Source organism: Toxorhynchites rutilus, chromosome 3 (assembly GCF_029784135.1).
Source record: "Toxorhynchites rutilus septentrionalis strain SRP chromosome 3, ASM2978413v1, whole genome shotgun sequence".
NCBI classification, from domain to species: Eukaryota; Metazoa; Arthropoda; class Insecta; order Diptera; family Culicidae; genus Toxorhynchites; species Toxorhynchites rutilus.
The window spans coordinates 305756197-305900375 of NC_073746.1; the positions used below are offsets into that span (position 1 = coordinate 305756197).

The window sequence follows — 144179 nt, forward strand, 5'->3', positions numbered from 1 at the left end:
GGGCGACAATATCCGTCGGATGATACGGAAGTTCTGAAGTTACTCGGTATCTCCACATGCGACGAAGTTCGCTTTTGCTATTAGTATGCTTCCCAGTAAATGGACACACTTGAGTGGAAAATAAAATCGTTGCTACCGGGCAGCAAATATTTGAATTCAATTTGAAGCCTGTGGAGCGTGTGATTATACTGATTATCTCTTTTCCGACATCGCTTTAGGTGCTGCTAAACCGGTGGTATAAAGGAAAGGGACTCTAGTAATAGTAATTTCGATGTTGTTAAGGCGACCAAATTGGATTCCTTCCAATATCCTCTTCAAAGTGGATTATATTCCTTCGTGTGGATATTACTAAAAGTAAATGTGTAACAGTTTTTCAAGCCCTAAGCTCCGATACCGTAAAACTGGAGACACATGTGATAAAGTTCACTCAATATAGTATATGGTTATGATCAAATAAAGGGTGTGTCACATTAAATTGCATCACGGAAAAAACGCTGTAGAAATTTAATTTTTAGGAATTATATCTTCAGCTTTCGCTTATAATCAGATAAGAGTGTATAGATCACGTTGGCCATGCTTCACTATCAATTTTTCGTAAATTTGGAAAAATGTCGTCGAACGAAAAAGAGCGTCGTGAATTAATCCTGCGCACTCATTTCGAGAATCCGGAGTTGTCACATCGGGACATCGGTAAGATGCTGGGAATCGTCCAATCCACGGTCAGCAGAGTACTAAAACGATACTTCGAGAACCTAACCATCGACCGGAAGGTGAAGAACGGCAAAAATGGATGCTCCGTTAGTGAAAACGATCACAAGCGCGTAGTTAAGCAGTTTAGACGTGATCCGAGAAGTTCGGTCCGGGATGTCGCCAATAAGCTGAATTTGTCAGGTTCATTCGTCCAGCAGATCAAGCAGCGGGAGGGCCTGCGTACATACAAGGTTCAGAAGGCTCCTAACCGCGACGAAAGGCAAAACATGGTGGGGAAGACGCGAGCCCGGAAGCTGTACACCGAAATGCTGACGAAGCCGCATTGCCTGGTAATGGACGACGAAACCTACGTCAAAGCGGACTTTCGTCAGCTGCCGGGCCTGTTGTTCTTCTCCGCAGAGGACAAATTCAGCGTTCCGGAGGAGATTCGCAAGCAGAAACTATCCAAGTTTGCCAAAAAGTACATGGTGTGGCAAGCGATCTGCTCTTGCGGAAAGCGGAGCGCCCCCTTCGTGATGACCGGCACGGTAAACGGGCAGGTTTACCTTAAGGAGTGCCTACAGAAGCGCTTACTACCACTATTGAAGCAGCACGAGGGCCCGACCATCTTCTGGCCGGATCTCGCTTCGTGCCACTATTCAAAGGACGTGTTGGAGTGGTACGAAGCCAACGGGGTCACCTTCGTGCCAAAGGAAATGAACCCGCCCAACGCACCGGAGCTTCGCCCAATAGAGAAATATTGGGCGATTATGAAGCAGGCCCTCCGGAAGAACCCAAAAGTTGTCAAATCGGAGGCGGACTTCAAGAGAAAATGGATTTCTGTTAAAAAAAAAAAACTACAACCTGACGTTGTACAGAACCTTATGGACGGGGTAAAGAGGAAGGTGCGAGCATACGGGCTTTGGTTCGAAGTATGAATAAAAAGAAAATGCCAAAAGTTGTTTAATAGTTTTTATTTTACTGTCTAAAATATTCAAAAGGATCGGTCTACTGGGCGAATTTCTACAGCGTTTTTTACGTGATGCAATTTGATGTGACACACCCTTTATAAGCTTTTTCTTGTTGAAAAACACATCTCACTTTCGAAGAAACACTATATCTAATAAATATTGTGAGGCCATCACGATGTGTTTGTAAAAAATTCCATTTTCAACCGTTCCTTGTGAGAACACAAGTGTGTAGAAGTAGAAATCAACTGTGGCTCATTGTTTCTATACTTGAACATTTGCATAGTTCTATATCGTATTGGCAGTGCGGCCAGATTAAATAATTGTAAACTATTAGTATGGCGAATCTTTGTGATTGTGGCGATGGCTACCACGACATCGAGCATGTTGTCTGGTCGTGTATCCGGTTCCATACTGCTCGCTCTCAGCTCTCTAGAGCACTGAGAGCACAAGGCAGACAATCGGAGATCCCCGTCCGGGATATCTTAGGTAGCCGTGATCCTGATCTTCTGCTTCATCTATACCTGTTCCTCAGAAACGCCGATGTCAACGTTTAATGATGTTTCCTTCGTTGTGTCCCCGTTTTATATCCCTCCTATCCGATCGATAAATTTTACATAGTCGCGGCAATACATACACACACTCTTTACAGATACACGGGCCAAAGGTTGTGCAGTCCACTGATCATTCAACAAGAACCAAAGGTTGTACCGCTCATGACAACTCTACATGAACTGATGATTGCGCCGGTTAGTGACCATTCTATCCTGGATTCCTCGAGTCGAGAAAGACGCACCACGCTAGATATGAGGTACAGACTAGGGGGGCGTTGCTGATTAAGGGTCAGCTGCATCCCAATAGGAAGTATCCCGTGTCGGGCACACGTACAGAGCATTGGAGACAGCAACATCCGAATTACGAAAACACTTGTAATACTAACCTCGAGCCAACCGCGAGTAATCGGTTACATATTACTAACATAGATAATAAGAAAAATTGTCAAAGTATTGAACTCCCGGCCCCGTGAGGCTAACGCCATATGAGCCTTGATAAAAATATATATTTTGGAAAAAAAAATATTAGTATGATTAGTAATAATGTATCACTACAACAACATGTTGTCTTTCGACCACTTAGGATAATTTAGACGAATAAAATAAAATCAGTTGAAAACCAATTAATACACAAGAGTATTAATTATAGTGGTTAACTATAATTCAAGGTGGAAATCTCAACATTTCTAAGTCAAATAAAGTAATGATATTTTCTATCACCCAATGCGTGTTTTGAAGCTTACAATCGAACAAACTATTTCATGTCAATGTAAGCCGAAGAACAATATGAAAGAAATAAAAAAAATCGGATAGAATGAAGTTTACGAGAATCATAAAATTATTTTGTTGTATAATTTGGTATAATTGATTCGTTCAAAATGGCAGCATCATTACTGTTTCCATAAAAAAAAATTATAAGATAGGAGGTTATTTGGAATAATAGTTTTGAAAGTTTATTAAAACTGAATAACACGAAGGACATGAAAGACAAGTGGATGCAGAGCTCGAGGAATGATCCGGTAGGCAATAATATAGTGGAATGTGAAATCATGTAATGATGCTTGAACAAATCTTCATTACACGCAACAATCGCATTATTGATGATTGCCACAACGTTTAGTTCGTGATTAACTATGATGACCGCATTAGCAAAACAACAATTAAGAACGACACCGTTCCTATCAAAAGCATGAAATGGAACATCGCTATTTCCGCGATTATCACCCTCATTAAACATCGTAATATTTTTAGGTGACTATCAGTCGTGGGATCTCAACCAGTTGCCCTTCTGAACGTGCCGTCCTCCGCTTACCAATTTGTGTAGCTTCTTTGAAGCAACAGTGAGTTACCTTCTTGCTGACGGAGACGTATAGGAATGGCTTTTACGAAGCTCTGCTTGCTAACACACAATTTGGGATGCAGCAGAACCCGAGGGAGCACCTCTGATTCTACACGTATAGACATAAATTATCTGCTTCTTTCCTGCTGAAATGAATACCGCTGTGGACGTGATGATGGCGATAGAGTTTTCGGGCCCATTTGCTTACTATGATTACAGACAACAATTTTGGACCCTGTTGTAAAGTTTTATTACTCATGGAACTCGGGAGGCATACTAATGGCCATCTAAGACGTTCAATGGCAAGCTAAGGTTAACGCGATGTCTCTTGGGAGGTTTACATCCCGTGACAGTTTGCCACTCAATCATGTAGTCCTCATTAAAGTCGCCGAGTACTACTATATCAAGAATCGCTAGGTTATTATCCCATTATGAATATAGAACCCATATCATCGTATAGAGTAGTAGAGATTGGTCTTTTTGAAACAAATGAGCGTAAAAATCCAGCAACAGTATATTCGTTTGACACATTATTGAACCAGCAGTTCACACACATAAACAAGATATAATTCATGAAAGTGGCAAAAAGTTATGAGGAAAGAAGACTTTTGCGTTGATTTGATTCAATTTTGTGGACGAAGATTTAGTTACCTTCAATAACTGGAAAGCTCGAAACTACATTGTCAAGGAAACCTTCATTCTATAGTAGATAATAGTGCGTATTCGTTTTTGCGAAAAAGTTAAAGAGCTTTTTGACGTAGAACTACGTCTTTCATTAAGGGTGCCAAATCAGAAAACAGAAGTCACGTTTTCATGAAATAAAGTTAACGTTAGCTAGCGATTTTAGCGATTTACTTACCAAACGAATCGGAAATAGATTTGTTTGATATGCTATACATTACAACCCATAGTCTGTATATGGTTTAAATTGATGAAAATTGGAAGCATTCCCATTTCCTCATACATTTGTTCCGTCCATTTGTGTGCTTTCCCACACAGAGCTGTCAATAACGAGCAACTTATCAACAAGCAACTTATCGACGAGCAACGAAGGGGAAATCGTAAGATTTAAAGTCTCCGTGAACAAAGGAAAAGAAGAAAAACGAAGGGGATTATTTGCCTAGAGTATAAACAGTGGACCTCGCTGAGGTAAACTTTCATTCTTCGCGAGGACACCGACTGGACAACACCGTTGCTGGGCGAGCTGGACGGATCGAGTGCCTTTCTCAAGGCAATGGAGGTGAACGAGTAGGAAAGTTGAACGAATGAACTGAAGAAGTCTAAAGTCTCAAGCAAGAAAGGAAGGCAAACTTTCAGTCTCGTTCTGTATACAAAACAATGAATATCGTTTGTTCTTCCTTGTTTTGCGTCATCACATGTCTTCGTTTCGGATTGAGCTGTTGACGTGACCAAGTTACTCACTCGCTGATGTCTCTGTCATTGCAATTATTGCATCAAACTAACGCCATTGCATTAAGGTTCTGAGCTACACAATTGTGTAGGGAATCATCAAGCTAGGCTATCGTCAGCTCACCAAGAAAATAAATTGGAATTTTGTTAGTGATTTGGTTTCGCATGACGGTAGGAAAACACTCTCCACAAAGGATGAGAGCTAAGCTAATCTTGACTGGCAATATTAACAGAAAGGGTTTCTGTTGAGAAGAGCGCAAAATGGAGATAAGTGTGTGTATATTTAGTTGCTTCAAGCCATCTATATATGGATATTTGTGAGCATACGTGCGTGCTTCATAACCCGTACGTAAAGGTAGTGCATCTTTGCTACGCTGAAACCCCATTTGTATTTGCTTCCGTGTGTATTGGCCCTGTAATGATGCAACAATCGCCTAATTTGTTTATGCTATGATTCACGATTGTTTGGTGTTGCAAATTATGCAGCCATGATGATAAATATAAACAAGGAGGGAAGATAGCGGGAGGGAAATATTTACGCTAGGGTATTAGTAATGAATCTCTGCTGAGGCAAATATTCAGCCTATTTCCAAGCAGTTAACATTGTTTGTTTTCTGTCTTCATAAAGACTTCGTTGATGCCTTTGACATTGCATCAATGCATTGAACTGACGCTACTGTGAAGCAGGTGTTAAGGTTGTGCATCAAAAAATTAATCGGGGAATACAAAGTTATTCAATAAGTTATAATTAGTTATTAATTTATCTGGGTTCGCGTGCCAGTCGCAAAACTGCTTTCAACTAGGATTGCATTTGCACTAATCTTGATCATAATGAAGCAGTGCTACTCGTTTATTTAGTCTTCAAGAAAGCAAATGGCCCTGATTCTCGAATACACTTCACGGTGGAATCGAAATGAACGGCACGCCATTGAACTACGTTTTACGAGTTAGTGAAGTGTCGAAGATAATGATGAGTTTTCAGGCAGAATGAGCACTTTTCAAATAAAAAATCATTAATGAAAATTATCTTCTTCGTATCAAACTGGTATTCAATGTGAGTGGAAAACTTTGTTTTCTTCATGTGGTATAATAATCCCATACAAAAATTTCATCTGAAGATAATTTGATATTATAATGATAAATTTAGTGGGAAACTAATCTCGCATCCAGATGTCGACACCGTACCGTTGTCATCGCGAATGCGTTTCATTCCGTTTCCACCGTGAAGTGTATTCGTAGTGTATTCGAGAATCAGGCCCAATGTCGCTCTGGAATTTTGTATGTGATTTGGTTTCGCTTGCCAGTACTTTCTCCACTGAGGATGACAGCTGCGCATATCTCGAGCATGTAATGTTCTGCGAGCACAAGAATGAATCATCAAATAATTATCGTCAAATGATTCTACAATAAAAAAAAACATTTCAGGGCGACCAAACTGGTAGAATGGTTATTTCAAAATTTTCGTAGCATTATAAACACCCAGGTTTTTTTTTACGCGGGGGATACGTACCTCGTAAAAAACAGCGTAAAAAACCGCGTTAATTGGGAAATCAGCGTAAAAAAACCGCGTTAATTCGAAAATCCGCGTACAAAACCGCGTTTATTGGGAAATCAGCGTAAAAAAACCGCGTAAATTGGAAAATCCGCGTTAATCGGAAAATCCGCGTAAAAAAAACCTTGTAAAAAAAATTATAGGAGGTTGTGTAGAAGATACGACCGCATTGTTGACGTATAACTACGCTGTTATTTTATATAAGTCGCTTGTTTATATCTTCGAATATCATTCTATAGTGCTGTGAAATTTTCGAAACAACTGCCTAGTAGAATAATCTTTGAAATGGTTTTTCATTGAAAAATCAGTTGACGATAATTGATTAATGATTCATTCTTGCCCTCGCAAAATAATACACTAGCTGATCATTTGTCGCAATTTATTTCATGTCAATGCATTGAAAATTTACCTCGAACGCTATTCCGGTGGCCTTTTTCGCAATTGAAATAGACTCGATTATATACATGTTGCACCAGCACCATTATTCCACATAATTACATCAATATATCTTTGCAACCGCATGGAAACAACAACAATGACAACACTTGCAAGTATCAAATATCATGCTACATGTTATTCAGTATTGCCTCAAAGGAATCGCACCTCTAGGCATTGTTCGTACAACGTAAACCAAACGCCAAACAAGCCTTCGTCATAGCATGCATACAAAACCATACATTGGTGGTTTGGTGCTACTAGGAATACAAATACTTCTCATCATTTTGCGCTATTCTCAAAAGAAACGCTTTTGTTAATATTACTGGCCTCAAAAAAAGTTGCATTACTTTCTCATGCTCGAGAGAAACGCAGCTGTCACCCTTAGTGGAGAATGTTTTGCTACTGGCAAGCGAAACCTAATCACATACAAAATTCCAGAACGACATTTACTTTTTTGCCGACTAAACAAGCGAAATAAACTCTTTTTGTTAATAACAACCTCGAAGACAGTAGCAATGCTTCATTATGATCAATATTAGCGAAAATGCAATCCTAGTTGAATGCAGTTTTACGCGCCGAAATCGCCTATTTTGCTGTTGTTCGATGCGGTGTCACACTCGCGAAGGCTCGGTTCAGTGCAAGCGCTTTTCACTACACCAACATCGCGTGCATCATTAGATGACGCTTGCTTCGAAATTTTATTGCCCATGGCAATGCTTTCGTTTTTTGCAGGGCTAGAGCCTCCCTCCCTCTTCTTCTTGCTCATCACAAACTACACGAAACGTCCAATTTATGACGCGGGAAGAAAAACACACGACACGAATAACGAACAGAAAAAGCAAACGACGATATCCAAGTTGGATTACCACTGGTGGGGTCCAATCTTAGATCGAAGCGCAGCGAAGGCAAAGTGAACTGGATTGCTCAACAGTCCGATGCCGAATGAAAGTTTGCCTCAGCGAGATCCACTGTTTATACTCAAGGCAAATATTCCCCTTCATTCTTCTACTTTTCCTTTGTTCACGGCGATAAGTTGCTCGTTATAGACAGCTCTGTTCGGGAAAGCACACAAATGGACAGAACAAATGTATGGAAAAATGAAAACGCCTAAAGTTTTCATGAATTTTAACCATTTACAAACCAGGGGATTCTAATGTATATCATATTAAACAAATCTTAGGGAATTTCCGATTCGTTTAGTATGTAAATCGCTAAAATCCGGTCGCGGCAAAAATAGTTATTAACTTTAACTTTATTTCATAAAAACGTGACCTGTTTTTTGATTTGGCCCCTTAATGAAAGACGTAGCTCTACGTCAAAACGCATGAAAAAGTCACAGTACGGTTGTATCCGAGACACGACCGCATAGTTGACGTAGGATTCTGTTAGGCTATCGGTTGATTTTAAACTCTTTGATAATGTTTTGGTGGCCCTGAAAAGGGCCGTTTTGTTTGGTTGTCGGATTTTATTTGTTTACTCCACTCCGTTGACCGAGTGATGATGACAGAAGGATGGTAAGTCGTTGGATGGTGCGTATCTGAAAAAAGATACCGAGGTGGAACGAGATATGATGAAAACAGCCCTCTGTGATCCTAGACGAGATGCCTCCTGTGTTATGTATGGATGAAATGAAGAAAAAAATAACTCACCAATGTAATATAAGATAATTACCAATACCGAACACAATAATCAATTTTTCTCATCAATAAAAACATGTTACTTTAAAATAGAGAAAACATATTTGAAATGGAAAAGGTAATTTTCTTTAATAACTTTTACTTTCTGAGTGTTTATTCAATCCAATGCGAATTTTAGTTGGACTGGCAGCATCTAATACTATATGTAGAACATATGGGAAATCACTTTTTCTAATATTTCTTCACTTTTCCAATTTTTCTTGCCGTCCTTGGGTGGAAATGAACACAACAAAACAGACAGCTTAAACCAAACGACCCGTTCTCGAGCGGGAACACACATTGATTTTTATTTATGAAGATTGAAATAAATCGTTTCATATATCAAGTCATTTTCAACACAACTGCTACCATATACAATTTTACACTTACACTTGTGCTAATTTTTTCATAATAAACGATCGGTGATACGAAATTTTACGAAGCAACCAACATTAAAGTTTCAAATTTAAACTTTATTTGCTATAATTAATCGTGTCACTCACCTTGCTTGCAATAAACAAATGCCCCAACTTGCATATATTTACAATGCCGATTTTCCCCGGGCACCTTGGTTTTGATGTCTCTGTTAGGGAAAACATTACGATAGGAACAAAAACTCCCCCTACATTCATGCATTTGCAATGCTGATTTTCCCCAGGCAGCTTGGTTTTGATGTCTCTGTTAGGGACCCACCGCATGTGTCGTCAATTTCGACCAATCAGAAGTGGGTATTTCCGTTAGGATAGGGGTTGAGATTTTTCATTTGTTCGAGAGTTAGTTTCATGACATATATTATTTTCTTCAGTATAAAAAATTGTTTTGGAGTGCCGAAATCGATTGTCGCAAAAATTTCATCAATACATCATGAAACGATTAGCAATAAGCGTTTGAAATTGGACAATTTTCACGATGTGCCCGATTTTCGATTTTCAATGTGTACCCCAATATGTTCCCGAAAGACGTAATACTACGGGCTGGAAGTTTAACCACTCTTTCCTACTTCTGCATCCTGCCGACTCGGGGGGTGAGAATGGAACAATGGCAGTTCTCAGCAATGATTCTTTGAGGAAAGGAAGCTTGTATCCTGCACCCTTTCCGGGGAAATCCAGCTTGTTTGCCAGACAGACATTAACTGTTGTTATTGTTTTGTTTTTCCGCTCTAGTGGCGTTTGTCGAGAGTTGTGTTGTTGTTCCTGAAATCACAGTCAGATGGTTTCATCGGTGGGATGAGGGGAATGCCGTTGAATCTTACTTTTTGCTCTCGGATGAATTTACGATGAGTAGTGCAGAAAAAAAATTCAAATTTTGTGGTTTCTTCGATCACCGATCGTAAGATTGCGATGATAATTTTCAACAATTTAAAACTACAAAAAATACAGACCAACAGACCTCGTTAACTATGCTGTTTAGCAAAACAAAAAAATCTATAAAGAGTGCGTCGTGAAGAAACGAGTACACTGAAACTTACAGAATTGTACATCTTCTCCCGACAATCAAAAGCAGCATCTCAGCGAGGAATGAGATTGTAAACAGTTTCGCGGTGTCTGCATTTCTTCATTTTTCTATCTGCATTTCTTAACATGTTTTGTGGGTCGAGAATCGCATGACCAATTTTTTCGATGTTTTCTCCATTCAACACAGATGAACTTGAAACGGTGTTTCCAACATAGTGAACCTCTCGAAAAAATTTCACCACCCATTGAGTGAATTCTACCACAGATTAAAGTTCCTCAGCAAAGAGCGCCGTTATTCTGTTCTATTTCCCTCTCTATGTCTCCAACAACATCCGTTTGCGAGCCAGAATGCCAATCTAACACATATATACACTTTCCAGGAGCAACAATCCGCCACAGCATCCTGACAACGGCGCGTCAGTTCACCCTGATCCTCCGAGCGTTGCGGATTCACTTTCCAGGAGCAACAGCAGCAATCAAGTCTCGTCGCGTCCTTACGACAGTGTGTTTGCAACCATCGCATTTCAGGATTTCCTGTGGCCATAGAGTTGCGATTCGAAAATGTTGAATGAGTGTTATCTCGATGCAGGGAACAACTAAATATATAACTCTTCTCAGAAGTGTTGCTCTATGGAAAGAGCAATTTTTTGAGTGGGTTGCATAGCCTCTGCCGCGGCCACTTACATGGTGAGGTGGTGGGAACTTATGAAATTATGGGGGTGAAGTGGAACATCGTTAGCGACGCCAGTGCTCCAAATCGTTTTGGCCTCGGATACGTGAATGAGGGTGCTTTCCCGGTCGAGTGTGATTGTGTGCGTACACGTTTGTCTGCTGGGTTCCGTGATGGAGTTCCGGCAAAAGAAAAGTGATAACGACAGCCACAACCAGGAGCTGTGGTTTGGCGCATGGAATACCACACAGCGGGGGCTAACAAAACGACATAACAACTAGGAGGAACGGCCAGCGGAAGCCGGAAGGAATGGATTTCCGAGATATTCATTTCATTGGCGCCAAAGGGGAGCAAGACTACATAAATTGGAAGTAAGTGGCTTGTAATCCAATTTACACGAAAATTCTGTCGTTAGCAACGCTATTTCGAAATCCTTCTAGATTATAATATGAGTGTACGTAAATCTCATTGTTTGCGAATATTCATCAGACGCAATCAATTTGAGAGAACAAGAATAACAAAAAAAGAATAGAATATTTGACAACGATCTCAACATTTCCATAATTCGCATCCAAGGCTGCAAACGGGAAAACTTTTGCTTTACTGTCTCGTATTACGATTTTGAAAGATATCTGCTATTTATTGATAGGCTATAAATCAAGACATGAAAACCGTCAACAATCGCCACCTTATTTCGTTCTCCTGGAAGCGAAAAATCCGTCACAAAGTGCTATAAAATGCAAAACGATGGGTCGGGAAATATTTGTACAGTGAAATATTTCGCTATGTCCATCGTTGTGATAAGTTTTTTGTGACATGCAATAACAATTCACTTTTATTAACTGGGCATATTGTCCACTCTCGTGTGCCGAACCGTAAAATGGAACAGATGATGAAAATGGTCTAAGTAAACGATAACCAGACGTGAGTGGATTGGTTTCCTAGATGTATTAAAAACCTACCGTATGTTTTGCATTGCAAAGGTTTTCCATCCGGAAAACCGAGATTGAGACAAAACGAAGAGTACACCTGCAGGCGGACAACGAAAGTTCTTATGTAACTTTAATTTCAACTGTGTGTTTCATAGGGTGCAGTGCTCAAGTGTTGCTTCGTATGTTTCGTGGTTGAAAGTTTGTGTATAGAAGTCAGGACGATAAATGAATGTGTGTATAAACTAAATTGACTAAAATTTTTCGTGATGGATGATTTAATATTTTTTTTAAATGCGAGTGTATTTTTGTAAGCATTTTTCATCTATTCTTGCTGCAACTTTCCGTTGCCTTTTTAACCGATAATAATTCAACATCTTTTCTCATTTCAAATATGTTGGATCACCGAGGGATCCTCAAAATTTCTTCAACAGTTCGATTAATTGTTTAGTTCCAAAAATAAAGTAAGAAAAATATAAGGGGTTGTATCGAGGATTCGACCGCATTTTATACGTAGAACTACGCAATTATATAATGTAACCCACTATTTATTATTTAAGAATGCATCAAAATTTTTGAAATAACTTTTTAGTTTTTACTATTGTTACTACTTCAGTAGTAAATATTTTGATCTGAAATTCGAACAATTTCAAACTGGTAAGCTTGACCTGGTTAACTGATAGAGAATAATATGGATATTGCTACCAGACTGTAGATTTACATATTAGATATATAATATGTTAATATGTTACATTTACGATTGAACGGCGCTGCCATCCCGCAGCAGAATTTCTCATTCCCACTTAGATATCGATCACTAGCTATAAACACTTCTGCTCCTATGTTCCGCTTGAAGTGGAATAGAACCCCGCAACATGCAACAATAAGGTTTTCCTACTGGGATTTGGAAGCATACCCAAGCTTCTAAGTTTAAAAAGTACGTTTTAGGGAAACATATTCCGGTCTGCACAACGTCAAGCGAGTAAAAAAGTACTCAACACCAAAAAATACCCCCGACTTGCATGTATTGGAAAAAGCGGATTCCCCCAGGTACATTGATTTTGAAGTCCGTGTTAGGGAAACACAGTTCGGTGGGAACAAAAATACCCCCAACTTGCATGTATATTTGCAAAGCGGATTTCCACAGGCACAAGTCTGTGTTGCGGAAACCGTAAATCGGTCCAATCAAAAGTTGGAAGTTAGGGCGTTTAGATAACGCTTGACATTTTACAGTTATTCAATTGTTCATCTCATGAAAAATAGCATTTTATTAATTGTGATGGACGAGTAGAAATATTTCCTATCAATTGATGCAAACATATTTCCGATCTATTAAGAAATGTTGTAAGTATTCGTAGGGTTAGCTCACAAATCGGCAGAACAAATGTATGGGAAAAAGGAAATTCTTCCAGTTTTCATGAATTTAAACCGTTTAGAGATTAGCGCATTGTAGTACATAGCTTATAAAACAAATCTTGGAGAATTTCCGATTCGATTGACATGAGACATGACATGAGAATTCGTTCACAGTGAAAATAGTTATTAACATTAACTTTATTTCATAAAAACGTGACCTGTTTTCTGATTTGGCACCCTTCCTGAACGACGTAGTTCTTCGTCAAAAAACTTTTTTAAGTTAAACGGATTCATTATGATTAAACATAACAATTGTACACATAATGTATTAAAAGCTTAAAAATAATTAGGCAAGTAGCAGTTAGCAGCTATCACACCCATTCCTTCATCAATCTAGAGCATTGTGAGACTAAAATAAAATCGTGGGGCATATGATGAAACCACTAACTGTGGATAATGAAAATCCGACGTGCTCCTCGATTTTATTCCAGTCTCATCAATCATCATCAATCTGAAAATTCCGTGTTCTGTCGACTTTTCCGATTTTTTTTTCGAAATTTCTTTATTATTGAAGCACTGAACCAATTTCCGATCAGCAAATAAAAGGTGTTCAAATGAACTTTTGAAAAAATATTATGTACTGAACTTGCAAGATAACAGGATAACAAGATAACAAGATAACAAGATAACAAGATAACAAGATAACAAGATAACAAGATAACAAGATAACAAGATAACAAGATAACAAGATAACAAGATAACAAGATAACAAGATAACAAGATAACAAGATAACAAGATAACAAGATAACAAGATAACAAGATAACAAGATAACAAGATAACAAGATAACAAGATAACAAGATAACAAGATAACAAGATAACAAGATAACAAGATAACAAGATAACAAGATAACAAGATAACAAGATAACAAGATAACAAGATAACAAGATAACAAGATAACAAGATAACAAGATAACAAGATAACAAGATAACAAGATAACAAGATAACAAGATAACAAGATAACAAGATAACATAATGAAATGTTTGATGTTTGTTTGATAAAAGTATCTATTCTTCTTGCTCCTTACAGACACTGCTGAAGTCTGTGTGTCTATAAGCACATCAACATGATTTACATTACATTATTTATTGTCGGTGAGAACAGACATTACAAATATTTCAAAATCAACTCATTAGTACAATAAAATTTCCCCTTCAGAAATACTCTCTTCATATCCGGCTTGAAATGTGCCGTACTTTGACGCCACTTTTAACCTGGAAACAATACAAGAATTCACGAAAATTCACTGTAACACATCCGTGAATTCACATAAGCCTTCTCCTGGCAAAAATAAGAAAGATCAATTCACTTTTTATTAATTCGGATATTACTTAAGAATGTATCGATTTTTTACAAGAGTTACTTCAGACGAATTCCATTCTAACTCGTCATAGGAGTTGGCAGTACCACCCCTGGTAGTAGTGAAACGTTGTGGGTGTGAAGACATGGGTCATTTAAGCAACTTTGCACACTTGAAATATACGAAAAGAATTTGACTACTTTTTGGAAAAAGCCAATTTTTTCTTAATTTTTTACAAAAATTTATAACTTAAAAACTGTGATATCACAAAATTCTTGTCAAAGGATGAAATGTAGGAAATTATTTAAATTTTCACAAAAAACACCAAATATTGTTTGTAGCTTTTTTTCAACTTTTTTTTTCGAAAAATCCTAATTTAAAAACTTTAAGATCTACAAAAAGTTGGTCAGAGAATGAAATGTAGGAAATTACTTAGGTTTTCATCAAAAATTATCAAAGAATGTTTTGGAAAAAAAATCATTGAAAAAATATTTTGAAAATTAAAATTTATTTTTCTCGAAAACATATGCTTTTAAAATTCTGGAAAAATATATATAAATAGCCCTTAAATTTTTTTTTAAATATTTTTTTGTGGAAATTTAAGCAATTTTCTAAATTTCGTCGTTTGACAAGAATTTTGTAGGGATCATAGTTTTGAAGTTATGAATTTTTGTAAAAATTTAAGAAAAAAAAAACTTTAATTAATTAGACTACTTTTTCCAAAAAGTAGTCTAATTATTCTTCGAATATTTCAAGTAAGTTTCTAGCAAAGTTGCTTAAATGACCCATGTTTTTACACCCACAACGTTTCACTACTATCTGAGATGGTGCTGCCAACGACCAGTCGAGTTGGCATGAAATTCGTTTTCAGTGGAAAGAAGCCCTTGAAAAGACCGATAGTTTGCTTGGTTTTGTAGAAGCAGCAGAATTGTTCCATTTGAGAACAATACACAAAATATGTCGCAATTTGTTTCGCATGTACAATGTACAAAACTACAATGTGTTCACGTGATTCATAAATGCATAAACTCTATTTATCAGACGGCATCAAAATCGACGCGGTACTTCCACTGAACCAAAATGCACTGTTTTTGTAAACAGGAGTTGCAATTCATGTGGAGGCAACCATCACACAAATGAATGTTTTAAAGAAAACACAACTACCAGTTGCATTCACTGCGGCGAAGATCACTCGTCAACTGGTCGCCATTGTCCTAAGTGATGCGAATACGAGACTTTCTCAGATCCAATGAGCGCATGTATCACAACAAGATCAGAGATCTATTCCAGTCTTAGCGATCCTTTCGCTTCCTACTGTGGATCTAAAGCAGAATAATGACACCATCAACCCGCTTAGAAAACACTCCACTCTACCGCTGTAAACGCATAAAATCAACAACAATGTATGCGTGTGATGCAAAAATACAGAAACACTTGTAATGTAATGATTGTAAAGAATGTAAATCGACTCGGTGCTTCCACCAAACGAAATTGCACCGCTTTTTTGCAATATTCTCCATTCTTCTTTTGAATTGAGAAAAATGTATGTGTGTGATATCAGCAGTAGGAAAAACTGCTTTCTGCTCGATAGCTGGATTGAAACTGTGATTTGAAAAAGTAAAACACAAGTCCTGAGCGATTTGATTTTTTAACTGAATGAAAACCATAATGCGCATTAAATAATTTAAGCGAATTATATATTTATATATTTATAATATATTTTCAGCAGACAGAAGAAAACCTTGTTAGTGTATTCTTTATTATTATAATCTGAAGTTTAGATACTGTACCGTCTTTGTGCTTAGGGTGAGCATGAAAAAACGGTTTTTTTTGCTTTCACTTTTATATTTCAAATTCTACATCAAAACTGTCTTCGTATCACTTTTAGAGCTTATAAATTCCAACATTTTACAATGTAGAACTTGTCAATATCTTAATCCTACTTAAAGTTATTGATGTTTTTTTTACTCAAAAACTATTGTTTTGAATTTTAATTTACTCAAATACAAAATATAACAGTTTTGAAAATCGCAAATTATATAGAGTGAAATATGTTCTTTCGAATTCCGTCAACAAACTTTTTATACTTGCCCCTGAAAGAATGACAAACAATTAAAGAGAGCGTATTTTTTGGGAAGAAATATCAATAACTTTGAGTGAAGTTGGGATATTGACAAGCTCTGCATCGCATAATATTGTATTAATAAATAACAAAAGTATTTCGAGGACAGTTTGTATGTAGAATTTGAAATCTAAAAGTTATAGCAAAAAAAAACAGTTTTTTTCATAGCGACCCTAACTTAACTTAGAAAAAAACGCTATATTTATTATTTCAAGAGATAGAAAAAAAACTTTGTTCTGCAAAGATGTCTCAAATAACTGGGACTACAATATTGCCGAACTATATTTACCTATAAAGATAAGAAAGTTAGATTCTTTATTTCATCGACAATTTTGGTCACCCTATTTTTGATAACATAAAAATGAGCCCTCTAACGTATGTAACAACTTTGTCGAAGACAGTTTTTGTGTAGAGAATAGCTGTCTAGCTCTAAATGCTAATTTCCACTTAAATACAACTCCTGGACCATTGTGGAATGTAATATAAGATCATTACCAATACCGAACACAATTATCAATTTTTCTCATCAGTAAAAACATGTTACTTTAATATAGAGAAAACATATTTGAAATGGAGAAGGTAATTTTCTTTTATAATTTTTACTTTTTGAGTGTTTATTCAGCCCAATGCGAATTTTAACTCGACTAACAACACCTAAAACAATAAGCAGAGCAATCACTTTTTCTAATATTTCTTCACTTTTCCAATTTTTCTCGCCGTATAAACTTTTTTTGGGTGGAAATGAAAACAACAAAACGGACAGCTTAAACCAAACGACCCGTTCTCGAGCGGGAACACACCTTGGTTTTTATTTATGAAAATTGAAATAAATTGAATTTGAATTCTTAACACAACTGCTACCATATACAATTTTACACTTACACTTGTGCTAAATTTTTTACAATACACGATCGGTCATTGATATGAAATTTCACGGAGCAACCAACAGTTCCAAATTTAAATTTTATCTGATTGAATCAATCGTATCACTCACCTTACTTGCAAAATAAAAATGCCCTCGACTTGCAAATATTTGCAATGCCGAGTTCACCCGGGCACCTTGGTTTTGATGTCATGACCTTTTCATTCTTAGGCAACACTTTTCGGTGGGAGAAAAAGCTCCCCACTCTTTCATATATTATATTTGCAATGTCGATTTCCTTCGGGCATCTTGGTTTTGATGTTTCTGTTAAGAAACACATTTCGGTAGGAACAAAAACTCCCCCTACTTTCATTTAATTGCAATGTCGATTTCCCCCAGGCAGCTTGGTTTTGATGTCTCTGTTAGGGAACACATTTCGGTAGGAACAAAAGTTCCCCCTACTTTCATGTATTTGCGATGCCGTTTACCCCCAGGCAGCTTAGTTTAGATGTCTCTGTTAGGGAACACAATTCGGTGGGAGCAAAAGCTCCCTCTACTTTTATATACACTCGACAAAAAAAATAGAGGAACAGAATGCGAAGTCGGAAATTTCGAGTGATTTTTGGCATGCTGTATCTTCGTGAAAAATCAACGCATATCGATGGGATGTACACCATTTTGAAGCTACAGCTATCAGGTATTAGAATATTTCACGTACATATTTTGATCTTCTTGTGTGTAGGTCTAGTGGGCAACAATATCGGGAAGAAATGAAAAATCATTTTTACTTTATTTTTTCAAGAATATTCTGAACTAACCCATTTTTTTTGCCAACCAACTCAACAGCAAATCCAATTAACTTTATCCATCAGCTTTTATTTGATTCCAAGAATGTTCCTGTAGGAGCTTCCCGCACAAAGATATTTCAGTTTGAATGAAAAACTACCCCTTCGTCTTTGATGATGAATAATTCAATAAACAACCATCGCACCGCAAATCGAAAGGCAGTTTTGAAAACTCCAATAAATTCTGCACAAGGATGATTTATTACTTCGACGAAAAAAAAAATAATTTTTTGCATCGATTTCAAAAATTGCCAAAAACAGGATTTTTATAGTGTTTTACAAAATCCATTGTAGTTCTGCAAATATCGCTGTTAGTTATAATGTTTTCAGGCAAATTTTTAGCCTAATGTATTCCCTAAATATCCGTGAACGTTTCATATTGATACGTTAAGCCGTTTTTTCTAGCCGATTTTTCAAAGTTGGGTGTAAATTAAAGGAGCATTTAATTGCAAATCGATTAGAGCTAACTGCGATATTTGCAGAACCACAATGAATTTTGTAAAACACTATAAAAATTCAGTTTTTGGCACTTTTTCGAATTCGATGCAAAAAATTTAAATAATTTTTTTCGTTATTGTAATAAATTATCCTTATGCAGAATTTATTGGAATTTTTAAAACAGCGTTTCGATTTGCGGTGCGATAGTTGTTTATTGAATTATTCATCATCAAAGTCGAAAGGGTAATTTTTCATTCAAACTGAAATATCTCTGTTTGGGAAGGTCCTACAGGAACGTTCTTGGAACCAAATAAAAGCTGATGGATAAAGTTAATTGGATTTGCTGTTGAGTTGGTTGGCAAAAAAATGGGTTAGTTCAGAATATTCTTGAAAAAACAAAGAAAAATCAATTTTAAATTTCTTCCCGTTATTGTTGCCCACTACACCAACACATACCAAGATAAAAATATGTACGAAAAATATGCTAATACCTGAAAGTTGTACCTTCGAAATTATGCGCCTCCCATCGATATGTGTTGATTCTTTACGAATATACAGCATGTCAAAAATCACTTAAAATATCCGACTTCGCGCACTCTAATTCTTTTGTCGAGTGTATTTGCAATGCCGAATTCCCCCAGGCAGCTTGCTCGTCAATTTCGACCAATCAGAAGTGGGTATTTCCGTTAGGATAGGGGTTGAGATTGTTCAATTGTTCGATAGTTAGTTTTATGACATATATTATTTTCTTCAATATAAAAAATTGTTATGGAGTGCCGAAATCGATTGACGCAAAAATTTAATCAATCCATCATGAAATGACTGAGCAATAAGCGTTTGAAATTGGACAATTTTCACGATGTGCTCGATTTTCGATTTTCTATTTGTACCCCAATATGTTCGGATCAGCTAGTATTTTCTAATAATGTTAAGACTTTTTCTAAATATAGTTTATTTCCTTCGAAACTTTTATATTCTAACAACTAAATATAACACTGGTCAAAATGAACGGTTTGGTAGTAAAAGGTATATGAAAACTGTCGGTAGTTCTAGTGTTATCGATCGTTTCAAAATACCCATAATCACATGACGTTTCCATCACTATCAGTATGGTTTAAAAGCGGAACTGATGGCCCTTATCGTCCTGCGACTTAACGTAACTGGTGTCCTGCCTGTAATTATTGAACTCATTTTGTCAACCACATGAGCAGTTACAGTCTCTTATTAAAGAGTAGTAATTCATTTCGTAACACATTTCGAGACCTCATAAGGCGGAGCTAGAATTATTGTTTGCATTTTTACTCCATTCATAATCATAAAAAAACACCTGAAAGACTTCGAAACATCCGTTGGAATTGACACATGCTCAGTCCAGGACACCTGTCGGATGAAAAATTAAACTGCGATAAACCACGTGCTTAAATGTGTGGCTTCAGGCGGGACCGGACATATCCCAAGGGATGACAGCGAGAAAACAAAATCGAAACCGCAAGTGCATGTGTCGGTGAGCACGTGGTCGGCCCTCGTTTTGCTTGTTCCGGTTCCGACCCATGATGATTGAAACTGAAGCGCGCAGAGAGCAAACGAATGAAAAGTGCCAATCAACGTCACGTCCGAGCCGACCGCAGCGGAAATTGTGCAGCGCCTGATAATGGGAAAACCCCGTAACCGGTATGGCTGGAATGTTTGAAAACGCAATGGCGCTGCATGATGATCGATCCTCGTGGAATAGCGACAGCCCCTCGGGTGGTTGCGCTAATGACACTTGCCTCGCTTGATTGAAATAATAATTAATTTCAATTAATCAATATTGGAATTTCACTAATATAACATATAGGGGAAAAAGGGGGAATTTGGACCACCTAAGCAAATCGCCTTATATTTCCAAACCAATACGGTCTAAATAAAAAATGTCACATTGTATACTGAGCTACACTTGTTTTCTCTCAATAAATAATGTTTAATCATTATATCAAGCTTTAAACTACCAAATATATCATAAAATAAAAGAGATGATTTTTGGACATTAAAATTTGATGCGGGGTGATTTGGACCAGTGTGTGTTTCATCGAAAGAAACATACTTATGTTTATGTAAAGTATTTTGGGATAATGTTACAATCAGTAACAATGTTTTGGGATCGATATCAGGTGTCTTGGCCAGATTCCAGACCAGAAAAGTTGGATTGAGACCATCTTCAATTATGCATAAATCTTTTCACTGTTGGTCGAGCATTTTCAAACACTTTTGATGCTTGGTCAAAGAAAATCCGTTCTCGATGGCCTGCGTTGTTCTTTCAAGCTCCTCCTTCTTCCAACGTTGTCTGCCCATCCTCTTTTTGTAATTCAGCGACATCTGGAATCAATTAGACCAAACAAAAGCCTCAAATCTGTAGGACCAATTCACCCCACAAAAACGTGTCCATATCACCCCACATAACATGCAAAAACTAAAATGCAATTAATTAAATTTATTGTTATCAAATTTACAGTTTCGTTACATCAAATTGTTCCTCTTCTGTAGGCGAACAGAACTTCACTGCACAATACACGAAAAGTTTGTTTAATTAGCGGGAATAACTTTAAAACCACGATCTTTCCACATTTTTTGACGATCGAAGTGCTTGCTGTGCTGTTTTTATTAAGTTTCCGTATCCTTAGTCCATTGCTTATTTACCTTGCTGATATGAATATGATATGATATGTGTATTTTTTGTGACGATATCCACTCAAAAACGGTAGGAGAGAGGATTCCAAAACATATATGTATTCCTTGAATGATGTGAAAGCTATCTTGAGCTTTTCGGTTGTACAGAATCCCGTCCAAACCATGCACGAGCCTCCACCAAAATTCCTGGTTGAAAAATACTGTTCCTTCTTCCGTAAATCACGCCAGTACCCATTGAAACCATCAGGACCATCCTAATTGAACTTTTTTTTCGTCAGTGAAGATAACCTATACATTGAAGATCTTTTCATTATGGTATAAGCAAAATGTATTCTTTTGGAAACATTCTTTGTCACAACATAACATGTCCCACTGTCGGTTCATGTGAGCTTTGGCAAAACTCAGACGTCTTCCGATGTGAGATGGTGTAAGATGAGGAGCTTTAACCTTTTAAACCCTCTTTTTGTGAGGATTTTTTACCAAAACTTGACGAATTGTCACCCGAGTAACATTTAAATTGAAATTTTGCTTTGTTTGCATAAGCGATTTTGAGGTATTCAAAGCTATTTCCCGCTTACTCAGGTCACAGAGCTTCGATTTACGTGGAGCTATTTCCTTCTTACCGTATCCTTGAGGATTCGTCAAATAATTGAACACTACTTGATGGGTTTGTCCAATCCGACGAGAAATTTCTCTGATACCAACATTTTCTTGGTGAAATGCATCGATTTGTCTTTCTTTTCTCTCTGTGAGCACCTTTCCCTTCGGCATTTTCCAGATTTATTGATCAAAACAACAAAAACAACGAAAAAATTTAACTGGTCTTATAGAAACTTGACACTTGAAAAATACAAAACCTTTGGTTTACGATCAGCGCTTACACACACACATATGAAAAACATGCAGTGTATGGTGGTCACCAATACCAATACACTAGAATATAAGCTGAAGCATTGTTTGTTTACAAATGACAGCAAGCCGCTAACAAACATTCATGCCTCCGTTCATCGGCCATCTAAACTGACAAACGTCGTAATATAAACGAGTTAATATAAAGTAATCGCACGAACATAATCCTCCATCACGGACAAAAAAATAGCCGTGAGCACACAGACGACTGTCCAAGAAAAGTCATCTGACTTTCCGAAAACAAATAAAGTGTGATTTCCCTCCGGCGCCCTAGCATTTAATCAGCCCGACTCATCCCCAAACCCAAATATATCAATCAAACGAGAAGGCTCATATGCAAACATTGAATCTTCATGGAAGTGGATCAGAGAACGACCCGGCGGATAAAATAGCGCATGAAGTTATGTTTCTTTGTTCCAGCTTTACGTCGTCGGAAATACGGTGGAACTTTTCCGGAATGTTGCTGTTCGATTGGCAGGCAGTTGGCGTGAATCGTCGGTAGAATGAGCAAACAGAGAGGAGGGAAAACTTTCCCACGCAGAATTTCTTTTACTGATCTTTTGGAGATATTTTGGTTTGTTAAAGATGAAAGATAAGCCTCCTTCCTTGCTCATTGCCGAAAATGTGTGAGGGAACAAATTAGTACAGGCCGCTTTCTAGGTAATAATTGATTGCATTGATTACCGTAATAGGAACACAAAATTTAATCCTAACTTTATGGAATAATTTAGTTTTCACATTAGTTTCAATTTACTGGTTCGATGTGGATCCACAGCTGTTCTGTTGAGAAATTTGAGAGAAAAATTAGAAATTGATGAATATAAGACCTTAGATTCGAATGATTGCTGCTTCTGCGTTTCACAAATTAAAAACCACTCTTTTTTCTGAATTCCCAGAGATATGTAAGGAATCGGTTGAATTGAAATATATAGTGTAGGACATAATAACTATCTTCATTTATAAGACTGGCCATTTGAACGTTACTGTTGTGTCCAGGCGCAAAACATTCGGAAAACAAAAATTCCAGTGTTTCATAACTATAGAACCAGATGGAAAAACTCTTACTCCTTTACAAAATTAACGTCAATTTCACATGAATCATAATATGTTTCTAATTCAGAGGCCATCCTTAGTTCTCAATCAGTTCAAATAATCCATTCGGGGTAGTTTCGACCAAGCTGCGCCATCTTGTAGTGTGTATCTAGTTCTATGCAGAGGATACTGCTCGTTTAAGCTCTTAAATCACTCATACTGCTGGTAAGCTGCATCTACTATTCGTACGATCACTTCTCATAAGTTCTTGATAGGGGCTTTATAGGGGTTTGATCTGGAAAACAAGCTGTCGGTCCGATGTGACTAACGCGAAAAAGACGCAAAATTCTGTGTCAGTCCCCAGAGACCGACGTGGGGTTCAACGTGTTAATAAATAGGGGGTTTAGATTCTGAACTGGCTTATTTACCTGTTCAAGAACATATGAGGAGTGATCGTACGAATAGTAGATGCAGCTTACAAGCAGTATGAGTAATTTGAAGAGCTTAAACGAGCAGTATCATCTGCGTAGAACGAGATACACACTACAACATGGCGCAGCTTGGTTGAAACCAAGATGTGTGAAATAAAGGTGTGACCGTGTCGTCAATAAGTGCGCGAGAGGAAACGGTATAAATATTGGGGTAGTGGGGGCAAAATGGTCACCTGTTTGTTTGGTAGTATATCTATTGACTGTAGATGTCGTATTGATAGTCACCTTATGTTTGAAGAATTTAATGACTTTTGAGTCACCCTGTACTTTAGTAGAGCTGTCAAATGTCAAAATACAAACAAAAATAGAAATTACTCTCTCGATAGCCATTCGGCCGTAGTTCTGTGTGCATGGTATCCAAGGAATTTCTCGTGAAATTCAGTTTATACAATCTGACATGCTGGACAAATCATCAGTTTTGACGACTGTTCACATATTCTAGGAGAGGTGAACAGATATTGTATTTAATCTCAGCGATTAATTACCATAGACATTATTTTCATGTTTGGGGGCAAAGTGGTCATATGTGAATAACAACTTACAATGTTCTGGTTACTAAAGCTGATATACCTCATCACATTCTGCTCTTGAAGAAGATCATTTTGTGGCTTTGACTCTGGAAAAATATGCCACTCCAACTAAACCAAGCCTCATTATGCGGAACGTTATATGTTTCTTACTACGTTTTTGTATGCAAGAGAACATCTAAATTGAGACTCTAGATGAATAGGCCAAGCTTATTTCATACATGTACCTGCTATATCAAATATGATTTGAGTAAATTTTGACGAAAAAAAAAACGCATAAATCTATCCCATTTAGGCTGATGTCACATTAAGCGGATTCGCCGCCGCGGATTACGCGAGTAAAACCGTAGCGGCGGAACTACAGTGTATTGTGAATGAGCCATGTCACACAGAGCGGGGCGGTTTTGATAGCGAATTCATATCGAGAAATAAAACCGTTGCGATATCCGCGGCGGCGAATCCGCCTAATGTGACATCAGCCTTAGCTTGATAAGTGCGGGTGACCACTTTACATCCAAGCAAAAAAAAAGTTCGATTTTTCACCTTTTTTTCTAATGATGAAAAATGTACTATTTTGAATGTTTATAGTAAAAGCCGTTTGCTATCTTCAAGAACAATGAGTTGAACTGTAATATTCTTCGAGAAACGGGAATCAAATTGGTATGTGGGCGCTGGAAATGGGCATATTCCTTAGGGTGACCACTATGCCCCCACTTCCCCTACAGAGGATTGTGGGAAAAGATTTGACAAATAGAGATGTCTAAATTTTTCGTTTATTCGATTGTCGATTAATCGTGGGATCATTTTTATATATTCGATTCATTCGAATAATTGTTTTTCAGTATGCGATTAATCGAGCGAATATTTATTTCTTGTAATCAAAACGAACAGACATTTATGATAAAAAATATGATGTCATAATTTTCAAAAATACATTAAATATAATTTGGAAATAAACATGGTGCAACATAATGATTTTTGAAAAAAAAATGTATTTCAGTATATTGATACATTTAACATTTCATGATTTTTTGAGGACGATTGAAAAAAGATTGAAATACTCCATGAAAATGATGCACAATACAGAGAGGACTCGATTATATACAGTTTCTGATTTCTTTTCACTGTATGTAATCTAATCCTGTATATAATCGAATCAGAAAAAAAGTTTTTAATCGTTTTTTTTTGCATTTTTTTCTTTCATTTTTTGAATATAAAAGAGGATTTTGATTTTTGATACATCTCCTTAAAGTCAGAAAACACCTTTCTCGCATGAAAAAAATAAATTTATCCAGATTCTCTCAGGGGGTAATAGATGATCATATTTGATGAAAAGAAATCTTCTACGCATATATTCGAATTTCAATAATGAAATAGTTATAGAACTTTTTTTTTTGTTTCGGACTTTGTTGCCCCAAACTGGCTCTACTTTAAAAACTATGCTACGGAAGACGATTCTGTTGCTTTAATTTGAAAGATCAGAAAATTTTGTACAGGATATATTAGTGGATATAGTAGAAAATTTTGTACAGGATATAGTAGTGGAACATCAAAATTAGTGGATTTTTATAAAATTTTGGAAGTGGATAACTTGAAAGTTAATAATTTTTAATGTGTTATTATTCATTTCATCCTGAAAATTTCTATTGAACTAGATCATTTCTATCAATTAAATTAAAGTTCTCTAACCGCTCTAAAATTGATTCTTTGACACCCAACTTCTACTTTTTCAATTTGGCTGCAATAACGATATAACGATATAACTGGTGAAAACTCAAGCAAAATCTTCAAAAATGACGATTTTACCCCACTGTACATGTAATAGCCACTTAAATTTCACCTTATCGTTAAAAGGTTACCTTTCTTCTTAAAACAAGTCATACTTAAAATATAGAAAAAATATTTTTTTTATAAACTGTATATAATCGAGTCCAAAATTGTATATAATCGAACCACATATGATCGAGTCTGTATATAATCGAGTCCGACCTGCAATTTTATTGCACCAACATGAAATTTTCGCTGTTCAAAATTATCTGTTCTTCGAATGTTGTTGAAATTCTGCTTGGTCCCTATAGCTACTAGTTCAAAAGAAGTATATTTATAGAATCATTGACCACTAGTATAGTATATTTTCCTTGATACTCTGAATTTGAATACTACTATTTTAGAACGGGAGCTGAGTCCACCTTCTTCTAGTCCGCATTTTATTCCTGCAGACCCTGAATTCTTCTTCCCAGTCTCCTCCACCACCAAGGAATCATTTTCATGCTTCAACCGTAAATGATTTAGCATATTCGATGAATTTCGGCGAAACACCATGACGGTTAAACAAATTTTGCACTGTGTTTTCTGAAAAAAATGGTTCCCTTTTTCATTAATCGTGATTACTTTGATAATTATTCGATGTATTCATACCTTGATTTTTCATTGTTCGATATAAAATTACTGATGCAGATATTCGATTATTTGAATTAATCGAACGATTAACCGACGTCTCTAGCTGCAAAACGCAGGACAAATATCTCCATCACCAACCGACACCGAGAGTCGATTTATTCTCTTGAGCTGAAAAATATAATAAGATACAGTATATTACAAACCTAACTTTAACGGTAAAAGACTTACCTTTCAACTTTTCAATGCTCTTAAGACGCGTCCACATTACGCCGATCGGCCTTGGCCGCCCGGTAAAGCCGACTAAATGTGGACGTACCGCCCGGGCTTGCCGACGTGCCGAAAACCGACTCGAATCAAACCGAACCCAACCCGAAACAAGTGGGTCCGGTTCGAGAAAGTCGAACCAAAACAAAACGAAGTAAATTAGCGTTGATGACTTAGTGCTTCGTGTGTTCGTGACAGCTTCGTGCATCCGATGGGGCTTCGGCTTCGTGCACCCGATGGGGCGTTCACATTACATAACGAACCGAATATGCCGCCTGGCACAGGCCGATCGGCATCATTCGGCATAATGTGGACGCGCCTTTATTGCCACCAAAACAAATCCACACACAAAGAACAAAAAAAAATATTGCAAAATATTGCAGATTGTTTACATACAAATTCCAAGATGGCTGAAAGGCGGTACCGTTGCGGTACCGTATTGTATCTATCGTGGTCGAAACCACCCCGAATTAGTTATTTGAACTGATTGAGGACTAAAGATGACCTACGAATTAGAAACATATTGTAATGCATGTGGAATTGACGTTAATTTTGTGAGATTTTTCTCCCAGTGGTTGTCTAGTTATGAAACACTGGAATTTTAGGTTTTTTGATGTTTAGAGCCTGAACTCAACAATAAAGTTCAATCTTATAAATGAAGATGATTATTATGTCCCAATGCATATACTTCATTTCAACCGACTTCTTACATATCTCTGGAAACTCAGAAAAAATGAGTGGTTCTATAGTTGTGAAACGCAGTGTATGTAAAGTGAGAATGATATCATGTATTACCATGTGAAATTTGAAACATCTTGACTTGTAATTTCTCACAACTTATGAAAACACATTTTCTCCTCATCATCGTAAAAATAATCATCACCATTGTCGTCATCGTTGCCATTATACAAAGTGGAAAAAAAAACCCGTCGAACCCTCCCATCACGAGGCCAATGAAAACCATCGGTGTACAATTGACGACATGACGGAGACGTGCGTGGGCCTTGTAGATACAACGTATGCCGGAGCGGCAAGATGTGATGCCTTCATCGAGTGAAGAACACAGCTTCACGGTGACAAATATTCACCACTCCCAAGCAACACAATGTAATATTTCATATTCAAGGATCAAAGGAAACAAATTTAGGATGTACCGCAAGCGTGCGAAATAACGAAATTCGGAGAGAAAATATTCAAATATCTCCTCGTGTGTTCCGTTCATCATTAAGTAAGAGTGTGCATAATATTATCAAGCATGTGTGAACTTTGCGCAAATGGAATTTTTTGGAATTATTTACTTCCACCCACCGAGAGCCGTGTGTCATTTCGGTAAACATTGAATCATAATCTCATGGAAGAAAAGGATAAAAGAAAGCAAGGAGCGAAAAAACAAAGCACCTTGACGGCGTGGGTGATGTTTGTTTAACTTTACACTCCGGGAGTTTCCTCGCTTTAACCGAGCGACTTGCACTTGACATCAAATTGGCAATCCCCGTGTTTACTGTTCTTCTCCGTTCCGTACCCATATGGAACCGGAAGCTGGTCCAAACGTGGCACTGAAGTGGCTTCGTTGCGTGTGCCATTGGGAGATTTGTGGATGCGAACCATGAACAGTCGACAAAGATGTTGACACAGCGCGACAAATCATTTGTGCAGCAGGCACTTCGAGGCTGTGATTGCGCTTCGTTACTTGTGCAACTTTCGACAAACGTTGGAGTTGTTGGTATTTGAGTTTTCGCGGACTGACTAGAATGCATGCAATTGTTTTTGTCCCAAGAAGCGTATTTTCACCGGAAATGTGTCAGAGATTTGGAGAAATCCGTTTCTTCTGCTTTCCACTTCGGGGAATCCTTCCAAATTGAAAGTTCTACTCGGTAGAATTTGCTTTGTACAGTTACATTGCATGTTTCCACTTTATATCCCCCAGCGCTAAGCTTCTCTATCGCAATTGAAAACCTCAAAAGGGGAAGACTGGGAATTTACGATCAGAAAAGGGTAGAAAAAACAACGAAAGCGAGACGCATGGCCGAGGAATATGGTCTCATATTCCGAACACTTCTTTTTTAAATGTAAATTTACAAAACTTTCATGTTATAAATAATTGAATAATGAAAACACAGACACTCTCTGGGGTAGAGGCTTCATTTTGACATCATTTACAGTAGATAATACTTTATAATATTAAACATTTGCAAAAAAGTGACGGTCAAAACCAATGCACAATGGTCCATTTAAGGGGGTATTCTAGTCTAGAAATCTGAAAAAATCGAAATTTTTTTTTTACCATATTTCTGTAGTTTAGGCATTAAAGAATATACTCTAGAAAGGACTTATCGAAAATCCTATTATTTACTTAGTTAGAGCCATCTTAGTGATGTGGTATCTAACCTGTTACGGCCATCACAATGAACTTCAAACGCGTTTCTCTCGGAACTAGTTTTTTTCTAACTGGCGTACACGATATCTCAAGTTCTACTGAACCGATTTATGTCAAATTTATATGAAAATAATCTGCATACATCTCTCTATCGCATGAACCAATAAAAAATTATAACTTTTTAATTTTACTATTTTTAAAAAATCGGTAAACGCAAAAAAAAAACGTTTTAAACAGCATTTTTGTTTTCAAACGGCCGCCATTTTGTTAAAACCCATGTTTTTGACTTGTCCGAGGTTCATGCCATAGCGACATCTTTACTGATTCAGAATCTGTTCGATTTTTTTGTTTCAGATAACCAGAAGGACTGGAATCGTGTACGCCATGGCACAACTTTTTTTTGAACACCCTCACTTCACCAGCATGTAACTATTCTAATTATGAATATTTTTTTTCCGTCCTATTTTTGTTTTATTGTTGAAAGATAGATAAACGAATAATTATATAATGGATAGTAAAAATATTCTTTGTTTTATTTTTACGGAGTTCGAAAAAACGTCCGAAATTCGTGTCTCTACACTAGAATACCCCCTTAAGTGGAAATTAGCATTTAGAGCTCGACAGTTATTCTCTAGACAAAAGCGGTCTTCAACAAAGTTGTTACATATGATAGAGCGCTCATTTTCATGTTATCACAAATAGGGTGACCAAAATTGTCGATGAAATAAAAAATCTAACTTTCTTATCTTTATAGATAGAGGTAAACATAGTTCGACAATATTGTAGCCCCAGTTATCTGAGACATTTTTGTAGAACAAAAGTTTTGTCTATCTCTTTATATAACGGATATAGCGCCTTTTTTCTTAGTTGCGTTAAGGTCACCATGAAAAAACTGGTTTTTGCAATAACTTTTATATTTCAAATTCTACAAACAAACTGTATTCGAAAGTCTTTTAGAACATACTAATACAAACATTTTTCGGTGCAGAACTTGTCTCAATATCTCAACTTACTCAATGTTATTGATATTTCTTCCCAAAAACTACACTCTCTTCAATTGATTGCCTTTTTTTCTGAGGCAAACATGTAAAATGTTTGTTGATGGAATTTGAAAGAACAAATTTCACTCTATATAATATGTGATTTTCAAAGATATGTTATTTTTTTGTATTTGAGTAAATTTAAATCGAAATCGATAAGCTCTAAAAGTCGTACGAAGACAATATTGATGTAGAATTTTAAATATGAAAGTTAGAGTAAAAAAACCTTTTTTTCATGGTTACCCTAGTGCAACTTAGTTAAAAAACAACTTTGTGGCCGATATTTATACTTTAGACAAAAACTGTCTTCGACAAAGTTGTTACATATGATAGAGCGCTAATTTTTATGTTATCAAAAATAGGGTGACCAAAAATTTCGATGAAATCAAAAATTTAACTTTTTTATCTTTATAGATAGAGATAAACATAGTTCGACAATGTTGTAGCCACAATTATTTTAAACAACTTTGTAGAACAAAGCTTTTTTCTATCTTTTAATATAATCGACTCAGCGCTTTTCGCTAGGTTGCATTAGGGTGACCATGAAATAGCGGGTTTTTTTTTGCTCTAACTTTTATATTTCAAATTCTACATCAAAACTGTCTTTGTATGACTTTTAGAGCTTATCCAGACCAATATTTTTTTTATTTATTCATTTTCGTCAAACAAATGTAGACTACATACTTATATATTAATGTTACAATGTTTTCTTCAGTTAAATATTATTCCTACGGTACATGTTTCTTTTTAGCTGTTTTTTTTATATATTGTTGTGTCAATTAATTCGCAGTGCTGATTGTATATACGCATCATGCGATTGATAGGAGCGTTGTTTGCATAATTTGTTCTGGATGTTTCGGTGAGAAACAAATTGCGTGTTCTTAGTTGACGCCCAGGTACATAGAAATTTAATTTTTCTAGTAATTCAGCTCATTGTACTCGTTGCGAAATTAGATCATTAACGAAAGAAAGCATTGCAAATTTACGGCGTTCCTTTAGTGCTTGGAAGTTTATGAGCAAGCAGCGTGCTTCATATGAAGGAAGTGGAAACGAGGTCCAGTTCAACTTACGGAGTGCAAATAAGAGAAACTGTTTCTGGACTGACTCAATGCGTTCTTAATGTACGACCATATACGGGTTCCAAACGATGATACAGTATTCTAGAATGGATTTTACGTATGTGATATTCAAAAGCTTGATCATGTAGAGTGAACTATGCTTTTTCAAATGAAGTCAATAAAGTGACAAACAATTGCAGAAAGTGTATTTTTTGGAAAGAAATGTCAATAACTTTGAGCGAAGTTGAGATATTGACATGTTCTGCATCGCAAAATGTTTGTATTAGTAAGCTCTAAAAGTCTTTCGAAGAGAGTTTGTATGTAGAATTTGAAATATAAAAGTTAGACAGTTTATTTTCATGGTGACCCTAACGCAATTCAGAAAAAAAGGCGCTATATCGATTATTTCAAGAGATAGAAAAAAAAACTTTGTTGTGCAAAGATGTCTCAAATAACTGGAACTACAACATTGTTGAACTATGTTTACCTCTATCTATAAAGATAAGAAAGTTAGATTTTTGGTCACCGAATTTTTTAAAACAATGAGCGCTCTATTATATGTAACAAGTTTGTCGAAGACCGTTTTTGTCTAGAGAATAACTGACGAGCTCTAAATGCTAATTTCCACTATCCTGGACCATTGTGCAATGATAAAATGTTCTGTAAAAAAAGCACCGTGAATTTTTCAGTTTTTGTAGATGTTTTATCAATTTTGTTTGTTGTTTTCATGTTAAGTGCTAGAAAAAGTAAAACTCTACTATACATGGTTACGCAAATGAGCTTTTATGCAGAAATCTTCATTAAAATTAGCATTTAAGTAGTTTCGGAATTTGAATCAAGTTTCGACGCATGATTCAAATTTCGAACAGAAGATGTTTGAACACACTATTTTCAGGCAAATACAGCAATAGTTCACAAATTGAGGTACGAGGACAATCCAATTCTGAAGTAAAAATATAGAAAAACCATTTGTTAACAAATGTTTGTAAGCTCTTTTCTTACAAAACGTACGTCGCAGACTAACCAACGAGATTAAAGTTGATTTTCTTAGTCAGTAAAAATGATTTTCGTGTAAAAGTAAAAATAATTTTTGTGTAGAATGACGTATGAAGTCGTCAGTGGTTCCCAAAGACTTCGGACCTGATCGTCGCCTTTTAGAGGGCGCTAGGTATCACATATGTGACCAAAGATTCAACCCCCACCCTCTCAAACTGTCACCTGGTATATGTAGACAGCCCCTTTCATGGACCTTAACTTCAAAGATACGAGATACATATCATTTGCAATTTTGCTGTTCGGAATTTGATACGAAAGTGTTCGGAATTAGAGTCAGTGACGGCGGATGACAACTGTGTAATGTGCTAATTATAGATATGATAACCATGTGACATGTACATGATTAAAATTCGGCTCTGTTACATCTAAAATGCTAATGAGCCTTAAATAAATAAATGGGATAAAAAAAGAGTCAGTGACATATATTTAGTTTTCATCATGAATGTTTATTTGTAAATCAATTTTATTGTAGTGAAATGAAAAAAGGTCTTAAAATCTAATTAATTTCGCGAAAGAATACCGTTTTGAGTAACGAGTTACTTTTTAATGGCCAACAAAGCTTAAGGTGAAGGTGAAAGCTAGCCATTGTAGTAGTATAGGTAAACCCTCGTGTAAATGGGGTAATAGTGTATGTGAGAGAAGAGCAAAGCACACGTAAATAGATCAATTCACTTATCAGACTGTGTGGCGCTTCATTGACACGAGTCTTTGAATACATTTAAAAAAAAAACAAATAGCAATTCAATACTAAAGTAAAATGTATGAACGATATGTTCCGATGAACAATTGCAAAAAAATATATAAAAATAAATATATATAGAAGGTGCATTTGCATATGATTCTGATTATACGCGAGCGTAACATGAGCAAATTTATAACACATGCGAATTGGGGCACTTTTGGTATTAACAAGTTCTTCCGCATAGTAACTCGATGTTGATAATTCCTTAATATTTTCCTTCGTTGATCGTATTGTTTTCACATATTCACGTTGGAAAGCCTTAACCCTTCTCTTCGTTGGCCGAGGCATTTAGATTGAATTTAATACTTTTCCGTTTACTGTTTTTGAAAGCATAGGCAGCCGTGGCAGTGTTCCGAGCTCTGCAATACAATTTTCTTACCCAATGTTAAAGTTGCTAAAACTTACATTATAGACCCATTAAACGTAAAAATAATAATTGTATTGATATCAACACAATTTTATTCTATTGATTTTCATGACATGGGACGCTATGACTCCGGAATAACATTTTATTGAGTGGTTTTTATAGCTGTTTCGATGATGTTGTTTGGCATCAGTGTCGAAAAAATAACGATGCTTCCACCAATATAAACAAAACCATTGCAGAAGATTGAAAAACGAAAATTTAACTTTCAGAGCACTTGCTCGAGTTTTCCGACGTTCTTCACTATACGGTGCGAAAGCAGATGAAAATTTAACATCTTGTGAGTAATCGATTAGAGTTTGGTTGATATTACTTGATGGGAAGTGTGCGAAAACGATCATTTTCTTCACACTGTTTCGCAAAATTATTGATTTTCGGGCGAGAGGTGAGGGAGGGAGATGAAAGAAATGAGCGCCATTGTGGCAGCTATTTATGGCTAGCTTCCACCTTCACCTTAAGTGTTGACTTTTTTCAAAAAAATCATAATTTTTGAACTACTGGACCGATTCAGATGATCGACATATTTAATTTAAACCAATCAGCCGATTAAAATTATTAAAATGTTAACCGGAATTTCATACTTGCAGGAAAACTGGATTTCCCATGTTACTATCTTCTTTTCAATAAGCTACCGCAACCAAAACATCTCAACTTTGAAAAATCATAACTCAAAAACGAAAAAAATACATCTCTGATTTATGGATATGTTATGTAAAGAAAACTTCAGCTCACAAGAAAAATTATAAAAAATATTGCACCCTTGTTACCGAAATCATATAAACTATAAGAAACAAATCGAATCAATAATTAGAAGAAACAAAATAGAAATTCTTCGTGAGCATAACGTTTTTCAAAAAAAAGACTAGCTAATTGGCTTTAATTTGATATATCAATCAAATGAATCGGTTCGGTAGTTCAAAAGCTATGATTTTTTTTTTAAATGCATTTTCGCTGTTCGGAATTTGAGACAAAAGTGTTCGGAATATGAGTGTTTGGTGTTTGGAATAAGAAAAAAATGTTAACATTTTTCTAGTTTTTCAAAAAGTCTAGCGGGTTCAAATCGCATGATCTGGACGGCCAATTGGCATCACCAAAACGCGAAATTATGCGTCCCTCAAATTTCGTTCGCAATATGGCCATGTTCGGTCGTGTTGTGTGGCACGTGGTGCCGTCCTGCTGAAACCACATGTCATCCGTATCCATATCTTCAATTTGTGGTAAAAAAAATCGGTTAACATGCGGCCACCGTCTCGCCGTCCTCATTTTCAAAGAAATACGGCCCGATGACTCCACCAGACCATAATGCGCACCAAACAGTGATTCAGCATTTTGCTGCTGTTGTTCGTTCACCCAATCGACGTACGCCCGACGCATTCCATGGTCACCACGCTCTAATTTTCGTACCAGTTGGACTTTATATGGATGTAGGTGCAAGTCCAAATGCAAAATTCGCCACAATGATGTGTTTGACAAGCCCAATTGCTGAGCACCCCGTGGAATCCGAAACATTCGGGTCATCCTCCACACTGGCAGCAACAGCAGCAATATTTTCGGCCGAACGCACATTACGATGATGCACAGGTTTCACAATATCCGCTACGGATCTAGTTTGTTCGAATTTACGCACAACCTTAGGTATTGTGTGCTCTGTAGGCCGTCCATGACGACCAAATTCCGTCCGTAATGCTCGAAAAACATTTGCCGGTTTTTCATCATTTTTATAGTATAATTTAACAAAATCAACACGTTGTGCGATGCTCAAACGATCCGTATTGTAAAAAGGCAGACATTCAACTAACGATATGACGCTTTGGTTGACAGCTATGTCGAACAGTTGTCAGCGCAGGGCAGTATACTTTCGGAAGCCCGAAATGGAAAACCCTGTATAATGAATTTTGATGACATTTTGTTCACAAGAAGCAATGATTTAAAATTGCACTTAATTTAACTGATTTTCAAAACTTAGAAAACTAGTTCAAAACCAAACGCTTGATCTAACTCCCATATTTCTTATCCAAAAAAATCCATTTGATTGAGAAACGGGAGCGTTTTCCATCAGAAGAAATATTCAACGACCAACAATCGATGCTCAATAACATCCCAATCCATGTCACACAAAAATAAGTGATAATTCAAGATTGAAGGTTAAAAATACAGATTACGTATCTGAATTGCGAATTGGATTTACGTCGAACTTAGATCTCTGATACCGAGCTAGAATTCAAATTGAGAAATGCGAGTGAAATTCATATTATAGAAGCATGTTTTCCCACAACTCCTCAAGATTGGGCTCAGGTACTAAGCTGGTCAATCGCAATTTTTTCCTGATAGAAATTAAGGATTTCAACACCCCAAATAACAGAGTCATTCAAGAATGGAAGGGATGTTCACCCTGATCGGTGGAAGCCTTTAAAAAGGAAACTGGTTCAACATTTCCCTTTTCAGAAGACACGAGCATCACGCTCTGTTCCCAAATTTCATGTTTACATTTGTTTTCTATGGCATTTATTTGCAACTTTGTCATATTTATCACATTAGAAAAGAATATTTTGGTTTGATTGAAATTTATTCATATTGCATTACTTTTCTCAGTTTCTCTCGCAACTCACATCATTCATCAGCTAACTTTGTGTACGCTTGGAAATACTTCAGTGAATTGCAGTCGTGCGTGACCAGAGTGCGTTCTCATTAATTAGCAGAGAATTGCCATCAACGCTCAATAAATGTGGTGGAAAGATGTTCATCTTTCTTCTTGGAATGATTCTTCGAACTTATTCTGCACAATTCCAATAGTGCATACCTTCGTTTCGCATATATTCATTCCGGATATGACTTGACATCACAAACATACTTTCTGAATAACTACTTTCTGAATAACTAAATGGGGAAATAAATTGAATGTTATATATTCATCTTTAACTGTTGTCTATTTCGTTACTATTGAATAATCTGTGCGTCCTAATTGCATCAATAGGGATTCAATCACAGCTCACCCACCTGCGGAAAATCGTTGAATTATTTTCATGATATAATAGCTACGGGGCTGACGGAAATTCGTTAACTCATCGTGCTGTCTTCTCTTTCTTCTTCCCCGTTTTCAGGATCGCCCTCGGTAGTATACGAGAAGACGAGAATGGTGGAAACAACACGAGACGAACCAATCAACACTGCCTTCCGAATTCAGAGTCCGGTCCGGGAACACCAAAAGGTGAGTCCAATCAACGCCATTCGATGTTGGCCATGACAACAACACTAGAGAATCAATCATATTTTGCGTGACTTCTTTATTTTATCGTAATTTATCGTGATGTGTGTGACCTTATCGTGATCACTATAAATTCAATCATTCTTTGTTGTGCATTAATCTTCCTCACGTAAATCCCAATTCACATAGGGGAAGTGGGGGCAAAGTGGTCACCCTAAGGAATATGTCGATTTTCAGCGCCCACATGCCGATTTGAATCCCGTTTTTCGAAGAATATTATAGTTCAACTCATTATTCTTCAAGATAGCAAACGGCTTTCACTATAAAAATTCAAAATAGTACATTTTTCATCATTAGAAAAAAAGGTGAATAATCGAACTTTTTTTTTACTTGGAGGTAAAGTGGTCACCCACACATATCAAGCTAAATGGGAGAGATTTATGCGTTTTTTTCGTCCAAATTTGTTTAAATTATATTTGTTACAGTAGGTACATGTATGAAATAAGCTTGGTCTGTTCACCTAGAGTCTCAATTTTAATTTTCTCTTGCATACAAAAACACATAACGTTCCGCATAATGAGGCTTGGTTTAGTTGGAGTGGCATATATATCCAGGGTCAAAACCAAAAAAGGATCTTCTTCAAGAGCAGAATGTGATGAGGTATATCAGCTTTAGTAATCAGAACATTGTAAGTTGTTATTCACCTATGACCACTTTGCCCCCAAACATGAAAATAATTTGTATGCTAATTAATCGGTGAGATTAAAAGATTAAATAAAATATCTGTTCACCTCTCCTAGAATATGTGAACAGTCGCCCAAACTGATGATTTGTCCAACATATCAGATTGAATAAACCAAATTTCATGAGAAATTCCTTAGATACCATGCGCACAGAACTACGGCCAAATGGCTATCGAGAGAGTAATTTCTGTTTTCATTTGTATTTTGACATGCGAGAGCTCTACTGAAGTACAAAGTGACTCAAAAGTCATTAAATTCTTCAAACATAAGGTGACTATCAATATGGCATCTATAGTCAATAGATATACTATCAAACAAGCAGGTGACCACTTTGCCCCCCATGACCAATTTGCCCCCACTACCCCTATATCGTGCTTCAGTTTGATGAAGCTCACTGGCTTTTACAAGAACCCCTGGAAGTGATTCTATTTTCGAGATCCCGTGAATGTTGCTCTTTTCAGCGAAAGCATCATCCACGGTGAGTCAGTTTTTTTCAGTTTTATGGTAAACGCCCTCGGTATGCACATATTTTTCTTATAAAATGCAGGAAGCAACTCGAAGTACAAAAAGTACCAGGCAAAATCAACCTTCATCAATCGGAATCAAATTTTGGGAGCGGGAAAAATTTAAGAAACGGCCTACTTGTTATGATGTTGGCAACATTGCAACAAATTTTGTCGAAGAAAGATTTGAGCTCCATACCTGGCGTTCATTTCGAAGATATTGTATTTCTAACATAATCCTCATGTATTTACCATCAAAAATCAATTCAGAAAATACACCTCTCGATTAAACACTCTATAAAACACACACAGTATCTATTTTTATACAGTAGAACCCCGATTATCCGCGGAATAGTCTGGCTAGGTCACTTTCCATCTATAAGGTTTTGTACACCAGAAGTCAAATAATGTGAAAGTCAAGACCATAACAAAAATCCAAAATCCTACATCTCACTGATAATTTCCGAGAAAGTCCATAGCATTACTATGGCTTTCGCGGATGAACTGCATCGCGGATCATCCGCTCGCGGATAACCGAGGTTCTACTGTATATATAAAAATGGATTTCTGTCTGTCTGTCTGTCTGATTCCTATGGACACGGAAACTACAGAACCGATCGACATGAAAATTGATATGTAGGGGTTTTTGGGGCCGGGGAAGATTTTCATGATAGTTTGAGACCCCTCCTCCCTCTCTAAGGGTGGGCAGCCATACAAATGAAACACAAATTTCTGCATGACTCGAAAACTAATCAAGAAAATACCATAGAAAATGTTTCTATGGCGAATAGACACTCCTCTCGTCTCTCTGAGGGAGGAAGGGGGCTGCCATACAAATGAAGCATACATTTCTGCATAATTCAAGAACTAATAAAGTAAACGGAACTAAATTTGGCATGTGGATGTTTTATAGGGAAGAAATATTTCTAAGGTGCTTCAACACTCCTCCCCCCTCTCTAAGGGGTTCTCCCATAAAATGAAACACAAAGGCCCTGGCCGGGTAAGGGAGTAAAAAGTGCCCCCAAACCAAATTACTAGCTGTATGGCAAATATTGTAAAGGACATTAAATAAGAAATGTTGGCGGTTTATTTGAACCCCTATGTGGTTTGACGTGGGATCTATAGTGAAAAACGTACTTTTTCGTTTATTTCACACCATCCTCAAAAGATTCGAGATGAAAATTCGAAAAAAAATACTCAATGTGCATCTTACTACGGTGTATCAAGGAAAATTATCAAACAAAAATTTCATCAAAAATTTTAGTACCAAAAAAGATATTGAAATTTTGAATAATTTTTTTTTTGGGATTTAGAGATTCAGTACTACTCTAATTCATATTTAAATGTGTTTCTACGGTTTTTCTAGATATGTGTGATTTTTTCCAGTGTGGCGCGGCACTAAAAAGCACATTTAAATATGAATTAGAATAGTACTGTAGGAGCGTAGGAGCACATTTAAATATGAATTAGAATAGTACTGAATCTCTTAATCCCGAAATTTTTTTTTCATAATTTCAATATTTTTTTTGGTACTAACATTTTTGATGAAATTTTTTTTGATATTTTTTCTTGATACACCGTAGTAAGATGCACATTCAGTATTTTTTTCAAATTTTTATCTCGGATCTGTTGAGGATGGCGTGAAATAAACGAAAAAGTACGTTTTTCACTATAGATCTTATGTTAAACCACATAGGGGTTCAAATAAACCGTCAAAATTTCTTATTCAATATCCTTTAAAATATTTGCCATACAGCTAGTGATTTGGTTTGGGGGCACTTTTTACTCCCTTACCCGGCCAGGCCCTTTCTGCATAACTCGAGAACTAATCAAGCAAACGAAACCAAATTTGGCATGTGGAGGTTTTAGGATGCAATAAATGTTTCTATGGTGGTTCGACACTCCTTCCCCCTTCTCTTAGGGTGGGCTGTCATACAAATGAAAAACAAATTCCTGCATAACTCGAAAACTAATAAAACAGATGGATCCAAATTTGGCATGTGAAGATTTTAGGGATTGGGTCTTCGTAGCCTAATTGGTTGCGTGTCCGCTACTAAGCGAACGATCATGAGCTCATAACTCAGGGCCCCTCAACTGACCATCTTTGTGTGTTATTCCAGCTACTATGTCCACGCAACAATCATCATGTGAAGGTAATCCCAGTCCCTTACCGCTCGGCACTATTAATAACGCAACAAAGGAAGTCTCATATCAACAGTCCCGCTGTGAACAGCCCAACTGTGAACATTCGAACAATAGCATGTGTCGCGACATCGATGGAATATGAATTCTCTTACGTCTAAACGACTACTGTGTTATAGATAAAAACAAATGTTTATCGATAGATAGCGATATTCTTACGCCCAGGGTTGCCAACTACTTTTTTGAAAAATCAGGGAGAATGAAAAAAAAAATCAGGGAAAATCATGATAGCTCATATTGGGTTGTCCGTGGAGTTCGTACCCATTTTTGAGAAAACAAAAGTATTATTTTTTGAATTTTATATGCACAGTGTTGATTTGCAATCAATTCGGGAAGTTCTTAAATCTTTCAGGTAGCCTAACAATTCTAAACATTATCTTATTATGAAGGTAATTTGTCCAGTTGCGAGCAGTATTTGTGGGTATGTATCGACTAGAAGCTCACAATACAGAATTCCTCTCCAATACCACCTGTACCAGATTATAATTTTTTTTTTCAGGTTAAGACCGGGTCAGTCGGATTGTTTCAAATGACCCGTTTTCATCACCCGCAACGATTTGCTTTTGAAAAAATCAATGCATAGATAAAACGCACAAGTCGTAACGATTTACGTAACCATGTTTCAACTGATGCATATGAATGGAGATTTTAAAGATATGTAGTGAACCAGCTAACTCATTTGTCGTGTCTCACGGATCATTCTCGCAACTTCTTGCTCTACAAACAATTTAATATATATTCTTCAAGAAATAAAAGATGCTTACACGTTCTTACTTCTAAAATTATTGTACATCGGTTGTTATACTTGGATGTTATTTGCTGCGAACATGTAATGAAACCTGTATCGTTTTTATTTAACTGTACATAACTTTTGGTCGCTAATATTCCTTTCATCGTTTCCGTTCCAATTCTGTTTCTAATCTTCGTTTTATTGAGATTGAATTGCGAGAACCTTCGGCATATGATTCTTATAGAATATATTTCTTTCACGTTAACTTCAAAATTCAAAAAAATGTCGACACTGTACCTTTGAAAATGCGAACAGATAAAGTATAATCGAAAGGAAGAGTAAGCATTATATAAACGCGGACCGGAAAGCTTTTCAATGTAGACTATTATGACAATTCTCATACACAACCAGCAAAACTCCCAGTATATTTATATGAATTTTTTCTGATTAGGCAAAAAGTAAAAAATCAGGAAAAATCAGGATAATTTTATAAAAATCAGGGAAAATTGAGTATTTGTCAGGATATCAGGGAGTGTGCCAAAAAGTCTGGGTAATCCTGAAAAATCACGAAGGTTGGCATCTCTGCTTACGCCTCAAAATGGTAACAGTGTAGTATACATCAAAAGTTATCTTAGGATAAAAAGTGTACACGAATGAATTCGGCTCTGTTACAGCTGAACTGCTAAATGAGCCTAATAAAATAAGTTATTGGGATAAAAAAAAAGATTTTTGGGGGTACGAAACGTTTCTATGGTGGATAGACACTCCTCCACCCCTCTCTAAGGGGAGAAGAGGAGAGGGGTCTGTCTTTATTCTATCATATTTTCTGTATCAAACATTTATTCCATGTAACGGAGAAACATGTTATTTGCAAGTGGTTGAGAAATATTGAACGAAAATTGTGTCTGAAAAAAATCTGATATTATAATGATGAATTTTGGTAGAAGTACTAGGAATTTTTTAGTAAAAGGTAAATTCAACGGGGTCGATTAGAAGATCCATCAATGAGCAGTTCTGCGATTGGACTCATGAACTTGCGCTTAGTAAGAAAACGTGAATGTTTGAAGGTATTGATAACAAAAAACAAATTTTGGGCGGGACGAAGTTTGCCGGGTCAGCTAGTAACATAAAAAATTTTAAATGATTTTTGAAACGCTATAGCTTCGTGATAAAAAAAAACGCTTGAGAACGAGCATTCTAGTTTCTGGTTTGGGAATATTATGCGTATACATTTTTTACATTATGTCTGTATACATATAGGACAAAATAACGGGAAAAAAAGAAACATTTTTTTTAAATTTTAATCCTAGAACGTTCCGGTAGGAGCTTTTTCTACAGACATATTTTTGATTGAATTAAAAGTAATCCTTTTGTATTTGTTTATGAATATTTCATGACATATGATGGCACCCCGAATCGAAGGGCTTTTAAGAACGTTCAAGTTGAATAATAATAATTGTATTTGAATGTGTCTACAAACACATTTTTGACGTAGAACTACGTCTTTCAGGAAGGGTGCCAAATCAGAAAACAGGTCACGTTTTTATGAAATAAAGTTAACGTTAATAACTATTTTCACTGTGAACGAATTCTCTTGATTTGCATACCAATCGAATTGGAAATGGTCTAAGATTTGTTTGATATGCTATGTATTACAATTAGCTAATCTCTAAACGATTTAAATTCATGAAAACTGAAAGAACTTCCTTTTTTCCCATACAGTTGTTCTGCCGATTTGTGTGCTAACCCTACCCGTATTTCGAATGATTATAACTCGAACATGTCTTCACAGATCGGAAATATGTTTGCATCAATTGATAGGAAACATTTCTACGCGTCTATCACAATAAATAAAATTTTATTTTTCATGAGATGAACAGTTGAATAAATGTAAAATGTCAAGCGTTATCTAAACGCCCTAACTGTCAAGTTTTGATTGGCCCGATTTACGGTTTTCCCAACACAGACTTCAAAATCGATGTACCTGTGGAAATCCACTTTGCAAATATACATGCAAGTCGGGGGTATTTTTGATCCTACCGAGCTGTGTTTCCCTAACACGGACTTCAAAACCAATGTGCCTGGGTGAAACCGCTTTGCAAATATAATACATGCAAGTTTTTTTATGGTGTTGAGTACTTTTGTACTCGCTTGTTGTACAGACCGAAATATGTTTCCCTAAAGGTACTTTTAAACTGAGAAGCCTAGGAAAATCGTCATTTCAGATACTAGAGATGGATTAACTTTCGCGTTTCGAGAACTACGTAAACATGAGATGTGCAATAATTTCAGAGGGAAATGTAAAATACAATAATCGTTTGACAATTCTTCCGTTCACATATTTTGGTAGTCCTAGGCATCATATCAAACGTATAAGGACGTTCATCAAATTCATTTGTAACAAAGAACATAATCTATTTCAAAAAATTCGATGCATTCTACAATAATATTCTAAGTGGTAAACAAGTGGATTGCATAATATAATTGACTAGTTCTACGTCGAAAATATGCGGTCGTGTCCTAGATACAACCTCTTGCAATTATTTTACATATAGAGAAAAATAGAGAAAATAATCGATTTGTTATGTTCCAATTTTATTTTACAGATTCCAAAACACGAAATGAGCATTGAAAAGAAATACGTTTAATCTTCTGGTGTTCATTTATCCCAAGTCTGTCGTCAAAAAATCAATGAAAAATTGAATTTGCACCCTGCACCTCGCATCTTGCATTACTGTTGAATGTAAAAAAAAAACTAAATTTGAATACCAATAGGTACCTCGTTTTTGTGTGTTGTCGTATATAAATGACATATACGCTATTTGAAAGCAGCTGTCAAAATCAAGAGGGTTCCGCACATTTTAATTTTTTTTCTGTGAAATTTTGAAAAATGAATTCAGACTGGTTATGGAAAATTAATTGTGTACGATGGTCAGAAGTGCGAGAAATCGTATGAATAGATAGGAGAACCGAGAACTCCATGGGATCATAAGTTTGTCATCCATCATCATTTTGTTGAAAATCAATTTTAAAATTATCTCGGAGGAGATCTGAAATCTTGGTTACCTAAATCGTTACTATTTTTGGATCCAACACAATTTGACCGAAAACCTTTAATGGATTCCGTTTCCATCTACGACTTATAAACGCAATGAAAAAGCCGTTTTGAAGCATGAAGCATGAATCATGACAGGTGAAGAAAATGGAAGTTGAGCGGTAAAAAGCCCAAAACCCCAAAACATTTCTTCACCCGAAGAAAGTTGAAGAAAGTATGAATTGCTACCAAGCAACCAAGCAATAAAATTTACATGTACTGCTCGCTACTGGACCACTTCAAGGTAGCGATCAAGGACAAACTTCCAGAATAAGAATAATGTCATAAATGTCGTGTTCCATCAGAGCAACGCCAAACTTCATATCTCTTTGACAACACGACCAATTTTTTTTGGAGTCTGAATGGGAGCTGATATCCCACCAGCTAAATAAATCGAATATTGCACCTTCAGATTTTCACAGGTTCAGGTCTCCGAAAAATCCTCTCAAGGGCAAGAACTTCGACTCTATGGAATGTATAGGAAATACCTTGAACAGTTTTCGACGACAAAGCAAAAATGTTCTAGGAGGATGAAATCTGTAAGTGGAACAAAACTGTGCATATAAAATTGAATAAGTGTATACCTCGTTTTTTTCTGATTTTTGTTTTAATTCTTCCTGATTTATGAAAATGAGGATTGACTCTAGTTATTGAGCTAGGTTTAGGGGTACTTTTTCAGAGTGAATATAAAAAAGTTATTATTTAGGCTGTCAAAAAAGTCCTGCGGTATTTTTTTTGAATTTTCATTTGTTCATAAAATTAGTTACAATCATCTGTTTTAAGTCAAATATGCGCCGTTTTGTTCGATGACTTGTTCCCGACGAGATGCCAACTTCATAAGCTCGCTTCCTTATTGGTAAAAAACTCGGATAGACAATTTTCACAGGCCTCTTTTGTGGCTAACTTCTGACTATCTAGCTCGTACGCCATGGACAAAAACAGGTGGTAGTCACTTGGTGCAAGGTCCGGACTATACGGCGGATGCAAAAGAACCTCCCATCCGAGCTCCCGGAGCTTCTGGCGCGTCACCAAAGAAGTGTGTGGCCTGGCGTTGTCCTGATGGAAGACAATGCGGCCTCTGTTTATCAAAGATGGCCTCTTCTTCATGAGTGCTGCCTTCAGGCGGTCCAGTTATTGGCAATACAGGTCCGAATTGAGCGTTTGGCCATAGGGAAGCAGCTCATAATATTTAGATTATTCCTTGACAATCCCACCAAACACACAGCAGAACCTTCCTGGCCGTTAATGAGGGCTTGGCCACCGTCTGAGCAGAACCTTCCTGGCCGTTAATGCGGGCTTCGACCACGACCGTTTGCGCTTCACGTTGTCGTAAGTGACCCACTTTTCATCGCCAGTCACCATCACCACCATCATTATTTGCTCAAATCCAAATCGTTGAGCAATGTTTCTTTGGTATTTTTATCAATAGTTTTACTAGTCAGTTCGATTTATTTATAACTTTTCGTTTCTTAGTTCAATGTGGGGAATGGAACTAATGTTTTCTCGAAGAAATTTCCACTTTAATGGAAATAATATCGAAAGAATGATTCGCATAAAACAACCCTAAGATTTTTTTTTGTGCTGCAGGTTCTTTTCCTCTTTATTTCCAAAAAACTCGGGGCGCAAATGACGAAATAACAGTCGTTTGCCGTTTGCAAAACTACGCAGTAACGCCTGCTTCCCGTTTCCTTTTGCTTAACCCCTTTCTTCAGTGACACGTGCCATAATCACTGATCAGACTCTATCCTCGAATAGCTTCCCGGCCTAGTAGTTTGCTCTCATTTTTGTCCCAATTATCCGAGTTGTTGGTTATTCGTCGAGCATCCAGCTGTGAGCGTGTTTTTTGTCCTTGGTCGAGATAATTATTATCAATTTGGACAGCAACTGCTTATATTATGTAATATATTTTGGTGCTCCCTGAGATGGAGCTAATCTGGCCTTTCAGGATACAAACAACACAGCGGGCAAAAGGTTCACTGGGGGGCCAATTTGTGGCAAATTGATGTTGTTCATCACAGCGAGTAGACTGTTCATTTTTTCGGCAACAGATTGATACAGCCGAATGGAATTTATATTCAGAGCTAATGTCTCATGACTGCGTGCTGTTTGCATTGAGTTAAAAAGTACGCGAGTATTCTATTCAACGTCGTTTGATCATCACTACTTTTCAACAGTACCCCCATTTTGACGTAGAACTACGTCGTTAATTAAGGGTGCCAAATCAGAAAACAGGTCACGTTTTTAAGAAATAAAGTAAACGTTAATAACCATTTTTGCCGCGAACGGATTTTGGCGATTTACATAAGATTTGTTTGATATGCTATACATTATAATCCCATGATCTGTATATGATTTAAATTAATGAATTCCCATTTCCTCATACATTTGTTCTGTCCGTTTGTGTGCTTTCCCGAACAGAGCTGTCAATACCGAGCAACTTATCGACGAGCAACGAGGGGAAATCGTAAGATGTAAAGTCTCCATGAACAAAGGTAAAGAAGAAAAAACGACGGGGAAAGTTTGCCTAGAGTATAAACAGTGGATCTCGCTGAGGCTTGAGACTTTCATTCTTTGTGAAGAAACCGACTGAACAACATCGTTGCTGGGCGAGCTGGACGGCGACGGATCGAATGCCTTTCTCAAGGCAATGGGAGTGAAGGAATAATATTATGGATAAAATAAAGTTTTCCAAGGGCCATTTTAAAATGTTACAGACAACTCAACTGAAGAAGTTCAAAGTATCAAGCAAGGAAAGAAGGCAAACTTTCAGTATCGTTCTGTATTCAAAGCAATGAATATCACTTGTTCTTGCTTGTTTTGCGTCATCACATGTCTTCGTTTCGGATTGAGCTGTGCACGCGACCAAATTATTCACCCGATGATGTCTCTTGCATTGCAATCATTGCACCAAACTGACGCCATTGCATTAAAATTCTGAGCTACACAATTGTGTGGGGAATCAACAAGCTAGGCTATCGTCAGCTCACCAAGAAAATAAATGTTCTGGAATTATGTCAGTGATTTGGTTTTGCATGACGGTAGGAAAACTCTCCAAAAAGGATGACATCTAAGCTAATCTAGACTCGCAATATTAACAAAAAGGGCTTCTGTTGAGAAGAGCGCAAAACGGCGATAAATGTATGCATATTAAGTTGCTTCAAGCCATCGTATATTGTTTACACAAGATATAAGCGGAGAAGATTCAGAATAAGATAGGTGCAATAATAGTATTGATACGTGGGATATTAATAGGAAGATAGCTAGGTTATTCAAGTTGGGTTAGACCTCGGCTATCATAGCGACGGCGATAGCTGAATATCCCCGCCTGTGTATACCGTACCTGAACGTAAACGGAATGAGCGTAAATGAAAAATTGTAAAGCGCTATTCGAATCTCTCTCTTTACGCGCTCATTGATAAATAGCGCACGTGAGCGATGTTAGAGTTAGTAGTGCTAGAATTTCAGCCATTGGGAGCACTGGTCGGTCACCGAAAATCGGCCAACTTTAAATGTAATTTTTGTATAGTTTTAAGAATAGTAGAATAGAAGAAAGCATTGTTTAAGTAAAATAAACCTTTTGTGTGTCTAATAAAATTGTGTTGTGGTATTGTCACTTTACGTGAACCGATAAAATAGGGCCTCAACTGACCCCTATTCAAATTGAAAAGAAAGTGCAGTTACTGCAGTTTGTGGAAAAGGGTACTGTCACAGATTCGGTAACCCTTCATCGGAAAACCTTTTGGAAAGGCGTGAATAGTGGTTACAATTCGCAACATTGGTGCCGTGACCAGGATATTTATCCTCAAAGGGACAATTGGGCTATTCACGCCATTATTGGATCATTGAATAGAGGATACGCCATCATAGGAAGTTTGAATAGCGATTTTGTATCCTGCTATTACAATTGCTGTATTCTGTATTCAATACTTCGCGCCATAGTTTAATCACTTTCGCTGATTCGGATTCTGGATTGGAATTATTTTTCATACAAGGCCTAGTTGACAGGCTCATACGGTGAGTACCTGTCCAAAGTTTCTAAAAACGCTTTCTGTTCTACCGGGTCATCTATCTCTACTTTTCGGTGTTCTACGTTATTGGATGTGCTGATTATCTCGGTGGCCGATCACATTCGGGAAGTTTTTCTGGACGACAAGGTGGAATTGAATTTGAAACAAATTAGGACCATAGGACATTCAATTCGAAAATTACATACGCAATACGGAGCTTCAATTGCAATTAAATTTATTCAAGGCCTGATTGACAGGCTCACAAGGTGAGTTCCTGTCCAACAGAATTATTTTATTGTGGAAAGGTGCTTTGCTTGTCGTATTTTCGAACAGATTTTAGAAAAATAAATTCACAATTTTAACGCTGATATACATCGTGTGGATTTCGACTGCTACGTTCCTCGGCTTCTCTCGCTGCTGAACGAATTCGGCTTTTGGATTCTGGTGGACAACTGCTGCTTACTGCAACTGCTGCAACTGCTGAAAGTAAAGAAAAAGAGGAACAAATTACATTCGGAAGAATAATTTTATTCAAGGCCTGTTTGACAGGCTCACCAGAAAATTTTCCCACTTTCAACACACTCTCCAGCAGCAGTCGTCATGGGAAAGAAACTAAAGCCCAAAATTTTCGTGAGGGACAGCATTGTGGATTTTCTTCTACGTACGGAGAAATACGCTGCTGACAACGCACAAGCCGATGAAAACGTCGTGAAGGGCCGCTTGGAGAAATTGGAAACCAAATGGGACGAATTCGAGGAGATTGAAAATGAAATTGAGGAGGCAGAGGAAGACGAAGAAAACATCGAGGCGCACCGGAGAGTTAGGGCTGACTTCGAAGAAAAATATTTCGAGGTAAGGGCAAGGTTGATGGCAAAATTACCACGGGTTTTAACACAAAACGAGCAACAAAACTACGCTTTACCACCTACTAACACACTACACGCCTCTGTACGACTGCCACAAATAAATCTCCCAGAATTCGACGGAAAATATGAGCACTGGCTTCCATTTCACGATACATTCAGGGCCCTAATTGATTCCTCTGCTGAGTTAACCAATATCCAGAAGTTCCATTATCTGCGAGCTTCTTTGAAAGATGATGCGTTGAAACTGGTTGATTCCTTTCCGATGAGCGATGCGAATTATAGGGTTGCATGGGATGGTTTGGTAGCTCGGTTCTCCAACGGTTATCTACTCAAGAAACGTCATCTGAACGCGCTGCTAGAATATCCGAAGATGAAGAAAGAGTCGGCTTCAGGTATCCACGACATCATCGATTGCTTCGAGAGAAACACCAAAATATTGGATCAACTGGGTGAAAAAACAGCCGGATGGGGTGCAATGCTGACTCACATCATGATCTCAAAGCTGGATGATTCGACGCAGAAGCATTGGGAGGAACAAGCAACACATCACGAAGATCCTGGTTTCCCTTTGCTTGTGGAGTTCCTGAAAAAACAAACACGGGTACTTGATGCAGTGTCGGTAGATCAACACATTTCTGGTTCAGTTAGTCCACCTAGCGCTATTAAAGCACGTTCAATGAAGGTTTCAGTCAACTCGGCGACTGAATATACGGGTCCAAGCTGTGCATCGTGCGGTCAACAACATGCCATCGTACGGTGTCCGACATTTGGAAAATTTACTCTAGACAAACGGTTGAAGTTTACCAATTCGAAGCGTCTCTGTAGCAACTGTCTGGGACGCAATCATATGGCAAGAGACTGTCCTTCAAAGTTCCGTTGTAAAACGTGTGATAAGAAACATCACACCCTTCTACACCCTGGTTTCCCTGGTTCTGGTTCGACGGCCACTAGCGCAGCGGTTGTCGATAAAACTCCTACTCCGTCTACATCTGGTGATTCATCGAGTTCTGGTGGTTTGGTTTCTAGCTCGGTGGTATCAATTTCTTCTAATCTGGCAAAGGAGTCCATGGAGTCTCACGTCTTTCTACTGACGGCTTTGGTAAAGGTGAATGACAGTTCTGGAAGGTCGCATCTAGCACGGGCGTTGCTGGATTCCGGATCGCAGGCCAATCTGATGTCCAAACGATTGTGCCTCTTATTAAATCTCTCTCTTCGTAACAAAACTTTGGAAATATGCGGTATTGGACAGACACGGCAGCAAACAGCATATGAAGTTTCCGCTGAAATAACATCGAGAGTCAATGAATATTGTGCACTATTGGAATTCGTGGTCTTAGACCAAATAACTGAAACTCATCTAAATACTTCACATGATGCTTCACGTTGGAAACCTCCACAATGGATGAAGCTAGCTGACCCTGATTTCCACAGATCTGGTCCGATAGATATAGTCCTTGGCTCGCAGCATTTCTATGATTTTCATCTGCTTAATGGTGGCCGGATGCAGTTCCGAAAATTTGGTCCAAACCTTCCAATCTTCGTCAACACAGTTTTTGGATGGGTGGCTGCAGGTGAAGCTCTGGGAAGAAATTCCATTGCAAAAATTAGCTGCAATGTGATGACAGCTGAAAAACTGGAAAAATCAATCGAAAAATTTTGGATTATAGAAGAAATACCTAAAAGCACTCCTCGTTCGCAAGAAGAGGAAGATTGCGAGCTTCATTTTCGGAATACTGTAACCCGAGATGAAACTGGTCGTTACATTGTACGCTATCCGAAGAGAATCAACTATAACGAGCTGATAGGAGAGTCCAAAACCGCAGCACTGCGAAGGTTCCAGCAGCTTGAAAGGCGTTTGGTACATGATTCTAGCCTACGGAAACATTATGATGATTTTATGCAAGAATACCTTGACCTTGGACACATGCGATCGATCCACAACGTTCAAGAAATGCCGAAATTGGAGCAACATGTTTGCTATCTTCCACATCATCCTGTGTTCAAAGAAGCAAGTACAACAACCAAGGTACGAGTCGTTTTCGATGGTTCTGCAAAGACATCAACCAGTCATTCGTTGAACGAAGCTTTGTTGACTGGACCGGTCATTCAAGACGAGCTGTTGGATTTGATGCTCCGGTTTCGAAAACATCCGGTAGCATTGGTAGCAGATGTAGAGAAGATGTACCGGCAAATAAAAGTCCACTCTGGCGACACATCTTTACAACGGATCATATGGCGTTTCAATCCACACGAACCGATCAAGGTATATGAGCTGCAAACGGTTACATATGGGCTTTCTCCTTCTTCCTTTCTTGCAACGCGTGTACTCCAACAATTGGCTGATGATTGCGGGCACAACTATCCTCTCGCCGTCACTGCACTGAAGGAGGATTTTTATATGGACGACTTCTTGTCAGGTGCGCAATCTACGGAAGAGGCAAAAGAGTTACGAAATCAAATACAATCCCTCCTACGGGAAGGTGGATTCCAACTGAGAAAATGGAACTCGAACAAACCAGAGGTACTAGCCGACCTACCACCAGCTAGCATAGAAAGTTCTCCAACGCTGCAATTCGAACCGGAACACAGGGTTAAAACTTTGGGTGTTGTTTGGGAAACAAAGCTGGATCAACTATGCATCGAAGTACGGGAAGCATCTAACCATAGTGTTTGGACTAAACGGAAGGTGTTCTCGGTCATCGCTCAGCTGTATGATCCTCTTGGACTAGTATCACCGGTAATTTCTTGGGCAAAAATTCAAATGCAGCATCTCTGGTTGGCCTCTGTTGGCTGGGACGAGCCAATTCCTGACGAGCTTGATAGTCGATGGAGGGAATTCTGTGCGCAATTGCCACTTCTTCAACGCTTTTCGGTGTCCCGATACATTCTTGTGTCATCCTGGGTGAATGTCGAATTTCACGTTTTCTGCGACGCTTCTGAAGCTGGCTACGGTGCATGTATTTACACTAGATCAACCGGCAGGGATAGGACAAATACAACGAAGCTCACAGCCGCAAAATCACGAGTAGCGCCTCTGAAGCGGCTTAGCCTACCACGGCTGGAACTATGTGCTGCACTCTTGGGGGCCAAACTGTATGCAAGAGTATCGGCAGCGCTGAGGATGGAGGGAATTCCCTGCTGGTTTTGGACCGATTCCATGGTCACACTGCACTGGATACGTGCACCGCCAAACACATGGCAAACGTTCGTTGGCAATCGTACCGCTGAGATACAACAACTATCGCATGGACATAAATGGAACCATGTCAAGGGCGTCGACAATCCAGCTGATCATGTCTCACGCGGTTTACTCCCAGCACAGTTATTGGAAGACTCCATATGGCTGTCCGGTCCGGCATGGCTATCAAAACCACAAGATGAATGGCCTCAGGTCGCCAATTTAATCCTACCATCTGAAGACACATTAGAACGGCGAAAGGTGGTCAACATTGTTCAGCAAGCTCCTGATCCGTGTTTTCTTTTTACGTTGTATTCCTCATTCTGGCGGCTGGTCCGGATCACAGCGTACATCGTTCGATTCGCATCTAATTGTCGACAAAGGTCCCAACGGAATCAGCATCAATTGCTGACGGTGTCTGAGCTGAAAAAGGCGAAGGAGATTTTAGTAAAATGCGCGCAAACAGAACGATTTGGTGAGGAATTGAAGGCGCTGAAAAACAATAAACCAGTCCCATCGAACTCGTCTCTAAAACTTTTGCATCCATTCATTGACCAGGAAGGTATTCTTCGTGTTGGTGGCCGGCTCAGACAATCTCCCGAACGCTATCAAACCAAACACCCAATCATCCTCCCTAACAAGCACCCATTAACACTTCTCATCGCAACGCATTATCATAACAAAATACTACACTCTGGTCCTCGCATGACACTAGCCTCGATACGTCAAGAATTTTGGCCCATAGGTGGTAAAGCGCTCGTGAATTTTGTGTATCGCAACTGCATACAATGTTTCCGTCACAAACCTGTCCCTTCTAATCAACCTGTCGGCCAATTGCCCGAAGCTCGTGTTCGTCCGAGTCGACCTTTCACAATAACAGGCGTCGATTACTGCGGCCCCGTTTACATGAAACCAATTCATCGCCGGGCAGCTTCTCAAAAAGCATACATAGCGGTCTTCATTTGCTTCGCAACCAAAGCAATTCACCTAGAGTTGGTCTGCAATTTATCAACGGAAGCATTCATCGCTGCTTTGCGTCGTTTCGTAGCCCGTCGTGGACTACCAGCAGAAATCCATTCCGACAACGGAACAAACTTTCAAGGAGCAAGAAACACACTCACTGAACTGTACACTTTGTTAAAAAATGAGAAGCACAAGCAAGTAGTCGTCAATGAATGTAGCAATCAGGGCATAACATGGAAATTCATCCCACCCAGAGCGCCTAATTTTGGTGGCCTCTGGGAAGCAGCGGTCAAATCAACAAAAACGACACTCGTAAAAACAATCGGCAACGCAAAGCTATCCTATGAGGATTATGCCACACTGCTCACACAAGTTGAAGCCAACCTCAACACTCGTCCACTCACACCGCTCTCTGAGGATCCTAACGAGCTGGAAGCGCTAACACCGGGACACTTTCTAATTGGCCAGTCGTTGAGCACCATCCCTGATCCAGATTACACAAACACAAAAATGCATCGCTTGAAGCACTATCAGCAGCTGCAAAAGTTAATCCAAGACCACTGGATACGATGGAAAAAGGAGTATCTCACCGAATTGAATCATCTCCGGAGGAAGCACCTGGACAAAATAAATGTGGCTCCAGGCCAAATGGTACTACTTCAGGAGGATAACAAACCATCAATCTCCTGGCCATTAGCAAGAATTCATCAAGTGCATCCAGGAGAAGATGGCGTCGTACGAGTTGTAACAGTTCGAACAGAATCTGGAATCTACAAAAGACCAATTTCTAAAGTATTTATACTTCCCTTCGACCGGAACTTGGCAGAGCATCAGCTGAATGGAGATTCCACATCTCAGAGCACCCACAACAAGTGAAAGACGTATGCATTAGGCTAAATTCATCACTTGTATATCACAATTCACTTCACATGTTTGTTTTTGTTTATAAATTTATCAGAACAAATTTAGGTGGCCGGCTATGTTTACACAAGATATAAGCGGAGAAGATTCAGAATAAGATAGGTGCAATAATAGTATTGATACGTGGGATATTAATAGGAAGATAGCTAGGTTATTCAAGTTGGGTTAGACCTCGGCTATCATAGCGACGGCGATAGCTGAATATCCCCGCCTGTGTATACCGTACCTGAACGTAAACGGAATGAGCGTAAATGAAAAATTGTAAAGCGCTATTCGAATCTCTCTCTTTACGCGCTCATTGATAAATAGCGCACGTGAGCGATGTTAGAGTTAGTAGTGCTAGAATTTCAGCCATTGGGAGCACTGGTCGGTCACCGAAAATCGGCCAACTTTAAATGTAATTTTTGTATAGTTTTAAGAATAGTAGAATAGAAGAAAGCATTGTTTAAGTAAAATAAACCTTTTGTGTGTCTAATAAAATTGTGTTGTGGTATTGTCACTTTACGTGAACCGATAAAATAGGGCCTCAACTGACCCCTATTCAAATTGAAAAGAAAGTGCAGTTACTGCAGTTTGTGGAAAAGGGTACTGTCACAGATTCGGTAACCCTTCATCGGAAAACCTTTTGGAAAGGCGTGAATAGTGGTTACAATTCGCAACATATATGGATATTTGCGTGAGTACGTGCGTGCTTCTTAACCCATACGTAAAAACAATGCATCCTCGCTACGCTGAAACCCCATTTGCACCTACTCCCGTGTGCATTGGCCCTGTAACGATGCAACAATCGCCTATTTTTATGCTATGATTGACGATTGTTTGGTGTTGCAAATTATGCAGTCGTAATGATAAATATAAACAAGGAGGGGAGATAGTGGGAGGGAAATATTTACGCTAGGGTATTGGTAATGAATCTCCGCTGAGGAAAATATTAAGCCTTTTTCCAAGCAGTCAACATTGTTTGTTTTCTGTCATCAATGCATTGAACTGAAGCTATGGTGAAGCAGGTGTTAAGGTTGTGCACCGAAAAATTATTTGGGGAATACCAAGTTATTCAATAAGTTATAATAAGTTATTAATTTATTTTGGCTCGCGTGAAAGTCGCAAAACTGCTTTCAACTAGGATTGCATTTGCGCTAATCTTGATCATAATGAAGCAGTGCTACTCTTTTCGAGGTTGTTGAGATTAACAGATAGAGTTTATTACGTTTATTCAGTCACCAAGAAAGCAAATGTCGTTCTGAAATGTTATATGTGATTTGGTTTCGCTTGCCAGTAGCAAAACTTTCTCCACTAAAGATGACAACTGCGCTTGCATTTTTCTTTGAGCACAAGAATGAATCATCAAACAATTATCGTCAAATGATTCTACATTTAAAAAAAAAACATCACGGGGCGACCAAACTGGTAGAATGTGTATATCAAAATTTTCGTAGCATTATAAAATAATATCCGCAGTTATAAACATGCGACTTGAATTAAACTACAGCGTAGTTCTATGTCAACAATGCGGTTATGTCTTGAACACAACCTCCTATAATTTCTTTTAATTAGTTGAACTGTGCACTATTTCCAAATCATTCTTATCTACAACAATATTCTGCTTCCTCCTACAGAATTCTGAATCCATGAATTTTGAGGTCTAGAAACCAAAACAGTAATGAAAAGTATGTGACTGTGATTTTATCACATCATATAACTATATCAAAACAAAAATAACAAAATTTATCTAAAACCCATTCCATGTCATGTGATGGTATAATGAAAATATGTTTTTATTAACGAATAGGTACAGCGCGGTCTAGATTATATACAGTTTCTGATTTCTTTTCACTGTATATAATCAAATCCTGTATATAATCGAGTCAAAAAAAATTTTTTTTTTCATTTGTTTTTTTTGCATGTACCGTTCTGAATCATATTTCGGATGCTTAAGGCATATGATGCAGAAAACAGATCTCAACTTTATGCACAGGTGTTATTTGGTTGATATTTTGAATAAATTAGTTCAATATGCTTTTAAGCTTTCTGCTTTGGTACCTATTGGTTTGGAAACATAAAAAAAATCATCGAATAAAATGTTTTTCAAATCAAGCGAATAAAAATCAAACTTCGTACACCATTTATAAAAAGATCAAATTTCGGACAGATTGAATTCAAATTTCAAACATTTTATTTTGTAATTTTTTGGACGAAAATTACATTACACTTGATTATATTTTATAGTCAACCGCAAAACACTTACCAAGCAATCGCAGTAACCTGATAACGATGATGAGAACTGATGAAACACGAGAGAAATTTGAATATTGATGAAGGGGTAAATTCTACGTGCTCACGCTAGGCAAACGTCAAACACAAACGATAATAAGTGGATTTTGGATTTTGGATGGATTTTTTCCTACTATACAATAATTCAAATGTAATTCTCAAATGAAGTGATAGTGAAACCAAGGAACTCTAAATAAGCAATTGTGATATTAATTTTATCGTTATACAATCAGTGCATTGAGCATTTCAAGATATTAGAACAAAGTGTCCGAAATATGATTCAGAACGGTATTTTTCGTTTTTTGAATATAAAAGAGGAATTTGATTTTTGATTCATCCCCTTAAAGTCAGAATACACCTTTCTCTCATGGAAAAAAAAATTATCCAGATTTTCTCAAAAGGTGATGCACGATAATATTTGATAAGAAAAATCATTCTACTCACATTTCAACAATGATAAAGTTATAGAACTTTTTTTTTGTTTCGGACTCTGTTGCCTCAAACTGGCTCTATATTAACAAAGTACGCTACGGAAAACGATTCTGGTGCGAACCGTATAAAAAAATGTTCAATAAATTTAGACTCACTCCAAAAAACAAACTTAGATAGCCTCTCTTCCGAATGACAATCGTTTGCGTAATATATGTAAAATGGTTCAGTAAATCTTGCTGACCAGCACCACGTGTTATTTGCTATAAACACGGAGGCTGATTCTGCGAAATCTCTCCCACTTCTATTTTTATCTATTCTTTCGCAATAAAACCAGTCAGTACTCACAACTTCTTACAGGGCACAAACGATCCACATTCTCGAGCTCCATTCATTTCTCTGGTGGAAAACATTTCCGGGAAAACACACTGAATGAGGAATATAATCCCAACTTGTCGGAATAACATCTTTGCAACCCTCGTGAGGGTTAACATCGATGGAGTGATGTTTGAATAGGGTTTATTTCGCATCATCCTATCAGTGACCAGTATACTGATAGCCTATAGGATTCTACTTATAGTGGCATCGATTTGAGTGGTCTCACTGAATAGTAATGATAGAGCTCGACTGCTAGAACGCAGACTACAGATGTTAGTTACGCCACGTCGAAAGGTAGGTTGGCGGGTATCCAAATAATCCTACATTATCGACAGCCCTACGACAGCTGTAAAGGATGATACAAAAATAGGAAGGTTGAACAATAGACAAAGAAAAAAAATATAGGAGGTTGTGTTCAAGACACGACCGCATTGTTGACGTAGAACTACGCTGTGGTTTAATTCAAGTCGCTTGTTTATAACCGCGGATATTATTTTATAATGCAACGAAAATTTTGAAATTACCATTCTAGCAGTTTGGTCGCTCTGAATTGTTTTTTTTCATTGTAGAATAATTTGATGATTCATTCTTGTGCTCGCAGAACAATACTTTACTCGAGATAAGCGCAGCTGCCATGCTTGATGGAGAAAGTATTGCTACCAAACCAAACCAAAGCACATACAAAATTCCAGAACGACATTTACTTTCTTGGTGTCTAAATAAACGAAATAAACTCTATCTGCTGATCTCAACAACCTTGAAAAGAGTAGCACTGCTTCATTATGATCAAGATTAGCGCAAATGCAATCCTAGTTGAAAGCAGTTTTGCGACTGGCACGCTAGCCAAAATAAATTAATAACTTATTATAATTTATTGAATAACTTGGTACTCCCCAAATATTTTTTTGGTGCACAACCTTATCACCTGCTTCACCATAGCGTCAGTTGAATGCATTGATGACAGAGAACAAACAATGTTAACTGCTTGGAAAAAGGCTGAATATTTGCCTCAGCAGAGGTTCATTACTAATACCCTAGCGTAAATATTTCCCTCCCGCTATCTTCCCTCCTTGTTTATATTTATCATTACGACTGCATAATTTGCAACACAAAACAATCGGTAATCATAGCATAAAAAATAGGCGATTGTTGCATCGTTACAGGGCCAATGCACATGGGAGCAGATACAAATGGGGTTTCAGCGTAGCGAAGATGCACTATTTTTACGTACGGGTTATGAAGCACGCACGTACGCACACAAATATCCATATATCGATGGGTTGAAGCAACTAAATATACACACACTTATCTTCGTTTTGCGCTCTTCTCAACAGAAGCCTTTTCTGTTAATATTGCCAGTCTAGATTGGCTTAGTCGTCATCCTTTGTGGAGATAGTTTTCCTACCGCAATGCGAAACAAAATCAATGACAAAATTCCAGAACATTTATTTTCTTGGTGAGCTGACGATAGCCTAGCTTGATGATTCCCCACACCATTGAGCGAGTGAGTAATTTAGTCGCGTGCACAGCTCAATCCGAAACGAAGACATGTGATGACGCAAAACAAGGAAGAACAAGCGATTGTCATTGCTTTGAATACAGAACGATACTGAAAGTTTGCCTTTCTTCCTTGCTTGAGACTTTAAACTTCTTCAGTTCATTCGTCTCTAACCTCCAAAAAGGCCCTTGGTAAACTTTACTTTATTCATTATATTACTCCTCCACCCCCATTGCCTTGAGAAAAGCATTCGATCCCTCGCCATCCAGCTCGCCCAGCAACGATGTTGTTCAGTCGATTTCCTCACGAAGAATGAAAGTTTGCCTCAGCGAGATCCACTGTTTATACTCTAGGCAAATATTCTGCTTCGTTCTTCTTCTTTTCCTTTGTTTACGGAGACTTCACATCTTACGATTTTCCCTTCATTGCTCGTCGATAAGCTGCTCGACATTGACAGCTCTGTTCGGGAAAGCACACAATGGACAGAACAAATGTATGAGGAAATGGGAATGCTTCCAGTTTTCATCAATTTAAACCATACACAGACTATGGGATTGTAATGAATAGCATATCAAACAAGTCTTAGGGAATTTCCGATTCGTTTGGTATATAAATCGCCAAAATCCGTTCGTGACAAAAATAGTCATAAACGTGACCTGTTCTCTGATTTGGCAACCTTAATGAAAGACGTAGTTCTACGTCAAAACAAAGTAACATTGAAGGTGAATTGAAATCTATCCTAAACAATACTTAATCTATTCTAAGACAATTTAACGTATGCTAAAAAATTCTCTAGTTTATGATCTTAATTACTACTGGTGAGAACTTAAAATGAAATTTATAATGTTTTTTTTTTTTATTTAAATCGTTTATTTTTACAGGCTCAGTTAGTTACATAGGTTTAAAGGATCCGAACTCCTTACTGTATTGTTACTAGTATATATACATTTTTCCTTAATTCTAATGTTAATAATATAGGAAACCGATTACTCGCGGTCGACTCAAGTTTAGAAGGGTGACATGTTTTCTTCAGGAAAAGGAGGGGATATGAGGATATATTGACAATGATCACACTCACACTCTCAATCACACTCTCAATCACACTCATCACACTCAATTCTTAAACCTATCTTATATCTAATATGTATTTACATTTCATCTTATTCTTAAGAAGGGATCCGATCTCTCACAAAGGAAAAGGAAAAGGAAAAACTAAGGGTATAAGGACAATCACACACGAATATCGATAGCTTTAAGGAATACATATATTTGGGACATGTAATCAAGGTCTAACCGAGCCAACACGTCTCTCACCGGCACCATGGGCTGCCTTCCTCGGGCCCGAAGGGTGTCTTCTAAATTCGATCTGGCGACAAGATACAGCTCGCACGACCAAACAACGTGCTCGATGTCGTGGTAACCATGGCCACAAACACAAAGATTGTTGCCGGCAAGATTAATACGAAAGAGTAGCGCATCTAACGAACAGTGATTCGACATGAGTCGGGAGAAGGTGCGAATAAAGTCCCGACTCAAGTCCAGACTTTTGAACCATGGTTTGAGGCTAACCTTAGGGATAATCGAGTGGAGCCACCGGCCCAATTCATCTTCGTTCCATTTGCGTTGCCAGTTAACTATGGTATTTTTGCGGACTAAAGAATTAAATTCATTGAAGGCGATTTGACGCTGATAAATATCGCCTTCAATTGCACCTACCTTTGCTAATGAGTCAGCCCTCTCATTACCCAGAATTGAGCAATGTGAAGGACCCAGTGAAGGGTAATGACATAACAGCGTCTGGATAAAGCACTCAAAATTTCTCGTATTCTCTCAAGGAAGTACGGCGAGTGCTTTTCCGGCCTCACTGAACGGATAGCTTCGACAGAGCTAAGACTATCCGTTACAATGTAATAGTGTTCAACAGGTCGTGAGGCGACGCTGTCCAGCGCCCAGTGTATCGCTGCCAATTCAGCAATAAACACAGAGCAAGGAAACTGAAGACTATGGGAGGTGCTAAAAAATTCGTTGAACACTCCAAATCCTGTGGACTCATCCATAGAGGACCCATCAGTAAAGTACATATTATCACAATTGATGTCCCCATACTTTGCATCGAAGATCGTTGAAACGATCCTCGATCGAAGATAATCTGATGTTCCATGGATATCGTGCTTCATGGACAGATCAAAATGCACAGAGGAATTGATGTAGTCAGGAAAACAAACACGGTTGGGAATATACGAAGAAGGATCAACCTGCATGGAGATGAATTCATGATATGGACTCATGAACCCAGATTGAAAATTTAGCTCGATCAGCTGTTCAAAATTTCCGATCACCAATGGGTTCATAACCTTACACCGGATGAGGAACCGAAGAGATAATAAATTGAAGCAATCTTTTAGTGGGAGTACGCCTGCCAAAACCTCGAGACTCATGGTATGCGTTGAGGGCATACATCCCAACGCAATACGGAGACAAAGATACTGAATTCGCTCGAGTTTAATGAGGTGTGTTTTGGCAGCTGATTGAAAACAGAAACTGCCATACTCCATCACTGAGAGAATAGTTGTTCGATACAACATTATAAGATCTTCTGGATGGGCTCCCCACCAGGTGCCGGTAATTGTACGGAGAAAGTTTATTCTTTGTTGACATTTTTTACTCAGATACCTAATATGGGCCCTCCAAGTACATTTGGAGTCGAACCAGACCCCAAGATACTTGAATGACATAGCATGAGTGATCGGTTTACCCAAAAGTTGAAGCTTTGGTTTTGCTGGTCTATGCTTCCTAGAAAAAACCACCATCTCTGTTTTCTCCGTGGAGAATTCGATCCCTAGCCCAATGGCCCAGGTTGAAAAATTGTTCAAAGTATCTTGTAAGGGTCCTTGCAGGTCGGATTCGCTTGATCCTACGACAGACACCACTCCATCATCTGCAAGTTGTCTTAGGCTGCAATTTTGTGTAAGGCAATTGTCAATGTCGCTTACGTAGAAGTTGTAAAAAAGAGGGCTTAAACATGAGCCCTGGGGGAGTCCCATGTAAGAGACCCGACTTACTGCTGAATCTCCGTGAGAAAAGTTCAAATGTTTCTCACAAAGCAAGTTATATAACATATTATTCAATAGAGGCGGCAGACCCCGAGAGTGTAATTTGTCTGTCAAAACCTCTATTGAAACAGAATCAAAGGCCCCCTTTATGTCCAAGAATACTGAAGCCATTTGTTTTTTTTCGGCGTAAGCCATTTGAATTTCTGAAGAAAGCAACGCAAGACAATCATTCGTCCCCTTGCCCCTGCGGAACCCATATTGTGTATCTGAGAGTAGGCCATTCGTTTCAACCCATCGATCAAGGCGAAACAAGATCATTTTCGCCAACAGTTTCCGTATACAAGACAGCATTGCTATTGGGCGGTACGAATTGAAGTCGGACGCGGGTTTTCCGGGTTTTTGAATAGCTATAACTCGTACTTGTCTCCAATCATCTGGAACAATATTATGCTCCAGAAACCGATTGAATAAGTTCAACAAGCGATGTTTCGCCACATCAGGGAGATTTTTCAGCAAGTTGAACTTAATTCTATCCGATCCCGGAGCAGAATTGTTACATGAAAGGAGAGCAAGAGAGAATTCTACCATCGAAAACTCGAAATCAAGATCGCACCTATCTTGTGGTATATCTCGAACAATTTTTTGCACGGGAGCGGAATCGGGACAAACCTTTCGTGCAAAATTAAAAATCCATCGATGTGAATATTCATCGCTTTCATTCGTTGAAGAGCGATTTCTCATGTTTCGAGCCACTTTCAATAATTTTTTCATTGACGTTTCTCGTGACAAACCTCCCACGAAATTTCGCCAATAAGCACGTTTTTTCCCTTTGATCAAGTTTTTAAATTGATTTTCAAGGTCCAAATACGTCTGAAAATTTTCAGGGGTTCCACGTTTCCGAAAAGCTTTAAATGCATTCGATTTTTCTACATAAAGCTTGGAACACTGGCCATCCCACCATGGATTGGGAGGCCTTCGACGAATAGTGGAACCTGGGATGGGTTTCGTTTGAGCGCGAACCGCGCTGTCATAGATCAAACGAGAAATGAAGTTATACTCCTCCAATGGAGGCAAACCATCTCTGGAATTGATGGCTAGAGCAATCGCGTCCGCATATTTTTTCCAGTCAATGTGTCTTGTGAGGTCGTATGCCATGTTTATTGATTCAGAAGAATTCAACCCATTGGTGATAGAAATTTTGATTGGCAAGTGGTCACTACCGTTGGGATCCTGGATTACATTCCAGCAAAGCGAGAGGTCAAGAGCACTTGGGTTAGCAGGAGGTTTAGGTACACGTGTTGTTTCCCCAGTATTCAAAACGGTCATATTGAAGCTGTTACAAAGGTCATATATCAACGATGAACGATTGTCGTCGTACTGTTCCCCCCAGGCAGTTCCGTGAGAGTTGAAGTCTCCCAAGATTAATCGCGGCTCAGGAAGGAGTGAGCACATGTCAACAAGTTGCTTGCGGCTAACCGCAGCTCTCGGAGGCCAATACAAGCTGACTATACAGAGGTCTTTGCCTCTGATGTTTGCATGACAAGCAACAGCTTCGATCCCTCCAATAGGTGGAAGGTCAATTCTAAAAAATGAGTGACACTTATTGATCCCCAATAGTACCCCTCCGTATCTGTCATCGCGGTCCAAGCGTATTATATTAAAATCGTGGAAAGAGAGATCATTTTGAGAAGAGAGCCAGGTTTCGGATAGAGCAAAAACATCACAATTGAGTTTATGAATTAGAAATTTGAATGTATCCAATTTAGGCATAAGACTACGACAATTCCACTGTAAAACAGTGATATCTCCGACCTCTCTATTTAAATTAGACATCAAGAGAGATAATCATTGCAAGGAGGGGCCATGTTTGCATCAATTGCTGCAAAATTGTCTTTAGTACTGGAAGCATTGCGGTGACAAGGGTTCTGATGGAGTCGGAAACATTAAAACATGTGAAGATTTGATCCACAAGGTCAGACAACTTTATAAATCCCGATTGGGAAGTTGAACTTGACGGAAAAACAGGGACAGTTGGGGTTTTTGATGTCCCCTCGAGTGCTGGGTCGTTCGAAGGTGAACTATTACCACGGAGGCCAGGAGGGACCTGATTTTGCTTATCCGCTGCACTCGATTTTTTGGGCAAGCTAACAGGGGGTATCACCGGAGGGACTTGTCCTTGAACTTTGGGAGTGGTCACATTTTTACGCCGGGGATTCCCTTGAGAAATAAACGGCGTGACCCCTTTAGCTGTATCCGCTTCCATTTCGTCAACAGGCAACGTAGCGAAGACATTGTGTGTATTGATTGGTTGTTGTTCTTGAGCCAGTGGAGAAGCGCCCTTCAAAATTTCTGCGAAAGTGCGTTTAGAGCGTTCCCTCAAAGAGCGCTTCTGTTTCTCCCAGCGAGCCTTGTATATTTCACAAGCTGAGAGCACGTGTGGGGATCCCCCGCAATATGGACACTTATGCTCAGTCGCACTGCAGGATTTCCCCTCATGTTGTTCTCCGCAAGTGGCACATCGTTCTTTATTGGCACAATAAGCAGCCGTGTGACCAACTGATTTGCACTTTAGACAAGTCATTGGCTTTGGAATAAAAAGTCACACGGCTAACCTCAATTTATCTACCATCACGTAGTCAGGGAGAGCTGAACCAGCGAAGGTGACTCGAAACGAGTTGGACGGCGTAAATTTCTTTTCTTATCCTTCATGGGAGACTGTTCCGAGCTGGCGGCAACCCAAGATCTTAACAGTCGTCGAGGGCAGTTTTTTAAAACGGCCGGTACCTTCACTCGTAATGTATTCGCACGTCAAGCCCGTTTCGGTTATCACACCCTCAATTTCGACTATGTGAGAGGGAATATAAACCCGATACTCAATTGTAAAATGCTGATCGACAACAATCTTGTTTGCGTCTTTTCGATCAGTCACGACAACTCGTAATTTGTTTGGTCTAACCTTCGAAATTTCCGAAACGGAGGTATACCTTGCCAGATCTTTCGCGATCTGCATGACTCTCAACGCCTTTCCATTTGGCTTAGGCCTGAAGAAAACAACCCAGGGACCAGTTCCGGGCGCATCTTCTGGATAGACCTTTACACGGGGAGTGGGAATAACAGGGGGGGAAGGCGAGGACGGGGATTGAGAGTGGGAAGGCGAAGGTTGAGAAGGAGCGGGAAGAACAGAGGGAGAAGACGAGGTTGAAGGTAGAGTGGGATCGTTAAGGGCAGATGGGAGATTTGCTAGTTTTTTGGAGGGAGGCTTGGTAGGGTTAGCTGACTCGTCCCTAGAAGAAGTATCTTCCGTATTTGGAACACGTTTGAGTGACATTTTCTTATCCGTTAGGAGGGAACTAGAGTCAGAGACCTCCATATCCGAAGGTCCCCCACTCTCTGCCATTTTAAATTTTCACTTATATTCTAAGTATTTTTTTAAACAATATTTCACAATAAAATAATTCACAAAAACAAAAAAAAAACTTATAATTATTAAATATTTTCTCTCAGTATATTTAATTTTATTCACCTATGAACGCACTCCAGAGCGCGCTGAAAGCTCGTTGGTGGTGGGAATGTGCCTACGACACCACTACACACAGTCGTCGGTGAAAGCTTACCCGCACTGTCACTGTTGGCACGATGACTCGGCGAAATCTCCAATGTCGGCGAAGCAGCGACAAAACAAAAACCAATGCTTGGCTTTCCGAGGATGAAAGCCTCTATCCACTTGCAGGCAGGGCACTTCACTCACTATCCAAATAGCGAAATGAACTTTTCAGCGGCAAAAAAACAACAATCACGCGGTAACCGATAACGGAACTTTCCTTCGTCTGGTTACTTCGGGTAATCGGCGAAGAATGATAATATGTTTATGTATGTGTAAATTTATAGATATAGCTGATGAATTGAATTAAAATTAAAATCAATCTACTGCAACATTCCTGCGACTTGAAAATATGAGGTGAGCGAAGTGAATTAAAGCTAAATAGAACCTTACATACAAACTAAACTAATGCAATACTACAATATAGAACGAACATATTCTGTTGTGTCGCTCTCGCCAGTTTAAAGGAAAATTTCAGCCAGAATTACTAAAAGTAAAAAAACTCATACTTAAATTTAAGGAAGTGCCTAATCCCTGTTTATTTGTGTTTTAGGAATTTTATAACTTCGTATCAAATAAATTGTAACCTGATTGGAAATTTGAATTCATTTTTGCTGAAAGCAACAACAGAAGTTGAAATCATTTGAAAAACACTTTCCCCTTCATCAAACATTCAATTGGGTTGCCGAACATTTCCTCATTGGTTGTGGCTTCTTGAATACAATTAGCCAGATCGGAAGTAGAAAACTCCCTACGGGCTCGAAGAAGACTACTCAATGTTCCTATGGGAGATGTGTTTGCTCGATTACTTGTCCCAGATCTATGATTGTCGAATCGACCACGAACGAGTAATCGTATCCTATTTAACAGAGAATAAAGTGAAATATATAGTTTAGAAATACAGTTAACAGTTCGCTTTTACTAAAGCTGACAATTTATCATTATAAATATTAGATGAGAATGGTACCTTAACAAACACTGACAATTACCAAAAATCAAAAACCTTATAAAAGCATCACTCCCAAAAAGGTGGAAAGTTGAAAGCTCTATATAATCAATTATGTAACCTATCTCGTCTTTAGTCCCTTTCTTGTGGATAATCATAAATCTCAACACTCTCTTTCTCCCTAGCGACGTAGGAAAGCCCAACCGATGAGAATGTGATATACGATAATGCGTTCAATGATGGGAAGGTGGACCGTTCTGAATGCGTTAAACTTTTCCACCTTGACTCACATACCGACCCGTGACCGTTTGATAGCTGGAAGCATTCGGGCGAATGAAGATAAACCGAACGAATGATCCCGCAAACATTGCCTTGCGGTCGGTGGCTTATCTGGGCAGCACCGAAATTATGGCCGCATCAATTTTCGCCCGACATTAAATGAGAAGATGCGGAAGTGGCGCAGTGAAAATTCTTGTGAAAAACTCCAAAAGAAAACCAAAATGAGAATTGCTACCGTTGGGCGTTTTAAAGTAATCGGAGCTTTGGGTATAGCATAGGAAGATTGTTTCTATCGAAACTTAAACCTCCAACATTTCAGACGATATAAGGATGTAGTCTCTTTTCACCGTCTTCGTTAGAGCTGAGCCCATAATTTCTCTTCATTTTTATCCGCACAGCCAAGGACTTTGGTGGGGTATCTTTCGAACATAATCGTTTGCTCTTTCATTGATCTCGTTCCATGCTTCCTGACATCCGACGATCTACAGACTTGGGTGCCGTAAAATTGAAAGAACGCCGGCAGCCGCGGCGAAATTTATCTGAATGATTATTATCAATTTGGTATCATCTTGTGGGTTGATGTGAGTTTTCCTCTAGTAACGGTCCCACCTGATAGACAGTATTTTTTATTCTCTACGAGACATGTCGTAGCTACATTTGGGAATTTATCCAATCTAAATTCTCGAACGCAATTAAGCCATTGCTTTATTCGAGATGGATATGATAATAAGGCAGAAGAAAAATCTCCCTTCAGAAGTCATATTACTACTGTCTTCTTCATTATGCAAATCATCTTTCATTTCTAGGGAAAACACCGACAGCGCCAAGATGCAAACGAGCAGCCCAACAGTGCACCGGAAAAGTGCCAACCATACTCTCATTTAACGAGTCACAACCTTACAAGCGGTTCCTTTCTAGCGACTTTCCTGAGACGACCAATAAACAATGTTCCATGGTGGTATACATTTTGTGACAGTAATTGAAGGAAGAATAAATTATGAGGACCATTCCCCACTCCGGGACTATAATACTGGAAATTCCCATAAGTGGGAATTATTGAGAACAATTTTAAGAACTTCCCATCACCCGGAAGGTACGTGACAGAGAGAAGCACTTAAGCCGCGGAAATAAAACAAAACCGATTTGTCAATGTTACTCAATGCTTACCAAATTCAATTGATACCCGAAGCGAGCAGGATTTTGCGGTAATTATCCTCGCATTACAGTCGATGTGTTTGAGATAAATTCAACACCTGGGACATTTAACATTTAAATATCAAAATATTAATGAAAACTAAAACAGTCGTGGGTATTGGGAACCTGAATATGAAATTTCTCCAATCTGAGGGATCTTTTAGGTTGAAGGAAGACATTGACAACAATGCAAATCATTTCACCTCTCGTTTTGATATCAATTGATATCTCAGATGAAGAGTAAGTGTTACACAATTCCACGAAAAAGTGACTTTGAAAAAAAATGGCATACATAAACAGCAGAGGAAACCAATAGAACATCCTTTATACTCTCATGAAGTGCATTTCAAAAATGCTCGAAAAACAGTATGATTCAAATAGAATTTAAAAGAGTGAAAATGACACGAAGTATTGAGGAAGTAATGGCGGCATTCCGCCAATCACACCAACACAAATTTTCGAAGAATGTTCGAATATATTATACGAACATATTATTGATTTAGATGAAAGTTTGCCAACTTGTTCGGCACTAGGGACGATGCCATTTTTTGGTATAACTACACACTGAAAAAAAAATTTTTTTTTTACCGACAAAAATTGAAAATAAAGTTTGAAAATAGAATATCACAAAAACTACATTTTTTTAATCTAAATTTTTGACACAATACAGCAATGAATCCCATATTGTCTCCAACATCTGGTTTTAATTTGATCCTGGGCAAATGGAAAATGATTTGTTATGACATTTTAAAATTTGCACGTTTTTTTAGGATGTTTTTTATGTTTTTAGAATATTTTTCTAACACAAAAACTATAATACACTAGCTGACCCGGCAAACTTCGTCCCGCCCAATATTTGTTTTTTTTTTGGTTATCTATACCTTCAAACATTTACGTTTTCTTACTAAGCGCAAGTCCAATCGCAGAACTGTTCATTGATTGATCTTCTAATTGACCTCGTTGCATTTACCTTTTACTATAAAATTCCTAGTACTTCTACCAAAAATCACCATTATATTATCAGATTATTTTCAGACACAATTCTCGTTCAAGATTTTTCAACCACTTGCAAATAAAATGTTTCTTCGTTACATGAAATAAATGTTTGATACAGAAGACATAATAGAACAAAGACAGACACCTCCCCTCTCCTCCCCTTAGAGAGGGGGAGGAGTGTTTATTCACCATAGAAACGTTTCGGGCCCCCTAAAATCTTCACATACCAAATTTGGCTCCATTTGCTTGATTACTTTTCGAGTTATGCAGAAATTTGTTTTTCATACAAATGAAAAACAAATTTCAGCTCACCCTCAGAGAGGGGGGAGGAGTGTCGAACCACCATAGAAACATTTATTGCATCCTAAAACTTCCACATGCCAAAATAAGTTCCGTTTGCTTGATTAGTTCCTGAATTATGCGGAAATGTATGCTTCATTTGTATGGCAGCCCCCCTCACCTCTCGGAGAGACAGGAGGAGTGTCTATTCACCATAGAAACGTTTTGTGTTCCCTAAAATCTTCGCATGCAAAATTTGGCATTTGCTTGATTAGTCTTCGAGTTATGCAGAGATTTGCCTTTCATTTGTATGGCAGCTCCCCTTTAAAGAGGGGAGTGGATTGTCTAACCACCGTGAAAACATTTATTGCGCCCTAAAACCTCCATATACCTAATTTGAAAAACAAATTATTTTCGAAATTAATATTATTTTGTTTCAAAACCGTTTTTTTCTTATTTTTAAAAATGTATGACTAGTCCCTACAATTTCCAACTAGTAACTCATGCATAGGAAGATGGGCACTTTTAAAGAGAATTTTTTTTCCAACAACTTTTTCATGTTTTCTTGAAAAAAATTATTCCAAATTTCGTTTAAAATATTTCAAAAACCACATTTTTTTCATTTGAATTTTTTAAACTAAACAGCAATAAAGCCCATATTGTCTCCAACAACTGGTTTTCCATTTGATGCTGGGCAAAAAAAAATTATTTGTTATGACATTTTGAAGTTTGCACGTTTGCAACCTTCTAAAAAATTTTTGTTTTTAGAATTTTTTTGTAACAAAAAATTCTAAAAATTTTTCCCGACAACTTTTTTATGTTTTGTTTTTGAAAAATTACTACTAATGTTTAGCTCGTGACATTTTTATGTATAAATAAATTACGAGTAAAACATTACTTTTTCAGGAGTCACTATACAAAAATGCCATGTATTCCAGAAACTATAAAAGATAGAAAGTTGATGTATTGGACAAAAGTTCATAAACTAATAAGATCTAGAACTTTGTCGAATACGCTATATCGCTATCTTGATTTTAAACATAATTAGGATTAGTTGTAATTTTTTCACAGAAAATATGAAAAAGTTGTTGTTAAAACTGTTTCTCTGTAAAAGTGCCCATCTTCCGATATATGGTTGACTTGTTAGAAATTGTAAGGACAATTCATGGATTTTTTTTGGAATTTAAAAAAATACGTGTTTGAGAAAATATTTGCATTTGAATTTTTGAATTATTTTTATTCAGTGTAATTTAAGAAAAAAAAGGTTTTTATTTTTTATGAAAATTTAAAGAATTTCCTACATTTCATCCTTTGACGAGAATTTTGAGTCAGATTTATTTGTAAAAAACGTGCAAATTTTAAAATGTCATAAAAATTCATTTTTTATGTGCCCAATATCAAATGAAAAACCATTTATTGGAAACAAAAATAATTTTTTTAAAACTGCATTTTATGAGACATTCCATTTTTGAAGTTTATTTTAATTATTTCCGGTATAAAAAAGTTTTTTTTCCAGTGTGTACCTTTTCCAGAACCGCTGAATTATAATCTATACCGTTTCCTAAGACACCATTTCGATCAAACAACCCGTTTTGGCATAACAGATTATTTTCTGAAACTATACCATTTTTGCATACGCCCTTCCCAAAAATTGTTCGCGATCGAATTTCAAAAAACTAATACCGTAATATATCGTACCTAATGCAGAACATATTCGCAAAACTTCAGCTAGGTCAAAAATATGAAATTAAAATGGATTCGGTGGTGGAATGCCTCATTGATTGGAAATAAAACACTCGGTCGATCGATTGTTCACGACACGCGTTAATGCGTGTGATTGTGGTTGACTAAACTTATTCTCATATTATATATCAATCTACTTAGATATCTCATAGTTCGTGGTATTGAAATATTCGTATGTCTAGCTTGTGACATTCATCCCCAGTTTGTTTAACTGGCAACTTATTTAGTGGAATATTTATTGATTGGTTTTTTTCAGCAAATGAATACTTGAAGCAAGTATTATATGGACAAATTTTGAACTGGCATCTGCTATAGTATGTGTTCAATAAAAAATGTTTTATTTCTGTTATGATCCTTTTCGGAGCAATGGATCGAATTATTTTGGAACATCACTCACTGTCGTCAAACAATTGAACAGTCCAACCCTCATTCCTTTGTCTTACGATGTCATACAGATTTATCATTCCAAGTTCGATTGGAAAAAAATATAGCCATTGGGGCATTCCAGAGAATACAATTTAGTACAATTTCGATTTGCTTGGAAACCTATAATTCTTCTTAAGTACGTTGCATGGTTATGCGGCGAGCGAACTGATTGGAACCCTATTTGCTTTTGACAATTCCAAATTTGCGCAGCACAGCACCACCAAAACCACTCGATAAAGCATCCAATCGCTCTCGGTCGTAAATCGGTTCTACTTTACTTCCCATAGATGAATGGAAGGCACATTCATCTCTTCAATTCCATTTTTCTATCCTTTGTGCAGTTTGGAAAATGAAAAAAAACACTAAAACGAGACGATGTACGAAAACACGGACCCTATCATCGACCCCGGGGTGGATTCCATTGAAAGGGACCAGTAAATAGAAACACGATTCCATTCATGCAAGTGAATTCGTCCGTCCGAGAAACGATTTCTCACCCAAAGGATGGTGCAGCCCACTGCAAAATCCACTCAGGTGCAAAATTGTGTTTCGATGCTCGACCACCTACTTTCTCCATTCTCGGGCCGAATGAAGGATATCTTTTTTTTGCGGCTATCATATCTAAATATGAGAACAAAATCGCAAAGTGCGTTCTAGATACACAGAGAACCATGTTTCCGCAGCAACATCGAATGATGGAGGCGGATGGTGTTTTTTGTGTACTTTGAATCAAATCCTACGAATAAATCGAAATTCATTGTTCAGACATATCGTATTGTTGAGACATTCTCACCGCAAACGATGTCAGAAAAGAAATAATCATATGTTATAGGACATTTCCCTCGCCAATAAAGTTTTATGTGGGCTTGTAGTGGGCTTGACGAACTTTTCAAATGAATTACCTTCCTACAGATTAAGAACGAATGAAATTAATAGATCACCAACAAGAAGCCATGATTACGGTTACTTTGGAATATGTCGATACCATCGGAACATTTCTTGAATTCCTGCTAGAAATATCCATTTGATCATTTGTTTTTTTTCCTCTTAAGTTTATGTATCAAGTATGAAAGAAAACCCACAAAATACAAACAAAATAATTCAATTCTGGTAATTTTCATAAGTGATGTGATGCTCAAATCTTGAAGCTCAACAGATGAAATCACTCAACACTTTCAGAGCAATCATTTGAAGAATATCACCCGCCGGAAATTTTGTTGGGATTTGCATTCGATGAATAAAATTAATTCCCCAAAACAATCCTAACATGAGTTCATTGATCGTTCGACAAAACGATGATTGTGCTTACCACCCAAATTTGATCTTCGGTTGAAATTAGGCCACCTCAAACAAACAAACAAACCATCCCAGTGGGTGTGTAAATGAAGCTGTCTCTCGTACTGTTACTTTACTCAATCAGGGACTTTTCAGATCCACTAATTAACATGCAACAGGAAACGACACGAGGAAACCACATGTCCGACGCAAAACCTACATTAGGCATTCCATCAATCAACACGAATTTTCGAAGAATTTTTCAATTTAATATTTTGGATTTAGCTGCAACTTTGCCAACTTGTTCGGCACTAGATACGATGCCATTTTACGATATTAGTTTTTCAAACACGATCACGACTAATGTTTGAAAAGGGCTCATGCAAAAGTGGTATCATTCCTGAAAATAAACTATGACACCGAAAAGGGGTTATTTGAAAAAAAAATGAGAATAAAGTTTCAAAATAGAATATCTCAAAATTACATTTTTTAAAACTCTTAATTTTTGACACAATAAGGCACATAACGCCTTCGTAATGTCTGGTTTTTCATTTGTTTCTGAGCAAATGAATATTGAATTTTTGATTGCATTTTTCTATTCTTCTTTAGAAAGACTTTTTGCCTCCTGGGCTGGTTCGTCTTTTATGGCATTTTGAAACTTGAAGGTTTTTTTTACAAAAATATCCAACTCAAAAACTTTAATACCGTCAATGAATGCAATGGAAAATTTTCATAAAAAATTAAAAATATATATTTTAAATCTCAACGAATAAAAAATTTAGAAATTTCAATTAATTTTCTCAAAAATGTTTTTTTTAATTCTAAAAAAAATATATGAACAGTTTTTACATTTACAGCGTTCCAAATGCGAAAATTTACACACACAAATTTTCACGAGTAAAACATTATTTTTTTCAGGATTCTCCATACAAAAATGCCATATATTCCCAGAAACTATAAAAGATACAAAGTTGACGTCATTGACAATAGTTGATATTTTAATAAGAATCAATACTTTGTCAAGTACACTATATCGTTATCTTGATTTAAACAAAACTCGAATTATTTGTACTTTTTTCAAAGGAAACATGGAAAAATTGTAGTTAGAAAAAATTTCCCTGTAAAAGTGTCCATCTTCCGATATGTAAATGGCTTGCTGGAACAAGTAAGAACTATTCATATATTTGTTTGAGAATTTTGATAGAAGGAATTTTTTGAGAAAAATCAATTTCAAACTACATTTAAAAAAAACTAATTTTTTGGCACAATAAAGCCAATAAATAAAGACAATTGTCTCCAACAACTGGTTTAAAATAATGTTTATGACATTTTAAATTTGCACGTTTTTTATATAAAAAAATCTAACCCATAAAAAGAATTACAAAAACTATAATACATACAATATTCTCGCCAAAAGATGAAATGTAGGGAATTATTTATATTTTCATACAAAATATCAATTTATTTTAACTACACCGCAAAAAAATATTTTAATTTTACACAATTTCAATTTCAATTTACTTTACTTAAGACTCCATTCCGATCAAATAACCCGTTTTGGCATTGTATTTTATTTTCTGAAATAAAACAATTTTTGCATAAGCACTTTTTCAAAAATTAGTCGTGATCGTATGAAAAAACTAATACCGTAAAATGGCATCGAACCTAGTGCTGAACAAGTTGGCAAAGTTTCTGCTGAATCAAAAATTTGAAATCAAAATGCTTTCGTGTTGATTTGTGAAATGCCTGGAATCACGATGGGCGATCCATTCCGATTTTTCGATTTTTTAGATCGATCTTTTGTACTCGCGAAAATCGATTTTTTAGCTTTCGATCTTTTCGATCTTATAAAAACTTTTTGTAGATTTGTTTTTCAGTATACATCGATTTTTTATCTCACCAAAGGCCTAATAATATGTTTTTGAAACATAATGTCAATATTTAAATCGCTTCTTCTACGATTTATTTCTGTACAAATGCTGACAGAGACAGAACTAGCGGCAGCTACTGAGGGAATGTACCAGTTGCGCTTAGGATCACTGAACCTGATGTTGACATCAAATCCAGGCGAAAGGTTGTTTTGACGTAGAACTACGTCTTTCATTAAGGGTGCCAAATCAGAAAACAGGTCACGTTTTTATGAAATAAAGTTAACGTTAATAACTATTTTTGCCGCGAACGGATTTTGGCGATTTACATACTAAACGAATCGAAAATTCCGTAAGATTTGTTTAATATGCTATACATTCGAATCCCCTGGTTTGTAAATGGTTAAAATTCATGAAAACTTTGAGCGTTTCCATTTTCCCATACATTTGTTCTGTCCATTTGTGTGCTTTCCCGAACAGAGCTGTCAATAACGAGCAACGAAGGGGAAATCGTAGGATTTAAAGTCTCCGTGAATAAAGGAAAAGAAGAAGAATAATAGGGGAACACTTGCCTAGAGTATAAACAGTGGATCTCGCTGAGGCAAACTTTTATTCGGCATCGGACTGTTGAGCAATCTAGATCACTTTGCTTTCGCTGCGCTTCGATCTATGGTTGGACCCCACCAGTGGTAATCCAACTTGGATATCGTCGTTTGGTTTTTCTGTTCGTTATTCGTTATTCGAATCGTGTGTTTTCCTTCCCGCGTCATAATTTGAACGCTTCGCGTAGTGTGTGATGAACAAAAAGAAGAGGAAGGCATGCTCGAGCCCTGCAAAAAACGAACGCATAGCCAGGAGCAATAAAATTTCGAGGCAAGCATCATCTAATGATGCACGCGATGTTGGTGCAGTGAAAAGCGCTCGCACTGAACCGAAGCTTCGCGAGTGTGACACCGCATCGAACAACAGCGAAGTAGGCGACATCGGCGCGTCGGTCGAAAATGTAAACGCCGTTATCCAGGCAGCAACCAAAATCAAGCTCCTTCGCTGGTGGTGAAGGCTTTCGCTCTTGACAAACTCATCAGCGAATTCGCATCGATGGGTGTTACAGCAGAGTACAAACTGTGTGGCATAATTCTATTTTTTTTTTCCAAGCAGGGCTTCGTTGGTGCCTTTGACATTGCATCAATGCATTAAACTGACGTTATGGCGAAGCAGACGTTAAGGTTGTGCGCCAAAAAATTATTTGGGGAATACCCGGTATCTTGGATGTCGTACTGGAATGTTATAATTTATTCGGGTTCGCGTGCCAGTCGCAAAACTGTCTTCAACTAGGATTGCATTTGCACTAATCTTGATCATAATGAATTACTACTGTTTTCGAGGTTGTTGATATTAAAAAAAGAGTTTATATTGCTTGTTTAGTCACCAAGAAGAATGTAAATGTCGTTCTGAAATTTTGTATGTGATTAGGTTTCGTTTGCCAGTAGCAAAACTTCCTCCACTAAGGCTGACAGCTGTGCTTATCTCGAGCATGAGAAAGTAATGCAACTTTTTTCGAGGCCAGTAATATTAACAGAAGCGTTTCTTTAGAGAATAGAGCAAAATGATGAGAAGTGTTTATATTTCTAGTAGTTTCAAGCCACCAATGTATGGCTTTGTATGCATGCTATGGCGAACGCTTGTTTGGCGCATGGTTTACGTTATACGAACGATGCCTAGAGGTGCGATTCCACTGAGGCAATACTAAATCACATGTAGCATGATATTTGATAATTGCAATTGTTGTCATTGTAGTTCTTTCCATGCGGTGCCAAAAATATATTGATGTAGTTCTGAGATGTGGAAAAATGGTGCTGGTGCAACATGTATACAATCGACTGTAGCCGAGTCTATGTCAATTGCGAAGAAAGCTACCGGAATAGCGTTCGAGGCAAATTTTCAATGCGTTGACATGAAATAAATTGCGACATAAGATCAGCTAGTGTATTGTTCTGCGAGAGAAAGGATGAATCATCAATCAATTATCGTCAACTGATTCTACAATGAAAAAACTATTTCAGAGATTATTCAACTATGCAGTTGTTTCTAAAATTTCACAGCATTATACAATAATATCCGAAGGTATAAACGAGCGACTTATATAAAATAACAGTGTAGTTCTATGTCAACAATGCGGTCGTATCTTGGACACAACCTTCTATAATTTTTTTTCTTAGAACTGGCACCATCGGCCTCCACTAAATGGCAGATGAATGGAACGATTGGTTTTCATCGGATCAGTGTAAGCTGAGTTCCGGGCGGTATCGTTTTGGGCTGTTGTTGAATAGCAATTGTTGAATCTAATAATGCTTTTTCAATTAATTCATTTAATAAAACGACTGTCAGGCGGGACATGATGAATGCATTATGTCCATCATGCTGAGGAACAAAACAAAATGCTTGTGATGTTTGAATAGAAGTATGAAATTTGTATTCCCTGTTTAAAAAAAACGTCTTTCATAGAGAATAAGCAGATAAATCGAAAAATAGCTTTTAATTTTTCAAAGATTGATTCTTTGGTACCGATTTTATCAGTGGATCGATCCCTATGCCGTTTGGGAAATCGATTCGACAAGATCGATCTTTTTAATAAGATCACTCAATCCCAGATCATATCAACTGTTTCCGCTGTCCGGTCTAACCGGTCTAAGAACAGAAGGAATACTCTTACGCCTAATATGGCAACTGTGTAATGTGCTTTTTATAGATAGATTTATAGACATATGACATGTACACGATTAAAATCCGGCTCTGTTACAGCTAAAAGGCTAATGAACCTAAATAAATAAACACAAGGGATACAAAATTTAAAAAAAACGAACGGATGGTTAGTTGAGCAGTACGATTGCGATATGCCAGAAGTCATTTGAAGACATAGGGGAAGTTATTCTGTGACTGGGTAAATGTGTTTTCATTTGCTTTTCAATGCACTGTGTATTTTTGTTGGTGATAGAGAGATGTATAAAAAATATTCATACGAAATTTGAAAAAAAAATTTCATTAGAACTTTAGATATCGTTTACGCCAGTTTTGAAAAAGTCGTTCCAAAAAAACAGGTTCAAAGTTTTAAATTAAGGACGTACTAGATGATTAGATACCGCGTCATTAAAATGACTTTAACTCGGTGAATATTAAAAATTTCGATAATTCCGATATCTAAACTTAAGAAATATGAAAAAAATATTTTTTTTTTAATTTCTTGTATAGAATAGGGGGTACAGTTTAGTATAGAAAGTATTTTTTTGATAGAATTGCCTACAGAGTATAGCACATGCAAAAAGTTGCTGTTGTTTTTGACGACATGTTCAAAATATACAAGCCATTGCGAAACAAAACGACAATAATAATACGCTGATTACTAGAGCTACAAAACTACATAGGAATCTGGCGTTTCTTTTCTACGGCAACAAAGAATTAACTGACAATTTTCTGCAGAAAATGCATATTCTATTGCACGGCTTCTTGTTATTTTTTGCCTGGGTAAGCTTGGTTAAAAAAGTACAGAACAAATGTATGGAATAATGAGAATTATTTCGAACACATTTCATAATCTGCCACACCTATATAAAAACAAATAATTGTAATATAAAGTGTTTGAATCATGGATAAATGACAAAATTCTTTAAATATTCAATTGAAGCTCTTAATGAAAATTATTTAAAGAAAAGTCCATATGATCTCTATATTTCATTTATCAGCAACGAACAAAACTACAGACTCAAAAAAAAAATCACAAAGTTCGAATAATTGTGGAGATTCTGTTCAGTGTTCCTTTTCTTGTTTCCTTGCAGAAGTACATCATGAGCCGGAAACTCGCGACCGAACGGACAATCGAAGTATCATATGAAACCATGCGCTATTCAATGGAAACACTCCATTATACAAGAAAACAATTCGTGGAAATGGCACCAGCGACAACCCACATCCTAGGGCTGGATCAGGAATTGGTTGACAAAACAGCACTGTATTCGCTCGACATGATCTGTTATGATTTGTTTCTATTTCTCAGTCTGATGAACTGTGATGGAATAAAGTTTCGCAACAATCGATGACAAAAAAGAACCTGCTGATTTGAATACAAAAAATATAAGAAAAACCAATTTTTAGCAGCTTTTATTTCCGAATGCAGTTTTACGTGTTTAGTTGTGGAGGGGAATCCGAATGAAGGAGTTTTACATGCAACAGGTCATATATTTTTTTCCTTTTCAAAAAGTTGCTTAGATATGTTTTGAAGTTGTAAAGTACGCAAAGTTACCGTTTTGTCTCATATTCCGAACAGTCTCAAATTCCGAACACTTCATTTTTAAATGTAAATTTACTACACTTTAAAGATTTAAAATTTAAATAATAAGCTACATTTTAACATCATTTACAGGTATTGATATAGCCTATTATTTAAAATATTAAGCATTTGCAAAAAAAGTAACAGTAGAAACAAGTAACAAAGATAAAATGATGCGTTAGCAAATTGAGTAAAAAACAAGCATCGTTATTTTTTCAGTTTTTGTAGTTCTTTCAATTTTTTGTTTGCTTTTGTATGAGTAATTTCTAAGTCCGGGTTTATTTCAACGAATCTTAATTCCGATATAATAATTTTATTTCTAATATCACAACGCAGATGAGACACTTTCGATGATGTTGTACGCTATCTAACTTGAAGCAGAGTAAGAGAGCGTGCTGGATATCTCATCGCTTTATATAGGGCAGATTTTCTGGATTTGCTTCTATATCCTATCCTTCGAGACAATACGATAGAGATTAGATGGGAATGACCTACGCTAATCCTTTTGTTTTAAATGGATTGGGTTTTGGGTACATACAATGCTTATAATTGTTGTATAGAATGATACTGATGTGGCGTGTGCCGCAATATATAGATACAATGCATAATAACGTGACGTGTGCCGCAACAGCTTTTTTTCATGTTAATGTTTTTTTTTTTTCATGTTTCTAGCAAAGAAAAGGTGAGAATCTACAATAAATGGATGAAAAAAATGATATTTTATGCAGAAATATTCATTAAAATTAGTGTTGAAGTAGTGTTCGGAATTTGAATCAAGTTTCTTTGCACGATTTAAATTCGAAACACTTCGTTTTAAATGTTAATTTATAGAACTTTAATTTTATAAATAGTTGAATAATGAGGGCCTTGACATTCTTTGGGTTAGAAGCTACATTTTCACGTCATTTACAGGTATCGATACAGCCTATAATTTATAATATTAAGCATTTGCAAAAAAAGTGACAAATCAAAACCAATGATAAAATGTTGCGTTAGCAAATTTCGTAAAAGATAAACATCGTTAATTTTTCTGTTTTTGTAGTTTTTTCAACTAATTTGTTTGCTGTTGTCATATTAAGTGCTAGAAAAGGTAAGAGGCTATAATAAAAAGAAGAAAAGAAAAAGATATTTTGTACAGAAATATTCATTAAAATTAGTATTAGTAGTTCTGTTCGGAATTTGAATCAAGTTTCTATGCATGATTCAAATTCCGAACACTTCATTTTAAATATAAATTTACTAAACTAATGTTATAAATAATTGCATAATGAAAACCCTAACATTCTTCGGTTTATAGGCTTCATTTTAAAATTCATTTACAGGTATCGATACTGCCTATAATTTATAATACTAAACATTTACAAAAAAAGTGACTATCGAATACCAGTGATAGAATGTTTGCATTAGCAAATACCGTAGAAAACAAACATCGTGAATTTTTCAATTTTTGTAGTTAAAACTATTTTGTTTGTTGTTTATATGTTCGTCCGGTAAGAATCTCTATACGAATCTACTGTAAATTGTTGAGAAAAATCTTTTATGCAGAAATCATTACCAAAATGAGCGTTAATGTAGTATTCGTAATTTGAATCAAGTTTCGACGCATGGATCGAATTCCGAAAGAAAATGTTTGAACACACTATTTTCTGGCAAATACAGCGATAGTTGACAAATTGGGGTACAGGGACAATCCAATTCTGGAGCAACAATATAAAAAGACCATTTGTCAAATGTTTGCAAGCTCTTTCCTTGTAAAACGCAGGTCGCAGGTGCAGACCAACAAGAGTAAAATTGATTTTCTTAGCCAGGTTTTCAACTAAAACCACTCGTCGAGCTTGATTATATACTGATTCGATTATACAGCCATTCCATGAAAACTCCATTTAATGGTTCTCCGATTTTAGAGTGGTCCAAAAACTCATTTTTTTCCAAAAGTGATTTTTTCCAAAAAAAAACCATAACTTTTGAGCTACTGGACCCATTCAGATGATCGATATATCAAATTAAACCAGTTTGCTGGTCTTTTTTTGAGAAAATACTTCATCTGCAAATTTGATAAATTTGAATTTTATTTTCATAGTACGTATTTGTTTTTTATAGTTTTCATGGTCCTGGAACCAAGGGCGCTATATTTTTTAAATATTTTTTCTTGAAAGATGAGGATATTTTACATAACATATCAAAAATGTGTTCTTTTTTTTTGAATTATAAGTTAATTTATGGACTAAAAATTACGTTTTTCATAACTTTTTCATTACTTTTGAACTACCTAACAGATTTGCATAAACGATATATTAAATTGAATTCAATGAGCTAGTCTTCTTTGAGAAAATATTTAATTTGCTAAAAAATGGAATCCTATTCGAATCCATAGATCTCGTCTAGTCGCATAGGAATATCGAACGCAGACTAAATCATGTTAAATTTGAAAAATTATAATTCAAAAACGATAAAAAACACACCTCTGATTTTTGGATATGTTATGTAAAAAATCCTCAGCTTTCAAGAAAAAATGTAAAAATATATAGCGCTCTTGCTCCCGTAACCATGTAAACTAGAAAAAACGAACACTATCGATAATTATGAAAACAAAATCCAATTTTCTTGCGAGTAAGGCGTTTTTCCACAAAAGAATAGCTTATCCGCTTTAATTTGATATATCGATCATCTGAATCGGTCTAGCAGTTCAAAAGTTATGAATTTTCTAAACAAATGCTATTTGGCTGTTCGGAATTTGAGACAAATGTGAATTATGTAATTTTAAGTTTTTCACCAGGAAAATATATTTGTAAATAATTTTTTTTGAAGTCAAATGAAAAAGAATGCTCTATTGTATCCTGAATTTGATTAATTTCGCGAAAATGTACCATTTTGAGTAATGAGACACTGTTTAATGGCCAACAAAGCCTAAGTGTTCGGAATTTGAGACAGAACGGTACTCAAATCGCCAATGTTTTTACACTCACAAAGTTTCACTGCAATCTTGGATGGTGGTGCCAAAGGCTGAGAAATTTGTCATACATCATAACCATCTTTCAAAGTTCATTCTCAGGCTCAAGGAAAACTGTCAATTGCTTGCTGGCTGTAGTGAGACTAGAATGAAAATCATTTTAATTTTCTCCAATTTTTATTTTTAAGAACCTTTAATCCGAAAGCCATTTGTCCCTCCGGTTTTCCTCAATTCAATCCTTTTACGGGCTAGTGAAAATACAATACAATAATTAATTTTAAAACTATTTCATGAAAACGTGGCATGTTCTTAGATTTGGCGCCATTAACGGAAGGCGAAGTCCTACTTAAAAAAAATCCTCATTAGTTTCTGTATAAATCCCTCGTAGAAGACGATTTAAAACTTAAAAAATCGGAAGGTGTGATTCCTAGATTATACTCTGAAATCGTTTGGAGATGTTCTCTCGGTTGCATTCTCGGGTTTCCCGCGGAAGGCTCTCCGACGTCGCAATTAGATTACTAATCGCGGCGGCGAGGGATGTTTTTACGGGAGGCCTAGGGGGGGGGGGACCGGGAGGGGTCCTCTGGAACCAATAGGATCGGCGAAAAACCGTACACGCGGTGAATAATAAAATATATCGCCAGGACGATTGTTACTAGAGAGGTTTTTTCGGTGACCTTCTCAGATTTCCCAAAAATAACTCTCCGTCGTCGCGATTGGAGTGTGATACAGAGGCCGCATTACGAGCGTCGCTTCGCGGTGAGGGCGAGATGATTTGTATGCAAGGTTATATACACTTTATCTGGTTTTAACCGTGAGGTGATGTTTGTGATCAGGCTTAGAGTAGGTGTGATGAATAACGGAACATATCGCCGGTTGGCCTTGGAGGAGTTTGCTCGGTTACCTTCTCAGGTTTCCCACTATTGAATCTCCGCCAACGTGATTGAATTTCGATGAAAAGTACATGGAATGAATACTACCATATATTAATGTAATATATTGTAGGAATTGTATCAATTTTACAGGTTTTCCTTCTCAGGATACCTAAAGATAATCCCTGCCGCGTGTTGTAACACATGATATTTTTGTTTTGTCCAGAGTTTAATTGTTCGCATTTACATAATCACATCACTTACCTCAGTGAATCCTGATTTTTCTTAACCATTCCCACTAACAACTATCCCTTCCATGATAAACGCTAGGGAACCACGCTGTAGAGGCGACCCTTATGGCCTTCGGGCGGCGAATATCATACTTACATTCCTTCCCTTCCCCTGGTGACTGTAAGGACGTGGCCGGCGTCGTTATTGACCATTTAAAGCTCGAATCACCGAAAATTGCACAACGAGAATGATTTGCTAGTCCCAAGCGTCATTCTGTGTGTTCTTTGTGTAATTTGGTTGGTTCAGGTCAATCACGGAGAGCAACTAAGAATTGTACAGTCTACCCAAACTCAAGCTCAAGCTGAAATCCCTCGTTGAAGACGATTTAGACGATATAAATACAACAAATACAAAATGTTATCACGTTAAAAAAAACCCATACAGGGCCGTTTCTGAACATTTGATGTATTTTATGTGATGGATGGGTTTTAAACCAAGATAACAGCTTTCAACATTGTTAGCTCTACTGTGACAAGAACCACAAATTCCTCGCAAAATTACCCGTACCGTTCGCGCTAAGGATGGTATTCATATTTTAGAGTTCTTTTTCAGTTAGACAGTTCCATTGGCTACCATTCTTTTGGCACCCTCTACTGCCAGATTAATCATTCCTTGAGGAAGGATTTTTTAGTCCCACTGGAATTAAGAAAAGTTTCTGACGCTACGCTCGAATACCGCATAATTCTCTCGAGCGAATGACAAAAAAATGTTCCGATTTTTGTCATTTTTCTCTTCCGCAAGTTTTTGCTACAAACAGGTCGCACGAACTTTGCACTCGTTTTTTTTCTTCAACAAAATTTAGCGGCGCGAAAAGCCAGGCGCTAATTAGTGAAATAGTCATTCCGCACCTCTCTTTTCTCTTAAAAAAAAGTGCAAACAAAAGTCTTATTAAAATTGAAAACTCTAACGGGCTGATATATTAATAGAAGCTGGCATTCAATTATGTTTCACAGGAGATGGAGTTCCTGAGGGCCTGAATATATTTTTTGTGCCACTCCGCCGAATGTTGAATTTGTCCAAAGTGAAACGTGACTGCCATTAACGATAGGGCGTTTGTCCGCAATTTCCGACGGACAACTCTTGAGAGGCATAAACTTTCAAGTATCAAATTGTTTAGTCATGTAACGTAATTTATGGCTAACGATGTGAGCACTGCCGATGTTTTTTATCGTTTTATTGTATGCGATATTGGCTTTTTCACACCAACCCATCGTAGCGGAGGAAAAGTTTGCAACTTTTACGCGGTTCAATGGTATCCACTTGAACGAAGGGGTCGTGCACAAAATGATGGATGGATTAGTCGTGAGTGGGAAAAGAAAAGTTTGTTGTTGATGCTTGTAACTTTTTCTGTTTCACTTGTGATGCAATCGCTGGTTATCTTCTCTGCGGCTAAGGATGAATGTGGTGGAACACTAACATTGAAAATAAGTTTGAAATGATTTTTGTTTGAAAATCCTTCAACCAATCAACGGTTTATATTTTCATATAACTTGTGGCACTCAGTTTGCCAGAAATTCCATCAACAAATTCTTCATCAAACGTTCTGAGCTGGAACTTTGAACGTTATGCATCATTATCCCAGATGATATTTCAGCAGATTGAACGTTGCTTGGAATAAGGGTCTTTTCCACAAGGAGCATTCCTTCCTGCGCTTCATCACAATCAGTCATACTTTGTCGGTTTTCCTTCTCTCATTCCGTTTATGGCCTGAGATAATGCGTAAACATTACGAGTTTCATTGTGCTAAAATTCGGAGATGGTGATATATTTCATTTTACCCTTCAGCCAATACCTTAGCAGGAGTGAGATTTGTGTAATTTTTTATATGAACCATTTTGAAGAGGGAATGAGGGCTACATTTTTTTCATCCTGTTTACATCCATTGCCATTCTGATGCGAAGGCCGACATAATACTTTTATACTGAAATCCATCTGGGAATCACGTAAAGGGCTGTATAAATTGGCCCTCATTCAGGTGCTCACTCAAGTTTTGGAAGTGATATGAAATTTTTCAGGAAATTGAATAGAATGATATTTCAATTACGTTCACCATTTACTGAAATTGGCCGCAAAGGGAATGTGCAAGGTGAACATGGCCAACCAAAAAGGATTGCCTTCGTTTATCTCTCTGACTCAACGAATGCAGGTAAAATTACGGGGCCACATGGGAGAAGATGGTGAAATGAATATGGGAAATTGTGGATGAATCATTCCATCAGCGGACAATGATTCATTCCGGTTTTTTTTCTTTTTTCTAGTTATGATGTTTAACAAGATTTAACAAGAAATCTTCTAAGACGATTTCGTTTGAAATTTAAAGGAATAATGATAGGTTTAAATTGCGAAATATACAGGGGCAAACTCATAATCATGTATCATTTGTATCAATACAATTGTTTACCTTTCATTAATTTTACCAAATATCTCATGAAGGGAACGCCTTGTGCAGATTTCTTTAGCAATTTGGCAAATTTAAATTAGGCTAAGATTATTTCGTTCACCTTTTTTGCTGATTCCGGGAAACGGAAAAATTGGTGGTGTGCTACTCCTTCTGTCTAACTTTGGCGGAGACACGACCGCATAGTTGACGTAGGATTCCGTTAGGCTATCTGTTGATTTTGGATATTTTTGAAGAATTACACCGTTGTTGGGTATTGTTTGTTCATTTCACCAGTGTTTACCGAATGATGATGACAGAAGAATGCTCAACAGTCGTTGGATGTTGCGTATCAGATAAAATATGTCGAAGTGGAATGAGATATGATGAATACCGTCCTCTATGACCCTAGACGAGATGCTTCCTGTGTTATGTATGAATGAAATAAAGAAAAAAAAATCACCAATGTAATATAAGATAATTACCAATACCGAATACAATTATCGATTTTTCTCACCAGGAAAAACATGTTGCTTTAATATAGAGAAAACATATTTCAAATGGAAAAGGAAATTTTCTTTTATAATTTTTACTTTCTGAGTCTGTTCAACCCAATACGAAATTCAATCGGATTAACAGCCCCTAATACTATATGTAGAGCATATGGAAAACTTTCCAATTTTTTTCTTTTCCAACTTTTCTCGCCGTATAAACTTTCCCTGGGTGAAAATGAACACAACAACACAGACAGCTTAAACCTAACGACACGTTTACGAGCGGGGACACACATTGGTTTTCATTTATGGAAATTAAAACAAATCGTTTCATATATCAAGTCATTTTAAACACAACTGCTACCATATATAATTTTATACTTACACTTGTGTTACATTTTTCACAATACATGATGGGTCACTGATATCAAATTTCACGAAGCAACCAAATTTTATTTGCTAACGGGTGTTAAATAAAAAATGAGAATTTTTTCAATCACATATAAAAAAAATTTTTTTTTTTCATCGATTTCAGTATTTTTTATTAATAACATAATGTATTTTCTTCAAAAAAATGTCAGTGAATGTTTGAGTAAGGGTCGTGGTCTGCTGTTCGACGCAACTTTGTCGCGATGCTCTCACAAGAACGTTGTACGGCACTTACGTTCATTTTCCGGATACAATTCCGGATTCTTGTAGTCAGTTGCTTCGTGTCCTTACCCCTCCAATTGTTTTTATATACTGAGTGAGCCAAAGGAATCCTCTATTGGGCGACACTGGGGCAAGTTTGTTGGGTTACGATCTTTCGGCACGAACGGTACCTTTTTCTCCTCAAGATACGCCAGCGTCTTCTTGGCGTAATGGGAAGACGCCTTGTCCGGCCAGAAGACGTACTTCTCATTCGCGTGATGCTCGTTCAGGAACGGCAGCAGGATTTTATCGAGGCACTCTTCTTGATAGATTTGTTGGTTGATTGCCAGACCGTTCGGCTTAAACCAAGGCTTTGAAATGCCCCGGTCGGAAATGGCGATGTACAACATAACCTTTTTTTCAAACATGTGCTTGAACTTGTATTTCACTTCAGGCGGTGTCGATGACTTGTCGCTGGAGTAGTAATTATCATTTCCTGGAATATGTGTTTTGGACAGCGTAAAATAGCTTTCGTCGTCCAGAACAAAAGACGTTCCGCAGGAGGCGATCTGGCGTAGTGGTAACAACCATACCTCTCACGCAGAGATCACGAGTTCAATTCTCACTCCCGACATTCTTCCAAAAAATGGAAGTAAAAGTGACGAACCAGCCGAAATGTGTTGAAAGTCACTATAAAATAGAAAAAAAAAAGACGTCCCGCGGTATTTTTTGGTCATCCACCGACATTGTGATTTAACAGTCTCAATCTGCTCCTCCGTGTACTCCGGCGACCTCGTCTTCTTCCTGCAGACGATTCCTTCCATCTTGAGGGTCCGATGGATCAATACGTGGGAGCAGCCATATTTCCGACCGGCGTCACGCAGGCTGGTTGCGTCCTTGTTGTCAAACAGCTTCTTTAACGATATCTTCCTCTGCTTCGTCATTATCGTCACCGGACGACCACCTTCCGCTCTACGTTCAGAGAACCTAGGATACGATATACCGTACTGACAGGAACATTTTCTTCCTTAAAATGTGCCGCCGTGAACTTTTTTCCTTGCTGGAAATGCGTTTCGTAGAACCGTACAATGCGTTCGCTGAGCACGTGCTGTTTCGACGCCATCTTTGCTTTGACTAAATTCAAACTAGCAAAACCAAACACGCCTACTGTTTCTAGGGAGCCCAAAGAGCAATTTTCTTGGAGAAAGAAAATTTTACGTTCTTTATTTGAGTTACTGAAAGGTATTGAAAAAATTCTCATTTTTTATTAAACACCCGTTAGAATTAATCGTGTCACTTACCTTACTTGCAATATAAAAATGCCCCCGACTTGCATATATTTACAATGCCGATTTCACCCGGGCAGCTTGGTTTTGATGTCTCTGTTAGGGAACAGCCGCATGTGTCGTCAATTTCGACCAATCAGAATTTTTGGGTATTCCCGTTAGGATAGGGGTTGATATTTTTTAATTGTTCGATAGTTAGTTTCATGACATATATAATTTTCTTCAATATAAAAAATTGTTATCGAGTGCCGAAATCGATTGACGCAAAAATTTCATCAAACCATCATGAAATGACAGAGCAATAAGCGTTTGAAATTGGACAATTTTCGCGATGTACTCGATTTTCGATTTTGAATTTGTACCCCAATATGTTCCGAAAGACGTAATCCTACGTCAAAACGAACAAATTGGGGGCTCGTCGGCCGAAGAGGATATCTTGCTTTCTGCTACCGCCAGTTATGTAATTAGGGAAATTAAACTGTAGGGTTTTCCCCTGGATACGGAGCTGAGCCTATCTAATAATTAATATTAATATCCCTGAGTGAGGCCCTGGAGTGTTGACAGGAAGGACAGTCAGTTAGAGTGTGTGTGACGGGGTGATCGACAAAGGAAAAGAGTTCCGTAAAATAAATCTATAAATATACGTGTAAAACTCTTTGAACATAACTGTTTTATTGCTACAGAAACAACAAAGGAAAGAAGCTTTTAATAGTTTTTACTGTGTTCCGTCTTGTAGCGGACCGGGTAGACAACCCGGAACCTACGGCAAGCTCGAAGAAGGCTAAAAAGTTAGCTTTCTCACCCGACCTCTCTTAAGCGATTGGCTTAAGCGCCACCTCTTTCGAGGACCAATCGCCGCGTTCGTTGCCACGCAGGCCTAAATTATGTCCTTTTATAAGGATCGGGGAACAATCGAGCTGTACTAATTCCAGCAAGTGAAGGCTGATGGAAGACACCCGCAGAAACACCAGAGAAAACGTCAAACGCTTGAGAATCACTCCAAATACGACGAAAAACCTCTACAGGGTTACCTCATCATAGGCAATGTTCAACAACAATCCACCAGACTGGCACGGCAATCTGGGAAACAAAAATGCTGACAACAAGAATTCCAGACAATAACTCGATACACGGATAACGTGAAATCCTTATGAAAATAAAAATGAACAATCACAGGATCACATTTATACTAACGACTTTTATTCTTAACAAACGACATGACAACAACCTTTCTGATTGATGTGTGGACTACGATTTACAACTTCTACATTTATTTGTACATTTAACTTTGCTTAGATCTAAGGGACATCACATGTGCACATGGACAAAACTATACAATACAGGGTACTGCGTACATACAAGGTTCAGAAGGCTCCTAACCGCGACGAAAGGCAAAACATGGTGGGGAATACGTGAGCCCGGAAGCTGTACACCGAAATGCTGACGAAGCCGCATTGCCTGGTAATGGACGACGAAACCTACGTCAAAGCGGACTTTCGTCAGCTGCCGGGCCTGTTGTTCTTCTCCGCAGAGGACAAATTCAGCGTTCCGGAGGAGATTCGCAAGCAGAAACTATCCAAGTTTGCCAAAAAGTACATGGTGTGGCAAGCGATCTGCTCTTGCGGAAAGCGGAGCGCCCCCTTCGTGACGACCGGCACGGTAAACGGGCAGGTTTACCTTAAGGAGTGCCTACAGAAGCGCTTACTACTACTATTGAAGCAGCACGAGGGCCCGACCATCTTCTGGCCGGATCTCGCTTCATGCCACTATTCAAAGGACGTGTTGGAGTGGTACGAAGCCAACGGGGTCACCTTCGTGCCAAAGGAAATGAACCCGCCCAACGCGCCGGAGCTTCGCGCAATAGAGAAATATTGGGCGATTATGAAGCAGGCCCTCCGGAAGAACCCAAAAGTTGTCAAATCGGAGGCGGACTTCAAGAGAAAATGGATTTCTGTTAAAAAAAAAACTACAACCTGACGTTGTACAGAACCTTATGGACGGGGTAAAGAGGAAGGTGCGAGCATACGGGCTTGGGCTCGAAGTATGAATAAAAAGAAAATGCCAAAAGTTATTTAATAGCTTTTATTTTACTGTCTAAAATTTTCAAAAGGATCGGTCTACTGGGCGAATTTCTACAGCGTTTTTTCCGTGATGCAATTTGATGTGACACACCCTTTATAAAGAAAAGCTTACAAATCACGATCGCGAACAAAAAGCACAATGGTTCCGCGATGTCGGACAGTTCTGAGTAAAATGGTCGAAGAACATTGTAGTCCTCAAAAAAACCGCAGGTATCTTGCGATTCAGAGCTCAAGCTCAGCCGAAGACAATTTCCCCAAAGCATCCCCTTGTGTGCATCTTGCTTCAACTAACCGTCCTTGAATACGGCCTTCTCATTCCCCTCCTCAAACTCAAGGCCACGAAAGTAAGCGCTGCGCGAACAGACACTCATTGGCTGAACAACTTTGGCGATTTAGCTTTCGCCCTGCTCCAGAGAGGTGGGATGGGAAATCTAAGCTCTTGAGTATACTTTCTGGAGTATCTTTTAGATTACTTTCAGGTGTGACTTAGTGGAGGTACACTGTTAATGTTTCAGTGTGAATATTTGAATTTAAATATTTGAATCTGACCTCTTCCGAAGTTCCCGCTTCATTATTGCTCAGTACTGCTCCACCGGGCGCAGCTCCGGACAGTTTGGCGGGTTCATGTCCTTTGGAACAAAATGGACAGAATTGGCCTCATACCACTCCAGGACACTTTTAGAATAGTGGCATGATGCCAAATCTGGCCAAAATAGCGGAGCTTCGTCGTGCTGCTGCAAGAACGGCAAAAGGCGCTTCTCGAGGCACGTAGATTTGAAGATCTCGCCATTTACTGTGCCCTTTGTCACGAAAGGCTCACTCCTCAGTCCGCAAGAGCAGAAGGCCTGCCAAACGAGATATTTGGAGGCGAACTTCGACATTTTCTTCTTCCTAAATTTGTCGTCCACATCGAACTTGCTCTTGCCGGTGAAAAACTCCAACCCCGGAATTAGCTTAAAATCGGCTTTTATATACGTTTCGTCGTCCATCACACAGCCATATTTTGTCAGCATATTCTCGTAGAGCTTCCGTGCCCGAGTTTTAGCCGTCGATTGTTGCCGCTCATCGCGGTTTGGGATGTTCTATACCTTGTATGTATGTAATCCAGCTCTCTTCTTTGCATTCTGGACGTAGCTCTGCGACATGCCGATCATTTTAGCCAAATCACGGCTTGAGACGTTGGGATTTGCTTTAATCATCCCCTTCACCATTCCCTCCGTCTTTTTGTTCTCCGGTCCCGGTTTTCTTCCAGCTCCTTTGCCGTGGTCCATCGCCAACCGCTCCTGGAACCGCTTCAACACTCTCGAGACGGTTGAATGGTGAATGTTCAGTAAAACCAGTTTTTGTGCGGTTTTTCATGTGATTTTTTTTTTGTGCGGTATTTGAAAAAAATGAAGTAATCGGTCATTTTTTTTACCTTTGATGTGTATTTTATCGCTCTACATAGGGACTGTGTCACTCAATTCCCATTATCATGTTTTGTTTGTTTGTTTTAAGATGTCATTAGGAGCTTATTGACAGGAGCTTATTGAAAAAGTTGATTTAATGATCTGCGCAAGTGAGTAGGCCGCTTATGAAAGGGAAAAAAAATTTTATGCGGTCCCTATTCACCACATTACAAAAAGTTTGTTTTTCAAATTGTTTAGCGAACACGATTTTTTCTGTGCGGTCCCTATCACCCGTACAAAAACAGGTTTGCCTGTATAACAAAATAATTCTACGGTCAACTATGAGCGCAAACTTTTCAATGATTTCCTCATAAAATAAAGACATCTGCCTTATGTCTTGAAGGTAATCTTTTTCCACAGTCATATCATAATTCCGAATAAATGTTTCTGGTCAGATCTCGACCGCAAATAATTCTTGATCCGTCGAAAAACAAAAAAGGTCCTTTCAACGGATGCCGTTGTATTAAAGTGAAGGTGGAAGCTAGCCACAAATGGCTGCCACAATGGCGCTCATTTCTTTCATCTCCCTCCCTCACCCCTCGCCAGAAAATCAATAATTTTGCGAAACAGTGTGAAGAAAATGATCATTTTCGCACACTTCCTATCAAATAATATCAACCAAATTCTAATCGATTACTCACAAGATATTAAATTTTCATCTGCTGTCGCACTGTATAGTGAAAAACGTCGGAAAACTCGAGCAAGTGCTCTGAAAGTTAAATTTTCATCTTTCAATCTTCGGCAATGGTTTTGTTTGTGTTGGTGAAAGCATCGTTATTTTTTCGACACTGATGCCAGACAACATCAGCGAAACTGCTATAGAAACCACTCAATGAAATGTAATTTCTGAGTCATAGCGTTTCATGTCATGAAAATCAATAGAATAAAATTGTGTTGATATCAATACAATTTTTTTTTACGTTTAATGGGTCCATAATGTATGTTTTAGAAACTTTAACATTGGGTAAAAAAAAGTGTATTGCAGAGCTCGGAACACTGCCACGGCTGCCTATGCTTTCAAAAGCAGTAAACGGAAAAGTATTACATTCAATCAAAATGCCACGGCCAACGAAGAGAGGGGTCATGGCTCTCCAAAGTGAATATGTGAAAACAATACCAAAAGAACCCCAATTCGTATGTGTTATAAATTTGCTCATGTTACGCTCCCGTATAATCAGAATTTTACTTCATATGCAAATGCACCTTCTATATATATTTATGTTTGCAATTGTTCATCGGAACATATCGTTCATACATTCTACTTTAGTATTGAATTGTTATTTTTTCATCAAATGTATTCAAGACTCGTGTCAATGATGCGCCACACAGTCTGATAAGTGGATTGATCTATTTACGTGTGCTTTGCTCTTCTCTCACAAACACTATTACCCCATTTTTACACGTGGGTTTACCTATACTACTACAATGGCTAGCTTCCACCTTCACCTTAAGCAATGTCAGTATCATTCTGGCCAGCCGCTTCAGAGAAGGTTTGATGCAGGTTTGTCCAACGATAATCGAAATAATGACTATAATTTAAAAAGAACCGTAAGCTCACTACAAAGCTTCGCTTCATCGAATTTCGAGTAGTATGAAATAAGTATTTTCAAATTCCCGCGACGAATTTGTATTCATCTAGTTCCTCGAACTGTTTCGTCATATCGTCAATAATTTTGTCTATAATCGATTCATATAAACGACGACAATTGATGACGTTACTGTCTTTTATAGTTTAGCGAGATATATCAATTGCATCTTTGAGCGTACTATCGAAATCATGATCTGTTTTGAGCTCCCGTGAAGCAAAACCAAGTTCAATACGTGTGCGCGACAGTGAATATATCCAGTGAATAACCGTTGTTTCACCAATGTTTGCACACTAGATTTAACTCTGGACATTACAGTAGCGCTATCACAGCTCTGGGCCACAATTTTGACAGCATTAAGACCAAAGTACGCAGCTATTTCATCCACATGTCCAGCCAATGCAGTGGAGGTTTTAAAACGTAAGGAGACATACGCGTACTATATGTACTGGGTTCAATCGATAAAAACGCTCGAATTAAAACCACACATCAACGAAGAATACCACTACATCCACAGAAATCATGAATGAATTTGTTTTTTTTTTTTATTTGCATCATGCTCGCTCGGAGTGTTTGGTGCTGTGTACTCTCTCAAATTTCCATGACGTCAGGAACAGAAAGAGAAACAAAAAGACGGGTGGGTAATGTCGGGGACATAACCGAAGTGACGTAGGACTATACAAAGGGGACAGCTTTTGTTAAATATATATTTTAAATATATTGTTTTATTTTCTTCTCCTACGTGAATACCTACCTATCTACCTGAAAAATGGATTAGTTTACTGTTTACTCTTTATGAATATGTTGATGGTTCTGAAAAGAACCTTTGGTGTTGTGTTTTTGTTATCACTCGATATTCCCATCTTGTTCGGTTAAACCTTCCTGTTTAGCTATCGCGTTTGCCACTCGCCACAGCTTTTACAGTTGGAAAATTTCTTCCCATCCAGCTTGTGACATGTTGTTCAGTAAATTACATTTAATGCGACGTGCCGGAGAAACACTTTGCCACTCACTGAAACTAATTGTTGCCTTGATGAGCGCCGAACCGAAGCTGCTCTGTTCTTGATGCGGGTTTTCTGATTGTCGTGAGCAGCTTTGCAAGCCAACTCGAGCACTCCGACGGCCGAAACTCTATAATCGCTGTTAGGTATACTGGTGCTCCGGCACCAATTCGTTCGGCCTAGTTACCCTTGCGGAGCAATCAGTGAATGCGACCAACAGGGAACTGGAGACCTGCACGGTTCGAGTGAGACTTTACCTTTCCCTTAACTTGTCCTCCTTTGTTACGTCCACGATGCCGATGCCGTACAACCACACGGGTTTACGGTTTGAAAGAAAATAAGATATTTTTTTGGGGTCCGCGTGTTTTATACTCTAGCAGTACACGCTCACAGGATAGAGACAAAATCGGCAGACTCAGCCAGAGGGGCGAGTCCAACGAGACGAACGAATGAGCGTTAAAAGGGAGTGATGACAAAAAAATACATTCATTACGATTACGATTCGCTCGTTGGATTCACATGCAGGCTAAAAAGGGTCCTTTTCAGGATCACAAAATTATCTTCAATCTAAAGTGTTTTTTGTTTTGTTATCACTCGATATACCCATCTTGTTCGGCTAAACCTTCCTGTTTAGCGATTGCATTTGCCACTCGCCACAGCTTTCACAGTTGGAAAATTTCTTCCCATCCAGCTTGTGACATATTTTACAGTAAATTACATTCAATGGCACGTCGCATTACCACCATTCAGTATCGGACTGGAGGTAATTTTAACCTGTGATTGAACATTTGCGATGACAGTGGTACACTGTCGACTTTCAATGTGGGGTCATAATTTGGACCCCGAACTCTATGTTTACAAAAATCTCCAACTAAATATGTCGCATTGCAAGTCCGTCCAATTAGCTAAATGTCGAGATAAGTGTAAATTACTGTACTTTCAATCTAGAAGCAATTTAAGAATTGGTGAAAATCAATAAGCTCAGAACAACTGCCAAATTCACATACTCATCTTATCCTGGCAAACAAATTATGAAAAAATCAATTTGTGTTTTATTATTATTTTGGATAATGTTTTAGAAAGCATTGAACTGTATTTCCTAAACTCTTTTTTGGAAGGATTAATGGCCCTGAAAAGCGCCTTGTTTTATGGAATGGTTCCAATTTAGAAAACTTAGTACTCGTGGTTTTGAAAAAAACCATTTCGAACGCCCTCGATGCCGCCTTATTCTGGATTTGCCACCAAAGCAGTTTGTATAAAGAACAAACTTTTTTCTTCTGCTACCTGATGCCGTTTTGCGATTGCGTTTGCCACTCGCCACTCGCTGCAACTGCCTGTTGTCTTGATGTTTTAGAAAGCATTGAACTGTATTTCCTAAACTCTTTTTTGGAAGGATTAATGGCCCTGAAAAGCGCCTTGTTTTATGGAATGGTTCCAATTTAGAAAACTTAGTACTCGTGGTTTTGAAAAAAACCATTTCGAACGCCCTCGATGCCGCCTTATTCTGGATTTGCCACCAAAGCAGTTTGTATAAAGAACAAACTTTTTTCTTCTGCTACCTGATGCCGTTTTGCGATTGCGTTTGCCACTCGCCACTCGCTGCAACTGCCTGTTGTCTTGATGTCCACCGAACCGAATGTGTTCTGTTCCGAATGCGGGTTTTCTTATCGTCGCGAGCAGCTTTGCCAGCTAACTCGATCACTTCGGCGGCCGAAACTATATAACGCCGGCTAGGTGGACTGGTGCACTGGTACTAACGCGCTCGGCCTAGCTACCCTTGCGGGGAACTGCAGATCAACACGGTTCGAGCGGGATTTTGCCTTTCCCTTCACTTTTCCTCCTTTACCATGTCCAGACATGGCTGCTTGGGTTGGTTTGTTGATTTGTTGTGATGCGAACCGATGTGGTGAACAGTTTGAATGAGAATGATCGTTACGGAAGGAAGGAAGGTATTGTATTATAGAGACTTTAAACTTTTGCAGTTCATTCGTCTCTAGCCTTGAGAAAGGCCCTTTGAAAACTCTACTCTATTCTACTCCAGCGCTACCACCTCCGCCCTCTTGCCTTGAGAAAGGCACTCGATCCCTCGCCGTCCAGCCCGTCCAGCAACGATGTTGTCCAGTCGGTGTCCACACAAAGAATGATCGTTACGGTAGCGGAGCGCGGATTTTTAAGCTGACTGGCTGGCTCGAGAATTACGCATGTGTGAGACTGCGACCAATATTTCGTTCATTTTTTTCTTTTTCCTTTCCAATCGTGCTTCATTCTATTTCGCTGCTGCTCTGGTTGCCCGTTTTGGTCGGTACGATTTGAGGAGCACAAAATGGACCAATCAAAAATGGGCACATAGGGCATTTTGACAATGCTTGATATTTCACAATTATTCAATTATTTATCTCAAGAAAAATGAAATGTAGATATATTTCCTATCAATTGATGCAAAAACCTTTGCGATCTATTGAGAAATGCTCGAGTTATAAGCGTTCCAAATCTTGCATTTTTTCCTACTTGTTCAGTGCCTAGATTTCAATTTCACCCCCTATATCTTCCGGTTAGACGTAGTCCTACGTCAAAAGGGAAACGATGACAACTACGAACAAACACTGAGTAATGGTGGTGTGTATTTTCCATCGTTTGCATCGGTTTTGTTCAGCAGAAATATTGAACCGAAAACGTCATTTTTACGCAAGGCTGCGCATTAGTAGTAGTGATCGTTTCATACGTAGTTGACTGTGTTTGGATGGCGGCGGGTTCAGATGAATGGTTTGAACCCGGTAGTTACTACTGCTTATTTCGTAGCGTTAAAGCTGTGCTGCGCGCGGATTGGGGTGTATTAAAATGTAATTACCAGATTATATTCTTCACGGTTCCACTAAAATAGAAAATGTAATAAGGATATTCGGGATAACATGGAAATCACAAGAAAAATTACCTTCGATAATTCCTCATCCATGTTACAAATGTGAAATAATATACTTTTTTTCTGAAATTGTCTACCTGTCCTATGAACAGTTTGAACAGGCGGACGAGACGCCTCTGGCCAACTGTTACAGTCTGCTTTTATAAATTAAATTCATAGAACGTTTGCGCGACTTCAGCATGACCTTAAACTGATTGAAGCAATGCTTATGTATATTTTTGTCCACGTGAATTTCCGATAATGTTTTGACGTAGGACTACGTCTTTCATTTCTATACCGGGGTGTAAAATCAAAGTTTCGAAAACGAAAGCGTTACGCCGGAGACCGAGATTTTGAGCGCTAATAGCTCCTAAACAACTGAACGAAATGGTATGATAAACACTTCATTCGAAAGATAAAATGTCTACGCGTTATATACTTGTTACTTTTTGATCCAAAAACTTGTTTCAATAGTCTTAAAATTGCTTTCAAAACAGGCTATTGAAATCACCAATCGGTATATAAGCGAGCGGCGCTCGGAAATCCACTCAGTTCTAATTGAACAGCGATTGGAGCATGTTGTCGCTGTTGCGGTGAAGCTCTTTATTTATCATGAAAGCGCGGATGAACGGTGTCACCAAGAGCCTGTTTGTGCACCCTAGGCCAGAAGGGAATCTATCAGGAGGAGAGTGATGCCACAAACGGTTCCCTGGGAAGACATCGCTACACACACATACACGCGCGGCTATTAACAGGTGGTTATCGAGTTGGCATTAACCACTGGTGGGCTTCCAGTATCGAGGAAAATGTGGAAATATCTAATCGTTACTGAAAATAATCTGCCAGTTCCTCTGGGAATTTTCAAAATATATTCATGTGAAAGAGTTTAATTGAATGTTTTCTATCCATGTAACACTGTGACCAAATATGTTACAATCAAGTGCTATTAACAGGTGGTTATCGAGTTGGCATTAACCACTGGTGGGCTTCCAGTATCGAGGAAAATGTGGAAATATCTAATCTTTACTGAAAATAATCTGCCAGTTCCTTTGGGAATTTTCAAAATATATTCATGTGAAAGAGTTTAATTGAATGTTTTCTATCCATGTAACACTGTGACCAAATACATTTGGTTTTGTGGTTTTTCAATCAATCGCAATTAACAGGATAGCTTCAGAAGATTATTCTTCCCCATCAGTAGGATATTTCCGTATCCAATATTGTATGCGCCCGCAATCAATTATTGCTCAGTCGCCGAAAGTTCCGAGCTCAGAGAGTTCATTCCCCTCTAGTTTGCCTTCCAAATTGCCATCGTAAACCACACCTTCTCTCGATTCAATCACACACAAAAAGCATACTTAAGCGATATTCTGGTGGTGAGACACATTCATTTTTCGTGAGGACATCGACAAGACAACATCGTTGCCTAACGTGCTGGAGGAGGTGGACGGCGAAGGATCGACACATACACGCGCAGAATTCTTTCCGTTTGGATGCCATTCAGCATCGAGAAAGTTCCGGAAAGATCTAATCATTGCTGGAAAATAATCTGCCAGTTCCTTTGGGAATTTTCAAAATATATTCATGTGAAAGAGTTTAATTGAATGTTTTCTATCCATGTTACACTGTGACCAAATATGTTTCAATCAAGTGCTATTAACAGGTGGTTATCGAGTTGGCATTAACCACTGGTGGGCTTCCAGTATCGAGGAAAATGTGGAAATAACTAATCGTTACTGAAAATAATCTGCCAGTTCCTCTGGGAATTTTCAAAATATATTCATGTGAAAGAGTTTAATTGAATGTTTTCTATCCATGTAACACTGTGACCAAATATGTTTCAATCAAGTGCTATTAACAGGTGGTTATCGAGTTGGCATTAACCACTGGTGGGCTTCCAGTATCGAGGAAAATGTGGAAATATCTAATCGTTACTGAAAATAATCTGCCAGTTCCTTTGGGAATTTTCAAAATATATTCATGTGAAAGAGTTTAATTGAATGTTTTCTATCCATGTAACACTGTGACCAAATACATTTGGTTTTGTGGTTTTTCAATCAATCGCAATCAACAGGATAGCTTCTGAAGATTATTCTTCCCCATCAGTAGGATATTTCCGTATCCAATATTGGATGCATAAAACCTTGTGCCTCCAACGTAACGCTCTCGTTTTCGAAGTTCTCCAAATATTCATTCATTCAGAATGAATTCAGATTCAACTTCATACAAATGATCTCTAAATCAACGATAGTCCTACGTCACCCTTGCGGTTATACCATAGATATAACCCACTTCCTGTTTTTAATCATTAACAATGATTATAGCATTATATTGAATTGGAAATTTTACTGTTGAATGTCTGTCTGTTTAACATAATGTACACTAGAGGCGAATGAACTGAAAAGTATAAAGCCTCTCAAAGCCAAAAAGTAGAAGACATAATGTACACAGACCATTAAAAGCAACTGAATGCAAGGTAAATTCGAATGAATGGCGTTTTTGAAATATATAAAACCCAAACTACCGTGTGATTTATGAATTTCAAATGGATTCATTTGTGGAATTTCGGTGCGTTACGAACGTTTCCAAGCGAATGTGGTGCATTTAATCTCCGCTTTAATCACATTCCGTAAAACTTTCTCTTCTGTGGCATATTTCACATCTCATTCCTTACCAAGCAGTTGCCGGGCGCTGTTGATGAAGTCATCCGATCTTTCGGCAAGCAGCTATCTCTAATGGCTGTTTTCGAGCACCACGTTGTTAGAAACTATTTCCTCTCAAATCACCTTCTCCGGATAATTCCACAAAACTTGTCCTCTAATGCTGGTGGTGGGTTGGAGGGAAACTTCTTCGGGAGGAGTGTTGGACATGTTCACCAGTGCTTGACACTATCGTGAAGTTTCATGAACAGTGTTTGAACTATAAATACCTGCGGTGCGGCGAACATTTTATTAGTGCTGTTCGAGGGAAACTTTTATGTCACGTTTTATTAGAAGATGAAGTTTGTGCTAATGCAATTTTTCCTCTCAGGAGAAGATATAGAGCATAAACTTGAGCGGTCCTAGTCGAGTGCAAACATATGGTTTCGATATAATAACAATTTGGGAATCCTTAACCATTGAGAGCTCTTCGATTGCAAATACTTTGGACAGTATCACGCAAGACGTTGTAGAACTTATAAGTTATATCTTTTGACGTGGGACTACGTCTAACCGGAATATATGGAGGGTAAAATGAAAACCTAAACACAGAACATGCAGGAAAAAATGAAAAATTTCGAATGCTTATAGCTCGAACATTTCGTACTGGATAGGAGAGATGTTTGCATCACTTGATAGGGAATATTTCTACGCATCTATCGCAACTAACAAAATGTTGTTTTTCATTAGATAAACAATAGAATAACTGTAAAATATTAGGCGTTATCTAAACGCCCTAACTGCATCGTTTTGATTGGCCCGATTTACGGTTTCCCTAACACAGCCATCAAAACCAAGCAGCCTTGGGGAAATCGGCATTGCAAATACATGAAAGTAGGGGGACTTTTGTTCTCATCGAAAAATGTTCCCTAACACAGACTTTAAAACCAAGCAGCGAAATCGGCATTGCAAGCACACGAAAGAGCCTAGAGGCGAGTGAACTGAAAAGTTTAAACCCTCTTAAAGCCAAAAAGAAGAAAAAGAACACACGAAAGTAGGGGGAGCTTTTGTTCCCACCGAAATGTGTTCCCTAATAGAGATTTCTAAACCAAGGTGCCTGGAGAAATCGGTATTTCAAATTCATGCAAGTCGGGGGTATTTTTGTTCCGACTGGAATGTGTTTCCCTAACACAGACTTCAAATCCATGAAGCGTGGGGAAATCGGCATTGCGAATTCATACAAATCGGGGGTATTTTTGTTCCGATTGAAATGTGTTTCCCTAACACAGACTTCAAAACCGTGGTTTCTGGGGAAATCGGCTCTGCAAATAAATGCAAACTGCGAGTACTTTTGTCCTCGCTTGCCTTTGTGCAGAGTGGAATATGTCTGTCCTAACATGATCTTCTAAACTTAGGAACCTGGGAAAATCGTGCAGCCACTAGAAGCGAATGAACTTCCCAGTTTCAAGCAAATTCGAGATTCGAGAAGTATGTACACTTTTGGGATGTAAACTTCAGAGGGAAATGTAAAATAAAATAATCGTTTGATAATTTTTTTTTTGTCTTTATTGGAAAGATTTTCAGCCTTAGGCTGGTTCATCAAACGTTTGATAATTCTTCCGTACATATATTTTGTTCTAGTCATCATACCAAACGTAAAAGGTCCGTCATTAAATTTACTTGTAACGAAGAACAATCAATCACAATAAATGAATTGACTTTACACGGCATTTGTTCATTTTTTTCACTCACAGAGCAAATATATTGAACTCAATTGAATTTGGAAACTGTTTCATTCAATCAAGAATTTAATCAATACAAACGAATGATTGCTCAGCTAAGGTAGTTCCACGTGAACCTTGCGGTTATATCATAGATATAACCCACTAATTTTTTTTTTAAAACAAGAAGTTTGAGCATTTTCAATTTAGCGGGAACAATTTGAAGATTCCTTTAATAATGAAATTTATATATCGCTTATATATCGCTACAAAATCACGCCTTCAGTGGGAGATTTCAAACTGGATTTGAGTATACATACTCAAATCCAGTTTGAAATCTCTCACTGAAGGCGTGATTTTGTACTCTTCTTCTTCAATTCAAAACTGTATCTCATAACGTTTTTGAGGTTGAGGGTAGACTATTCACAACCGACAGATTGTGCGAGGTTTCTTTCAGAAAAGGAAATTTCTTCAGTGCTATTGGCTACTCATAAATTGGTTGATTGCATAATTTTCACGTTATTTAAGAGGATACATGATATTTTTTATAATTTTACTTTACTCGATGCCTGTACCACGAATCATCAGCAGGATTCGACAATTTCAATTAAAAATCGTCAAGCGACGGTTATGTTCCGTCCGAGAAACTCACGGAAGGGGAAAACGAATGATGTCGTAAGTACCACCCCTTCATTATTCGATACGAAGCGATTCTGCATAAAAATGCGCCCCGACCGTGTGGAGCGATCAGTCTTCAATCAACCATCACCAAGTGCAAAAGTGCAAGTCAACAGCAAGCAGCAAGATAAGAAGAAATATCCAACACATCATCGCAAGAATGCAGTAGCAGCAGGGCAGCAGAAGCAACCGTCGCAAGAGCGCGACAGCAGCAGCAGAGTTAATTGCAGTAGATTTATTTTGCCATTGATGAATTCACATCAGCGGTGGCATCATCAAGCAGCAGCAGTTAGCAATTTCAAGATTAACGACGCAATAATGTCTGAAGAGAGAACATGTGCATAATATAAATATATGAAGAAAACCATGTGTTCACTTTGCACTACTTAAACCCTTTTCTGAAGCAAATCCCAAAGAGTAAAGTTTTCAAGAGTAAGAGTTTTCCATGCACGGAGCGGAGCCATTGGGGCTCGCACCCGTCAAAAAGGCGTGAGGAACACGAAGGTTCCTTCCACGCACTGGTTGTCTCCACGAGGAGAGCAACCGACCTAAATACAGTCCACCCCTAGCCCCCAGCAGACGGAACAGGTTAAACCATCAATTTTCGCTTCCAATTGAAAATGTGGTTTTGCTTCTTCGAGCAGTTTCTCTGTCAACTTCAATCCAAAATCATTCGGACGCTTTCATTGCTTATACTTCGTCCATGTTCATTTAATTTTGACTGTTCAATATCACGGCATATTGAAATGCAGAGCCTTACAATTTCACTTCAATAGACACATCGTCACTCAATTGCCGGCTGTGTGACTAATATGCCCTCATATGCCTCTTTTAATTCCACTTTTTTTCAGAAGATGGTTCGGGACAATCCAATAAGGTGAAATAGAATCGGATTAAATTTTCATTTGAAAGCGGCCAGCGTCTTTTCGCATAAGAAATGAAACAGGCATATAGTCTTTTGGAATGATAACGAATATAGTTCACTCGAGTAGTTTCATTCGTCAATTGAAAGCGTCTGCTTCCCAAATTCAAAGAAAACTATAGCAAAAAAGAACGAATCGACCCCACTCTACTTTGTTGTGCCAAATCGGTCTCACAAAATGGTGTCGGCAACGGTGTCGATTTCGTGCCAAATTGTAATGATTTGGCATTTGACGCTTTGACCGATCGCCTCATTGCTCGAACGTTTTTATGACTCTGTTTGTTTCCAAAAAAGTTGAATTAAAAATTCAAGAGAGCGTTGTTTTTAACCCTTGAAACTCAAGGAAGATAACCCTATGTTCCTATCAGAGACGTGTTGGGAGCTCGTGACATCTGTTATATGCACCCAAAATTGATTTTAAGCTCATGTTTTGTCATCCCGATTAATGACATTAAATGAGACATAACATAACAGAAAATGTCATGACTCACAAATAGTGGTAAGAATTTGTACAATATACATGGCACAGCAGTATAAGTTTAATACGAGCGAGCGAAACAAAAGACAAATAAGCTTTCCGCATACTTTACCACATACACTACCTCCTTCATGCGCTCCTTTTTTACTATTAGAAAACACTTTCCAACTTCATTATATAAACAGGTGCAATATTATTACGTATTTCAGAAATTCCAAATGAAATCGTCCTAAAAATGCAGATTTTAGAAACTTGTATTTTTGATTCCAATGAAAGTGTGTATTCAGTTTGGGTTGGAGGAAATATGAGTTTTTCACAGCAATTGGGAATTTTTTGACTCAAGCGTAATTTTTGAAAAGGGCATATCGATTTTGGTAAGAGAAATCTTTGATAATTTATATCTCAAAAACTATGAGTCGTACCGAAATAGTGTCTTAGAAAGAGTTATAGAGTATTGATGGTTGAATATGAAAAAAATGTACACTGAGAAAAAAAATTAGTACTCTTTTTTTTTATTTACAAAATAAAAAATCAATTTGCAATATCCAAAATACATATTTTTTAAATTTTTTTAAAATTTTTTTCATACAAAATAGAAGTCATGTAGAAAATTCAAAAAATGGGCCCAAACTATTTTTGACGAACTTTGTGGAACATCGAATTTTTAGGAATTTCCGAAACTTCGAGTTTTTGTATGTTAGCAGTCATTTTTAATCACAAATTATGAATCCTAATGTGATTCAGAACTAAAAAGGTTATTATGAATCTCCTTTTAAATGTAGCCATTCTCAAGATATTTAAAAAAATATGTATTTGTAATTTATTGTCTTTTTAATAGTAAATAGGCCCTTTAAATAAAAAAAGAGTACTAATTTTTCTTTTCAGTGTATATTTTTTTCAAATTAAGCCAACAATGATCTATAACTCTATAACTCTATCTATATACTCTATTTCGGTACGACTCACATTTTTTGAGATATAAATTATCAAAGATTTCTCTTACTCAAATCGATACGCCCTTTTCAAAAGTTACGCTTGAGTCAAAAAATGAACCATGATGATGTATTTGGAAAAGTTGTTGGAGATTATAAGCAAATTCATAAAATTTCATGAACATGACGGAATAACACGACAAACATATTAAAAGGGATTATTTACAATAAAAAGGACAATAAATCACAAATATTTTTTTAAACTATTTCGAGAATGGCTACATCTAGAAGGAGATTGATAATAACCTTTTTTGTTTTAAATCACATCAGGATTCATAATTTGTGGCTAAAAATGATTGTTAACATACAAAAATTCGAAGTTTCCAAAATTCCTAAAAATCCGATGTTCCACAAAGTTCGTCAAAAATAGTTTTACAATCTTGGACCAATTTTTTAAATTTTCTGCATGACTTCTATTTTGTATGAAAAAATTAAAAAAAAAATTAAAAAATATGTATTTTCGATATTGCAAATTGAATTTTCATTTTGTAAATAAAAAAAAGAGTACTAATTTTTTTTCTCAGTGTACATTTTTTTCATATTCAACCATCAATACTCTATAACTCTTTCTAAGACACTATTTCGGAACGACTCATAGTTCTTGAGATATAAATTATCAAAGATTTCTCTTACTCAAATCGATACGCCCTTTTCAAAAATTACGCTTGAATAAAAAAATTCTCAATTGCTGTGGAAAACTCATATTTCCTCTAAACCACACGGAATACACACTTTCATTCGAATCAAAAATACTCATGTTTTGTCATTTGTCGATTTCATTTGGAAATGCTCATTTGCTGAACAACTGCTGAAGCATCATTATCCATGTGGATAGCGTGGTCGTGTAAGATAGCTTTGCATTCCAGCTGGCCTTGGTTCGATCCCCATTGACGCCGTATGGACTTTTTTTTGGCACAATCCCAAATCAAATGAGAAAAGAAAACAGAAAGAGATGTCTGCTCGCATACATACAAACCATTTTTTAGCTTTTAAAACAGCGCATTTGACTCTCCAGCACACTCAATGGCACCTTTTCTGCCAAAGATGACATGTTTTCAGCCAACGCTAGTTTGGGTGCACCCAAAGTTAATTTTTAGCACATGTTATGGCATCCCGATTATTAAATTAAATGAGCTGAGAAATAACAGAAAATGTTCTACTCCCCAATACATGTATATCATTTGTATAATATATATGCTAGAGCCAATATGAGCGAATGAAACAGGAGACACATGTATATGAAAGCTCTTTGCCAAATACACGGCCCAGCCAGAGAAAGGTATATTCTCGTTCATGCTCTTCTTTATCCTCTTAGAAAACACTTTTGAACTTCATGTTATGATGAGGTGTTATATTATCACGCTTCTGTATAACAGCACTGGTAGCTATATGGATAGCGTGGTCGTGTGAAATAGCTTTGCATTCCAGCCGGCCTTGGTTCGATCCCCATTGACGTCGTATGGACTTTTTTTTTTTGGCACAATCCCAAATGAAATGAGAAAAGAAAACAGAAAGAGATGTCTGCTCGCATACATACAAACCATTTTTAAGCTTTCAAAACAGCTTATTATTTGCGCATTTGACCCTCGAGCACACGAAATGGCATTATTTCTACCAAAGATGAAACGTTTTCAGCCAATGCTAGTTTGGGTGTAGTTTCTGAATTTTATGTCTATTTATTGATGAGAAAACGATATCAAGTTTACTCACTTGACTAACCACAAAGTTTTTGAATCAATAAGCATTTTGTATGAATAAGATAAAGATAAAGATTAAAAAAAATGGGGCCGATGATATCACTTCATCCCGGAAAGGGGGTTTGTGGCATAAAATATTTTGAAAGTTCCTGCTCTAGACAAACATATTTCTTACATTTCATGCAGTTGTAGCGTGTTTCCGGGTCTTTTTTCGAAAAAAGAATGTATAACGACCTTCTGGATAGTTACCAGATAACAAAGATTCTGGAATATTAAGTTTGTATATTTCATTTTTTTTGTATTTGTGTTCTTGATAAACTTGGATGAATTTCATGTCAACTCTACTGCCCATTGTCAGCACCATCTCAGATTGAAGTGGAACTTTGTGGGTGTGACATTGACATTGGTCATTTAAGCAACTTTGCATACTTGAATTCTCCTAAAAAGAATTACTACTACTACTAAAAGGACCAAATTTCTTATAATTATTTTTTTACGAAAAATTCCAAATTAAACTATACTACCTACAAACTTTTGATCAAAGAGCAGTGCCCTTCTTTCGATGTAACAGTTCGGCTAAAATTTCCATACGGTTTACGGCTACATGGCGCCTTTTGCGAAAATCTACTTGACTATCACAAAGCACCATCTTTCAATGGATACGTGTCAAAATTTGACAGCAATCGGTGGATTGGTTCGTGAGTTACAGCATTGAGAGTGAAGCAACTTTTGTTATTGTGAAAAAAATGGAAAAATCCGAATTTCGTGTATTGATGACAAAATTTCATGAGCTGGGCTTCCAATTGCTTCCGCATCCACGGTATTATTCAAATCTGGCCACCAGCGAATATTCTATGTTTGCAGACCTGAAGAGAATGCTCACTGGCAAGAAATTTAAGACCGATGATGAAGTGATTACCGAAACTTATGTCTATTTTGGAAAAACCGAAAGAGTACTGTAAAAATGGTATCGAAAATTTGAACGATCGCTATAATCACTGTATCGCCCTCGAAGAAAATAATTTTGAATAATAATATTAAATTTTGCAAAAAAAAATGCCTCTTCTGTGGTACCTTATAAACTTTTCAGCCGAACTGTTATGGATGACACGGGAATTATATGGACTATTCGAACATTTTTTTTTAGAATTTAGGAAAAAATATATTTTTGAGAAAAAAAAACTTAATTTTTAATATATTTTTTAATCGGATTTTTTAAATTCACATCAAGTTTGAGTTGGCCAAATTTTGATCGTAACAATCGTAACAACCTTTACTTGACGAATGGAATGGCTCCAGACCAATATACAATTCGATATCCCATTGTTGGGGACCAAAAAACAGTTTGTAGTCCAAAGATTTGTGGATGTTGCTTGACATCTATTACTTCAAAAATAATTGAAAACAGTTGATCATACAATTATCTCCTTCATTTAGCCGATGTTTCTTTTATTTTAGGTGCTAATCATTTCATTTGTTTTATTCGTTGATCAGAAATTATTACAACTGTCCTTCTTCTTCTATTTTTATAAGCATTCGCTGGAGCTACTACTCAAAAACCACTCAAAAACCATAATATATATGCCTAATTTTTTACCATATTGAGAAAAACATATTCAATTTTATATCAACATTTATTTTGGTTTTTTGGACGCTCATATTTGGAATAATTTTTCATATCATTTCACGATACTCACAATGCGTTGGAATTCTAGAAACACATACCAACGTATGCATTTGATAAAAAATATACTCATTTCGGATGACAATGAGAAAAAAAACTATCAGGATACATCTACGGTCCAGGTATTTCTTGGATGCTACATTTATTAGGCCTCCTAAAAAAATGATTCGACGCCCTGCCGGACAGCACAACGGTAGTTGACCAGAACCTTACCCATGATCGATGAGAAGATGAATGACAGCATGTTCTTCAGATCTTTCGTGACCTTGCCGATCATCTGCTTCTCTGTTTGACCACAAAATTGTTGGAGTAGACCTTCCGTTTGTGGTTCGCCCAGTAATTTTGTATTGGTCCCTCAGGACTTTCGCCTTTCGTTCTTTCGACGCTCTTGCTATTCTGCTGAAGAAAAATTATAGGAGGTTGTGTTCAAGACACGACCGCATTGTTGACGTAGAACTACGCTGTAGTCTAATTCAAGTCGCCTGTTTATAACTGCGGATATTATTTTATAATGCTACGAAAATATTGAAATAACCATTCTACCAGTTTGGTCGCCCCGAAATGGTTTTTTTTCATTGTAGAATCATTTGACGATAATATTTTTGATGATTCATTCTTGTGCTCGCAGAACAATACATGCTCGAGATAAGCGCAGCTGTCATACTTAGTTTTGTTACTGGCAAGCGAAACCAAATCACATAGAACATTTCAGAACGACATTTATTTTCTTGGTGACTAAATAAACGAAATAAACTCTATCTGTTAATCTCAACAACCTCGAAAAGAGTAACACTGCTTCATTATGCAGTTTTGCGACTGGCACGCGAACCCAAATAAAGTAATTACTTATTATAACTTATTGAATAACTTTCCTCAAATAATTTTTTGGTGCACAACCTTAACACCTGCTTCACCATAGCTTCAGTTCAATGCATTGATGCAATGTCAAAGACACCAACGAAGCCTTTATGATGACAGAAAACAAACAATGTTAACTACTTGGAAAAATCCTGAATATTTGCCTAAGCAGAGATTCATTACTAATACCCTATCGCAAATATTTCCCTCCCGCTATTATCCCTCCTTGTTTATATTTATCATTACGGCTGCATAATTTGCTACACCAAATAATCGTCAATCATAGCATAAAAAATTAGGCGATTGTTGTATCATTACAGGGCCAATGCACACGGAAGCAGATATAAATGGGGTTTCAGCGTAGCGAAGATGCACTATTTTTACGTACGTGTTATGAAGCACGCACGTACGCATACAAATATCCATATATCGATGGCTTGAATCAACTAAATATACACACACTCATCTCTGTTTTGCGTTCTTCTCAACAGAAGCCCTTTCTGTTAATTTTGCCAGTCTAGATTGGCTTAGCTATCATCCATTGTGGAGAGAGTTTTCCTACCGTCATGCGAAACCAAATCACTGACAAAATTCCAGAACATTTATTTTCTTGGTGAGCTGACGATAGCCTAGTTTGATGATTCCCCACACAATTGTGTAGCTCAGACCCCTTCATGCAATGGGGTCAGTTTAATGCAATTATTGCAATGCCAGAGACATCAATGAGTGGAAATTTGGTCGCGTCCAAAGCTCAATCCGAAACGAAGACATGCGATGTTGCAAAACAAGGAAGAACAAGCGATATTCATTGCTTTGAATACAGAACGGTATTGAAAGTTTCCCTTCATTCCTTGCTTGTTGAATTAAAGATACTTTAAACTTCTTCAGTTCCTTCGTCTCTAACCTTCAAAAGGTCCTTGGAAAACTTTACTTTATCCATAATATTACTCCTCCACTCCCATGGACAGAAAAAATGTATGAGAAAATGGGAATGTTTCCAGTTTTCATCAATTTCAACCATATACAGACTATGGGATTCAGCATATCAAGCATATCAAACAAATCTTGGGGAATTTACGATTCGTTTGAATTGTAAATCGCCAAAATCCGTTCGCGGCGAAAATAGTTATTAACAATAACTTTGGTTCATAAAAAGGTGACCTGTTTTCTGATTTGGCACCCTTAATGAAAGACGTAGTTCTACGTCAAAAAGGATGTTTTAAATGCCGGATCGGCTATATCCGGCGGACATGAAGTGCCTCATGATGTTCAACTTCTTTGCACTCTGGGGAGAAACAGGCAGTACGAATAAATTATCGGACATGGTTGTTTCACAGCTTTCGTTAAGGCTGCTGTGAATCAACTGATAGGGGCGTCAATGTATTTTTCTAGAAGGACCAATAAACGTAGGATTTAAAAGAAATTTGGTCCATTGAATAGTATTTTGTAGTTATTTTTTTATCACAAACTGATTAGTATTTTTTTATGCATTCGTTATAAAACTTTTGAATCCATGCACTTCCCAAATCGGTACAATTAAGCTTCAACTCCAAAAAAAAAATTTGTATGATATCCGCTCAGAGAGGCTCCGATAGAGACTAAGCCATCGTGTTCAATTTTATATATCATGCCGGTATAGAGTGTCTTCACTTACTATTTCGAGAAAATTACTATACGTTTGTTGAACCGAATCGTATCATTGTCGATTGAGTTGAAGATAATCATTGGAAATAATATTTTCGCCATCGTTGCATCTCTGCAAGTGCCCTAACTACGCCTGTATTTGTCTTCTGTGGTGCCAGGAGAAGGTCCCATATCAACCTTTCATACAGACTTTACTTCGTGGCTGAATGAGGTACATTCAATTAGGGTGCTATTTCCAATTTATATCCATTCAAACTTGGTCTCGGAACGGTGATTCCAATCGGTGCACTTATTTTCCCATGGCACAGGTGCCACCATTCAGACGGATGGTTAAATAGTTGCTTTTTCCCACCCGCTATTTCGACTAGGATCCATCGAAGCGTCATACTTCAGAGTTGATAGCGAGTTGGAGCACTAGGAAATTTTGAAACGGAAAGACTGCAGGAGCCGCCGGAAGTTTATTTTAATTAAACTTTTACTTCTTAGCTGGTGAGAGCAAGAACTGCTTCTGATGTTACTGCTGTTGATTTTGCTTATGTTATTTTATTCTATCACGAGAAAAAAATGAAGTAATGCATACAACTAAGATTTCCTCATGTTAACAAATTTGTGTGTCCCTTGTTGAGTCCAAGAGCTCCGAGATCTATAACGAGCAGCATCAACTTTCGAATCATAAAGCACTTCCATAAACCTCATCTTTTAAGATCTTCGATCAGAACACTGCACAATGGTCCAGGAGATGCATTTAAGTTGAAATCAGCATTTAGAGCTCGACAGTTATTTTCTAGACAAAAACTCTCTTCGACAAAATTGTTACATATGATAGAGCACTCATTTTCATGTTGCCAAAAATAGGGTGACCAACATTTTCGACGAAATAAGAAATCTAACTTTCTTATCTCTATAGATAGAGGTGAACATAGTTCAACAATGTTGTAGTCCAAGTTAATTGAGACATCTTTGAAGAACAAAGCCTTTTTCTATCTCTTGAAATAACCGATATAGCGTCTTTTTTCTAAGTTGCGTTAGGGTCACCATTAAAAAAACTGTTTTTTGCTCTAACTTTTATATTTCAAATTCTACATACAAACTGTCCTCGGAAAACTTTTAGAACATACTGATACAGACATTTTTCGATGCGGAACTTGTCAATATCTCAACTTCACTCAAAGTTAGTGATATTTCTTCCCAAAAAATACGCTCTCTTCAATTGCTTGCCGTTCTTTCTAGGGCAAACATAAAAAATGTTTATTGACGGAATTTGAAAGAACAAACTTCACTCTATATAATATGTGATTTTCAAAGATAGGTTATTTTTTGTATTTGAGTAAATTAAAATTGAAATCATGAGTTTTTCGGTGAAAACCCATCAATAACTTTGAGCAGGATTAAGATATTGACGAATTCTGCATCGCAAAATGTTGGTATTGATAAGCTCTAAAAGTCGTACGAAGACAATTTTGATGTAGAATTATAAATATAAAGTTATAGTAAAATGACCGGTATTTTCATGGTTACTCTAATGCAACTTAGTTAAAATACAACTTTGTGGGAGATATTTATTCTTCAGACAAAAACTGTCTTCGACAAAGTTGTTACATATGATAGAGCGCTCATTTTTATGTTATCAAAAATAGGGTGACCAAAATTATCGATGAAATAAAAAATCTAGCTTTCTTATCTTTATAGATAGAGATAAACATAGCTAGACAATATTGTAGCCCAAATTATTTTAATCAACTTTGTAAGACAAAGCTTTTTCCTATCTTTTAATATAATCGATTTAGCGCTTTTTTTCTAAGTTACATTAGGGTGACCATGAAAAAGCGGGTTTTTTGTTCTAACTTTAATGTGTAGAATTCTACATCAAAGCTGTCTTGGTACGACTTTTAGAGCTTATCAATACCAACATTTTGCGATGCAGAACTCGTCAATATATTAATCCTACTCAAAGTTATTGATGGTTTTTCACTCAAAAACTCATGATTTCAATTTTAATATACTCAAATACATAAAATAACATATCTTTGAAAAACACATATTATATAGAGTGAAATTTGTTCTTTCAAATTCCGTCAACAAACATTTTTTATGTTTGAACGGCAAGCAATTGAAGAGAGCGTATTTTTTGGGAAGAAATATCACTAACTTTGAAGTGAAGTTCAGATATAGACAAGTTCTGCATCGCAAAATGTTTGTATTAATAAGCTCTAAAAGTCTTTTGAAGACAGTTTGTATGTAGAATTTGAAATATAAAAGTTAGAGCAAAACACAGTTTTTCTAATGGTGACCCCAACGCAACTTAGAAAAAAGGCGCTATATCTGTTATTTCAAGAGATAGAAAAAAAACTTTGTTCTACAAAGATGTCTCAAATAACTGGTACTACAACATTGTTCAACTATGTTTACCTCTATCTATAGAAATAAGAATGTTAGATTTCCTATTTCATCGAAAATGTTGGTCACCCTATTTTTGGAAATGAAAATGTGCGCTCTATCATATATAACAACTTTGTCGAAGACAGTTTTTGTCTAGGGAATAACTGTCGAGCTCTAATGCTAATTTCCACTTAAATGCATCTCCTGGACCATTGTGCACTGCAATAGCGCGAGTAAAACCGCAGCGGAGGATCTACAGTGTATTGTGAATGAGCCATGTCACACAGAGCTGGACGGTTTTGAAAGCGAATTTATATCGAGAAAAAAACCGTCGCGATATCCGCGGCGGCGAATCCGCCTAATGTGACATCAGCCTAAAATTCCCTTACGGACTCCGGAAATAAACGTTCCACAATGTACGCAGCCATAATAAATGATAAGCACGAAAGAGCTGAGTTGCAGGGTTCAACGGATACAGGATATAACTCGTACTCAATTACCCAGTGGGATTTTTAAAGTTCCACTTTCATGCGAAAAACAAAAGCCGCAAAAATCTGTGCGATAGTGTTTAAATAAAAATCAGGATGTGTTCGAATATGTCAACCTCAATTTTGGTGAACCGGCGAATCGGATTGGTAAAATGCAGGAGGAAAGTTGCTTCCCCGTGGCAGTAAAACGCTGACAAAATATGTCGACTGGCTCACGGGAGGAGACTCAACGGGATAATGGGATGGGGACTCCTGGGGCACTCCCATGGACAGAAAAAATGTATGAGAAAATGGGAATGTTTCCAGTTTTCATCAATTTCAACCATATACAGACTATGGGATTCAGCATATCAAGCATATCAAACAAATCTTGGGGAATTTACGATTCGTTTGAATTGTAAATCGCCAAAATCCGTTCGCGGCGAAAATAGTTATTAACAATAACTTTGGTTCATTCGTCTTCCTAAGCTCGAAGCCGCCGGACGGTTTTATATCGTTATCGTCCATCGTTGAAGTGATACCGTTATTTTCGTGGCTGGTGAAGTGAGTGTTGGACACTAACGGGATTCCCTGTGAATTCATTGAAGCAGACACAACAAGCGAGAGGAAGAAACGCTGCACGCGAGCGCTGAGTGTTGGTGTGTTATCGCCGTAGCACCGTCTTCGACATCATCACCGCGTGGTGCGATACACGGGTTCAGCTGTACCGAACGATCAACACGCAGCACCGTTATAAATAATCCGCACTGGTGTGCATAATAAGTATACTCAAATTAATAGGTTAAGGTTATTAGGTTAAGGAATTATAAAAAAAAATTGCAAAAATTATAAGAAAGTGTACATCTGCCATTTTAAATGGCAGAAGGGGAAGAAAGCGTTGACATGGATATCGAATCCACTGTCTCCCCCTCCCCAGCTACGGGTGCTGGGAAGTCGCTTAAACGCGTTCCCCCCTCAGAAGATGTCTCTTTACAGGAAGAGTTAACTCACCTCAACAAGCCTCCCTCAAGAAAATTTGCAAACCTTTCCTCTTCACCCCCTCATTCTCCCGCTCCCGTTTCCGCTCAACTCCCGAACTTGCCTCCCAGCCCTACTGATCCCGCTCCCGCTCAACAATCGACCTCGACCTCCCCCTCAGTTGCTTCCTCTCCTCGTGTCAAGGTCTATCCAGAAGATTCACCTGGAGCTGGCCCATGGGTTGTTTTTTTCCGGCCCAAACCGAACGGAAAATCCATCAATGTCATTCAGGTTTCGAAAGATCTGGCAAGATATTATTCCTCCGTGGTCGAAATCTCTAAGGTTAGACCGAACAAACTGCGTGTTGTCGTGAGTGATCGGAAACACGCAAATGCAGTTGTGATCGACGAGAGATTCTCCCTAGAGTATCGTGTCTACGTGCCTTCCCATGACGTAGAAATCTCGGGGGTGATAACTGAAACGGGTCTGACGTGTGAAATGATAAAGGAAGGAGTTGGTAAATTTAAAAGACTCCCGTTGGTGGGCGTTAAAATTTTGGACAGCCGCCAACTAGGGAAAGTATCCCAAGAAAAGGGAAAAACTAAATTCACGCCGTCAGACTCGTTTCGAGTAACTTTTGCTGGTTCCGCTCTCCCTGACTACGTCATGGTGGGCAAATTAAGACTGCCTGTGCGACTCTTCGTGCCAAAGCCCATGACTTGCCAAAAATGCAAGTCAGTTGGTCACACTTCAGATTATTGTGCCAACAAGGAGCGCTGTGCCACTTGCGGAGAGCAACATGAGGGGAAATCCTGCAGTGCGACTGAGCATAAATGTCCATATTGCGGGGGATCCCCACACGAGCTCTCAGTTTGTGAAACTTACAAGAGTCGCTGGGAGAAACAGAAGCGCTCTTTGAAGGAACGCTCGAAACGCACTTTTGCGGATATTTTAAAGGGCGCTTCTCCACTGGCCCAACAACAACAACCAATCATCACACAAAATGTCTTCGCCACGTTACCCGTTGACGAAATGGAAGCGGACACAGCTAACGGGGGCACACCGTTCATTTTCCAAGGGAATCCCCGGCGCAAAAATGTGACCACTCCCAAAGTTCAAGGACAAGCCCCTCCGGTTATACCTCCTGTTAGCATGCCTAAAAAATCGAGTGCAGCGGACAAGCAAAATCAGGTTCCTCCTGGCTTCCGTGGGAATGGTTCACCTTCGAACGACCCAGCACTCGAGGGGACATCAAAAACCCCAAATGTCCCTATTTTTCCGTCCAGCTCAACTCCCCAATCGGGATTTATAAAGTTGTCTGACCTTTTGGACCAAATCTTCAAGTGTTTTAATGTTTCCGACTCCATCAGAACCATTGTCATTTCAATGCTTCCAGTATTAAAGACAATTTTGCAACAATTGATGCAAACATGGCCCCTCCTTGCAATGATTATCTCTCTTGATGTCTAATTCAAATAGAGAAGTCGGAGATATCACTGTTTTACAGTGGAATTGTCGTAGTCTTATCCCTAAATTGGATACATTCAAATTTTTAATTCATAACTTCAATTGTGACGTTTTTGCTCTGTCCGAAACTTGGCTTTCTTCGCGAGATGATATCTCTTTCCACGATTTTAATATTATACGCTTGGACCGTGTTGACAGATACGGAGGGGTGCTATTGGGGATCAATAAGTGCCACTCATTTTTTAGAATTGACCTTCCACCTATTGGGGGGATCGAAGCTGTTGCTTGTCATGCAAACATCAGAGGCAAAGACCTTTGTATTGTCAGCTTGTATTGGCCTCCGAGAGCTGCGGTTAGCCGCAAGCAACTTGTTGACATGTGCTCACTCCTTCCTGAGCCACGATTGATCTTGGGAGACTTCAACTCTCACGGAACTGCCTGGGGGGAACAGTACGACGACAATCGTTCATCGATGATATATGACCTTTGTAACAGCTTCAATATGACCGTTTTGAATACTGGGGAAACAACACGTGTTCCTAAACCTCCTGCTAACCCAAGTGCTCTTGACCTCTCGCTTTGCTCGAATTCACTATCGTTAGATTGCAAGTGGAATGTAATCCAGGACCCCAACGGTAGTGATCACTTGCCAATCAAAATTTCCATCACCATTGGTTCGAATTCTTCTGAATCTATAAACATGGCATATGACCTCACAAGACACATTGACTGGAAAAAATATGCGGACGCGATTGCTCTAGCCATCAATTCCAGAGATGGTTTGCCTCCATTGGAGGAGTATAACTTCCTTTCTCGTTTGATATATGACAGCGCGGTTCGCGCTCAAACGAAACCCATCCCAGGCTCCACTTTTCGTCAAAGGCCTCCCAATCCATGGTGGGATAGCCAATGTTCCAAGCTTTATCAGGATAAATCGAACGCATTTAAAGCTTTTCGGAAACGTGGAACCATTGAGAATTTTCAAACGTATTTGGACCTTGAAAATCAATTTAAAAACTTGATCAAAGGGAAAAAACGTGCTTATTGGCAAAATTTCGTGGGAGGTTTGTCACGAGAAACGTCAATGAAAAAATTATGGAAAGTGGCTCGAAACATGAGAAATCGCTCTTCATCGAATGAAAGCGAAGAATATTCACATCGATGGATTTTTAATTTTGCACGGAAGGTTTGTCCCGATTCCGTTCCTGTGCAAAAAATTGTTCGAGATATACCACAAGATAGGTGCGATCTTGATTCCGAGTTTTCGATGGTAGAATTCTCTCTTGCTCTCCTTTCTTGTAACAATTCGGCTCCAGGAACGGATAGAATTAAGTTCAACTTGTTAAAAAACCTCCCTGATGTGGCGAAACATCGCTTGTTGAATTTATTCAATCGGTTTCTGGAGCATAATATTGTTCCAGATGATTGGAGACAAGTGCGAATTATAGCTATTCAAAAACCCGGAAAACCCGCATCCGACTTCAATTCGTACCGTCCAATAGCAATGCTGTCTTGTATACGGAAATTGTTGGAGAAAATGATCTTGTTTCGCCTTGATCGATGGGTTGAAACGAATGGCCTACTCTCAGATACACAATATGGGTTCCGCAGGGGCAAGGGGACGAATGATTGTCTTGCGTTGCTTTCTTCAGAAATTCAAATGGCTTACGCCGAAAAAAAACAAATGGCTTCAGTATTCTTGGACATAAAGGGGGCCTTTGATTCTGTTTCAATAGAGGTTTTGTCAGACAAATTACACTCTCGGGGTCTGCCGCCTCTGTTGAATAATATGTTATATAACTTGCTTTGTGAGAAACAGTTGAACTTTTCTCACGGGGATTCGACAGTAAATCGGGTCTCCTACATGGGCCTCCCCCAGGGCTCATGTTTAAGCCCCCTTTTGTACAACTTCTATGTAAGCGACATCGACAATTGTCTTACACAAAATTGCAGCCTAAGACAACTTGCAGATGACGGAGTGGTGTCTGTCGTAGGATCAAACGAATCCAACCTGCAAGGACCCTTACAAGATACTTTGAACAATTTTTCAACCTGGGCCATTGGGCTAGGGATCGAATTCTCCACGGAGAAAACAGAGATGGTGGTTTTTTCTAGGAAGCATAGACCAGCAAAACCAAAGCTTCAACTTTTGGGTAAACCGATCACTCATGCTATGTCATTCAAGTATCTTGGGGTCTGGTTCGACTCCAAATGTACTTGGGGGGCCCATATTAGGTATCTGAGTAAAAAATGCCAACAAAGAATAAACTTTCTCCGTACAATTACCGGCACCTGGTGGGGAGCCCATCCCGAAGATCTTATAATGTTGTATCGAACAACTATTCTCTCAGTGATGGAGTATGGCAGTTTCTGTTTTCAATCAGCTGCCAAAACACATCTCATTAAACTCGAGCGAATTCAGTATCTTTGTCTCCGTATTGCGTTGGGATGTATGCCCTCAACGCATACCATGAGTCTCGAGGTTTTGGCAGGCCTACTCCCACTAAAAGATCGCTTCAATTTATTATCGCTTCGGTTCCTCATCCGGTGTAAGGTTATGAACCCATTGGTGATCGGAAATTTTGAGCAGCTTATCGAGCTAAATTTTCATTCAGGATTCATGAGCTCATATCATGAATTCATCTCCATGCAGGTTGATCCTTCTTCGTATACTCCCAACCGTGTTTGTTTTCCTGACTACATCAATTCCTCTGTACATTTTGATCTGTTCATGAAGGAGAAAATCCATGGAATTCCAGATTATCATCGATCGGGGATCGTTCCTACGATCTTCAATGCAAAGTATGGGCGTGTCAATTGTGATAATATGTACTTTACTGATGGGTCCTCTATGAATGAGTCCACAGGATTTGGAGTGTTCAACGAAATTTTTAGCACCTCCCACAGTCTTCAGAATCCTTGCTCTGTGTATATTGCTGAATTGGCAGCAATACATTGGGCGCTGGACAGCGTCGCCTCACGACCTGTTGAACACTATTACATTGTAACGGATAGTCTTAGCTCTGTCGAAGCTATCCGTTCAGTGAGGCCGGAAAAGCACTCGCCGTACTTCCTTGAGAGAATACGAGAAATTTTGAGTGCTTTAACCAGACGCTGTTATGTCATTACCTTTGTCTGGGTCCCTTCACATTGCTCAATTCCGGGTAACGAGAGGGCTGACTCATTGGCAAAGGTAGGTGCAATTGAAGGCGATATTTATCAGCGTCAAATCGCCTTCAATGAATTTTATTCTTTAGTCCGTAAAAATACCGTCGTTAACTGGCAACGTAAGTGGAACGAAGATGAATTGGGTCGGTGGCTTCACTCGATTATCCCTAAGGTTAGCCTCAAACCATGGTTCAAAAGTCTGGACTTAAGTCGGGACTTTATTCGCACCTTCTCTCGACTCATGTCCAATCACTGTTCGTTAGACGCGCTACTCTTTCGTTTTAATCTTGCCGATGGCAATATCTGTGCTTGTGGCCAAGGTTACCACGACATCGAACACGTTGTTTGGTCGTGCGAGGAGTATCTTGTTGCCAGATCGAATTTAGAAAACTCTCTTCGGGCTAGAGGAAGGCAGCCCAATGTGCCGGTGAGAGATGTGTTGGCTCGGTTAGACCTTGATTACATGTCCCAAATATATGTCTTCCTAAAAGCTATCGATCTTCGTGTGTGATTGTCCTTATATCCTTATATTCTCCTTTTCCTTTTCCTTCGCGAGAAATCAAATCCCTTCTTACTAACAATAGAATAAGGTGAAATGTAAATACATGTTAGATATAAGATAGGCTTAAGAATTGAGTATGATGAATGTGAGTGCGAATGTGAGTGTGAACATTGTCAACATATCCTTATATCCCATCCTTTTCCTGAAACAAAATGTCACCCTTCTAAACTCGAGCAAGCCGCGAGTAATCGGTTCTCTACCTCATTAACATTAGAATTAATAAAAAATGTTTATGTATACTTGTAACTATACAGATAGGAGTTTGGCTCCTTTTTTTTTTTTTTTTTTTTTTTTTATCTTCGCTTATTTTTCGTCGGCCTATTTCCGCCACTTTAGTGCCAATCACCGACATCAGGGAGGCGACTCCACCTGTTCCTACCTATCAGACTCAACAACTCATGAGCCGGGCCAACTTCTTTTACTTCCGCTCCGAAGGAAGACGTAACCAGAGATTTTTCGCCTCAGAAAATCCCAACGACGCCAGCTGGGATTGAACCCAGGCCGATCGGATTGTGAGGCTGTTACGCTAACCATACAACCACTGGCGCCGTCTGCGTAGTTTGGCTCCTTTAAACTTATGTAACTGAGCCTGTAAAAATAAACGATTTAATAAAAAAAAAAAAAAAAAAATAACTTTGGTTCATAAAAAGGTGACCTGTTTTCTGATTTGGCACCCTTAATGAAAGACGTAGTTCTACGTCAAAAAGGATGTTTTAAATGCCGGATCGGCTATATCCGGCGGACATGAAGTGCCTCATGATGTTCAACTTCTTTGCACTCTGGGGAGAAACAGGCAGTACGAATAAATTATCGGACATGGTTGTTTCACAGCTTTCGTTAAGGCTGCTGTGAATCAACTGATAGGGGCGTCAATGTATTTTTCTAGAACCATCCTGGACCATTGTGCACTGCAATAGCGCGAGTAAAACCGCAGCGGAGGATCTACAGTGTATTGTGAATGAGCCATGTCACACAGAGCTGGGCGGTTTTGAAAGCGAATTTATATCGAGAAAAAAACCGTCGCGATATCCGCTGACAAAATATGTCGACTGGCTCACGGGAGGAGACTCAACGGGATAATGGGATGGGGACAATAAAAAATGTATGTTAGTGACGGGCTTCTGCTCAACTCTAATCCCCAAAGCGTTTTTGGAACTGAATACGATCGCAGCCAATGTGTTTGTGCTGAGCGGATCAGCGGATTCAGAAAATCAAGGAAAGAGGGGATTAGGAATGTATATTGGCGGTTAGATAAGCAATTTGGGAGTATTTTACGATAACGTTGACCATATTGATATGAACTGAGAGATATGAGCTATCGATTATATTGTGGTGGGCTATACCTTGGAGCTGTTTTCATTGTGGTGTGGTGTCACATCATATCATATCAAATGTTATATCCAATGGATAAATGTTTTATTCATGAGTGAACCTTTTCTTCATTTCTTAGCTACTTGCTATTTTCTGATATGAGAAATCAATTTGTTTTTAGATTTTACAATTTTTGTTTAAGACTTATTTGACTTGTCTTCATGTCTGAATAGAGATCCATCCAGTTTTAAATAACGAGCAACGTTGTGGCGAAAGTAACCGGTAGCGTATCAAAGGATACAAACCTCCACCAGACATCCCGCGGTAATTGTTATTCACCAACATAATTCGATTGCGAAGCCAATGTGTTTACGGGAGCTTCCCGTCCGACGGTATATCAACTGGAAAGGACATCAAGCTGTTGTGCACATCTTTATCTTAGCTCTTGTAAGAGAAAAGTACGTACTCAGGGTGAAGGATGAGTCTTGTTCGTTTTTCTTCTACGCGTCCGCTGCTGTTGTTGGGTGAGATCTTGGGAGCGCATTTTTCTTCCACTTCGGTGCAACACTGTCCGACACCTTTCGATCTGAAGGAAGAGCAGTCAAGAAAGCAACGGGGAAGCTGTAGCTCCTCGGATTGTATAAATCACGCGTGTCTCTTAAAACGGCAGTAAAGGCATCAGATTGTTTCCGACTTTGTAGTCTAGTCTCTAGCCGACAGTAGAGAAAGAATCTCGCATGGAATTAAAAGTTGGAGATATTTGCATAACTTTCCAGAGAAAGTGATTTCTGCTTTTCTGTTTTGATTTCAACTCTCAATCTTTCATTCTTTCCAATCCGCGAATGGCGTCGTAATCAATGTTATTCCTCAGGTACTTCCGAAGTTATTTTCGATGCCGCAATATTGGCTATGATTGAAAAATAAATCGTATTCGTATCATATTCACAAACGCTCCCTGTTCTCGAATTTGGCAGTTGATCCATTGTAATTTCGCAATACGATGGGACAAATCAGTTAAAATTGGTAAACGATTTAGGATGCTGGTCAGGTAGCATCTGCTCACGCTCCAAATCCCAATTGAATATAGGAGGCAGAAAGTTTCCCTCTGATATTGAGTCTACGGATCTATTTCTGTGTGCCTCTGAAAGCTAGGATACTTCGAGAGCCATTAAGAAACGCTATCAACCCCTTTGATGTGATCAAACTCAACCGGGAACTTCTCACGGAAATCCCCTGATTGTGGCGGTTACAGTGTTTGATATGAGTACTTTTGTTCACAATAAGTATTTTGAATTTTTAATTTGAATTTTCGAAACTCGACTCTGATAAAAAAAAAAATATTTTCTTGGACTTTAAAATTTAATCAGTGCCGTCAACCTTCTCCAATCTCCACACAAAATTGTTTCCTCTCCAAAACAAAATAAAATCAGGAATATTGCTGGCTTCAATTTATTCACCCATAGGATGCACCATCCGCTGCGCAACAATGTATTTTGCCATGGTTCGACCAGTGCTTAAGCGTGCAATTTCCGTTTCAGTCCCTCAGGCGTTAGTATAATGTTATTAAAGTCCCATAAAGTATGTTGGCTTGTTTATCGACCGAGTTTTCTGGAATGAAAGAAAAAAAACTGTCCGTTACATGCACTCCACTTCGGCCAGGCGAGAAAAAGGACGTGAAAATTGTTTATGACCTACCTCTACAGAGTAGCAGCAATAGTTTGATTCAATTTGGTACAAAAAAAATGTTCTCAGATGCGGACAGCAGGTTGTCATGGTTGACAGCAAGCCGAAATAAGTTAAGCTAAGGAAGACCGACATTCTATCTGTGGAAGGAACAATTTTTGCTTTATGTGCCCCATGGATTGAGAATAAGGACATGCAAAGTAAGTCCTAAGGAAAATTCTAAATCGAAGAGGGTGAATTAGTTAGAACACACACACACACACCTATAGATTACACATACATATGAATCCCTACACTATCACACACATACATCTTTAGATTTGTATATACAAATTATAATGTACCGAATATCAATATAACGCCACCCTACGGTAGCTAACATAAAAGCATTACAAACATCCGCAATAGAACGGTCAGACCGAGATCGAAATACGATCTGTAACAATAACAAATGCGGAATCCGCGTTAGCATGCTATCTTTTGTTTAGCTTACTAAGATAAGCAACGATCGCTAACCATGGGTGCGCGAAGAAATAAATTGAACAATAAAATCAGTTGAAAACGGTCACTCATGAAGTCTGGTTTGAATACTAGATAATTGGCGCCCGAAAGTGAAAGTGTGAAAATTTAAGTGCAATCTGGAGGTACTGCAATCCAGATACAGTGCAATTAAAAGAATACTGCATTGTTCTAATCCCAATCGGAAGCCGGGTGAAAGTCTCGTTAGTAGCAAGCCAGCGAAAGCGACAACGACATCACTCTGAGAGGAACAAGTAAGTTCAAAAAGAAAAAAAATGTCGACACCACCATCACTTGAAAGTTTGAACGCAGCAATCAGTGTCCTAGCACAACAAATTACACAACTAAACAACCAAGTTAACCCAACGCCGGAAGCTAATTTCGCGCCATTCGAAATTAGAAACCCCACGACGGGGCACATTGCTCAGGTGTCGCACGAGGATCCGTTGGCTCTTCTAAAAACTATAAACGACTACGATGGAAACCCGAATCTCCTTAACCATTGGCTGAATAAAGCGAGGAGGATCAACCAAATTTTTTTTGCAACGGATTCGGATACTCAACAAAAACATTATTACACATTTCTGCTTGGACTAGAATCCAAAATTATTGGACCTGCACAGGAAGTGCTTGCAAAAAATAATTACGAAGCAAATTTCTCACTAATGGAGAAGTTACTTATTGAGGCGTTCGGTGAAAAAAAGAAAATTGAGCATTTATTATATGAGATTATTACAGCGGAGCAACATGGAAAAAGTAATCACGAATTTTATGAATACATTACGACTCGACTAAACCAACTTATATCTTCTACAATTCTGAAATACGGCAATCAAAATGCAAAGCCATTAATTGAACAATACAAAATGCAAGCTGTATCGGCATATCTTCGTGGATTAAATGGCATAAATGGATTAATTATTATTGGGTATGACCCAAAGACACTTGAAGAAGCATATCATCATGTAATTACAATGGAAGCTAACACAAGATTGAAGAACGAAATTACGAACGTTCCACAAGTACCAGCAAGAAATTATCAAAGAAGATCATCCAACCAACCGAATAACAATTTTCAACAACAAAGACAAGATCAAAGATTTCAGTATCAACAACAAGGTACTTTATACCAACAACGACAACACCAACGAGATTTCCAACCATTTCAAAGACAACGAGGTTTTGAACAACGAGAATTTCAACCATTTCAAAGACAACAACGAGGTTCTGAACAACGAGAATTTCAACCACATCAACTGCGAGATTTACAACAATTACAACAACAACGAGAAGTCCAACCATTCCAACAACAGCAACATGAGAACCAACAGTTCCAGCAACAACTTCAGCGTGATCGAGAGCTAAGAAATAATCCGAGAGGGGAGCCGATGGAAATCGATCGTTCAACACGATCACGACATGTGAATTATGAAAACAGAAACCAGCTAATAAATAATAAAGAAGAATGCGAGGAATACGGAAATGAGTGAAACTCACCTGGATATTCCTAATAACCGCCATCCTAGGAATAGAAATAATCGAAGTCAAGGATAAGGCGTATCTACTTTATGAAGAAAAGGAATGTATCGTCTCAAATGGTGAAGTTATTCTAATCCATCAAATCAACATTACACAAATAAAACATGTAATCGGGGAATACGAATACGTAACAATGACACGAGGTATTAATTCAACATTTAGTTATGAACTACAGGATAAACTTTCAAAATTAAAAGATTTATTTTTCAAAATATACACCCCAAGATTCAAAAGATGGGAAATTTTAGGACAAGTTTGGAAATGGCTATCAGGTTCACCTGATGCCAATGACCTAAGAATCATCATTAATACAATGAACAACATAATAACAGAAGAAAATAAACAAGTTATAATCAACGATCAATTGACGATAAGAATAAATGGCTTACAGACACAAATAGATGAAGTTATACAAGAAAAAAACATGATATATTTTTATCTCAAGCTGAGCCACAATCTGGAATATTTGATACAGGAATTAGTTTATATAACACAGGCAATTTCATTCGCAAAACAAGAAATAATATATCCAGACATATTTACAAAAAATGAATTATTGAAAATAGAAAATAAGAGTAATTTATCAATCTCAGAGATAATTCACTTTGGAACAGTCAAAATTACTTCTAACAACAGAAATATGCTCTTTATATACAAAGTTCCAAGGGAAATAAATAAAATTCAACTTTATAGAATTTTACCTATCGAAAATATGAAAAGAGAGTACAGATTGATTGACAAAAATGGTACACTATGGAATAGTTGTACACCACAGGAAAAATATGAATGTAACCAATAATTACTAGCCCCTAAATGTACTGAGGACGAAGAAATCAATGAAAATATTTATACTGACACATTGATTATTATAAGAAAACCTACAAACATTACAACCCTTCAAGGTCAAATTACAATTTTTCCACCTAAAATACTGAAAATAACAGAAGAAATGTGTATTGAAAACAAGACATTTATCGTACACGAGGCACAATATCAATTTAAAATAATACAATCGAACAAAAACACAACCTATAACAAAATAATCAATGAAAAAGAAATTGAAAGAGAGAAACTAAATTATATTAAACTTAAAACAGAGAGCCTTCATTTTAAATTTCACATCGTATCATTTAGTTTGACAACCATAATAGTGTGTCTAATCGTCACAATTATTATAATTAAAATAAAATTTGGACGCACAAAAAGAGAGACTACTATAAAACTGAAAGATCTAAATACAAAAATTAGACGAATAAGAGGAATAGACGAATGCCAGGAGGATTCGCCAATTTAAATGGGGAGGAGTTAGAACACACACACACCTATAGATTACACATACATATGAATCCCTACACTGTATATCACACACATACATCTTTAGATTTGTATTTACAAATTATAATGTACCGAATATCAATATAACGCCACCCTACGGTAGTTAACATAAAAGCATTACAAACATCCGCAATAGAACGGTCAGACCGAGATCGAAATACGATCTGTAACAATAACAAATGCGGAATCCGCGTTAGCATGCTATCTTTTGTTTAGCTTACTAAGATAAGCAACGATCGCTAACTATGGGTGCGCGAAGAAATAAATTGAACAATAAAATCAGTTGAAAACGGTCACTCATGAAGTCTGGTTTGAATACTAGATAATTAATTGTCACTATTGATTATTTTTATAACATATAATTAGCTCTTGCTTTATCGAATGTGTTGCTCTATGCAATTGACCAGTTTGTCCCGAAGAAAAGAATCCATAATATTCAGCAACCTCCGTGGTCAAATCATAATCTGAAACATTTGAAAGCAGCGAAGAGATCCGCTTTGAGAAATTTCACTAGATTTCGCTCGTATTATTGGAAAACCCGTTACGCGCTGGCCAACAGCAATTACAAACGTCTTAACAAAGTTTTATTTGCCAGTTATCAGAACCGCGTGCAATCCACTTTAAAATGTAACCCCAAGAGATTTTGGGAATTTGTCAACAACCAAAAGAGAGAGTCCGGTCTACCGACTGTGATGACACGTGGAAATGTAGTAGCTTCCAGCAGAGAAAGTATCTGTGAGCTGTTCCGGTGCCAATTCAAGAGTGTTTTCGTCAAGGAATGTCTTAATCATGAGCAAATTGTCTCCGCAACCGCTAATATACCTCATCTTGCAACGTTTGGATCACCACCTATAATTAACCAGAACATCGTCAAAGACGCCTGCCATAAGCTGAAACGTTCTTCCAACCCTGAACCAGACGGAGTCCCCTCCATTGTTTTGAAAAAGTGTACCGATAGTTTGTCTTACCCACTGAGTCTCCTTTTCAATCTCTCCGTAGATTCTGGCATATTTCCAGATATATGGAAAAAGGCTTATGTCTTCCCGATTTTTAAGAAAGGCAGCAAGAAAGAAGTGCAGAACTACAGAGGGATCGTTTGCTTATGTGCAATATCTAAGCTACTAGAGCTCATCGTCTTGGATTACATCTCCTACACATGCAAGAGCTATATAGCTGAACAATAACATGGATTTATTTCGAAGCGATCAACAACTACAAACCTAGTTGTTTACACATCATTTATTGCTCGTGCTCTACAGTCGCGTTATCAAATAGATGCAGTTTACACCGATTTTTCGGCGGCTTTCGATACCATCAATCACCAGTTAATAATTGCCAAACTTAATCGTCTCGGTTTCAACGGCTCCTTTCTTAAATGGTTGCAATCCTATCTGGTAAATCGACAGATGTCTGTTAAAATTGGTGACACTATTTCCAAGACCTTCAGTGTTACTTCGGGTGTTCCCCAAGGAAGTCACTTAGGACCATACATTTTCCTGCTATTTCTGAACGACATCAATTTTGTTTTGGATTGTCAAAAATTGTCTTACGCAGACGACTTTAAATTGTACTATTTAATTAATAGTGAAAATGATGCAGCATTTCTACAGTCGCAAATCGATGCATTTGCTGCATGGTGTGACAAAAATAGAATGATTCTAAACCCCACCAAATGCTCAATTATTTCATTCTCGCGTAAACGCACTACAGTCCACTTCAATTACAAGTTGCAGGGCTGTATATTACAACGAGTCATTTATGTCAAGGACCTAGGAGTTATGCTCGACTCTAGGCTTACATTTCGTGAGCACATTGCATATATAACGATGACATCATCCAAAATGCTCGGATTTATGTTTCGTGCAACAAAACACTTCAGGGACATACACTGCATAAAGGCCGTATATTGTTCCCTCGTTCGTTCGATACTCGAGTATGCATCAATTGTTTGGTCACCTTACTATCAAAACAGCATTCTGCGGCTAGAAGCTTCTTCTTCTTCTTCTTCTTCAATGGCACTAACGTTCCTAGAGGAACTTCACCGTCTCAACGTAGTATTACTTGCGTCATTTTTATTAGTACTTAGTTGAGATTTCTATGCCAAATAACACGCCTGCATTGCCAAATAACACGAATGCATTCTGAGTGGCAAGCTCTAGAATACGCGTGATCACAGTGCAAGTCGGAGGAAATTTCTTTGACGAAAAATTCCCCCGACCAGAACGGGAATTGAACCCGAACCCCCGGCATGTTAGTTATGACGCTAACCACTCGGCCACGGGAGCACAAGCTATCTAGAAGCTATCCAGCGCAAATTCGTTAAATTTGCTCTACGAAATCTACCTTAGAGTGATCCCAGCAACCTTCCCAGTTACGAACATCGCTGCAGACTCATCGGGCTTGATTCTTTATGTAATCGCCGCAACCTTGCCAGAATATGTTTCATTTCCGACTTGATACTGTCGCACATAGACTGTTCAGAGCTTTTACAACTTGTGAACTTTAATATCCAGCAAAGAAATCTGAGATCTCATAACTTCCTCCAGATACCGTTTTCACGCACGAATTACGGATACTACGAGCCAATGTCGAGTATGTGTCGAGAGTTCAATAGACACAGTATTTATTTTAACCTCGGGATATCACGCACATCACTTAGAAAGAGATACATCTCTTAGATCACAAATACTCCGTCTAGTTATTAAGTTTTTAATTATAATTTAGTACGTAAGCGTAATTTGGGTTCTCATGGCTATTGACCCGTTGATTTGTCGAATAAATAAAATGTTGTAAGGTATTTGGTATCGAAAAATAATTCAACACGTATCCAAGAAAGTCAGATACAAATCGATTTTCTAATGTTAGTTTTCCAGGAAAACTTTCTAGTTTCATAGGAGAAGTTTATTTTGAGAATATTTAATTAAGTTATTAGTTTATTTTTTTAATATTAATGAAAAGGTTGTGGTAGCTTTGGCGACTAGTAGAGAGATCCTGAAAAAAAAAGAAAAATTTCTTGTGTTGCAATGTGACGTCTATTCCTTGGAGAAAGGAACCCAGTTAGGCGGACCAAACGTACCATTTCAAACGGGAAACGAGTACCGTTTTCTCGACCATCTTTGATTAGTTCATATTTTTATCGATTTGTACCATATTTTGAGTGTGCGCTGGGGTACTTTGGAAGATAGATAGATACACTAGAAGAAACACAACAAAATACATGGATTGTATTAGAGTCCATTCATAAATCGCCAAAGATTCAAAATAAAATTAGCATCAAAATGCTTGTTCAGTCAAACAGAATGTGGATCTAAAATATGACGAATGTCATGATAAAAATTTACAAAAATCATAACCTGCTACGCAGACTCTCTTCATTATCCTATCCTATTTATCCTATTCGGGCAGTCTACATGCGGTATGTCATCAGAGAAAGAGAAAAAGAGCTACCAAACTTATTGTGTTGAACGCACTTTTGGATCGAACCGAAGTTGAGGTCACCTTGCACCCAACCAAAAATGTAATAAAATATGAAATAAAAAATATATACAACCATATGCATATACAGTGGTAGACATTCGTTTAGCCATAACCTATTTTTTCTCAATAAGTCAATAAGTCAAATAAGTCAATTATTTGTACAGTTTTGTTCATAAAATACTATTATTGTTTATTTTCATCGAATTAATTCTATAAAAAAAGTATAAATTCACTTATTGTTTTCTAAGTAATTGAAATATGTGTAATCAGGGTGGACATTCGTTTAGCCGCAAATTTCTATAAAAAATCCGCTATAAAATTTAAATAAAAGAAAATTTGTGCGGCAAATTTTGAGTCCAATCGATAGCTAATATTTAGTATGTCCACCTCCATTTCGGATCACTTTGAAAACTCGTTTTGGCATTGAGTCAAACAGCTTTTAAAGTGTTGCCATATTGATTATAGCCCAACACTCCTGAATTACTGCCTTGAGGCTGGAAATGTTGTCAAATTGTCGTCCGTTTGCATAGAATATCTTGGCCAAGATTCTCCATAGATTCTCCATGGAATTTCAAATCGACTGCAAGCAGGTCATTCAAGAAGCGGAATGTCCTTCTCGGCAAACCAGGCCTTCGATTGCTCAGAAACGTGGATCTATGCATTATCCTGCTAAAAAAACGACATTCTCGGTAGCGTTATTCTCAATATGGCCAATCAAGACGTCCTCCAGTAATTGAAGATACTTTTCGGAGTTCATTCGGGTGAAACTGAAACAAATGGGAAGTTTGCTGTGATAGGAAACGACTCCCCACACTGTCAAATTCCGCCCCCAAAGTTTCGCTTCGATCTCACGACATGCCGTTGACTTAAATTGTACCAATAGCAACTGTAACAGTCCGGACCATCCAAATTGAACTTTTTTCGCCGGAAAATACAACATTTCTCCATTCTAGTTTCCATTCCATGTATTGCCGGGCGAAAATGAGATAGTTCTGCTTATGGGTGGCGGTCAGTTTCGGCTTCCCTTGAAGTTTCTTCCACATTATGTTTGGTGACTCGTTCAAGATGCGCGCAATATGCCTCTTCGTTACTGGAATAACCGATTCTGCTTTAATGTTTGAGCAGTTTGTTTTTCAGACTTATCTCACTTCTTAACTAGGCGAACCTAGCCAGAATTTTCACCTGCCCCCGGGCTTCTGAATGCCAAAGGGGGACTAGGCTCTGCGGAATGCACGTATCTGCATGCTCGTGCTGTTTCAGTCCTGACCGAGAAATTGTCGGACAATCGCGCAGGTGCTAAGGATGACCGACTTTTGGATGCCGGCCAATTCCTTCTCCATATTCAACACCTTTAGCGCTTCCAGAAGTGTCTTCGGGACAATTCCAGTTCCAGAGAGAACGACTGGAACAATTCTTGGGACCTCCCTTAGCCCCCACAGTTCCTTGAGCTCCACGGCCAATGGTCGGTACTTGCAGATTTTGCGACCGTGGGTCTCCTCCAGATTCTGGTTCAGTGGAATAGCGACATCGATGATGGTGACTTTGCGGTCGCTCTTGTCGTAAACCATTATATCTGGCCGGTTGTGGTGGATCGAGAGGTCGGTCAGAACAGTGCGATCCCAGTACAGCTTGAAACGGTCATTTTCCAGGACAGGTGCAGGCAGGTACCGGTAGTTTGGTACGTTGTCTTCCAGTAGAGCACATTGGAGCGCCAGTTGTCGATGAACAATACGGGCCACGTTGTTGTGGCGCTCGGTGTAGGCTGCGTTGGCCAAAACGGGACAGCCTCCCATAATGTGCTCTATGTTTTCACCTGGTTGATGGCACATCCGGCAAATGTCATCAACGTCTTGATGCCAGACGTACCGCCTGCAGTTTCTCGTCGGCATTATCCTGTCCTGGATGGCTATCATGTCGGCTTCTACTACTGAAGAGAGTTCACCACGCGTTAGCCACAGATTAGATGCGGCCTTGTCGACGTGTGGCCGGTCCAGTTGATGGGGGTGGGCACCATGCACTGCCTTCTGCTTCCAAGCTGCAATCTTCTCCTCCACTGTCTGCAGATTGCAGTTGAGTTGGTACTCCGCTTGCGCCAAGTGCAGAGCGCTGTATCCTCTGTCGGCGGCGCAGACAGCCCGGTATAGCGCGTTTTGGTTGGCGCGTTCTGCGAAGTACTCGCGCAGTTGTCGTACCTGGGCAACACACAGTGCAGATATGTCGACTATTCCAAGTCCCCCTTCTTTGCGTGGCAGTGAAACTCTCTCCAGTGCCGATTGAGGATGGTGCATTCCGGCCTCTTTAAATGCTTTCCTCATCCTCCTCTCAAGGTCCTCTAGGTCAGTTTTGCTCCATTTGACTACACCAAAACTGAAGGTCAGCAGGGGAACCGCGTGTGTGTTGTGTTTGTTTTTTTTTTTATCCCATTTATTTATTTTTAAGGCTCATTAGCATTTTAGCTGTAACAGAGCCGAATTTTAATCGTGTACATGTCACATGGTTATCATATCCAAGACGGGTCTATGGTACTAGGTGAGGCCGTTTCGTCACTAAGTTGGTAAGGGGAGCGGTATATGAAAACACTACGGAAGAAAGCAGAAGGGGAATTATTTGCTTGTAGCGTGAAAGAGACAGACTGATCACGAGCGAGCTTCGGCACTAGCGTATTGTGTTTTGTTTACAAACAAAACACAGTAGACTTCCAAGATGGCTGAAGAGTGGTTTTAGCAAGTTGGCCCACCTTAGGATATACTTCTAGGCGCCTTGATCATATCTATAATTAGCACATCACACAGTTGCCATTCGCCAGTATTTCTTCTATACCATTACATATAGTACATTCACACAGTAGGCATTTAGGCGTAAGAGTATTCTGTCTGTTCTTCCACTATCCAGTTGGACCACCGGACAGCGGAGACAGTTGATTGATCATTGTTGAGTTATTTATAGAACAGCAGCCCGATGTGTCTTGCAGAGCAGAGCAGTTGTATGGATGAATCGATCTAATTTCGACCGTGGATCGATCTCCATCGCTGATGATTGTTGCGTGGACGTAGCTATTCTGTAACAACACAAAGATGGTCAATGAGGGTCCTGAGTTTTGAACTCACGATCGATCGCTTACTAAGCGAACGCGCAACCAATGTGGCTACGGAGACCCCCAAGTCTACATAGTTAAGACCTACACAAATATAAGCCTGAGTCAACTCAATATATGACTACAAAAATATATTATAAATAAAAATAACATTATCTCCTTCGTTACCACGTTGTCCGGAACATTGTTTGTAATAACTTTATAGCCCGTAAGATCGCGACTACTCAAGCTATCATAATCTGATTTACGTGGGTATACCCTTTCAATCTACTAAATCAGCAGTCATTTAAATTCATTTATTGCATTTTCACATAACCAAACAACATACTTGATATTATGACATCCTAGACCACAATTACACAAATTGTTATTAGTTAGGCCTACACGATAAAAACATGAATTAAGCATAAATTGATTGGACAACATACAACATAATATAAAATTAATGCCTGTTATCGGTAAATGGAGAATAATTCATTTTACGCATCAACTCACATTATGAGCTAACGCCCGAAATTAGGCAAAAAGATTGCTCGTTGCGTCGCGGAGGAAGCGAGTGGATAGAGCAATCGAAAGAAAACATACCCAATTAAATCGTCAAATTGTTAACCTTTTTTACTATATTCACTGTTCATGTTTCATGCAAAAAAAATCTGGATAAATTTCCTGTCTAATGATATATAACTCAACATATGTCGCAATAACAGTTTTGAGTAATATGCGTTTGAAAACTCTTAATAAATCGTTACACTTTTCGAAGAGTGACCCCCCTATATAGAAACCAAAGACATAGTCCTATGTCAAAACTGAATGGACGATAATTTCGTCAAATAAGCTTCTTTTCATATACCGCACAAGAACAGAATGTCACACAAAACAAATCAAGCAAAAAAAAACGCACAAAAAAAGGTTTGCCTGTATGTATGAGCTAAAAAAAATATGATCCGATGACTGTGAGAATTTGTCTACAGAGGATTTCGAATACGGCGGACATTGTTGTGATATATGTTTTGAACCATATCGTGTAAAGAGGGGGACGCAAAAGGTTTTCTATCGAATCTAGATAGAGAATCAAAACTTTGAGTGCTTTGAGGCATCCATAAAGCATGTCCGATTGAGCTGGAATTTTTTGAAAATTTGAATTTTTGGGCCAATAAATGATTATTTTTTCCATTCATCCATTGCCATTGTTGCGTACAATTCACTGAATTATCCATCGTCAAATAGCCATGTGTTCTCTGCCAACTCAATTACTGTCTTCTCGGCGTCTCCATTCTAATAAAGCCACACAACTTACTATTTTGCTCCATTACAATCCAAGCACAGATGGATGAATGGCAAAATACCTTCTCGACTCCAACTGTTCATTAGCTTCGCCTACAGCGGAAAGCACTATAAAATGAGAATCCCAAAAAAACACTCAAGGTGCAATTTCCACAATTTCCACCTCAACCACACGCTCACTTAAGTACATTCCATCATCTCATCATCCGAAACTGCCCAACGGTGCCCAGCGAGTTGGCAAACATCAACACTCCATCCAAAAGTTGGTGCAAGTTGCAATTAGAACGTAATTAAAACGATGCTTTGTGGCACCCTTTTCGTGAAAGTGGTGTAAATTTATTAGCATCGAGAATGTTATTAGTCGCTGTAACCACTGTGACAGATTATTGGCGGTTTGGTGGAAATGATTGATTGCTTAGCAATGACTGCTCCGAATGTCTATGGAAAACCACAACCGATGAAGCTAATTGCTTCTAGAATGGCAGTCCATCGGATTCGAATTTGGGTCTCTTGTAATCTATAACCGAAGCCACGTAGGAATATTCGTGTTTAATTACTACTGTTCTATGCATAGTTGTCTCATGTTCCAAAATCAGCAATTGAGAAAAACGCAATCAAAGTTTTCTACCATATTTGTCTAACAGAAGCTTATTTTAGTTTAGCAATACACCGTGTTTTTTATAAACAAGAAATTATTGTTTCATGGAACGTGAAAAGTTCCCCCCACTTGAATCAATCAAGCTTGATTACAGGTCTTAAAATTCATGGTGGGAAAGTTATGCCTAAAATATCAACATGTGACAATTGAGCTTGATGTTGTTTTTTAAGTTGTGAACAAATAAGTTTTTTTTGTGTTTTCTGAAAGATTACCGATAGAAATATCGTTTTGACGTGGGACTACGTATAACCGGAGTAAAGGGGGGGGGGGGGGGGGGTGGTAAAATGAAAACCTAAACACTGAACATGAAGGAAAAAATTAAAGATTTCGAATGCTCATAACTCGAACATTTCCTACTGGATCGAAAAGATATTTGGATCAATTGATAGGAAATATTTCTACGCTTCTATCGCAACTAATAAAATGTTATTGTTCATTAGAAAAACAATTGAATAACTGTAAAATGTTTTGCGTTATCTAAACGCCCTAACTGCCTCGTTTTGATTGGCCCGATTTACGGTTTCCCCAACACATCCATCGAAACCAAGCAGCCAAGCAGGAAATCGGCATTGCAAATACATGAAAGTATGAGGATTTTTGTTCTCATCGAAATGTGTTCTCTAACTCAGACTTCAAAACCAAGCAGCGTTGGAGAAATTGGCATTGCAAATTCATGCAGGTCGGGGGTATTTTTGTTCCGACTGAAATGTGTTTGCCTAACACAGACTTCAAAACCAAGATGTGTGAGGAAATCGGCTGTGCAAATAAATGCAAACTGCGAGTACTTTCGTCTCTTCCCTTTGTGCAGACTAGAATATGTTTCCTTTACACGGTCTCCTAAACATAGGAACCTGGTAAAATCGTGCGAATGAAGTTTCAAGTTTAAATCCTCTATAGTATAAAAAGTAGAGGTTGAAGTTGTTGATTCACACAAGCCGGGGGTACTTCTGCATCCGCATCGGGTCACTGCATTTCTACGCATACCATTTGATGATTGCGCAAAATGTTGATAACCATTTGCTGCGATAACACCTATTGTTTAAACAGTATGCGTTCGACATACATGTCAAAATCGATACTGAGTACCTGAAGTTCATCAAATCAAGTAAACTCGCAGTTCGAGAAGTACGTACGCACTTGAGAGATGCAAACTTCAGCTGGAAATGTAAAATAAAATAATCGTTTAACAATTCTTCCGTTCACATATTTTGTCCTAGGCATCATTCCAAACGTAAACGGACTGTCATTAAATTTACTTGTAACGAAGCACATAATCTATCACAATGCATGAATTGACCTTACATGACATTATACAATCTTTTGACGTGGGACTACGTCTAACCGGAGTATATGGGGGATAAATTGAAAACCTAAACACGGATCATGATGGAAAAAATGAAAGATTCCGAATGCTTATAACTCGAACATTTCTTACTGGATCGGAAAGATTTTTGCATCAATTGATAGGGAATATTTCTACGCTTCTGTCGCAATTAATAAAATGTTATTTTTCATTAGATAAACAATTGAATAACTGTAAAATGTTGAGTGTTATTTAAACGCCCTACCTGCCTCGTTTTGATTGGCCCGATTTACGGTTTCCCTAACACAGCCATCAAAATCAAGCAGCCTTGGGGATATCGGCATTACAAACACATGAAAGTTGGGGGTATTTTTGTTCCGACTGAGTGTGTTTCCCTAACACAGACTTCAAATCCGTGGAGCGTAGGGAAATTGACATTGCAAATACATGCAGGTCGGGGGTAATTTTGTTCCGACTGAAATATGTTTCACCAACACAGACTTCAGAACCAAGATCGGCCTTGCAAACAAATGCAAATTGCGAGTACTCTTGAGCTCGCTTGCCTTTGTGCAAACTAGAAAATGTCTCCTTAAGACGGTCTTCTAAACTTAGAAACCTGGGAAAATCGTGCAGACACTAGAGGCGAATGAACTTCCAAGTATAGATCCTCTTTAGTATAAAAGGTAGAAGTTGAAGTTATTGATTCATGCAAGCCGAGGGTACTTTTTTGCACTCCGAAAAATGTTTTCCTAACACGGATTACAAAAGCGGGTACGAACACAACGCTTTAACTCGGTTAATCAAGATTGCATTGAAGGGTATGCCTTCATATCTTCTGCTCACTGAATTTCTACGCATACCATTTGATGATTAGGCAAAATGTTGATAATTATTTGCTGCGATAACACCTATTGAATAAACAATATGCGTTCGACGCACATGTCAAAATTGAAACTGAGTGTCTGAAGTTTATCAAATCAAGCAAATTCTCTGAAGTACATACACTTGAGAGATGCAAACTTCAGAAGGAAACGTAAAATAAAATAATCGTTTGATCACATACTTTGTCCTAGGCATCATACCGAACGTAAATGAACTGTCATTAAATTTACTTGCAACGAAGAACATAATATATCACAATGCATGAATTGACCTTACATGGCTTTATACAACCATTTTACTCACAAAGCAGATATATTGAAGTCAATTGAATTCGGAAAATGATTGCGAAGCTAAAGTAGTCCCACGTCAACCTTGCGGTTATGTAGTAGATATAACCAACCCATTTTTACTCACAAACCAAATATATTGGATCCAATTGGGTTGTTTCATTCAATCAAAAAACCTTGCGGTTATATCATAGATATAACCCAACCATTTTTTTGAAGAAAAGTGAAAATTGTCAAAAAGTAACATGAGACAATCATGCGTAGAACGGCAGTGTAGGCGTTGTTGTTTTTTTTTTGTTCTTTTGTTGTATAGATCGTGGTTTAAGGTGTGGAATAACACATTCGTGTCCAAATTACTTTACCATAGAATTTTGAAAAGCATGAGGATGCAAGTCAACGAACATTGAAAAGCATTTTGTCAAAGTTGCGGTCGTTGATTTTAAAGTCATTCCTAAAATCGCGTATCAGATGTACACTAATAGATAAAAACTTGGATTCCTGTTTTATTTATTCCCTACATTTCGCATGCTATTGTTCTCCTTCTATCTAAACGAACTCTTGAAAATACTGCTCACAGTTAAAGATTAGACAAAGTACTAATTTTCCAAGCAATTCAGATTCCCCTCCAACAAAGCCAACAAAAACAAATTTGTAAAGCATAATAAGCCATTAAAAATACAGAGCTTCGGTTCAAGCACCGTCATTGAAGACAAAGGGCTAAGGGAAATGACACAGATTTTCCCCGATTACATGCCACTGAGAGAAACAACGAAATTCCCACGCCAGGAAATTCTTTAATAAGAACATTGTTTAGGTCTCGTTCCAAAGTGGGATGGTGTTGTTTGTGCGAATGAAAATGTTTCCGTTTTGGCTCCAGCACACACTTGTTGTAATCATCATTTTCCCTAATTTTGAATAGCGTTGTGCATAATTGAACACTCTCGTGTATTCCTATTGTATTCTTTGTAGGACACATACAATTAATTTTAATTAGAAGACTTTAGATATGTTTCAATTGGGTATTGAAATTTGGATTCGAAGTTTATTTTTTTAATCTAGAATTCATTATTTATATCAACGATTAAAGGCTTCGTCATTCGTCTTCCTAAGCTCGAAGCCGCCGGACGGTTTTATATCGTTATCGTCCATCGTTGAAGTGATACCGTTATTTTCGTGGCTGGTGAAGTGAGTGTTGGACACTAACGGGATTCCCTGTGAATTCATTGAAGCAGACACAACAAGCGAGAGGAAGAAACCCTGCACGCGAGCGCTGAGTGCTGGTGTGTTATCGCCGTAGCACCGTCTTCGACATCATCACCGCGTGGTGCGATACACGGGTTCAGCTGTACCGAACGATCAACACGCAGCACCGTTATAAATAATCCGCACTGGTGTGCATAATAAGTATACTCAAATTAATAGGTTAAGGTTATTAGGTTAAGGAATTATAAAAAAAAATTGCAAAAATTATAAGAAAGTGTACATCTGCCATTTTAAATGGCAGAAGGGGAAGAAAGCGTTGACATGGATATCGAATCCACTGTCTCCCCCTCCCCAGCTACGGGTGCTGGGAAGTCGCTTAAACGCGTTCCCCCCTCAGAAGATGTCTCTTTACAGGAAGAGTTAACTCACCTCAACAAGCCTCCCTCAAGAAAATTTGCAAACCTTTCCTCTTCACCCCCTCATTCTCCCGCTCCCGTTTCCGCTCAACTCCCGAACTTGCCTCCCAGCCCTACTGATCCCGCTCCCGCTCAACAATCGACCTCGACCTCCCCCTCAGTTGCTTCCTCTCCTCGTGTCAAGGTCTATCCAGAAGATTCACCTGGAGCTGGCCCATGGGTTGTTTTTTTCCGGCCCAAACCGAACGGAAAATCCATCAATGTCATTCAGGTTTCGAAAGATCTGGCAAGATATTATTCCTCCGTGGTCGAAATCTCTAAGGTTAGACCGAACAAACTGCGTGTTGTCGTGAGTGATCGGAAACACGCAAATGCAGTTGTGATCGACGAGAGATTCTCCCTAGAGTATCGTGTCTACGTGCCGTCCCATGACGTAGAAATCTCGGGGGTGATAACTGAAACGGGTCTGACGTGTGAAATGATAAAGGAAGGAGTTGGTAAATTTAAAAGACTCCCGTTGGTGGGCGTTAAAATTTTGGACAGCCGCCAACTAGGGAAAGTATCCCAAGAAAAGGGAAAAACTAAATTCACGCCGTCAGACTCGTTTCGAGTAACTTTTGCTGGTTCCGCTCTCCCTGACTACGTCATGGTGGGCAAATTAAGACTGCCTGTGCGACTCTTCGTGCCAAAGCCCATGACTTGCCAAAAATGCAAGTCAGTTGGTCACACTTCAGATTATTGTGCCAACAAGGAGCGCTGTGCCACTTGCGGAGAGCAACATGAGGGGAAATCCTGCAGTGCGACTGAGCATAAATGTCCATATTGCGGGGGATCCCCACACGAGCTCTCAGTTTGTGAAACTTACAAGAGTCGCTGGGAGAAACAGAAGCGCTCTTTGAAGGAACGCTCGAAACGCACTTTTGCGGATATTTTAAAGGGCGCTTCTCCACTGGCCCAACAACAACAACCAATCAACACACAAAATGTCTTCGCCACGTTGCCCGTTGACGAAATAGAAGCGGACACAGCTAACGGGGGCACACCGTTCATTTTCCAAGGGAATCCCCGGCGCAAAAATGTGACCACTCCCAAAGTTCAAGGACAAGCCCCTCCGGTTATACCTCCTGTTAGCATGCCTAAAAAATCGAGTGCAGCGGACAAGCAAAATCAGGTTCCTCCTGGCTTCCGTGGGAATAGTTCACCTTCGAACGACCCAGCACTCGAGGGGACATCAAAAACCCCAAATGTCCTTATTTTTCCGTCCAGCTCAACTCCCCAATCGGGATTTATAAAGTTGTCTGACCTTTTGGACCAAATCTTCAAGTGTTTTAATGTTTCCGACTCCATCAGAACCATTGTTATTTCAATGCTTCCAGTATTAAAGACAATTTTGCAACAATTGATGCAAACATGGCCCCTCCTTGCAATGATTATCTCTCTTGATGTCTAATTCAAATAGAGAGGTCGGAGATATCACTGTTTTACAGTGGAATTGTCGTAGTCTTATCCCTAAATTGGATACATTCAAATTTTTAATTCATAACTTCAATTGTGACGTTTTTGCTCTTTCCGAAACTTGGCTTTCTTCGCGAGATGATATCTCTTTCCACGATTTTAATATTATACGCTTGGACCGTGTTGACAGATACGGAGGGGTGCTATTGGGGATCAATAAGTGCCACTCATTTTTTAGAATTGACCTTCCACCTATTGGGGGGATCGAAGCTGTTGCTTGTCATGCAAACATCAGAGGCAAAGACCTTTGTATTGTCAGCTTGTATTGGCCTCCGAGAGCTGCGGTTAGCCGCAAGCAACTTGTTGACATGTGCTCACTCCTTCCTGAGCCACGATTGATCTTGGGAGACTTCAACTCTCACGGAACTGCCTGGGGGGAACAGTACGACGACAATCGTTCATCGATGATATATGACCTTTGTAACAGCTTCAATATGACCGTTTTGAATACTGGGGAAACAACACGTGTTCCTAAACCTCCTGCTAACCCAAGTGCTCTTGACCTCTCGCTTTGCTCGAATTCACTATCGTTAGATTGCAAGTGGAATGTAATCCAGGACCCCAACGGTAGTGATCATTTGCCAATCAAAATTTCCATCACCATTGGTTCGAATTCTTCTGAATCTATAAACATGGCATATGACCTCACAAGACACATTGACTGGAAAAAATATGCGGACGCAATTGCTCTAGCCATCAATTCCAGAGATGGTTTGCCTCCATTGGAGGAGTATAACTTCCTTTCTCGTTTGATATATGACAGCGCGGTTCGCGCTCAAACGAAACCCATCCCAGGTTCCACCATTCGCCGAAGGCCTCCCAATCCATGGTGGGATAGCCAATGTTCCAAGCTTTATCAGGATAAATCGAACGCATTTAAAGCTTTTCGGAAACGTGGAACCATTGAGAATTTTCAAACGTATTTGGACCTTGAAAATCAATTTAAAAACTTGATCAAAGGGAAAAAACGTGCTTATTGGCGAAATTTCGTGGGAGGTTTGTCACGAGAAACGTCAATGAAAAAATTATGGAAAGTGGCTCGAAACATGAGAAATCGCTCTTCATCGAATGAAAGCGAAGAATATTCACATCGATGGATTTTTAATTTTGCACGGAAGGTTTGTCCCGATTCCGTTCCTGTGCAAAAAATTGTTCGAGATATACCACAAGATAGGTGCGATCTTGATTCCGAGTTTTCGATGGTAGAATTCTCTCTTGCTCTCCTTTCTTGTAACAATTCGGCTCCAGGAACGGATAGAATTAAGTTCAACTTGTTAAAAAAACCTCCCTGATGTGGCGAAACATCGCTTGTTGAACTTATTCAATCGGTTTCTGGAGCATAATATTGTTCCAGATGATTGGAGACAAGTACGAGTTATAGCTATTCAAAAACCCGGAAAACCCGCGTCCGACTTCAATTCGTACCGCCCAATAGCAATGCTGTCTTGTATACGGAAATTGTTGGAGAAAATGATCTTGTTTCGCCTTGATCGATGGGTTGAAACGAATGGCCTACTCTCAGATACACAATATGGGTTCCGCAGGGGCAAGGGGACGAATGATTGTCTTGCGTTGCTTTCTTCAGAAATTCAAATGGCTTACGCCGAAAAAAAACAAATGGCTTCAGTATTCTTGGACATAAAGGGGGCCTTTGATTCTGTTTCAATAGAGGTTTTGTCAGACAAATTACACTCTCGGGGTCTGCCGCCTCTGTTGAATAATATGTTATATAACTTGCTTTGTGAGAAACAGTTGAACTTTTCTCACGGGGATTCGACAGTAAATCGGGTCTCCTACATGGGCCTCCCCCAGGGCTCATGTTTAAGCCCCCTTTTGTACAACTTCTATGTAAGCGACATCGACAATTGTCTTACACAAAATTGCAGCCTAAGACAACTTGCAGATGACGGAGTGGTGTCTGTCATAGGATCAAACGAATCCGACCTGCAAGGACCCTTACAAGATACTTTGAACAATTTTTCAACCTGGGCCATTGGGCTAGGGATCGAATTCTCCACGGAGAAAACAGAGATGGTGGTTTTTTCTAGGAAGCATAGACCAGCAAAACCAAAGCTTCAACTTTTGGGTAAACCGATCACTCATGCTATGTCATTCAAGTATCTTGGGGTCTGGTTCGACTCCAAATGTACTTGGGGGGCCCATATTAGGTATCTGAGTAAAAAATGCCAACAAAGAATAAACTTTCTCCGTACAATTACCGGCACCTGGTGGGGAGCCCATCCCGAAGATCTTATAATGTTGTATCGAACAACTATTCTCTCAGTGATGGAGTATGGCAGTTTCTGTTTTCAATCAGCTGCCAAAACACATCTCATTAAACTCGAGCGAATTCAGTATCTTTGTCTCCGTATTGCGTTGGGATGTATGCCCTCAACGCATACCATGAGTCTCGAGGTTTTGGCAGGCCTACTCCCACTAAAAGATCGCTTCAATTTATTATCGCTTCGGTTCCTCATCCGGTGTAAGGTTATGAACCCATTGGTGATCGGAAATTTTGAGCAGCTTATCGAGCTAAATTTTCATTCAGGATTCATGAGCTCATATCATGAATTCATCTCCATGCAGGTTGATCCTTCTTCGTATACTCCCAACCGTGTTTGTTTTCCTGACTACATCAATTCCTCTGTACATTTTGATCTGTTCATGAAGGAGAAAATCCATGGAATTCCAGATTATCATCGATCGGGGATCGTTCCTACGATCTTCAATGCAAAGTATGGGCGTGTCAATTGTGATAATATGTACTTTACTGATGGGTCCTCTATGAATGAGTCCACAGGATTTGGAGTGTTCAACGAAATTTTTAGCACCTCCCACAGTCTTCAGAATCCTTGCTCTGTGTATATTGCTGAATTGGCAGCAATACATTGGGCGCTGGACAGCGTCGCCTCACGACCTGTTGAACACTATTACATTGTAACGGATAGTCTTAGCTCTGTCGAAGCTATCCGTTCAGTGAGGCCGGAAAAGCACTCGCCGTACTTCCTTGAGAGAATACGAGAAATTTTGAGTGCTTTATCCAGACGCTATTATGTCATTACCTTTGTCTGGGTCCCTTCACATTGCTCAATTCCGGGTAACGAGAGGGCTGACTCATTGGCAAAGGTAGGTGCAATTGAAGGCGATATTTATCAGCGTCAAATCGCCTTCAATGAATTTTATTCTTTAGTCCGTAAAAATACCATCGTTAACTGGCAACGTAAGTGGAACGAAGATGAATTGGGTCGGTGGCTTCACTCGATTATCCCTAAGGTTAGCCTCAAACCATGGTTCAAAAGTCTGGACTTAAGTCGGGACTTTATTCGCACCTTCTCTCGACTCATGTCCAATCACTGTTCGTTAGACGCGCTACTCTTTCGTTTTAATCTTGCCGATGGCAATATCTGTGCTTGTGGCCAAGGTTACCACGACATCGAACACGTTGTTTGGTCGTGCGAGGAGTATCTTGTTGCCAGATCGAATTTAGAAAACTCTCTTCGGGCTAGAGGAAGGCAGCCCAATGTGCCGGTGAGAGATGTGTTGGCTCGGTTAGACCTTGATTACATGTCCCAAATATATGTCTTCCTAAAAGCTATCGATCTTCGTGTGTGATTGTCCTTATATCCTTATATTCTCCTTTTCCTTTTCCTTCGCGAGAAATCAAATCCCTTCTTACTAACAATAGAATAAGGTGAAATGTAAATACATGTTAGATATAAGATAGGCTTAAGAATTGAGTATGATGAATGTGAGTGCGAATGTGAGTGTGAACATTGTCAACATATCCTTATATCCCATCCTTTTCCTGAAACAAAATGTCACCCTTCTAAACTCGAGCAAGCCGCGAGTAATCGGTTCTCTACCTCATTAACATTAGAATTAATAAAAAATGTTTATGTATACTTGTAACTATACAGATAGGAGTTTGGCTCCTTTAAACTTATGTAACTGAGCCTGTAAAAATAAACGATTTAATAAAAAAAAAAAAAAAAAAATGTGAGTTTTTCGAGTCAACCGCGAGTAATCGGTTTTCTACCTTACTAACCATAGAATTAGTAAATTTTTTATATACAGTTATAAAAATATAGTTAGGATTTCGGCTCCTTAAAACTTATGTAACTGAGCCTGTAAAAATAAACGAATTAATAAAAAAAAAAAAGGCTTCGTCATTGTTTCTTATTAGCTTCGTCACTTTCGAGATTCGGTGCTGAAGGATAAAAAATACTCGCGAACTAGATATATACCGACGGCAGCGATTCGCTGTTTTATTACCAATACAGACCTGCACTAATTTTTCCCCGAGGCACCTGCCAATTTACGGCATCCGCTCAATATATTTTCGCTCCGTTCATCACATAAACCAACGAATGGTAGCTCCACAATAAAACTCCTCGCCCCAGCAGGGAACAGCCATGGATGCAATTATTCGCACATAAACCGAACGATAACTCTGATAACTGAAGAATGATAGCTCCTGTGAGACGCCCCCGAAAAGCAGGAGAAAAATTTCCAGGGATAATATGTTCACGTGCGTGCGTTATTACCTCCTAGAGGTTCAGGTGAGTGAATCATTAACTGGAGAGATTGTACACTTAAGAGGGGAAATATTATAATTGATATGCTTGTCAGAGTGCAGTTGTTGTTTTCAGTATCACCACTTCTTCATTTCATCTTTTTTTTAAACTGAAATGAAAAATGCCTTGTCGTTTTTCAGTTCAAAGTATAAATTTTAGCAACAGAATACATCGTGATAATGTTGTTTTACGGGGCGATGATTGTGTTATGTTATCCGTATCAAC

The 144179-nt window shown here is 38.2% G+C and overlaps 1 protein-coding gene across 2 annotated transcripts; it reads left to right on the forward strand.

The window, feature by feature from the left end:
- The first annotated feature begins 10505 nt into the window (after positions 1-10505).
- Positions 10506-78427, forward strand: LOC129774924 (uncharacterized). 2 transcript variants are annotated; one of them, XM_055779001.1, is made up of 3 exons: positions 10506-11122; positions 36755-36861; positions 78135-78427. In XM_055779001.1, exons 1-3 carry the CDS (start codon positions 11061-11063, stop codon positions 78188-78190), a joined length of 225 nt encoding a protein of 74 aa, XP_055634976.1. In that variant the 5' UTR covers positions 10506-11060; the 3' UTR covers positions 78191-78427. The 2 variants fall into 2 exon arrangements, with proteins under 2 accessions (XP_055634976.1, XP_055634975.1); XM_055779000.1 differs by lacking the exon at positions 78135-78427 and adding an exon at positions 67327-67525.
- Positions 78428-144179: the final 65752 nt, after the last annotated feature.

Bases quoted from the DNA above. Each gene is read 5' to 3' on its own strand.
- LOC129774924 (XM_055779000.1), top strand. From the start codon at position 11,061: ATGGATTTCCGAGATATTCATTTCATTGGCGCCAAAGGGGAGCAAGAC. The intron at 11,123-36,754 runs GTAAGTGGCTTG...CCCCGTTTTCAG, and splicing joins CAAGACTACATAAATTGGAA to GATCGCCCTCGGTAGTATAC. The intron at 36,862-67,326 runs GTGAGTCCAATC...TTTCATTTCTAG, and splicing joins CGGTCCGGGAACACCAAAAG to GGAAAACACCGACAGCGCCA.